The 103,576-nt window shown below is 35.9% G+C and overlaps 7 protein-coding genes and 2 pseudogenes across 24 annotated transcripts; 5 read left to right on the forward strand and 4 right to left on the reverse strand.

The window, feature by feature from the left end:
* The first annotated feature begins 6,193 nt into the window (after positions 1-6,193).
* Positions 6,194-8,127, forward strand: LOC106798859 (alternative oxidase 3, mitochondrial-like; annotated as a pseudogene).
* A 3,611-nt stretch (positions 8,128-11,738) lies between these two features.
* Positions 11,739-12,989, forward strand: LOC102668151 (uncharacterized). The gene is made up of 2 exons (XM_014775613.2): positions 11,739-12,140; positions 12,222-12,989. Exons 1-2 carry the CDS (start codon positions 11,988-11,990, stop codon positions 12,552-12,554), a joined length of 486 nt encoding a protein of 161 aa, XP_014631099.1. The 5' UTR covers positions 11,739-11,987; the 3' UTR covers positions 12,555-12,989.
* Positions 12,990-15,585: 2,596 nt separating this feature from the next.
* Positions 15,586-18,749, forward strand: LOC100802786 (ubiquinol oxidase 2, mitochondrial-like; annotated as a pseudogene).
* A 1,124-nt stretch (positions 18,750-19,873) lies between these two features.
* Positions 19,874-58,129, forward strand: LOC100796210 (copper-transporting ATPase PAA1, chloroplastic). Its single transcript, XM_006579924.4, has 17 exons — positions 19,874-20,384; positions 20,472-20,525; positions 21,156-21,309; positions 43,262-43,336; positions 43,480-43,757; positions 44,126-44,359; positions 44,754-44,852; positions 45,142-45,291; positions 46,816-46,962; positions 49,545-49,595; positions 49,684-49,856; positions 50,581-50,713; positions 51,061-51,158; positions 51,422-51,662; positions 52,266-52,469; positions 55,387-55,467; positions 57,473-58,129. Exons 1-17 carry the CDS (start codon positions 19,971-19,973, stop codon positions 57,707-57,709), a joined length of 2,823 nt encoding a protein of 940 aa, XP_006579987.1. The 5' UTR covers positions 19,874-19,970; the 3' UTR covers positions 57,710-58,129.
* Positions 58,130-58,476: 347 nt separating this feature from the next.
* On the reverse strand, positions 58,477-64,551 carry LOC100803841 (potassium transporter 7). 2 transcript variants are annotated; one of them, XM_003524688.5, is made up of 10 exons: positions 64,002-64,551; positions 63,483-63,711; positions 63,152-63,400; positions 62,943-62,993; positions 62,282-62,542; positions 61,693-61,745; positions 61,473-61,587; positions 61,113-61,367; positions 59,813-60,335; positions 58,477-59,385 (listed from the first exon to the last, which is right to left on the reverse strand). In XM_003524688.5, exons 1-10 carry the CDS (start codon positions 64,263-64,265, stop codon positions 58,845-58,847), a joined length of 2,541 nt encoding a protein of 846 aa, XP_003524736.1. In that variant the 5' UTR covers positions 64,266-64,551; the 3' UTR covers positions 58,477-58,844. The 2 variants fall into 2 exon arrangements, with proteins under 2 accessions (XP_003524736.1, XP_040871359.1); XM_041015425.1 differs by having other exon boundaries at positions 61,113-61,295; positions 61,500-61,587; positions 64,002-64,528.
* A 2,780-nt stretch (positions 64,552-67,331) lies between these two features.
* Positions 67,332-71,250, forward strand: LOC100804370 (serine/arginine-rich splicing factor SC35-like protein). Of its 10 annotated transcripts, none has more exons than XM_041015224.1 (11): positions 67,332-67,529; positions 67,618-67,696; positions 67,774-67,853; positions 67,942-68,008; positions 68,608-68,691; positions 69,333-69,542; positions 69,631-69,847; positions 69,954-70,095; positions 70,360-70,563; positions 70,668-70,857; positions 70,954-71,250. In XM_041015224.1, the coding sequence occupies exons 1-8, from the start codon at positions 67,454-67,456 to the stop codon at positions 69,957-69,959; spliced, it is 819 nt and encodes a 272-aa protein (XP_040871158.1). In that variant the 5' UTR covers positions 67,332-67,453; the 3' UTR covers positions 69,960-70,095; positions 70,360-70,563; positions 70,668-70,857; positions 70,954-71,250. The 10 variants fall into 10 exon arrangements, with proteins under 10 accessions (XP_040871158.1, XP_014631100.1, XP_040871161.1 ...); XM_014775614.3 differs by having other exon boundaries at positions 70,668-70,792; XM_041015227.1 differs by having other exon boundaries at positions 68,623-68,691; positions 70,668-70,792.
* Positions 71,251-89,865: 18,615 nt separating this feature from the next.
* On the reverse strand, positions 89,866-93,768 carry LOC100804902 (uncharacterized). Of its 5 annotated transcripts, none has more exons than XM_041015427.1 (3): positions 93,361-93,768; positions 93,068-93,224; positions 89,866-89,934 (listed from the first exon to the last, which is right to left on the reverse strand). In XM_041015427.1, exons 1-2 carry the CDS (start codon positions 93,725-93,727, stop codon positions 93,091-93,093), a joined length of 501 nt encoding a protein of 166 aa, XP_040871361.1. In that variant the 5' UTR covers positions 93,728-93,768; the 3' UTR covers positions 89,866-89,934; positions 93,068-93,090. The 5 variants fall into 5 exon arrangements, with proteins under 5 accessions (XP_040871361.1, XP_040871362.1, XP_040871360.1 ...); XM_041015428.1 differs by lacking the exon at positions 89,866-89,934 and adding an exon at positions 91,662-91,994 and having other exon boundaries at positions 93,073-93,224; XM_041015426.1 differs by lacking the exon at positions 89,866-89,934 and adding an exon at positions 91,662-91,994.
* A 975-nt stretch (positions 93,769-94,743) lies between these two features.
* LOC100797263 (pentatricopeptide repeat-containing protein At5g18390, mitochondrial) lies at positions 94,744-98,404 on the reverse strand. 4 transcript variants are annotated; one of them, XM_041015429.1, is made up of 5 exons: positions 97,132-98,404; positions 96,127-97,018; positions 95,390-95,511; positions 94,985-95,143; positions 94,744-94,873 (listed from the first exon to the last, which is right to left on the reverse strand). In XM_041015429.1, exons 1-2 carry the CDS (start codon positions 97,674-97,676, stop codon positions 96,211-96,213), a joined length of 1,353 nt encoding a protein of 450 aa, XP_040871363.1. In that variant the 5' UTR covers positions 97,677-98,404; the 3' UTR covers positions 94,744-94,873; positions 94,985-95,143; positions 95,390-95,511; positions 96,127-96,210. The 4 variants fall into 4 exon arrangements, with proteins under 4 accessions (XP_040871363.1, XP_006579993.1, XP_006579994.1 ...); XM_006579930.4 differs by having other exon boundaries at positions 94,744-95,143; XM_006579931.4 differs by having other exon boundaries at positions 94,744-95,143; positions 95,384-95,511.
* A 1,438-nt stretch (positions 98,405-99,842) lies between these two features.
* On the reverse strand, positions 99,843-102,100 carry LOC100806318 (uncharacterized). Its single transcript, XM_003524693.5, has 4 exons — positions 101,787-102,100; positions 101,425-101,642; positions 101,173-101,246; positions 99,843-100,176 (listed from the first exon to the last, which is right to left on the reverse strand). Exons 2-4 carry the CDS (start codon positions 101,638-101,640, stop codon positions 100,083-100,085), a joined length of 384 nt encoding a protein of 127 aa, XP_003524741.1. The 5' UTR covers positions 101,641-101,642; positions 101,787-102,100; the 3' UTR covers positions 99,843-100,082.
* Between the last annotated feature and the right edge of the window lie 1,476 nt (positions 102,101-103,576).

Genomic DNA, 103,576 nt, shown 5'->3' on the forward strand with positions numbered 1-103,576 from the left:
TTTCATTCTATTTTTTTGCGATTTTGATTACGGTTATTTTACTTTTTTTGGTCTACTTTTTTGTGGTTTGATTTTTGGGACAACCTGCCGTAACAACGACCGTGCTTTGCCCATGTAAGGGTTACAACAATAGGATTAATAATAATAATAATAATATATGAATGTTAGTCTTTTTGTTTTTTTTACCGTACCTTTTCCTTTTTAATTCTTTAATCAAAAATCATTTAGCGAAATGATCCGTGCGTATACACGGGTTACCGACTAGTAATGTATAAAACAGTCCTGAAATAATTTTATCTTGATCTTCATTTGACACACAATATTAACAAGATTATTTGTATTCTCATCCAATAAAAAATATTGTAAGTTGTAATATAATATATAATATAATAATATAAAATAAGTTACAACAAATTTATCTTTAACTTAATTTGACATGCAATGTTGATAAGGCTATTTGTATTCTCATCTGATACGAAATCTTGAAATATACTATATATAACATAACAAATTTATCTTTTTCTCTTGCATGTAATATAATAATAAGATTATTTGTGTTCTTATTTGACACAAAATCCTCACGAGGTTATTTATAACTATTGACTATGTTTAAATTATAAGATTAAGTATATAATTAAATATATTTTATGATACATACTTCAAGATAAATAATATTAATTTAAATATAAAATGTAATTTATTAATTTAAAATTATTTTATTTGTATATAATTATTTAAAATATTTTTTTGAATATGAAATATTAGACCAAATTAAAACTAGTGAAAGTAAATGATATATAAAATTCACTTGATAATTAAAAAGAGAAAGAAAGAGAGAGATTATAAGTTTAAATTCCTTCTAACAACAAAAACATATAATTAACTATTAATATTAAAATATATAAATATTTATTAATACTTTGAACATAGTATTGGTGCAGAATAATGATACAACACTATTCATCAATACTTGAAATAATATTTTAACATGTGTATTATACGAAATTAAAATTTCTAATAATTAAATATATCAAAATATTTAAATTATATTTTGAATTCGTTATAAATAGTTTAAATTGAGGTAAGACTACTTTTAATAATTAATAATTTTTTACAGAAAACTATTAAAACTTAATTTGAAATAAAAATAAAAGTGAGTACATTAAAATAAATATATAATTAAAAATTAATTATATAGATAAAGATAAAATCAGGTTTTTATGAGTAAAATCATGTTTTATTTAAAATGGTTAAGAAAAATTTTCTTAATTAATTGTAAGAGTAATGTATAAAATGTATCTTGAAAAGAAATGAAAAGGAACAATGCTGAAATAAGAGTATATAATTGGAAAAGTGAAAGAATGAAAAAATCATTTTCTAAATTGAGAATTTGAATTTATACTCCACCGTAATAAAAGTAAATATAAGTAGTGTGTAACAAAATTGAATTATTGTTATCCCCAAAATGCTTTTGAAGTCCGTCACACTTGGACGCGTGGCGAGCGGGTAGGTGGACACCCGGATCCGTCCGTTTTCAACTTTCAAAGAATGCACTTTTTATTCAAAAAAGTAAAAATAATTAAAAGGTGCCCGATTTATGCCGACACATACCGCACTGAATCCGCAGTCTGCACAGTTTTTCAGTTTGTTTTTCTTATTTTTATTTTACTGTCTCATATTGCTTTTTTTATTTTATTTTTGGTATCAAAAGTTAATCTTGATAGACATCATAATAAAAATTGAACCCCTAAGGGAAAATCTGCTTTGATAAGGGTTGAGGTTATTTAGAGAAGCCAGCATGGATATGTTCCTCCTCATCTCACTCTCGTATTCCCATAATGTATATTTTTATAATTTTTAATATATAGTTATATATTTATATAATTACATTATTATATATTATGTGTAGTTATTAATTATATAATTATGTAATCGTTTTATATTTTATAATTATTAAAAATATAGAATAATTATTTTAACAGTCAAATAAATATTATTATAACTATACTAATTATAAAAAAATTAAAAATTATATATTTAACTAAAATATATAATTTAATTATTAAATATGTTTACCTTATTTATTCTTTATATATATATATATATATATATATTGATTGTATTAACATGTAATTAATAACTCAATCTATTGTTTATTTAAAGTATATGAATAAATAATTTTGAAAAAAAATGTGAGATGGGTTGGATTTCATTTTTCTCAAATACATTATTTTTAATTGGTTAAAATTTATTAAAAATTATAAAATGAGGAAAGTCAATCATTAAATATGGGTGTTTGTGGATCGGTTTGGATCAGTTTTGACTATATTCAAGACCCAATTCAATCAAAATTAATCGGTTCGATTTTCACAAATATTATTTTAAAATCCAACCCAACCCATTCATGAGCAATTTAATTCAGTTTGAGCTAATAGATTATCTATTTAAATTTGATTTTTTTTTTCTTTTTATAACTATTATTTTATATCATGATTCATTCAAATATCAAATACAATTAATGCAATATTATCAAATGTGTGAAAGTAGTATAATTGATTCATTCAGTACCGTCATCATAATATTCTAAAATACACTAATACAAATTAAAATAAAATATTCTTCAATGAGATTTACTATAGTAGTTTTAATTACAACTATTTTCTATAAACTAATTTCTTTGCAATAAACTTTGCTACAACCAGATTTATTGTAACAAGATTTACTGAAACAAATTAACAAAATATGATCGATTAATATTATAAATATGACAGAAAAAACAACTCTAAAAATTTTGATCAATTCGATTCAATTTTGATTGAATTTATAAATCTAAACCCATGATCCAACCGTACATGAATGATTTTAATTGATTCGATTTGATTTTAATCCAAATACATGAATGAGTCAACCCAAACTATTCGGATAGGGTTGAATCAATTCGGCTTGACGGGTGACCGTATCATAAACACTTTTGTCATTAAATATAATATGAGACCCATTAAATTTTATTATTTTCAACAAATTTCAACCAATAAAAAGATGTGTTATTTGACCTTTCTCTACCATTTACTCTCTACTGTTTGTTTTAACTTTTCAAAATAACTAAAATTTGAAAAAATCTAAAATCTTATTAAAATTAAATATTGTTTTAAACAACTTCTCATAAAATTAGTTTTCTTATGATTGTAAATAAATATCAATTATCGGAATATAATAATCACATGTTTGTTACAATCTTTAAAAAATAATTTGGATAAATTCAACATTTTTTCCTTAAAGTTTCAAACTATGAAAATTTAGTTTCTTCTGAACAAAAAAATTGATTTAGTGACTAAGTGTGTAAAAGTGTGACATGTTAAGATGTCAACACATGTCCCACGTCTTTATGTTTTGAAGCAATTTCACTCAACTGTCCTGATAACTGCTTCAATTTCTCAATTCCCCAATAATTATAATTTCGGGAAAAACTTGATACTTGAGTTGTAGTTACTTTGTCCGTTGCAGTGACATCTAAAGTTTAACACAGATATTAAGAAATCTATTTAATTTATTGAATTAAAAAACTAAAAAAATGAATAAAAATACATCTTATTAATATTAGGAAAAATTTTGAAAAAATAATAATTTAATACTACTCACTTTCTTGATGTGAATTAATTAATTAATCATGTCTTGTAAAAATTATAAGAAAAAATATTTTATTTTTAATTTGTTTTAATCACTTTATTTTCTTGCATCATGTATTAATATAATGTGATAATGAAACATTACTTTTATGTTTTGTTTGGATAGAAAGAGACGAACTAATAATAAAAGTAGAGTAGAAAGAAGTAAAAACACAGAGATAATTAGAAGAAAATAAGTAGATATGAAAGAAATGGAAGAGAAAGTGATTTTTTTTCTTCACTCATTTCATTGTATGAAAATAGAGAGAAAGAAAATATTTTTTTTCTTGAAAATACACATTTATCCTTAATATATAAATTTTGTGTGGCTGAGAAAAAAATAGAAGGTTAGAAATGTAATTTTAAATAAAATTCACTATTTTGATTGTCTCCTTTATGTCTTTCAATTTATGAAAGATATTTTTTAAAGATAGACTGATATTTGATGTGCTTTCTTTTCTATTTTTCTTAACCAAACATCATAAAACTATTTTTTCTTTCTTATTTTTTTTCTTCTCAATTTCTCTCTTGAAACAAATGGTTAATCAAATACAACACATTATTATTGGTTTCTTTAAATATTTTCAAAATACAAGAGATGGTTATCCCTCCTTTTCACGGGAAGCTTCCACTATCCCACATTTTTTTTTCTTCCTTTCTCTTTTCTTGATAAATGAAAGTAATGTATAAAATATTACAAGAGATGAAAAAAATGATTTAAGAAAGGTTCATTTGGAATGATTGTGAGTGTTTTTTTTCCTTTCAAATGCAATTTTTAAAATAAAATATGTTTGATAAAAATAAAGCTGAAATAATTTATAACTTTATTTCAAAACACTCTCTCATTTATTTTCAAAACTTAAATTTTTTTTGTAAATTTAATTGTTTGTTTTAAAAAAATACTCTCTCCTTAAATTTAACAATAACCTTCTCCTATCACCACTATCGTCATTATAATTATTACCTTTAACATGACTACCATTATTATTGCCATGCCACCATAGCGGTCATCACCACCACTATTAATGTCAACTGCTACTATTGACACCACCACTTAGAATTCCCACAAAATCTTAAAAAAGTTTAAAAGTGCTTTGGATAAAAAATTTTAATTGAGGAAAGTAATTTATCAGAGAATTTGAATTTCTATAATTTAGAATTCATTGTTTGGATGCTTTTTATGAAGAATTTAAAATTTTGAAATTTTAAAACAAAATTTTAAACAACTAAAAATCTGAAATTTTAATTTCCTTCTAAAAGGTGAGAAATTGAATTTCTCTTCGTACAATCTTCTTCAAGAAACACCACCGTTTGAACTCTTAAAATATTGATCGGGTGTAAGCATTCAGAAACATGTATCATTAGCACACCAACCATATTTTCTCTTTTTTTTTTCATTCATTTTTTTCATCCTCATAATTTTAATTTTTTTTATTCAAACATAAAATTTTAAAAATAAAAGAATTTCAATTGAAGTATTTAAAATTCTTAGAATTTAAAATTTCTCAAAATTTTAAATTTCTCCCTCGAAACACACTCTAAGTGTAATTACATGTAAAATAATAATTTGTCCCACAAATTTATTTACATGAATATTACTTCTACAACATAAAAAAATTGGATCCATCACAATCACTATCACTTTCATCAACATTATTGTCACCAACATACAAACATATTCTTAAACTAATTTTAATAGGATAAAAACTTTTAAAATAAGTTTATTTTGAAACTAAAACCAAATTTTAAAAACTAAAAATTGGTTGTTGTTAAATTTTTTGAATCTTAAACTAAAAATACCCAAGGGAGGCCTAGAAAAAAAGAGATGAAAAATGATTAATTCACATAATAAGTTTAAATTAAAAAGGATGAAAAAATAATACTTCCTCCATCCCAGAATAAGTGTCACATTTTAAAAGAAAAAATTATTTCAAAGTAAATATGCATTTAATTTTTCTATATAACATTAGCTAGTGTTTTCTATAAATATTCCTAATAAATGCTACGTTTTTGAATCTAATATTATTACTACTCTTTCATCTATTTTTTTTTTATATTGAAAAGGGCCAAAAGAAACTAGAAAGCAATTACACACGGGGCTAAAATCCCAACAGCATCACAAAAATTCAACTGCTGCAACATAGTTGGTTGTCGCTAAAAAAACAGTGATTAATCTTCCTCCACTCCCTAACTTGTTGTCTTTTATAAATATTTAAATTTTTAATGTAACATTAATATTAGTCTTATTTATTTATTTAATAAGATTAATTTTTAAAGTTATTATTCTATTTCATTTATTTATTATTTTTTTTGTTCTGCCTAAAATAATTTAAGATTACACTTATTTTAAAAGAAAAAAATATTGAATGTTAAATTAATAAATCTAAAGATAAGAATATGTTTATCCACCATAAATCATATGATACATTGGTTCATTAGCCGCCGTCATAAATTAATCTGGTATGTAAAGAATATTATCAATCCGTAAAATATTTATGAATTTTTGGAAGTTGGGAAGGTAATTGGTAATGTCCGATTTGGCTTCTTCTTACCTTGACTTCTCTCTTCCCTCACCAGAAGACGTTGTTTATTGGGACAGGTTTAATTGGTCCAGAAAATCAAGTCACCATTGAACAAAATAATAGTCAACTTGGGAAAAAAGAAAAGTCCACCGTGCTTGAAAGACTGACACGTCACCCACAGTAGCAGTTAATGCGCACGATTAAAGAAGGCGTCAAAGTTAATCAATCCACCTTTCCAGCATCATGGCAAGTAACTAATGATTGGTGTCCAAGTTGATTATTAATCATACGGCTCATAAGCATGTATGAGAATTTTTATAATATCTAACAAAAAATTTAGACTAATAAATAGAATTTCTGACATGATAAATTAAAATATGTAATCTCTAATATAAGAAATAAATATTTATCAGCGTTCAGATTAAAAAATATCAAAACTCCAAAAACATGGGCATGTGGTTGTGACTTGTCTCCTTCCCCGACCCTTCTCGTTCTTTTCCCAGTCCGTCATCAGCCGGCGAACTCAAAATTGAACACCAAAATAAAATATTTAATATATAAACCTTAAATTCTCAACCACTTAGATCAAGGTACATATAAAATATTATTCAGAGTACACATAATTCTCCAATTCTTGATCAATTAACCACTTAATTTGTTCACCTAGCTACTGGGGGATCACAAGGCCCAAGGTTCGTAGGGAGTACGGGACAGAGTGGCCGTGGAACAGCTTCATGTAAGAATGTGATAAGTGTGAGGGAATTTGAGGAGAATAAACATCGGATAGATTTAACTTGACACTACACTTTAATTCAAAACGTTAAAGGTTATGTTTATGAGTCTTTTCTTATTTATATGATACTCAATTTTTGATAATTCCAATTAATCCTTGCATGACACGTATTAATTACTTGAAAAAATGACGGAGATTATAGTAATTTCTTGTGACGAGCATGTATTTATGTATTTCGATGATGTCTGAAGTATGAACATTGTTTATATGATGTTGCTCGCAGCCGTGGGACTCTTACCACTCAGATGTGTCAATAGACGTGACCAAGCATCACACGCCTAAGTCGTTAACGGACAAGGTTGCTTTCCGGGCTGTCAAGTTTCTAAGGGTTCTCTCTGATATGTACTTCAAGGTATGTGCTACTGCCATGTATAATAAGGATTCTTTCTTCGGTTTGAAATTAGTAATAAATATATACAATGTGTTTGTACTTGATTAAGCTAAGTTTGATACTGAATATGTTAAGACCAAATTTAGATACAACTCTTTAAGTGTTTTTAATTTGGTATGATTTTCTATTCAAAATTAGAGTTTTACTCCAGAAATTCAAGGTTTACATTAAAATTAGTACAAGTTAACGAAGAGAAACTCTAATTTAGAGTAGAAAATAAAGACACAAAATATTTAAGGATTTCTTCCTTTAGATTATTGTTGGATTGTAATTTGTAAACCAATTTGACTTAAAAAAGAATCGTAAACATTAAAAACAATCTGATTTATTTTTGCTAGACATATGATTGTAAAGAGTATTCAGTTATTCATTTATCAACACCAATCAACTTGGGGGAATTAAATGTAGCTGAGTTGCCTCAAAGTATAGAAAAACTTTGATTGATGATTTGATTTGAATTATTATATATTTTCAGGAACGGTATGGGTGCCATGCTATGATGCTGGAAACAATTGCAGCAGTTCTTGGAATGGTGGGAGGGATGCTGCTGCACCTGAAGTCTCTGAGGAAGTTCCAGCACAGTGGTGGATGGATCAAGACACTTCTCGAAGAAGCGGAGAGCGAGAGGATGCACCTGATGACCATGGTGGAGCTTGTGAAGCCCAGCTGGCACGAGAGGTTGCTGATTTTCACCGCGCAGGTGTCTTTTTTAAATTTTGAAATAATTAATTTAAAATAATATTTACGATTATTACTATCTTTTTAAAGTACATTCAATCATCTACTTCCTGAACTTCATCTTCTGTCAATTCTATACTACCATAGCATAAAAAATGCAAATAAACAAATTAGATCCGCAATATCCATCCACCAAATAACATCATCGCGTCACCTCATAGTCATACCATAATCTCGCACCAACATAGATAAAAAATATTAGATCCGAAGGTGATGAAAAGCTTCAAATCTAATATCGTGGTGATGATTTTAGATTTTGTTTTAATTTTTAACTATATTATTTTAAAATTAACAACACTAATATTTGCTAACGAAAATAAAAAAGACTAAAACAAATTTTTTTAAAAACATAAAAGATTAAAATAAAATTTTTAAAAACATTAAAGACTAAAATAAAATTTTTAAAATTTAATGCATTAAAATAAACATTTTAAAAATATAAAAGAACAAAATAAAACTTTTAAAATTTAATATAACAAAATAAAAAAATACTAACTTAATGAATTAAAAATAACATAAAAAAAAACTGAACGTGAGACGGCAAAAATCCTCAACTGATGCCCTTTTACAAACTAATTTCCCAAATGGGGTTCTTCTAAAAGTTTTTCTTGGCAGGTGCTGTTTTTGTAAGTGAACGCCATGCATGGTGTCACCACCACTGGCGCTTTCGCGTAGGAGCTGCCACGTGGAGAGGGACGCGCAAGTAGCAACAGCAGCTTGGCCTTCTGCTTACGTGGAGAGGGACGCGCAAGGTGCACTGGCACATTGTGCATGAGAGACTTAAGACGCCAGTCAAACTAGCGTTTTAGCTTTGTAGAAGGTGACAGGGTGCACAGTGCTGCAGCAGACTGCTGCAACTGTAGGAAGCAGGAAGGAAACGCCATTGGAGCCTGTGGGTTGCGTTTGCAGGTGCAACGCGCCATCACGAGGAGCGCTTTGCTCCTTTTATATGTAGTTCTCGTGCTGCATTGTGCTACCCGTTGTGCTCAGCCTTCTTCAAGCTTGCTTCCTTGCTTCCTTTGGTTGGTTCCTTGCTTCCTTTGCATCTTTGGTTTATGCTGCTTGTAACTTCTTGGTAAGTTTATTTTAATTGATAATAAATTTGATGCATGTTTAGGTTATAAATTTTAAGTGTTATGTGTTAAATATGTTTAGGTTAAGTTTGTTTTATATGTTAATGTTATGTATGTTTAGGTGGTATTTATAAATTTTAAGTTGTAATTTGAAATATTAATATTATTTATATTATATGTATATGTTATAATTTTAGTTAGTATGTTCGTATTTGTATTATAGGATACATTAGAGTTAGTTTATTTGTTAATATTATTAGTTTGAGTTTTGTATTTTATATAGTAGATTAGATTTAGTTAAAATTTTTTATATGGTAGATTAAGAATAGTTTTAGGTAATCTAAGTTATTAATTTTATATGATAAATTAGGAATAGTTTAAATTTTTATATGGTACATTAGGTTTAGTTAAAATTGTTTATATAGTAGATTAAGAATAGTTTGAGGTTTTGAAAAATATAATTTTAGATTAGGTTTAGTTTAAATTTTTTGTATGGTACATTATATTTACTTTAAATTTTTGGTATGGTACATTACATTTAGTTTAAATATTTAATATGATAAATTAGAAATAGTTTAAATTTTTATATGATAGATTAGGTTTAATTAAAAAAATTTATATAGTAGATTAAAAATAATTTTAGGTTCCGTAATTTATTAATTTTAGATTAGGTATAGTTTAAATTTTGTATATGGTACATTACATTTAGTTTAAATATTTGATATGATAAATTAGAAATAGTTTAAATTTTTATATGGTAAATTAGGTTTAGTTAAAATCTTTTATATAGTAAATTAAAAATATTTATAGGTTCCGTAACTTATAAATTTTAGATTAGGTTTAGTTAAAAAAATTTATATGGTACATTACATCTAGTTTAAATATTTGATATGATAAATTAGAAATAGTTTAAATTTTTATATGGTAGATTAGGTTTAGTTAAAATCTTTTATATAGTAAATTAAAAATATTTATAGGTTCCATAACTTATTAATTTTAGATTAGGTTTAGTTTAAATTTTTTATATGGTACATTACATTTAGTTCAAATATTTGATATGATAAATTAGAAATAATTTAAATTTTTATATGGTAGATTAGGTTTAGTTAAAATAGTTTATATAATAAATTAAAAATATTTATAGGTTCTGTAACTTATTAATTTTAGATTAGGTTTAGTTTAAATTTTTTATATGGTACATTACATCTAGTTTAAATATTTGATGCTAAATTATTTGACTCGTAAGTATTTTAAGTTATTAATTTTGTATATATATATATATATATATTGTTTTAATTTATTTGTAAAATATATTTAAATTTTATTGATTGTGTAATATATTTTGTTATTGAAATATTTGGAATTAGAAAAATATAATTTGTTATTTATTTGAAATTTGGAGAGTATGTATAATTTTTATCGTCAATTAATTGTATTTTATTTTATTTTGTAGGATCAATGTCATCTTCGTCGTCATGCCATTCAAGTATACAAACTAGGTCTGGTCCAGTTGATGGTCACGTGTTGTGGATGCAACCCAAGCATGTTTGAGAACATGTTTGGAATGGGGAACCAGACAGGAAACTACACATCAGACGAACAGTCCCGACGTATCAAGGTGAAGAAAAAATCCCAAAGAAAATTGTTCCTTTGCTTCGGCAATGTGAGTTTTATTGGATCATGAAGATGGGATACCTAAAGATAAATGCGGCCTTAATTACTGCGTTCATTGAAAGATGAAGGCCCGAAATCCACACGTTTCACCTGAGATGCGGAGAGGCTACCATTACTCTTCAAGATGTGTCAGTTTTGTTAGGTCTGTGTACTGACGGGCACCATTAATTGGTTCAACAAATCTTGTTTGGGACGATTTGTGTGAAGAATTATTAGGAGTCAGACCACAGGAAGGCGAAATTGAAGGCCGTGTCGTCAAATTAAGTTGGTTGGCTCACCATTTTTCTCACATAAATATTGATGAGGGTAACGTTGAGCAATTACAAAGGTTTACCCGTGCGTGGATCCTTCGATTCATAGGAGGTATCCTCTTTGTTAACAAAACCAGTAGCAGAGTTTCCTTAAAGTACCTACAATTTTTACGTGACTTTGAACAGTGCAGCACGTATACATGGGGACCTTCCGTGCTTGCGTATTTATATAGAAAGATGTGCAGTGCCATCGATTACAAAGTTAAATCAATCGGAGGTATGTGCATCTTAATCCAAATGTGGGCATGTGAACGATGCATGACTTTGGCTCCAAAGAGGACGCCTCCCGTCATAGAAAATAAACCACTGGGACACAGGTTTGTTGTTTAAAAAATTAGATTTGAATTGAAAATATTTAATGATGGAACGTGTTGACAATGATGATTTACTTTTTATTGTAGGTGGCTGCGACGTGGAAATCAGCATATTGACAATGATGATCTTAGACTTTTCCGTCGCAAATTGGATCTGATGAAACGACATGAGGTAAAAACATCGTAATGTATTGGTTAAATGAAATGTTAATATGCTATGTTTGATTGAAAATTGACAAGTGTGTTGTTGTATTCAGTTTGTCTGGGAGCCATACACACCAACTGTGATGCAGCGTTGCCTCCAATTTGTGTGGTTGGAAGTGTAGCCTGGTTCGCGGTGGTGCCACTGATTTGTTTCCATGTTGTTGAGTGACACCAACCCGATAGAGTTTTAAGACAATTTGGATTGCAACAACCTATTCCCGGGTGTCCTTCGCAACCGCAGAATCCATGGCATAACGCTCAAAGGCAAACAAGATGAGAATTGGTTCCACCTGTTGGCCCCAATGATTAGTCAGTGGAACAATCGAGCAGAGTTTAGGGTCGACGTTTATCCTCGACAGGAGGGCCTACTGGGTTATAACTCAGACTACATGGTGTGGTATAGGCGTAAAACAAAGATGTTTGTCGACCCAAACAATGCAAACACAGCTGCATTGGTATTTATTTATTTTTCAATTTTTAACTTCTAATTATTTTCTTAAGCATGAGCATTAATTTGTTGACGCTAATAATTGCAGGGTGACGTTGTGGAGACTCTACAGTATATGGTGTCACCACAAGGGAGGAACACATGGACAGTTGATGATCTCGTGCCTTATCTGGATAAGTTAGCGATTATATCAGAAGAGCAAGAGAGAATCACTGAGCCAGTGTCACATGGTCCAGCATCAGAGCGTGAATTTCCAGCACAAGAGTTTCACATTCTTCAGTCAAGTGTTGAGACTCGGGGCATAGGCAGACGAAGGGAGCTTGTTGAAGCGGAACAATATTCCCAACAAATGATGGAGCGTGGTCATGGAATGTATTACACGCCAACGACATTTTCCGAATATCCTTCACAGATGTATTAGTATCCTTTTGAAGGTCATCACACTGATACTTCTGCAAGCGAACATTCGTTCGATGGTGTTGCGGAAACACAGCCTCATTTTTCATGGCCCACTATGACTCATTCACAGCAGCACGATGCCCCCATGGCAACACCTAACGCCCTATTTGCTCCGCAATGGAATGTACCCGGAGCAATACCTGATATGGGCGACTTATTAGGTGTTGATTTGCGTCAGGAGTTTTCTGCTGAGGCTGAGCAAGCAGAAGCGGGGAGACAACGTGGCAGAAGAAATCCTGATCGTCAAGCGCGAAGATAGGATCGACCATGTGACACATCCTCACGACATCACGGACACCATAATGACTGATTTTGATGTCTCTGTGTAAATTTGTTGTTGTTTGTAAGACATTTGATTTTGACAGTTAATGTATCGCATCTCATTTATCTTGGCTTACTAATGTATAGAGTTTATGTGGCGCATGAAACTATAATAATAAACAAAGTTTAAAAATAAAACTAAAGTTGACAAACGAAAAATAAGTAGTTTTAGTAACTAAATCCAAACAAAACTACACCATAGTTCATCATTGTAGATATTTGTCCTTTAGTATCATTTTGAATACCCTTAATTACAGCATTGGACGTCCCCCTTTAGGGTTTATGGATTTGGCTTAGGGTTAGGGTTATGGGTTAGGGTTTTAGGGTTAGGGGTAAATATGTTGCCGGTTGTGTCTCATCATTAGATAAATAATTTCCACATGATATAAGCGAATTTGCAGAATGAAACATTGAACCACCAGCCACATCCTTTTCTATGTACAATTCCAGAACTGACATTTGGTCTTGTTGTTTAAAACTTTCCAGCATCGTTTCAACGTCTTCGTCATCACAAATTTGCAAGGCAATATATTTTCCTGACACTAAAAATCTACAGCTGATAGCAGAAATAATTTCATTATTTTGTAACTTTACCTTATCTCTAATTTTTTTCTTCAAAGCATTGAAACTAATTCCACGTTTAATCTGAATCGTTTTTTTTACTGCCTTCAAATATTACACCATCATTATCTTCATATACCCTTCCATTGAAATACAATACTGTTATAACCGAATTCATCGTGTACTTACAAAAAAAAAATTTTAACACGTCAAATAGATTATCAAATGGGTATCACAAAAAGTCATTACTAGAACTTCAAAATAAAACTTTATTTTAAATAAAAATTTAACTTCAATCAATTTCACATTAAGACACTTTAAAAACATTAACGATTTCAATGTAGTAATTTTAAACTAATCAAGATGTAATCAAAATTATTAATTTTAAATAAATTTCACATCAACACACTTAAATAACACAAACAATTTTATAAAAATTTAAAACCAAACTAATAAAATGTGATCACAAAAAGTCCCTTTATTGGAACTTCACATTCAATTTTTCTTTTAAAAAAAATTAATTGACTTCAAATTAATTTCATGGGACACACTTAAAAAAATGAACAAATTCAAGATACTAATTTTTACCACAAAATAAAATAATTCATGAACGAAGTTAGTAGTAAAAATAATTAATCTTAACAATAATAACTTCAAAATGAAAATAGGTAATTACAAAATTACTACAAATATATTAAATTAAATATGATACAAGAAACAACAAAACATCATCAATTAACACTTTCAACTTGAACGCTTATCAATTTTTAACACACAAAAAAATGAACCTATTCTGATTAAAAAAATACTACAACTTCATATTAAAATAAATTTCGTACTCAAAATACTTTCTTCAAATAAATATGATCTACAAATTTTTTTAAATGAAAGTTGAAACATTCATCAATTATTAACACACTAATAAATCATTAACACCAACCTAATCTAATTAAAAAAATACTATAAAATTCATATTCAAAATATTTTATTTTCACTGATAAAATTTTCTTCAAATAAACATTATTACATAATTTTTCTTTTATTTTAGACATTTAAACACACACTAACAAGCTTATTAAATATAACAAACTAATTTAATTTTTATAAAAAATACTTCAAGATAAATCTTTATTCCAACCTAACAAAATAACTTACAAAAAATGTGTGATACTACAGAAATTTCGAAAACCACCTAACAAAATAACTTACAAAAAATATGTGATCTTCCAAAACCACCTAACAAAATAACTTACAAAAAAAATTGATATCCCAGAAATTATCAAACCCACGAAAGCAAAAACGAAAGCAACTACAACAGCCAAAACAGCTAAAAAAAATGGTGAAGGAGACAACTGTATTTAAACACCCTAAAATGCCAACCCCATTTGCGCCATATTCTACCCTAAAATGCCAACATCATTTGCGCTTCCAGACCCCTAAAACGCCAACACCATTTGCGCTTCCAGACCCTCCCTGCTCCTGTTGCAAAAGCTGCTCCTGGTCTGCCAAAGCTGTTGTCCTTGCTGCAAACCTAAAATGCCATTTTGATTGGCGCCTCTGGTCTCCATGCACAACGCGCCAGTGCACCTTGCGCGTCCCTCTCCACGTAAGCAGAAGGCCAAGCCGCTGCTGCTACTTGCGCGTCCCTCTTCACGTGGCAGCTCCTACGCGGAAGCGCCAGTGGTGATGGCACCATGCATGACGTTCACGTACAAAAATAGCACATACCAAGAAAAACTTGCAGAAAAATCCCATTTAGAGAATTAGTTTGTAGAAGGACACCATTTGAGGATTTTTGCCACGTGAGACATCACACTAGCTGATATGGTCGAGACCGAGCAAAGGCGAGCATCACGATATTCACTCGGTCACTTCAACGAGATGCTCATTTCAATGACTTTGTTTTCACTATTATATTCCAAAAATCTGGGCGCGTTAAATGCGCATCAAACAATCTCCACTCGTTTCCATCATCATCACAGCCGTTGAATACACCACATGCACTTAATCAACGGTCAAGATCGTTTCAAGCACGCCCTCACGAGACACGCATGTGACCGCAACTAACTTCCCTTATCGATTTTCCCTCCATGTGCGAGCGCTACGTTTCTTTCTCCAGTAACCGCAATTACACAGTTCGATGAAAAGTAGGTGATAAGCAAACAAAGTCTCTGGAAAACGCGATTCTTCTTCTGTTGAGAGATGAAGCTCATTGCACTGAGTTCTACGGTTCGGCGCGCTCTGCTCAATGGTCGGAACCAAAACTGTAACCGCCTAGGTTCGGCGGCGGAGACGAGGCTACTCTGCGCTGGCGGCGCGAATGGAGGGTTCTTCTACTGGAAGAGGACGATGGCTTCGCCGGCGGAAGCGAAGTTTCCGGAGAAGGAGAAGGCCGAGGCTGAGAAGAGCGTGGTGGAGTCCAGTTATTGGGGGATTTCGAGGCCGAAGGTTTCGAGAGAGGACGGGACGGAGTGGCCTTGGAACTGCTTCATGGTGAGGATTCTGTTTCTGATTAGGAATCAAGGTTTAACTCAATTTCTTAGCGTCGTTGATTAGTTTATCAAAAAAGCATTATCATCAAGAAATTTCGTCGGCGGATTTTGTTGTTGTTTATGAGAATAGATTTGTTGTGTTATGCATTTATGCTTATGATGCTTGGAATATTTTATTTTATTTTTTGAAAAATCTAATGAACAAGCTTCTAAAAGAGTTTGACTGCAACTTCGACTACAACATTGAGGTTTTTGGAGTGTTTGCAATTGCATAATTGCAATTGCGGTCGCATCGGTCGAATTTGACAGCAAAGAACATGAAATGGAGACCGGAGTTTAGAACCTTGCTAACTGGTTATTGAAGATTTGGCTTGGTTTTCTTTGAATGCTTATGAGATTGATTTATTTTGTCTGTGCAGCCTTGGGAGACTTATCGTCAAACGTGTCCATAGATCTTACTAAGCATCACGTGCCAAAGAATTTTCTGGATAAAGTTGCTTACAGGACGGTGAAGCTCCTCAGAATTCCAACAGATTTATTTTTTAAGGTGCGTAAATTGCAATATCTCGCTCAATTTTGAAATCTCCTATAGCTTGCTCCAAAACAAAAGGAAAAGAAGGAAATATTTCAGGGTTACTAAAATTATATGTTCTTAAGTCATGTCGATCTGTTTAGTTCAATTAGAACTGCTCAACTCACACTTGATTTGATAATAAAATCTGTGTTGTTTGTATCTTTTTTTAATCAACAAATATTACTTGTTAATTGTTAGTTTTTACCTGAGTAAGGTGTTTAGCGTTTACTAGTATACTTTTATTTTGGCTATTAGTAATATGTTTATTGATACCGTCGTTTTCTGCTCTTATATTATTTTATAGATTTTAGCTTCTTCTCCAAAAGCTGATTTCAACTATAGCATAAGTTAACTTAAGCTTATGAACAACACATTTTTCATTTTTTTTTAATTTCTTTCTCTTGTAAGTTCTTTTTGGAGAAATTCATCCAACCAGAGTACAGCTGTAGCTTCATTAGAAAATTTTGTCAAGATATTCATATTCTTCATGGTGATGGTGTCTATTGTCAATTTGCCGTTCATCATTTTCCATACATGTTTTCAGAGACGTTATGGTTGCCGTGCAATGATGCTGGAAACCGTTGCAGCTGTCCCTGGCATGGTAGGAGGGATGTTGTTGCACCTGAGGTCACTCCGTAAGTTTCAGCCAAGTGGTGGTTGGATAAAAGCATTGTTGGAGGAAGCAGAGAATGAGAGAATGCACCTAATGACTATGGTGGAACTTGTGAAGCCTAAATGGTACGAAAGACTGCTGGTTCTTGCTGTACAAGGAGTTTTCTTCAATGCGTTTTTCGTGCTTTACATTCTCTCCCCGAAGGTGGCTCATAGAATAGTTGGGTATCTTGAGGAGGAGGCTATACATTCTTACACCGAGTACTTGAAGGATCTTGAAAGTGGTGCAATTGAAAATGTTCCTGCTCCTGCCATTGCCATAGACTATTGGAGGCTTCCCAAGGATGCCAAATTGAAAGATGTTGTAACAGTCATTCGTGCTGATGAGGCTCACCATCGAGATGTGAACCACTTTGCTTCTGTGAGTATTCTTTATCACTTGTGTAATCATCTTTTTGCTTGTTTTAAAACTACGAGGCTTCTTCAGCTCCACCAACTAATCCACTAAAATTCTTATTATCATATATTTGTTTTATAAAATTATAGGTAATTTATTTCCATATTCTCTCTGACTTATACTGAATTTTTTTTCTTCGAACTTAAATCATGAAAATTGCACATTATATAAGGTAAAGTTCACAAAGAATAATAATCAGGCTGACCGCTAAAAGGTAATTCTTCCCACAATTTTCTAATTGGCCCTGCCTATAATTTCAATATGAGGGCTATGCAGCCGACGAGTGTCCAGGCAGCTTTGGCTGCAGAAATTTATTACTGCCAGAGAACATACATTTGTCGTCATACTTAGTTGAATAGAGACAAAAAGTATACATTTCATTTTTTCACTTCATCTACATAATAAAGATTCTTTTCGGTGGGACCTGCAGAATGAAGATTCACTTCTATTCTACTGAGTTGTTCTTTATTTTACAAATTATAACCACCTAGGTAGACAACATATTATATGTAAGATGTGCTTTGTAGTTCTGATGTGTTCTTTTGGCCACTCTAATACTGCTATGTTTGTGTTCATCAGAACTTAGGAGAAAGAGAGCTGGTACATAGTTTGTTTTAAAACAAAGGTTAATTAATTTACTCTATTTATCATATCAAATGTGTCTCCGCGTGGACAGTGCTTTTACATAAGTGTTCCTTTTTTTTTTATAAAAAAAAAACAATTATGTTTTTCATGCAGGATATCCACTTTCAAGGTAAAGAACTGCGGGATGCACCAGCTCCTGTTGGTTATCATTAGTCTTTACTACCACGAATATGAAATTACTCCTTTGGTGTACAATAAGAAACCTAGAAGTACGATTGTATGCTTAGTACGGAATTCCTTTTTTTTTTTTTTTTAATACAACCTCATTTGAGAATCATGTTTAATATGATACAATAACAATTTAGTTAAGTACTTTTTCCGCAGCTGGAAAGTTAGAGGACAATGACACAGGATGATGAATTTCTGTTCATTGTTATATTTGATGAACTGCCAAGTATGGAATGGAAACAGTGATGTAGGGAACTGAATGATTGAAAGGTGTGATTCGAAGTTCTGAAATAAAATTCTGAAGCTGGCATTAATTTGACATTTGAAGACTCATTTCATTGTTACTTCCTTTTTGTGTGTAGACTTTCTTTTTTATGCACCTGTTTGTAGACTTATCTCATAATCTTTACATGTGCTTTATCTATTAGAAAGCAGGATTTACATGCTTTTAATATTGGATTTAGGTCGATCTTCAAAGAGGTAACGAGACGAGTATACTTAGGGTGCTGAAAAGGAATGGTATGATTGTGTCTGAGTTATGATGTGTGTATGGATATTACTCTCTATTGGAGGACAGAGGACCTCCTGAGAATGTAATTAAGAGAAGGGAATGTGGGCTAAATTCTTGTTTCCAATCATATTGATACATGTATATATTCATAATTTCCTATTTGTAAATTATTTAATTAGTAAAAACATGATAATCTTGTTTTCCTATAAATAAAAGATATTTAAAAATATTTTTTAACATGTATTCTAACTGAGAAATGATTAGAACACATTTTTTATTACATTTATTTAAACACATACTTTTTTATTGATTAAAATTTGATGAATTTTACATCATATTAAATGACTTTTTCTCTGTTTTCAATAAATTTTAATCAATTAGAGAGTATTTTAAAGGAGTGCAATAAAGAATGTGTTTCTAAAACTTTTTATCCTCATTTTTACATTTTGAGAAATTTTAGAAACACACCTCTTATTTGTTAAAATTTATTAAAAATGACAAGAATTATTAGATTTCATATCATATATATTGATTCTCTTTTCAAATTTTATAATTTTAAATAAATTAGTGTATATTTGAATGAATATATTAAAAATTATATTTCTAACCTTCATGATATCAAAAAAAATTTCAACTTTTGTTGAAAAAAATCTAATAACATTTGGTGATATAAATGACATGATAATACACATGTTTATATCAATGATAATTTTTTTTAACATCAATGATAATTAATAGTAATAGTATTAATAAATGTTAAGAAATTAAAAAAGAATATTTATTATGTAAAGAACAAGTAAAACAGATTATTAGCATTTGCCATCAATCAAATAAATAATCAATAATATTTTTTTTTTAAAAAAAGAAAAGCCCCGCTGGTGCCCAGTGTGAAGAAATACGTTTCTCACAAAAGTAAAAGTATCTACCGAACAACATATTGTAGACGACTTATTATATAGGATAGGCAACTAGCAAGTAAAAGGCATGGGAAGCGTGAGGAGTCCTCTTCTCTGTTCTCTCAATTCCTTCCCAATCCAATGGATTCTGCGTTCTCCATCACCACCAAGGCGCACGTGGCGCTTTTCAGAGTGCTCCACCGTCATTTCCACGGAGCTCCTAAACGCGTCTTGCTTCGCTGCAACCTCAAACGCCTTATTGCTTCCTACAGTAGCAGCAACTGCTGCCGCATTCCGTGTTCTTTCGCCTCCGCACCGTCGCCTTCCTCGCTCGGATCCTTCCGCGGACTACTCCCGCGAACGCCGCCGTGCAGTCCGCGCTGCATTTCCTTTGCTTCTCCTGCCGGCGGTGGAAATGGCGGCGCTGGAACCGGAGACGGTGGTGGAGGTGGCGGTTCTGGCGGGGAGTCCGGAGATGTTAATCTCAAACTGGTTGGAGACGCGTCTCAGGAGCTTTCGGCACTTTCACCCGATGTTATCATTCTCGATGTTTCGGTGTGAACTCTTCACTGAGTAGATTTTTTTTTTTGTGTTATTATTTTTAGTAAAATAATAATTCAGTTTTGTGTATGTGTGTGATAGGGAATGGTATGCGGGGGATGTGCGGCTACTGTGAAAAGGATACTGGAAAGTCAAGTAAGTTACTGAAGTTTGGATTTGACTTGGCTTACAATCTAAACTTTATAGATGGTTCCATTATTTTATGAGTTTAATGGTTTTCATGCACTAACCGTGTAAAACTTTCATTCAATTACAAATCATTCTTTATATGACTTTTAAGATAATTATTATGATGGTTTATGATTAGATGTCAGTGTAAAACTATTTGACAGTTGACACTGTTAGCGCATAGTCTTTTTTCTCTTATTTGATTTGTATGATTATTGGTGTAAAGTGGACACTCATGAGCATTTTATGTCATAAGTCTGTGTATGTTGTTGGAGACGATTAACATCAAGGTGGAAGAATCATGCTTAGGTTTCAAAGCAATGGTAGTTTGGTGTCTGATAATTCTAAATTTGAACTTGCTTTTTATTACACTTGTTTATAAGAAAAAAAGTCTGGTAGTTAGTTTGTATGAAAGAATAAAACTGGCATTCTACTTGGTTGTTGGCTGCATAAAAAAATATAAACAAAGAAAAACATTAAGGTGCATAACAACTGTGTTGAATTCTTCAAAGGGAAGAGCCTATATATATAATATTTTTCTTTTTCTGTAATCTAAATCATGATTCTTTACTTTTTATGCAAATGGTCGTTGGACAGCCTCAAGTGTCATCTGCTAGTGTAAATTTAACAACAGAGACAGCAATAGTCTGGCCTGTATCTGAAGCAAAAAATGCACCAAATTGGCAAAAGCAATTAGGGGAGGCACTTGCAGAGCATTTAACTAGTTGTGGCTATAATTCTAGCCTTCGAGGTATATTTTCAAGATCACAAGTTTATGATTATATACACATCATTATTGTCCATTTCTGTATTTCCAAATTCTCATCATCTCTAAAGATTATTATTAGCTGTTATTATTCCTAGTTCTTGTTAATATTGGTATTTAGTGTTAATTTGTAAAGGTTTAAGTGTACTCTATGGACTGAAGTTGAAGCTAGGATTTTGGTTTGAAATTCTTAAATATGTGTGAATATAAATGACCAGCAACTGATCGTCCTACATAACTTCAATTTAGGAACAATATGTGCTAAGCTCTTTCTGGAGTAAGAACAAGATTTATAAGCATGGGATACCTTTGAATTGTTTAATAGACATAACATGCAACATTGGACACATTACTCCTTTGGCTGTCCACTTAGCAGTCATTACTTCAAATGAGATTAGATATTACCACATGTTGTAGAGTTTCATTTGATTTACATGAAGTTGGCGGGTTAAGTGACAGGTGAAGAAGCTAGCTACTGAAGGAGTTATTTCACCATATAAATGCAAAAAGTGGTTTGTCTGGAGTCCCTCAATTCATGAGGTTCTAAGTTTTGACACATTACCTTTTGTATGAGTAAACTGTTTTCAAATCCTATACCCACCCTAATTAGATGTATAGGATAATTTAAAAACCATTATTCATGTTATAATTTCTCCCTTCAATAGGTGAATCTCCGTGGCTTCTAGTGATGGGTATTGGAGATACATTTCTGTGTTTAGGCGCCCCTGCATGGTGAAGAATTTGCTGATGTTGAATCTGATACTTGCAATCCTCTAGTTATCTTGAATTTTAAGGGCTCCTATTTTTGTTTTGCTTCTATGATAGTTGGAATTTATAGTTTTGTTTTGTACCAAATTAATGTTTCCAGCTAAGGTTATCAAACTCGAGAGTTTGTATAAATTCGTGAGAGTTCCATAGATTCAACTCGTAGACTCGTAAGAGTCCATTTCATATAAAAATAATAACAAAATATTTATAAATAACATAACAGTTAAACATTTTAACAATATAATAAAGTAAAATAGTAAATCATAAATTTCACAATATTTAAATAACCAAGTCTAGTAATGCATCACTATTAGATAATAATTTGCAGATGTTATAATAGTAGTAGATCATTCCTATCAAGGGTTTGATGTTATTAGAGAACAATGGTTTGATGTTATTAAAGGTGAGAATTTTTTTATTTGGGAACAACACACTAAATGAAGGTATGTTGAACACTAAACAGACAGAAAACAACCCAAAATGACTTACATTTTGGTCTATTTTTTTAACTTGCTGACTCGTTGACTCGGTGGTAAACTCGAGAGTCTACCGAGTTTACTTAGAGTTTATAAACTTTACCGAGAGTCTACTAAAAAGAGAGTTTACATATGTGTCAACTTATAGAGGGTAAGTGGACTCATAAGAGTTAGCGAGTTAATTCGAGAGTTTGATAGCCAAACTTTCGGCTGACGTATTTTATTTTTACCTGCTGTAGTATGATAAACACGTAACCCTTTATGTGGGAATGCTCAAGAGGAGGTGGATCACTTGTTCTTCAATTGTAAAATGACCACATGGCTTTGGTGGGAATCCATGAGATGGAACCAGATGGTTGGCCCCATTACACCTTCACCAGCATCTCATTTTGCTCAATTTTGTGAGGGCTTCTTTGCAGGGCAAAACCAATCTCATCGATATGGATGGTGGGTAGCATTGACTAGCTCTATATGGCAGCATAGGAACCAATTGGTCTTCGAGGACAATCACTTTCAACCTTCTAAAGTGATGGATGATGCCTTATTCCTCATATGGTCTTGGTTACAGACCAGAGAGAAAAACTTTAGTATTTCTTTCAATCAATGGTCTTCTAACCTAGTGGAATATTTTAGTTAATATGGGCTGTGTATATTTATCCTATGTAGTGGGCTGGATATATTTATCCTATGGAGTGGGATTACTGTTGGGTAGTTATTCATGTTGGAAGGCGACACTCTAAGTGTCTTGTATCCTTGTATACTTCAATAGTACCACTGGTACTGTTATGATTCATATCAATAATATATATTTTTGCCTTCCAAAAATACTGAATTACAGAAGGGAGGTAACCATGGTAATGGTTCCATAATCAGACAAAATAGTCTGAGAAGGAACCACTCTATGGAAAACCAAAGAAAAACAAAACTAGTAGCTAATATTGAGACCTCTACTGGTACAGAAAAGCTTGTCTAATACTATTGGACCATTGATTAAAATGTTCTTTGAAGCCTTTCTCATAATTCCTAAGCCAGGTCCAAAGAATGAAAACTGCATCTTCAAACAGTTTGTTTGCATTGAAAGACCCATTAGAGAACACTATGCTGTTTCTAGTCTTCCAAATGGACCAGGTTAGGGCCATCCACCAGCACTGCCACCTATTGCTCCTAACACCATCAGCTTGAAGTCCCATATGATGATTGAAATTCATTTTTGGGGTGAGGGGAGCAGCTCCTTTTAGATTTATCCATGACATAGCTTCCCACCATATAGGCTGAATTTTTCTACATTGGAAGAATAGATGTCCTGCGTTCTCCTCACCGTCTCTGCAGAATGGGCATGATGTATCAACAACCTGCACTTGCCTCCGCTGCAAATTTTGTCTTGTCGGAAGTCTATCTCTAATAAGTCTCCAAACAAAAATTGCTATTTTGCTTGGAACCTTTATGCTCCATAATTTGACAAAACAATCCTCCTGAGTTACTGCTACTGCTCCTTCCATTAGTACCTTGTAGGCACTGTTTGCCGTATACTGACCTGTAGGGTCAGCAGTCCATTCCCACACATCAGGTCCATGATATTGAATGGCCATATCCTGAATCTCATTGAGGAAGACACCTGTCGAATCAATTTCATTATCAAAACATGGCCTTCTCCAGATAAAGTTCCACTCCCACCCATTGTCTTTGTGACTTTCCATCTGTTGGATGAACTTCTGCTGCTGTAATGATATTGAATACAGCCTAGGGAATTTTTCTGCCAGAGACATCTCCCCACATACCCACTTATCCTCCCAAAATTTAGTTTGATCCCCACAGCCAACCTTCCACCTCATATCACTATTAATAATCTGACCCTGTGGGGAATGAATGAGGGCCTTTTTCAAGTCTCTCCACCAAACTGATTCCAACCCTGGTCTATCTGCTGCCAACATACCCTGTCAGCCTCCATACTTGGATTGCACTACTCTAGCCCAAAGTTCTCCTTTGTTTTGCATCAGACCCCACCTCCATTTACCAAGCAATGCTACATTGAAATTGGTGATATCCTTGATGTCCAATCCCCCATTTTCTTTAGATGAAGTCACTGTTTCCCACCTAATCCATGCAATCTTATTTTGGTCAAGCCTTCCTCCCCATAGAAACCTTCGCTGCAATCTCACCAATTTATCCACCACTAGTTTAGGTGCCCTGAAAAAAGAAAAGAAGTATAGAGGAATCGATGTTAGCACAAATTTGATTAATGTCACTCCCCCCCCCCATGGAAATGTGTTTCTGTTGCCACTTTGCCAGCTTTCTCTCACACTTGTGGATAATGGGATCCCACATCCGACCTCTCCTTGGATTTGCCCCTAATGGTATACCCAGGTAAACTAATGGGAGCGTCAGCAATCCGCAATGCAAAAAGGTGGCTGCCTGTTGCTTCCATTGCTGTGATTGACCAAAAGCGCCAAAGCTACTCTTTGCAAAATTTATTTTTAATCCTGAGGCAAGTTCAAACGATCTGAGGATAGTTTTAATTGCCATTAGATTCTCCGTAACTACCTCCCCAAAAAAGATTGTATCATCAGCATACTGTAGGATGCTAATATTCACATTATTTGTACCAACTTGGAAACCCTTGTAAAGATTTTCTTCCTCAGCCCTTCTGATCAATCCATTGAGGCCTTCAGCCACGACATTGAACAAGAAAGGTGCCAATGGATCACCTTGTCTAAGACCCCTTTTGGGGAGAAATTCCTCCGTAGGGCTTCCGTTCACCAAAACTGAGATAGACGCTGACTTCAAACAGCCCTCAATCCATTTAACCCACTTAGAACAAAAACCTGTTTTTTCCAGCATATATAATACAAAATCCCAAGAGATCGAGTCATATGCCTTCTCGAAATCTACTTTGAATATGAGGCATGACTTGTTGTTTCTTTTTGCATCTTCAATCACCTCATTTGCAATAAGAACACTATGGAGTAGGTGCCTTCCTTCAATGAAGGCAGATTGAGTCTCATGTATGATAGCATGCATCACCCTCTTCATTCTGTTGGCCAACACTTTTGATACTATCTTGTATATACATCCTATTAAGGATATTGGCTTGTAGTCGTTCAAAAACTGTGGATCTGCCACCTTGGGAATCAAAGTTATAAAAGACGCGTTACACCCCTTGGGAAAAACACCGTTAACATAGAATTCATCAAGAAAGCGAAGGACTTCAGGCTTCAAAAGCTGCCAAAATTGTTTTATAAACTTGAAGTTCAGACCATCCGGGCCTGGACATTTGTCACTCCCACATTCCCAAACAGCTTTTTTTACTTCTTCCTCTTGAAAGCGGGCCATCAAATGTCATTATGGTGCTGCCTGATTGACTGAAAACAGACCCCATCCAACCTAATACTGTGGTTACTTGATTCTTGAAATTTCTGTGAGAAAAAAGATCTAATTTCCTCCTTCACCATAACTGGGTCAGCAACCCAAGAATCACCTATCATAACTCCGTTTAGAGAGTTGTTTCTTCTGTTTGCATTTAACATCAAGTGGAAATACCGGGAGTTACAATCTCCTAGCTTGATCCACCTTAAACGCGCCTTTTGCCTCAATAGCGATTCATGGGCATGAGCTGCTACCCATAGAGCTTCCTGCAATTGTTTCCGTTTCGACTCTTCTTCTGCTGATAGCTGTCTATGTATGGTCTCCTCCTCCAATTTGTTTAACTCTTCTTCAATCTTGATGACCTTTTTCAAAGTGTCTCCATAGCTTTCCTTATTCCAGATTTTCAACTTCTGCTTAAGTATCTTTATCTTTTCTTTGAGTACAAAGCCACCCCAACCTGGCAGCCGACTAGATAACCAGCAATTCTTCACTGTTTCTTTGAAAGAAGAGTCTGATAGCCAGCAGTCTAGGACCCTAAATGGTTTAGGGCCCCAATCAATAACTGTAGACCTGAGGATGATAGGGCAGTGGTCTGAAAAATTTCTTGAAAGAGTTGATTGAATACTTGCAGGCCATCTATCTAACCATTCTGGAGACAGCAGAAATCTATCAAGCTTGCTCCTTGATGACCCATTTGGTCTAAACCAGGTAAATTTTCTGTCCGTCCATGGTGCCTCAACAACCTCCAAGTCGTCTATCCAGTCATTGAACTCTTGGATACTATTAATTCCTGATTCCCTTTGAGAGATTCCAAATCTTTCTGATGTATCCTTGATGTTGTTAAAATCACCCACAGAACACCATAAATCCCCTGATTGAGTGTTTTTCAGCTGCTTGACCTGGTCCCACAATACCCTTTTATTTTGAATATCACAAGGGGAGTATATAGCAACTATATTTACTGACTGTGCTTCCTTGAGATACTCCCCTGTTAGAAGAATATAACCGTTACCAACAACTCTCGAGTGAAGCTTAAAGGTCTTTTCGCTCCACAGACATAAAATGCCTCCTGCAGTATGGATAGCAGGTTGCATTTCCCAGCATACCTCAGCCTCTCCCCACATGGATTGACACATGGCTTTGTCAATTACCTCCTTCTTTGTTTCCTGCAAACATATCATGTCAGCATTTTGCCTACTGATTAGTCTTCTAATGGCTGCCCATTTAACCCCCCTCCCCAAACCCCTTATGTTGTATGAGATGATATTCATGGACACCTGCCACTGATTCCCAACCTCTCTGCTTCTTTCAAATCTCGATCTTCCATTTCCTTTATTTTGTCAATAGCTAAGTGATGATCATCCCCTCCTGTGACCCCTATGTGTTTAGCAAGATTCCAGATGTTGGTTGCCTGTTGTAGATGCTGTGACTCCATACTTCCTTCAGGGTCATCATCTTGTTTTTTTTTTTTTTATTAGCAAAACTAAATATATTATATATATATAAATGATCAAAAGTACCAGAGGTACTAGTACATAGGGATATACATCCTGATATCTAGACACCGAAACTAAGGTATTCTAGATATTAGGAGAACATGTCTTTTGTTCTAATTGTAACACCCATTACATGAGAAAACCTTGACTAATATTGCTTGCCCATTGGTTTAGATGAGTTGAGAAATTTTTCTCAAAATGTCTAAGCCAAGTCCAAGTCCAGAAAACAGCTTCATCAAACAGTCTGTTAGCATCAAATTCTGCATTTGAAAACAGAACTCTATTTCTGATTTTCCAAATAGCCCAAGTTACCGCCATCCACCAGTATCTCCATCTCTTAATCCTTAAACCTTCTACCTGGATGAAGATATGCTGTAGAAAATTTTGTTTAGGCCCAAGAGGAAAGGCAGTTTGTAAATTCAACCAAGACATTGATTCCCACCAGATTGGTTGGATGAAGACGCAGTGGAAGAACAAATGAGATGCCTCCTCTACAACTTCTTTGCAGAAAGGACATCGCAGATCCTGCAGTTGCACATGTCTCCTATGCAGATTCATCCTTGTTGGTAGACATGGCAATGGGGCGGGTCGGGTACGGGTATTGTTTCTCCAATCCCTTACCCGACTCCTCAACATATCCCCATACCCGTACCCGATACCCGACGGGTTTGAGTTTATTGTCCCATCCCCGTACCCGTCGGGTATCGGGTATCCCCAACCCCGTTCCACACACCATTTAGAATTTTTTTTTTTGTAAAAAAATATTAAAAATTTGATTTTAGAAAAAAAAATAAATTGATTGTTAAACATTTATTTTTAACTACTTATATATCAATAAATTTATTATAACGCGTGTGTCTACATAAATAGTTAAGAAAATAATATTAAATTATGTAAAAATTTTAAAATAAAATTAACTAGTAATAAAAATTATATGCCTTTTGATTAAATTATGTAAAAATTCTAAAGATTTTAAGTGGCGGGGCGGGTTCGGGTTCGGGGTCGGGACGGGTCTAGTAATCCCATACCCGTACCTGTACCCGTACCCGACTTTTGGTTATCGGGAAAAACCCGAACCCGTACCCATACCCGATCAACTCGGGTATTACCCGTCAAAGTCGGGACGGATTCGGGCGGGTACCCACGGGTACGGGTTTTCTTGCCATGTCTACTTGTTGGTAGTCTGTCTTCTATTAGCCTCCAAGCAAAAACTGCTATTTTGCTAGGAATTTTAATCTTCCATAATTCCTTACACCAATCCTGTTGCTGACCTCCTTTAGAAGCTTCCAAAACCAGATTGCAGGCGCTGCGGGTAGAATAAATCCTTGTTTGATCACCTAACCATTCCCATTCATCTGGTCCTTGCTGCTGAATGTGTATACCTTCGATATCCTTTAAGAAGTTGACTGCTGACTCAATTTCATTTTCGAACAGCGATCTTCTCCACAGAAACTGCCACTCCCAACCTGACTGCATGTGTTGTCCCATCTGTCTCATGGTTTGGTTTTGCTGTGTAGATATTTGGTACAGTCTAGGATACCTCTCAGCTAGAGGTTGCTGCTGCTGATTCCATTTATCTTCCCAAAGCCTGACCTTATCTCCTCTTACAATTTTCCACCTCATTTTGCTGTGAACTATGTGTCCATGCTGTGCTGAATTAACAGTTTGTTTTAAATCTTTCCACCATAAAGATTGATGTCCTACCCTTCCTTCTTCATATAAGCTCCTCCATCCCCCATATTTGGACTCCAACACTCTGGACCTGATTTCTCCCTTCTCTTGCATATAATTCCACTTCCATTTACCTAGTAAGACAAGATTAAAGGTATCAATATCTTTAATCCCCAACCCACCTTTTTCCTTTGGCATACAAACTTGGTCCCATTTAATCCATGCAATTCTTTTTTGCTCTAGTCCTCCACCCCACAAGAATCTACGTTGTATCCTTTTGAGCCTTTCCACCACTGTTTTTGGAATCCTGAAAAAAGACAAGAAATAGATTGGAATTGATGTTAGTGCAGCCTTAATTAATGTCACTCTCCCTCCCCATGAGATGTATCTTTGTTTCCATTTTGCCAATTTCCTCTCATATTTGTGGATAATGTTGTTCCACATTTGTGTTCGCCTCGGATTAGCCCCTATAGGTATGCCAAGATAAGTAAAAGGAATAGATAACAGGGTGCAGTTTAAGTAATTAGCAACATCACTCCTCCACTGATCTGAAACCCCGAAAGCTCCAAAGCAATTCTTAGCATAATTAATCTTTAGGCCCGAGATTAACTCAAAAGCCCTCAAAGTAGCCTTTAATGCTTTCACATTTTCCATAGTTGCTTCTCCAAAAAAAATAGTGTCATCCGCGTATTGTAAAATACTTATGTCAACCTTTTTTGATCCCACTGGGTAGCCTTTGTACATGTTTTCAGCTATTGCCTTTCTCAGCAATCCAGATAAAGCTTCCATCACCAAATTAAATAGGAAGGGTGCTAACGGATCCCCCTTTCTAATTCCTTTTTGAGGTATGAACTCATTTGTGGGACTTCCATTCACCAAAACTAACATTGACATAGACTTGAGGCTTCCTTCAATCCATTTGATCCACCGGGAGTTGAATCCAAACCTTCTCAACATATACAACAAGAATTCCCAAGATACCGAATCATAAGCCTTCTCAAAATCGATTTTGAAGATAAGACAAGGCTTGTGGTTCTTTCTTGCTTCATCTATTATCTCATTAGTGATTAACACACTTTGCAGCAAATGTCTACCTTCAATAAAAGCAAATTGAGTTTCCTCAATTATTGCTGGCATCACTCTTCTAATTCTGTTTGCAAGCAACTTCGCCACTATCTTGTACATGCACCCAATTAAGGAGATGGGTCTATATTCTCTCAAATGTTGTGGGTTTGGAATCTTGGGAATAAGAGCTATAAAAGAAGCATTACAGCCTCGGGGGATAGCACCATTAACATGGAATTCATGAATATATCGAAATATATCATGCTTTAGAGTATCCTAGAACTGTTTTATGAATTTGAAATTAATACCATCAGGACCTTGGCTCTTGTCATTGCCACATTCCTAGATAGCATTCTGAATTTCAGTTTCCTGAAATGGGGCCACAAGCATGGAGTTCTGCTGTTGGTCTAAGGATTTGAAAATGATGCCATCAATTTTAGGTCTCTGGAAATCTGCTTCTTGAAATCTGTTGGAGAAGAAGGTTCTGATTTCTTCCTTCACCTTATTAGGTTCATCTGTCCATACACCTTCAATGAGAAGTCCTTTGATGCTATTTCTATTTCTGTTTGCATTCACCCTGATATGGAAAAATCTAGTGTTGCAGTCTCCTTCCTTTAGCCATCTTGATCTAGATTTCTGCCTTAGCAATGCTTCATGGGCCTGGGCAGCCACCCACAAATCTTCTTGCAGCTTCTTTCTTCTTGAAATTTCCAAGTCAGTCATCTGTCTATGTAATGTGTCCTCTTCTAATTTATTAAGCTCCACTTCCAGTTGCTGAACTTTTTTAAAACTATCCCCATATTCTTCCTTGTTCCATATCTTTAATCTGCACTTCAGCCTTTTGATTTTTTCCTTTAATACATAAGCTCCCCATCCTGCAACTTGGACAGAATTCCAGCAATGATTGACTACATCTCTGAAAGACTTATCTGTTAGCCAGCAATTTAATATCCTAAAAGGTTTAGGACCCCAGTCCACATTGTTAGCTTTAATTAGAATAGGACAATGATCTGAAAAATTTCTTGATAAAGTGAACTGCACACTTTCTGGCCAAGTGTCCCTCCATTCAGGGGATATTAATGCCCTGTCTAATCTGCTTTTAGATTCACCATTTGGCCTAAACCAAGTGTATTGTCTGCCCACATTAGGAACCTCCAATAACTCCATATCTTCAATCCATTCATTAAATTCTTGCATACTATTGTCACCCACTAACCTGTCTGTTCTTCCAATTCTTTCATTTGGGTTCCTTATGCAATTAAAATCCCCAAGCACACACCATAATCTTACTTGAGATGCTTGTTTCAGCTGTCTCACAGAATCCCACAATATTCTCTTGTTATGTATATCACAAGGAGAATACACTGTCACAATGCATATTTTCAGGGCCTCTCTATTGCAAACTCCTTCCAAGAGAATGAATCCATTTCCAATGACCTTCTTTTGTAGCTTGAAAACTGATTCAGTCCACATGCATAAAATGCCACCAGCTGAATTGATTGCAAGTTGCATCTCCCACATAACTTCATCACTACCCCATATAGCCTGATATAATGTCTTATCAATGCTGTCTTTCTTAGTCTCCTGCAGACATATCATTTGAATATTTTCTTTGTTGATTAATCTCCTTATGGCAGCCCATTTTACTCCCTTCCCCAGACCTCTAACATTATAAGAGACTATATTCATGGATCCCTAACATTAGCTCCCAACCTCTCAGCTTCCAATCTGTCCCTGGTTTCCATACTGCTTAATTTTTGTAAAATTTCCCTGTGTTGGACATCTTGATTGTTTCCAGTGGTCACCCCCAATTGCTGGATCATTTTCCACATTTTAAAAGCTTCCTGGGTCTGAGTAGAATCTCCACTTGCCTCCTGTTCTAGATCTGTAATGATATCTCCTGTTTCACTTCTGGAAATATTTCTGCTACTGCTCTGCTGTATGTTATTTGGTGGCATATGGCTTCCTTCCAAGCTTCCACGCCTTTGATGTCTCCTATGGGACCAGCTTCCACGGGAATATACCTGCCAACTACCTCCCATTGCTTTTTTATGATTAGAGGGGGTAAGGCCCAAGTAAGTTTGAGGTTCATTAAGTAATTCTGTTGGCTGGCCCAATTGAGGCCCACATTGTAAGGACATATTCTGATATTCAAATCTGTCTTCTTTGTCATACATTCCTTTATTTACCACCTCCGTAATCTGCTTACCCTTTGTTGGGCTACCTTCAGCTACAAAGTCACGTGAAGAGAGCTGGCACTTCTCACCACTGGTCTCCCCCTTCTCTCTCTGCCTACTTTCGTGAATAGCACTGGCACCACTGCTCTCCCCCTTCTCTCTCTGCCTACTTTCGAGAATAGCTCTGGGCTGCAGCTGTTGACCGTTGAGGTAGCTTTCCAAACATGGAAGTTTTGCTGCATGCACCTCGAGAGTTGCGTCGAACGTTGGCTCGTTGTTCAGAGCGGTCATTATCCGCGAGACGTCGTCATTATCCATGGGTCTTCAACCTGCTTCCATCCCCTGGACAAACCAAATATTGTGGTGTCTCCAGCGCTGACGATGCTCTGTGGAGTGTTAGGGCGATGATTCGATGGCGAGGCTCGCGCAATCTCGCGGTTGGTACCCTCCAAACAAGTGTCTTCTACGAATTCATCTCCGGTGAAGCTACCATCAAATTCCTGTTCGTCCGACGTATCACCGTAATAGCTTCGTTTGCTGTGATGTTCGCATGTCGTTGACCCGCATTCCTCAGCAACGTAGACCTTGAAGGTGTCGCCGTCGACGTGAACATCGATGACGTGCGTGATCGTTGGCGGCCATGGGGTCCTTATAAGGACTCGTGCCCTATCCACTCGTCTTTTAGTCTCAACATCATCATCTACATCCACCATGTCTCCCATGGTTCCCACGATCTGCCTGATATGATTCTTATCCCAGACTTGCAATGGAATACCCCAACAGTGGATCCACACCATCCTGTTTCCGATGTAGAGGTTTGGCTTCCATTTCTCCAGTGAGTAGAAAGGAGAACCATGCATTCCCCCGTTCATGATTCGTTCAGCCACAGCTTCATTCATTCCAGTTAACAGGACTTGATCATCCCCCAAGTATCGCGGAGTTAAATCCAGTCCTAGCTCCCATCTCAGCTCCTCTTCCAACACTTCGAACCTGGCAGGGTTAGATAATCGTCCAACCCATGCGTCTTCTAACCACTGAGTTTCTTCTTTCTTCACACGTAAATGTACAGAGGAGGTGCTAGTATTGTGTCGTGAAGAAGGTTGCTTTTGTTCATGTTTTCGTGGCTGCTTGTCATTTTTCTCCCTCACCACATCCGCGTACGAGAGTGCTGGTCTCTGGGGTTGCTGCATGTTTCGTTGAACACGTATGGTCATGTCTCCTCTGTCGGTCTTTATCTGTCTACCTCTGTTCTCATATGTTCGTCTCGCTCGATTATACTTAGGAACGTTGACGAAGAGCTTCAATCCTCCAATGACACTATTATCTAGCTTCCTTGCCATTTGTTGAACATCACTGACCCCCTTAAATCGAACAAAACCATATCTTCTTCCATTGTAGTTCCTTCGATTGGGTATGAAGACTTCTCTTACATCTCCTCATCGTTTGAAATGCTGCCAAAGATCCTTCTCTGTGATTTTTTTTTTTGATCAGCAAAAATATTAATATATTGATAGAAGTACCAGAGGTACTAAAAATACAAAAAGTTAGGTCCATACTCATGGTTCCAAAATAAAACTAATTTAGTTTGAAAAGGAACCATAGTATGGCTACAAATAAGGTAACTAATATCTGCTACAGCTCCTACTGTGAGCTATTGAATCTAATACATAAATCCCTCTCTGATGTGAGTTGACCATTGGTTAAAGTGAAGTTTGAAATCTTTGTCCAAATTAGTGAGCCATGTCCAAGCTAAAAATACTGCATCGTCAACAAGCCTGCTACCATTAAACGAATCGTTGGAGAAAATAATTTTGTTCCTCATCTTCCATATAGACCAAACAACAGCCATCCACCAACTTTGCCACCGGCCTCTTCTTATACCTTCCACTTGCACAAAAGAATGTTGCAGAAAATGCTGTACTGGATTGGAAGGGAACACACAGCTGATATTCAACCAAGATAGTCTCCCACCAAATAGGCCGAATCTTTGTGCAGTGGAAAAATAGGTGGGAAACTTCCTCATCCATTCCTCCACAGAAAGGGCATGATGCATCCATGATTTGCACTTGCCTTCTTTGCAGATTACTTTTTGTTGGCAATCTGTCTTGAAATAGTCTCCATGCGAATATAGCTATTTTACTGGGAATCTTCAGTTTCCATAATTCCACAAAGACTTGGTCCTTACTTGCAATTGATCCTCCTTCCCTTAACATGTGATATGCAAAATGAGATGAGTAGATACCTGAAGGGTGTCTAGTCCAAACCCAACCATCTTCACCTTGATGCTGGATGATCTTTCCTTCTACCTCTCCAAGGAAGTTGACAGCCAACTCTACTTCACTGTCAAACAGATTTCTCCTCCAAGTAAAATGCCACTCCCACCCATTATCTTTGTGTTGACCCATCTGACTTATAGTGTGATGTTGCTGCAGTGAAATGAGGTAAAGCCTAGAATACTTTTCTGCTAGTGATGCATCCTGGCTTATCTATCTATCCTCCCAAAAATTAATTTTATGACTAGCACCAACCTTCCATCTAAAACCTTCTTGAATGGTCCTTCCTTGGTATGATTGACAGATGACCCTTTTTAAGTCCCTCCACCATAATGACTGGCTGGCAGCCCTATCCCCTTCCTCCAATCCCCTCCACCCTCTATATTTAGACTCCACTACTTTAATCCAAAGCTCCTGATGATGGTTTAAGAGATGCCACTTCCATTTGCCTAACAAGGCAATATTAAAAGCTTTGACATCCTTAATACCAAGCCCTCCTCTTTCTTTTGGTAAGCAAACTTTCTCCCAGCTTATCCAAGCAATCTTCTTTTGATCATGCCCGCCTCCCCAAAGGAATCTACGCTGGATCTTAACTAATTTGGCAACCACTGATTGAGGTATCCTGAAAAAAGAAAAAAAAATAGATAGGAATGGATGTTAGTACGGATTGAATCAGTGTCACTCTCCCCCCGAATGAGATATGCCTTTGTTTCCATTTTGAGAGTTTTCTCTCGCATTTGTGAATAATAGAATCCCACATCCTACCCCGCCTCGGATTGGCCCCGATGGGAATACCCAGATAAACAAAAGGAAAAGCCATCAGGCTACAGTTCAAATGTTTGGCCGCAAGTTGCTTCCATTGAGCTGATACTCCAAAAGCACCAAAAGAGCTCTTAGCAAAATTAATCTTCAATCCTGATACCAACTCAAAAGACCTTAGCATAACCTTTATTGCTTCGACATTCTCCATACAAGCTTCACCGAAAAAGATGGTGTCATCCGCATACTGCAAGATGCTGATAGGCACATTGTTAGCACCAACCAAATAGCCTTTGTACAGGTTTTCCTCCAAAGCCATCCTCATCAACCCATTCAAACCTTTTGTGACAATATTAAAAAGAAAGGGTGCTAATGGATCCCCTTGCCGTAGGCTCCTTTGAGGTAAAAATTTTGAAGTCGGACTTTCATTCACCAAAACAGAAATAGAGGCGGATTTAACACATCCTTCAATCCACTTGACCCATTGCGGACTAAAACCTGTTCTCTTCAACATATAGAACAAAAAGCTCCAAGATACCGAATCATATGCCTTTTCAAAATCGACTTTGAACACAAGGCATGATCGATTGCTCCTCTTAGCTTCATCAATTACCTCGTTTGCTATGATTACACTATGAAGAAGCTGTCTCCCTTCAATGAAGGCAGATTGGGACTCATTAATGATAGAAGACATCACCTTCTTCAATCTCTTAGCCAACAATTTAGCAACTATCTTATACATGCACCCAATAAGAGATATGGGTCTGTAATCGTTTAGAATTTGGGGGTCAGGCACCTTTGGGATTAACGCTAGGAAAGACGCGTTACAACCCCTAGGGAACACTCCATTTGCATGAAACTCATCCAAAAAGCGAAGCACATCAGGCTTAAGTAGCTCCCAGAATTGCTTTATAAATTTGAAATTGAAGCCATCCGGCCCTGGGCTTCTTTGACTCCCGCAGTCCCAAATAGCTTCCTTAATTTCCTCCTCCTGAAAAGGGGCCACCAGAATATTGTTTTGATGCTGACTAATAGTCTGAAAAGAGATACCATCCAATGTAGGTCTGCTGAATACCGGTTCTTGAAATCTTTGAGAGAAAAAATTCCTGACTTCCTCCTTCACCTTCTGCGGCTCATCATACCAAGCCCCATCAATTCTGACCCCTTTAATATAATTATTTCTGCGGTGAGCATTCATCAAGAGGTGAAAGTAACGTGAATTACAATCGCCCTCCTTAATCCACCTAGCCCTTGCTTTCTGTCTCAGCAACGATTCATGAGCATTTGCTGCTGCCCATAGAGCTTCTTGTAAGTTCTTTCTCTTAATATCCTCTTGGAAAGATAGCTGCCTCTGACTTGAATTTTTCTCCAGCTTATTTAATTCAGACTCGATCATTTTAATTTTTTTGAAGGTGTCACCATACTCTTCCTTGTTCCAAGTCTTCACCCTCAGTTTTAATTTCTTAAATTTTTCCTTGAGCACAAAACCTCCCCAGCCTGGTTGCAATTGAGAATTCCAGCATTGGTGAACTATTTTCTTAAAGGAGTTATCCGAGAGCCAACAATCCAAGACCTTAAATGGTTGAGGGCCCCAATCAACTGCCTTTGATCGAAGAAGAATTGGGCAATGATTTGAAAAGTTCTTAGCAAGCGTAATTTGGACACTTGCAGGCCATCTATTCAGCCATTCCGGGGAAACCAAACACCTGTCCAGCCTACTCCTAGAGGCACCATTTGGCCTGATCCAGGTAAACTTCCTGCCCAGCCAAGGAACCTCGAGCATCTCCAATTCGTGAATCCAATCATTGAATTCATACTGCTGTCAATGAAAGTCCTTTGGCTGCTACCAAATCTTTCTTCAGGGTCTCTAATTGAGTTAAAGTCACCCAATATACACCATAACCCCCCTGCTGCTGCTTCTTTTAGATGTTTGACTGCCTCCCATAACGATCTCTTACCATGAATGTCACATGGTGAGTAAATCGTACTTATGTTGATCTGTTGAGCCTCTCTAATCAATTCCCCTTCCAAAAAAATGAATCCATTACCAATAACTTTCCTCTGAAGTCTGAATGATTTTTCACACCACATACACAAAATACCCCCTGCTGAATTAATAGCAGGCTGCATCTCCCATGACACCTCTGCATCCCCCCAAATCGCCTGACACATGGCTTTGTCTATGAATTCTTTCTTCGTTTCTTGAAGACAGATCATATCTGGTCCCTCCAATTTTCTGAACCTTCTTATTGCTGCCCACTTTATGCCCCTCCCCAGTCCCCTTACATTATATGAGAGAATATTCATTAAAACCTTGTGCTGACACCCCTCTTCTCTGCCTCTAGTCTATCTCTTTCTTCCATCTTCATGAGTTGATCAATGATTACTTGCTGCTCCTCCACTCCTGAGACTCCCAGTTGCTTTGCCTTGCTCCATATGTTCAGTGCCTCTTGATGTTGCTGATTATGGGGCTCTGGATTGGCACCTCCCTCTCCATTATTTTGAATTACATCATTTGCATGGGTTAACTCCACGAAATCTAATTCCTTCTGCTGAATCCCTTCTTGTGTGCATTGTAATTCCCTCTGCTGAACCCCTTCTTGTGTGCATTGTGTCATTAGGTTAGGTCCAATGATTTCAGTCATAGGTATTGGAGCATGATGACCCACAAGGAATTTCTTTTGACCCCTCCTTTTTCTAGAATACACCAGCCAGCCACTTTCTGTTAGAGCTTTATTATTTTGTGAATTGAGGCTCGTATTACCAGCAGTCTCATAGGGGGTGTACTGTGTAAATTGCTTGTTTGCTAAGCTGAGGCCCATTCCTTTATTTGGGCCTTTATTTACCCCACTATTCAGCCCCGAATGTGACCCACCCACCATAATATCTGCAGTTTGAAATATTGTGGGGTTACCGCCACGTGGTGACCAAGTGTCACCAATTCGTGGCTCAGTGAACCCTTCCCCATGGCTACTTACTCCTCTTCCCTCCCCCCTGTCCCCATTACCATTTTCGTGAAAAGTTTGAGGCTCTGTCCCTTTGTTAGGAGAACCTATGCCCTGATGGCGCCTGCTGTCGTCTACCCCATGGCAGTTGTCGGTGACCGTTGGGGCCTTCTTTGGGATATCCAGCATTCTGCCATCAATCTGATGGTCTAAAGCGCTGAGAATGGACCGGTCCTCTTCATTACCCAGTGGGTCTTAGTAATTATTGTGACCGCTGGGTAATGCGTTTGTCCGGTGGTCGTCAAGTGGCAAGTTCTCCGGCAGCTTCTCCGACTGATACGGCATGACTTCGAGGTTGTTCGTCCTAGCGGAAACTGGAGTGGCGCAGTCGAGATGGGTATCGTCGGAGTCAATTTCCTCCGACGATCCCCCCACGCTTCTATTCGGGCCATATCGGCTACAACAACCACCCCCACACTCCTCTGCTACATGCACCTTAAAGGTTTCTTCATCAATGACGACGTCAATGGTATGTTGTATATTCGGCGCCCACAAAGTCTTAATAAGCACCCTAGCTCGGTCTAGCTGCCGTTTGTCCTCCGCCTCATCATCCATGTCAACGAAGTCCCCCACAGTCGCCGTGATCTGTCGAAAGTGTTTCGAGCTCCACGCTTGGAGTGGTAATCCCCAAACGTACACCCAGGTGAGTCTACATCCCACTCACACTTTCGGATTCCATTTTTCCAATGAGTGGAAAAATGGTGAACCTCCATCTGAATCTGCATTCGTCACTTGTTCTGCAACGTCGTCTGTAATCCCATGAAGGAGAACCATGTCGTCTCCTATGTATCTGGGCTGTAAATCCAACCCCGTCAGCCACCATAACTTGTCCTCTACTCTCTCAAATAGGGCCGGATTTTGTAATCTCCCTACCCATGCATCCTTTAACCATTTAGTGTCATCCTTTCCGAGCTCTATGTGGACCAACGAGGAAGAAGATCCACGACTGTGACCATGGGTGTTGATAACCATTTGACTTTTCGGGACCCAGTTAGTTTGTGTCAGCGCTTCCAAGTAAGATGTTGGTGTTGGCTGTTGAGCGTATCTAGCGCGGTCATCCACTATATTGATCTTCTCGTGATGGCTCTGCTGCTTTCCGCCATTTTCCTTCCTCCTTAGCTGCTCCCGTTCATACTTGGGGATGTTGACAAATAACTTCAACCCGCCAATAACAACCTTATCCAACTGCCTCGCGGTGTATTATGCATCTCGTATCCCCTTAAACCTAACAAATCCGTACCTCATGCCCGTATTGTTCCTGCGTTTTGCTATGAACACTTCTCTAACATCCCCCCATTTCTTAAAATGATACCATAGCTCCCTTTCTGTTATGTCATCTCCAAATCGGGTGAAGTAGAAGGACGTAATTTCCTGGTTGTCTCTCCAGTTTGACGCGGCGTTGTGTTGCGAGGCTTTTCCGGTGTTTCCTGTGTATTCCCTTCGGGTTGCATCCCTATGGCGGTCTCTATCACTCTGATATTCCTTGCCTCTAAACCTATCTCTCCCCTCCCCAGTGTTTCTCTCTCTATTGCATGCTTTTATTTTCCTTCTCTGTGATATCATCCGTGAATCTCGTGAAGTAAAATGAAGAGATATCTGGGTGATCTCTCCAATTTACAGCAACTACACTCTGTCGTACTGTTCCTCTTGTCTCAGCATACCTCACATGGGGTTTGTTTCTGAGGCTCACACGATTTCTCACACCTCTCTTGGCTCTACTCGTCACTCGTACCCACCTTGTGTCTCTCTCGAGACATTCCTCTCGTTCTTCTCTCTCTCCTCTCTCTCTCCCATCTCTCATGTAGTTAGCATATTCAGTCTCTAGCATAGGGTCATCATCTTGTGGTGTTGGCCTTGTCTGAGATTTGCGATTAATATTGGATGCAATCCCCTTCTGAGAAGTGCCCTGCATATGATGACTTTGCATGCTGCTCATTTCTTTTTCCAGCAGAACTTCAGTAGGATTCTGGCCCGTGTGTTTTTTCTTTTTGAACCACCTCTGCCTTAAGTACACCTTACATGTGCTTTGCAAACCTCCCTTGCTACTTTTTGGAGAGAAGCCTAACTGTTGAATGGGCTGAGTGGGGGTACAAATAGTTGGCCCTATCTCTTGATGAGGCCCAAACCTGTTTTCAGTATTCATTTGTGGTTCCTCACACGTTGCTATTTCAAGTGGGGTCACATGAGGTCTGTTTTGAATTGAAAGGCTATCTCCTTGCCTGTCACGTGGATTAAATGGGATGTGGTTTACTGCCACGTCATCCCTTGCTTCCCCCTCACGTGGCTCGTTATCTGCTACCCTATGAGTCTTTACCTCGGCGCAGCACCCTTCCTTTCCACTTTTTCCGTTTTCATGTTTAATCTTCGACTTTTTCGCAGGGGTAGCATTCCCGATAGTCTGCTTCACTCCTTGTTTGGTTAGCAAGACGCAATGGCAGGTTTCCGTTGGCTGTGAAGCTGCAGATGTCGTCTGACCACGTGATGCATCCGAGGACCGCGAGGTACTCCTTTTACCTGGTGTGGAAAGATGATCGCGTTGACTGTCGGATAATAGATAAGTCTGTGGGTTGTCGTCGTCGACAATGGATGATGTCGCCACCAATTGTGGTCCTGTGATCGTCGGCACCGTCGCAAGACAACCTTCCTCCTCCAAGCTAGGACCGTTCGCCGACCTCGGGGTAGAGCTCCCGAAGTAACTTTCGTCGGAGCTAATCTCCTCCGACGACCTGTCAAGGCTACGTCGACTACCGCGGTAACCATGGCTGCCGCCACCGCACTCCTCCACTACAAACACGTTAAACTGTTCATCTCCTATATGAACCTTGACAGTGTGTTTGATTGGCGGATTCCATGGGGTCTTTACGAGCACCCTGGCCCTATCCAACCTACGCTTCTCTTCAGCGTCATCGTCCATATCCACCATATCCCCCGTGGCTGCTACTATCTGTTGAATGTGTTTCACAGCCCAGGCCTGGAGCGGGATACCCCAGACTTAGACCCATGTTAATCTGAGACCAGAGCGTATGTTTGGATTCCATTTCTCCAAAGAATTGAACAGCGTTGCACCTCCTTGTTTTCCGCCATTAATGAGTTGCTCTGCTCCAACGTCCGTGAGTCCCAGTAGCAGGACTAGGTCATCCCCTATATACTTGGGTGATATATCCATGCCTGTCTCCCATAGGAGTTCCTCCTCCAATCTGTCAAACATGGCAGGGTTTTTTAACCTCCCTACCCAGGCGTCCTTCACCCACTCGTGATCTTCGGGTCTAACGTCGAGAACAATAGAGGACTTGGATAACTCTTGTCGTTGGTTATGGTTGGTGAAGAGCATCTTTTGTCCCTGAGTTCTGATTTTCCTTTTCAAAGCTGCAGCGTATGAACCCGGTTTTATGTGGGATTGTTGTGGAACTTGATCAACTTCGCTTTGGTTCTTGGCAGCATGAAACCGTGCTTGGTTTTCTGGATCCCCACTTCTCGTCTTCTCCCTACCATACTTTGGAATATTGACATGGAGTTTCAAGCCTCCAATGACAATTCTGTCTAGCTGTTTTGCCAGCAAATGGGTATCGTTAACCCCTTTGAACCTAACAAAACCATACCGCCTTCCGTTATAGTTCCTCCTTTTGGGAATGAAAATTTCCCTCACATCCCCCCACTTCTTGAAGTAATGCCATAGCTCCTTCTCCGAGATGTCATTTGAGAAACGAGTGAAATAAAAGGATGAAATATCCCGGTGGTCCCTCCAGTTTGAAATGGCGAGTTTCTGATTTCCATCTTTGTTCCTTGGGTAAACCCGTCGGGGTTCCTCCCTGAAGGTCACTCTTTGTCTCTCTATCGCTGGATAACTAAGCCTAGCCCTGTCTCTCTCCCACCCCGTGTTTCTCTCTCTCGCTGTCTCTCTCTCTCTCTTTCTCTTTCTCTCTCATCGCATTCTAGCCTTAAAGCTAAATGAGAGCACCAGAAAATACACCTTTATTATTGTTATAACTTATAACTATATTGTTATCCTTTCATAATGTGTTTTTCCTCCCCATCATTGAGTTCTTTTTATATCATGTATGAAGATAATGACGATTCAAGCTTTTCTGCTATTTGTTTTGTAGTGTTGAGAATTTTTATTTATAGGCCATATTCCCTTGTGGATATTAGTCTATTCTTACTAGTGAGCAAATGATTGGGAATATAGAATATATCGCAAGTGTCTGTGATGAGAATCCGATGTAAATCCTTTTCTATTGCTATGTATTACTTTTGAATTGCTTCTATTTTGCTTTTGTTTTTGGCTCCTTACTCCTTAAGAGGCTACATAACTATGGGCGAGGGGGACCCTTGAGGGTAGGGTGGGTATTGTGAACAGTTACTTGCACCTTAGATGGCATGAATCACTGCCACCTTATTCTTGTTTACCTGGTAGCACATCTTTCCTAGTAGTCAATATATTCTTGGATATTAAAATTTTCTGTTGAAATTGTGGGAATTTATATATAAAGGGGGGAAAAAGAAGAGGATAAAGACTAAATATTTTGAGATTATGATATTCATCAAACCTTGAGTACTAACAATTATTTATACTAATCATTATCCTAATGAGGTCAGTAGGTAGTTGTTTATTAACCACTAACCAGATAAGTGGTTAATGTTCCTAAATTTGAAATATTTTTACCAATAATTATTTGATGGTAATTTTCCTAATATTTTTTGGAGAATAGTTGTAGCAATCGGATGCTAGTCATTTATAAATTTTATCTTGTTTCAAATTATAATTTTAAGAGTGACTAAATTCTTCTGCTAAGTTGAAGCTTAAAGCTTGTATGTAGTTTAAATTACACCAGCTTTCTCCTTTGGTGTGTTTGATTGCTGACCATTCTGCTCCTGAAAGTGCAGACTCAACAAGAGACAACTTCCTCCAAATTTTTGAAAGGAAGATGGAGGAAAGACATAGACAATTAAGAGAAAGTGGTAAGCATCTAATTAAATCTTTCTACATTAATGTTGCCACAAGAGTACTTACGATATTTCTGAGTGGTTCTTTGTTGATTCATCTGCTGTGACTTTTGAGGCTAATTGATGTGCTTCATTTCTATTTGATATGCTGTTTGAAGGTCGTGAGCTAGCTGTTTCTTGGGCTCTATGTGCTGTCTGTCTTGTTGGCCATTTCTCTCATTTCTTTGCAGCAAAGGCACCATGGATCCATGTATTTCATTCCATTGGGTTTCATCTTTCCTTGTCTTTGTTTACGTTGCTTGGTCCTGGCCGCCAACTTATCCTTGATGGCTTAAAAAGCCTTCTTAAAAGGACGCCAAATATGAACACCTTAGTTGGTCTCGGGGCTTTATCATCATTTACAGTCAGTTCATTTGCTGCCTTGCTGCCAAGATTGGTAAAATGCCTTTTTGGAGTTTGTTATCTCCAACCTGTAATTTTGGATTCAATTAGTTGCTGGCTACACTTAGTTACACATTTATCTACTTTGGTTGAATATTGTTCTATACTTCTATTCATCTTATTCTCATATAAGAAAAAGAATAACATTTATATTACATGGAGTGGTTGGAGTCCCTCTCATTTGACAGTCATAAGTGGAAACCAACTGTTGGTTAGCGTAGATGAACAGCATGTGCTTGCTTGTACATATTAACTAGAAGCTAGAAAGTATATTTGTTTTGTGAAATTATGCAATTGGATTGTGATAATGTATGTAAATATAAATTTAATTGTGTTAAATGATCTTTTTTAATGTTTTTGCAGGGTTGGAAGGCCTTCTTCGAGGAACCAATTATGCTAATTGCATTTGTTTTGTTAGGAAGGAATCTTGAACAGAGAGCTAAGATTAAAGCAACCAGTGATATGACAGGACTTCTTAGTTTATTACCACCAAAAGCTCGCCTTCTTTTGAACAATAGGGAAACAGAGGTTGGCTCGGTTGTTGAAGTTCCTTCTGACAGTCTTTCTGTTGGAGACCAAATTATTGTATTACCTGGAGTAAGTAATATGAGAATCTACATATTATCGGATACAACCCCCTAGCTCTTTCACCCTTTTCTAGTTTCAGAAGAAGCTTTAGTTGTGTATTCTTTCCAAATGGATGTTTTTAATAGTGTAATTTTGGATGATAAAAGTATCAAGTGAACTATTGAAAAGAAATACCGTAATAATGATACACATTTTGTCCACTATTGGGGAAAGGTGGAAAGAGGCATTGCCCATATTTTATTTTCAAATTTGCAAACTATGATGATGTTTGTGCTGCAAAACCATTGCTGACAGCATTTTAAAGTTTGAACCCACTCTTCTTAGATTTTGATGAGTAATATGCATAAAATACTTGTCACAGCTATGTAGCTATTCCTTTTAACCCATATATCCTTTTCCCTAGGATCGTATTCCAGCTGATGGAATTGTGAGATCTGGTAGAAGCACTGTAGACGAATCAAGTTTTACTGGTGAACCACTGCCTGTAACAAAAGTAGCCGGGGTACTTTCTATCTCAACATATTCTCTTACAATTTGAGATTTATTTGACACAGCTTGTATCTTTTATTGGTTCCTCTGAGCACTTGCGGATGCTGTGATCTATGATTCTAAGTTCATCAGTGCATTGTGTGCAGTTTATCAATCAAACAGGAAAACCATTTTACTTCTTAATTCATGTTGGGCAGACTTCATTTTATGTAGATATATGATTGACCCCTTCACGTTTCTGTACCCATGACAGTACGGGACAGTTGATTTTAGTGACTGATTGATGGTCTTTATTTCTGCAGAGTGAGGTAGCAGCTGGGAGTATAAATCTTAATGGAACTCTTACAATGGAAGTGCAGAGACCAGGTGGTGAGACTGCTATGGCAAACATTGTTCGTCTAGTTGAAGAGGCACAAAGTAGGGAAGCTCCTGTACAGCGGTTGGCTGACAAGGTTCTCCTACTGAATCTTTTATTAATTTATAGCTAGTTTTGTTTTGTTTCTACATCAAGTGGTTTAGCTAGTTGCTAAAGTTAGTTTCTGCAAATAGTGATGCAGATATACAGAATTAGCATTGTAATTGATGCTCTCTTCTGGATTGGAAGAATATCCAGTCTTGATAAATAAGATGTAAAGCTTGAAGTCTGTGCGGGATTTGTTCTGTTTTTTGGGGGGATGGAGTTGTTCTAGGTGACCTTTCTAGGGGGGTCAAAGCATCCTATTCCTCCTGTTAAGGAGTGAGAGAAGCATAGCTATTTTGAATATGCCTTTCTGGGTTAATCTTCCACCGAGCAGATCGATTTATTTATAATCAGAATGATTACATGATAATAAATAACTAATTCTGTTTTCAAGAGAACAACTAAAATATCATAACTTCTTAAGATACATTGAACCCAGCTAACTATTAACTAAGCTACTTGGAAAGGAAATTATCATTAAATGCTCCTCTTTCCAACACCTCCCTTGAGGGGAAAGAAAATGTTTATGTTCTATGCCTCCAAACAATGTTTTTAAAATTGGACCGGTGAAGACATTGATTTATAGTTCATGGTTAAACTGTCATTGAAACAGTAATAATTAAATATATATATATATATATATTTAATTATTACTATATATATATAATATCAAGTAACAACCTAATATAAAATTATAAGAATGCAAAATTTTAAATCAACATAAAAAAGAATCACATTACATGTTTTACAAGATAAAAAATATCATAATAAATAGCTATATTAGCAATCCATGTGTACATTTCATATATAAGCCTTGATTTATTTTTATAAAAGTAAAAATATTTTAGAATTAACACACTCTATGTGGGATATCTTAACACATACACCCATGCCATGAATTGGACACCTTGAACGTGAAGTTTGTAGAATTAGACATCTGTTGGTTGTGCAACATCAAAGACTGGATAGGCTTTGATTTCAAATCCATTAGGTGAAGATACATGGATGGTTTTTATATTACATCTCTATCACACCGCCTCACATGGTAGCGTTCCAGACTCCATGTGAATAATGCATAGGTGACAGGCACAACAACATTGTCCTGATAGTCAACTTTTTATTAGAAATACGGGGACAGCAAGGATTTAACTCTAGTAATAGAGACTCTACTACCATATTAGAAATGGACTTATTAGGCGTACTTTGGTTGTATTCCTAGCAGACATGGAACATTTGAACATTATTCATGGATATCTTTATATTTGCAACCACATTATTTGTGGGATTGTTTCATGTGATTTCCCTTTTTTTGTTGAAGCATGTGTTTCCCTGGGTGCTGAAAAACCACGTGCCTTCCATTAGAGCCATGACAAGCATTGTCATACTAATATCCCTCATTGTGGTTGAAATCTTTTTATTCCTTTGTTTTCCTTTGTTCTACTGCTTTACTAAACTGAGTATTACTCTTACATATATCTTTCACTAAATTGAATAACATCATTTTGTGTATATCCAGGTGGCTGGACACTTCACTTATGGAGTGATGGCAGCCTCTGCTGCCACATTCACATTCTGGAGTCTTTATGGCACACACATTTTACCTCCTGCTTTATATCAAGGAAGTGCAGTTTCACTGGCTTTGCAGCTTGCTTGCAGTGTTCTGGTATGTTTTCAAATGCTTTCCATGGGCCATATATATCACAACGTGTATGTTGACTGTTGAGGCACTAGGCATCTTGAGAATATTTTTCCTTCATCTTTATAATGTTAGAAAATCAGAAATATGTTGCTCTCACGTGATGGATTGGCCATTTAGACTAAATATTTTTTGCCACAGTATAAGAGTTCCTGGCAATGAGTGGTTTAAAATTTAATGGACATACATGGTTAAGAATTGAACATTTTTGCCCAAAGTAGCAGTAGGATCTGGTTTTTTAGGCCATACTTCAGAGTGTCGCACGATTTCACATAAGAGAGCTAGTAGTGTGTTAGAAACAATAGGATCCATTGTCATTTTCAAATAATTCAGTATCAGTTTTATTTTATTCTCTCTGTATCTGTGTTTCATTGTATTCTTTAGCTTCATACCTCCTGATTCATGCTTCCATTTTGGCTATACACATACTATTTCATATTTTGTTTTTTGAATGCAGCATGCCAGTTTTGTTTGGGAACATTTAAAGAAAAAGAATTGAAATTACAATAGCTTAAGAAGTAAATATTGGAGTTGAAGAGTTTTCCTTTCGTTCATGCAGGAACTTTCTTCTGCTTGAGAAACACTGTTGAAAATGTGTTTAACACGTCTGACATGTTTACCTTCATCAAGTTATAAATATCAAGATTGAAACGTAATATGCTAATTCAGTATAGCAATGTTGGATTATGATAAAAAATTAGTAATTTTATGTGGGATCTTATGTACATGTTAATTATTATATTATTGATGTGGTTATGAAGTTATTTTTTTTTACAAAAAAGAGTTGGCCAGTGCGGGCTGTAGCCCACTTGGATGCTGCTCACAAAGTCTAGGCTGGGCTAGCGAATTGTTAGCCTGCAACATAATTGGCCCAGCCCAGCCCCACCTGAAAATGTATTTTCCTGCAGCAATCCTACCCGATGGACCCAGCCTAAATATGAAGTACCAATCTAAAGATTATTCTTGCTACTAGATGGTGAAATTGGTTTTGGATGGGCTGTCCCTACCATGGGTGCTAGTGGAATTGATGACTCATCCTCTACTCACAAGTCACAATGGAGAAGCAAAATCCATTAGTTTTCTTTTATTTAGGAATTTTTGGGCAGCATTGTTTGTTATGTTTTTTTTTCCTTTTTTTTCCCTCTACTGTATTTTAAATAGGAAACAAAAGCTTGCACAGAATAACATACAAGAAATACAGATTTCATTCGGATATCACTTGATCACTGTTTTGTTAATATAGGCTCAAAAGTAGTTCTTAGATAGCATTTGCCCCTACTTTTTTGGGCTTTTCTTCTCCTTATAAGAGAGTATACATAACTTGCAGTGTTTCTTGTTGTTTCTCAGTTAACTGATATTTTAACTACTGTAGTTAGTAGTTAGTCTGTTATCAGTTGATAGTTTAGTCAGTTAGTGCCTAACAGCTTTGTAACAGCTGTCAACTAACTTAGGTTAGCTGGCAGTTATCCAACTATATATTCATCTTTGTAATCAGTTACAGTTGGGTTGAATAATATTGGTTTTCTCAATCTCAATCTCAATCTCCTCTTCTCCCTGAAATTCTCTCAACTCTTTTACTCCTTGAAAAGAGCAGCAAGTCAAACACAATTTTGAAGAAGCTCTAAAAAAATAAAAGGAGCTTCCACAAAAGCTGATTCGAGTGGTTTCTGTTCCTCTGTTCCGAAAACTTCTACTCCCTCAAGGACATGCATGCCTCACTAGTGTCTCTCTCACTTGCCAATAACCTTTATGTTCTTCAACAGTGCAAAATGTTTACCATAATCACAATGTTTTTGGTACTGCCAATTTTAGCAAAATGTTTTAGGTATCTTGTATTCTGTGTTGTTTGCTTTCTCTTGATAATGAAAGAGGGGAGGGGATAAAGAAACAATTGTGTGTGGTTTAGTGGATCAACCATTTTTGGTACCAGTTACCAAATAGGGATGTCAGAGATTTAGGTAGAGAGCAAATTAGTTCAGAGTGCATGGGATGTTGAACTTTTGGGTTGATCTTCATTTGTGGATGAATTCGGAGTGCTTGGCAAGTGTTTTTGGTATTGAAGTTTGAGTTAAGCTAAAAAAATATAAAATTACTGTTGAAAATCATAATATAATCTTCTGATTCTATTATTAATAGCGGTCTATAGGAACATAATCTTTGATTTAGGGGAAACAAAATATCTTCTATTTATGTCTAATTAACGTAATTAACCTATGTAAGCATGCATCCGTTGTGCACTGATACACGGTTTTTACTCAATTATCCCTCTTTTTTTCCTCTTTTAACAATTACCAAACAGTTTTAGCTTTATTTTTGAAAGTATTATTTTAAATTTAAACTTTAAAGTAACTTTTAAAATGAAAAAGGAAAAGAAAAAGCACGGCCAAGCACTATCTTTGTCCAAGTAATTGATTCCTTTTATTTAGGGAATTGGAAGGCAAAATTAATTTTGATACACTGCCCTGCTGCTCTTTCTCTTTCTTATTTTCCCTAATTGAAAAGAGAAAATGAGCCTATTTTGAGCCTTCAATACTTGTTTATTGATGCAGGTTGTTGCTTGTCCATGTGCACTTGGGTTAGCCACACCTACTGCAGTGCTGGTAACATTTTCATGGAGACCACATTTATTATCTCTTAGTTATCATTATGTTTGAACTAATCCATATTGTACACTTTTGTGTTTAAAAGGTTGGAACATCTTTGGGAGCTAAGAGAGGATTACTTCTGCGTGGTGGAAACATTCTAGAGAAGTTTGCCATGGTAAACACCATTGTGTTTGACAAAACAGGGACCCTCACGGTTGGTAGACCTGTTGTGACAAACATTGTCATTCCTACTTGCATAAAAAATGCAATTTCAAGGTAGTGTAGGGCAAGAAATATTTGTTCATTTATCATAATCACTTCATTTGGAAAGATTCTTTTCTAAATATGAACTTTGTCTAGCTTTCATCTACATTCTACACAAGATATCCATTCTGCTCTGGATAACTAAATGGATTAGAGAAAAAACTGTCTAGTTTTTCAGTATAGAATCAGTTCTAGGTTCTGGATTGGAGGAACTAAATTGGTTACAGGAAAAAGGCTAGTTAGACATAACAATAAGTGGGGGCATTATTTTTTTTTCTAAAATACTTTAAGAAGAATGTTAGAATGTGGGTTTGGGCCTAATTTAACAGTACAAAATCGCCTTGTAAGATGTAGATTGTTCCCCACTTATATACTCTATCTCGGCACTATCTTTAGCCGATGTGAGACTTTAACACACCTCCTTTTGCCTGTTGCTACCTGTCACAATGTGGAACTTCAACACACCCCTCTTTCCCCACGGCTACCCGCCACAATTAAGGTGGGCTAGGGGTGACCACGATTAAGGTGGTTTTCCAACACTCCCCCTCACGATCAAGGCTACTCGCCTAGAGCGTGATAAACACAAAGACAAAGAAATGTGGAGGTGTTTTGTGGAACACGAATATAGTGAGAAATCATATCAGGTTAAGTAGTGTTTGTACTCTTAATTCATATGATTTCTTTTGCTGCAGACTTGCAGTTAAAAGGTGATATTAACCTTGCCTTTTTAATGCAGCCAAACTGAAGAAAATGCTTTGTCTGATGTTGAAGTTCTAAGGTTAGCAGCTGCAGTGGAATCAAATTCAGTACATCCAGTTGGTCAAGCGATTGTCAATGCTGCTCAGGCTGCTAATTGTCATGATGCTAAGGTATTCATTTTATTTCTTGTTTATGTTTCAAATATGTTCTCTGCATTTGGGGTTTTCTTATTGCCTTATTCAAGCATTTGTCCTTTTCCTGTTGACATGAACATTATATGATCCGTTTTGCAATTGAACTGCTTTCCTTTTCTAGAAGACTTGTCAATGGGTACTACACTTTGTTTTACTACCATTTTAAAGACAGCATTTTGGTAGTCTGACTAACAGGCATTGTAGAATAGAAACCATGGAGTTCTAATGAATGTATGTATTTTATATTTCAAGTGCATTAGCTTCTTGTCCTGAAATTTGAGAAGATAAAACTGCTATCTTATGCCTCACGGCATAATTTACAGGTAAAAGATGGAACATTCCTGGAAGAACCTGGATCTGGTGCTGTGGCAACAATTGATAACAAAAAGGTTTCTGTTGGGACGTTGGAATGGATTACCAGGTACTTGGTTATTTGCCCAAGGATACACAATATAGTATGTTCCTCAAAAATTTTAAATATTTCTTATTAATTTATTATAAACAGGATATTTCCTTCAAACAATTGCAGCATACCAGTGTTTGCTTGCTTAAGACCTAGTCCACTTCACTAAGAGATTGGCAGCTTCCATTGTATTCTAACAAATATGTTTATTATATTTGTGAAGATTTTTTTTTTTTTGTTTATAAATTTCAAAACTTCAGCAGGTGATTCACTTTGTGCAGGCATGGAGTTATTAACAGTATACATCAAGAAGTGGAGAAGAGTAATAACCAATCCTTTGTCTATGTTGGAGTTGATGATACTTTAGCTGGCCTAATTTATTTTGAAGATGAGATAAGGGAAGATGCAAGAGACGTTGTTGACAGATTGTCAAAGCAAAATATAGGTGTATACATGCTATCAGGAGACAAGAGGAATGCTGCTGAGCATGTTGCTTCCCTTGTTGGAATTCCCAAAGAGAAGGTAAAATGTTTTCAACATATTATATAATCTTTCTATATTAAGGTCACCTGTATGGCTGAGATTTTGGTGCAATATTCAAAATGTTTAGAGGCGACTGTTAGAAACAACAGTCTACATATGCTCATTGTTGCATTGAAGATGTTACTCCATGGAAGGGAGGCTGAACTGATGGTTGCTTGTTCTATATAGTCAAATCTCCCTGCTGTAAATGATCTTCTTCAGCAGCTTTGAATCATCAATTGCTTGATTAGTGGAAATTTTCACTTGTTCACTTTTGAATTTTGATAAGATACAAGAGTGGAGCTACAAACTCTATCTTGTGCATAACCCTCCCATGCTTAAACACATGAAGTTTTATATTCCATTCATCATAAGCTTGCAAATATTAAAAGTAGCAGCCATTTGAGTTAAAGTTACCATACGAAAGCTCATGAGTTAAATTTGCTGGCTATTTGGGTTTTAGCTTAGATGTTTAGATAGATGTCTTGGGTCTGAATCCTGGGGTACCCAAAAAAAAATATTATGCTTGTTAATAAGTTTTAATTTTTAATACATGGAAAGAAAATTGTTTATTCAATGGCTTAGATATGTTACCATTTGCAGGTGCTATCTCAAGTAAAACCAGATGAGAAAAAGAAGTTCATAAATGAACTACAGAAAGATAAGAACATTGTAGCAATGGTTGGTGATGGAATTAACGATGCAGCTGCCCTGGCTTCTTCACATGTTGGTATTGCATTAGGTGGAGGTGTTGGGGCTGCTAGTGAGGTGTCTTCTATTGTATTAATGCGCAATCAGCTCTCACAGGTCATTATTATTTACCTTAATTTTTTCCTTCCAATTTACTTAAATATATTTCTAAAAAACTGTCTTGCTTCTATTGTATTCAATTTATTGTTGCAGTATTCATCTGTCAACCATAAAATTTATGGTTAAAAGAAATCTACTATGTGTGAAAATGGCACGTGAAATATCCTTTCCTCAACACAGAAAGGTTGAGCTTTTATCATGATACTTTTGCATCTGGATGCCTTTTGCTTATACATGAGCTGAGCTTCATGAATCATGATGATAGGAGGGTGTCGTGACCCTACCCAAAATTTTGGAAATATACATAAGAAAAAAAATTGGACCCAAATATGTAAAATTTTGTCGGGTCCATTTCTTTTAATCTCCCTTTATATTTTTTGGGTGTTGATATCATATCTCAATTCTCATAGACAAGTCAGTCAGAACCTCAATTTATGTGCAGTCTATTTACTTTCATTAAGCCCACCTTTTCTTCTTATTTGAAAAAAAGAATTGTAAATTCTAATAACTTTCAAATTATAAATAAATGATGTGATCCTTTATTCAAACATGAATTTTCTGTGAAGTATGTGCTGTTGTATTTGGGGTAGTTGGTTGGGTGGAACTTTCATATTTTTAAGGAGGTTTCTTTAGCACATCATTTTATTTGGACATAGTTGAGTGTTTGGCATCTATTTGGTGCAAACCACATGACCTTATTGATTGGGTTTCGATGATAAACATGTCAAGGGATTTGGAAGTTTGCTTCATCCATGTCAACCAACCAATTTATGACACCATTTGTGCTGCCACCGCTCTGGCCACCTTTCATTGTTTCCGGCAGATCTCTCTCTTCAATGCACATGTGTTGTCACCTTTTCCACCATTGAGTTTGTCTCACTCCAGTGAGTTTGACCCAGTAGTCAGCCACCTTCACTATCAACAGAGGTGCCACCGTTTGACCTGTTTATACCTATTTTTGTTTGAGGATTTTATTTTTGTAATTGTTCTCTTCTAATTCCATCTTGGATATCAATTTTTGGGGTATTTCTGCCCTTCATTATTTTAAACATGACTAGTTCATCCTCTTCCAAGTTAGGGCCTTTTTCTGGCTTCACCTCTACTCCAACCATTGCAACAAAGAAATTATTGACTCCCCTTAATTACGTTTCATGGCTGTTGAGAAGTGGTGTATTGTACAAGGGTTGAAGAATCACCTCTACACTAAGCTTGAAGACGTGAAAGAGGATAGGGAAAATTGGGAAAAGAATGATGTTTTGTTGTGTACTCTGTTATGGCCATCTATTGATCCCTCCCTTCACAACATCTACACCAACTTTGACACTTGCTATCAGTTGTGGACTCAAGCCAAATCTTTTTACATCAACAACATTCAGTGCTTATATTTTATTGTTGGCAAGTTAATCAACCTTAGTCAATAGGGCATGGCTATTCCTGAATTTGTTGGTCAAATGTAATCCATCAAGACCAAGTTTAATGCTCTCCCACCAGTTGGAAAAATCGCTACTGAAGATCTTGCCCAAAGAGATAAGTTCTTTATGGTGTGTACTTTGGATGCTCTGAGTCCTAATCATGCATTTGTGAGGGAGCAAAGCCTTGCCAGTCTGAGTATCCCTACCTTGGACTTGGATGAGGTTTTCTCCCGACTTCTTCGTGTAACCTCTATCCTTCATTCTAGTCTTCTTGTTAAACCGAATAGTTCAACTTTAGTCTCGACAATGCTCAACATGGCCGTAGGGAGGAACAAGGTGGTGATCATTGTCAAAGCAATAAATCATCTTGTCCTAAATGCACTTATTGTCATAGATGGGGGCACACTAAGAAGTTCCATTGCATTTGTTGCTCATTCCAGTAATTCCTTTGTCTTTGTGTTCCAGGCTTCTCTAAGAGTTTTGGTCCTTGATTTTGGTGCCTTTGATCACATTTTCAGTAATTCTCTTACTTTCTCACATTACTTATTCCAACACTCTATCATCTATCACTTCAGCTAATGATTCTAAGCAGGTTTACTGCTGCAGTTGGTAATCGAAAGCCATTTTTGTGGGATTGAGTTAGCACCGAACCCCAAATTCTAAGAATTTCATAGTTGATGTCCTATAGAAGTCTTTTTATTTTCCCAATCGCTGGTATCGTTAGGACTATGAGGAAGGGGGAGTTAGTTACTACAGTTAGGATATTGATTAGTTAGTTAAGGGGTTAGGATAGGAGAGAGGGGTATCTTGAGCATTACCTCTTTGTGAAAGGAGAAATCCTTTGTGAAAGGAAAATCCTTGGAGGAGAATTTTCTCTCCTATTTTCTATTTTTTTCTTACTAGTCAATAAAATCCTTTCTCTTCTGGACAATTGAAATGAGAAAGAAAAGAAAGGATTTTATATACTAATTGTAGTAACTAACTAATGATAAGATCCCCTTCTCTCCTATCCTTCTTCCCCGATTTTATATCTAATAAACCCCTCTAGCTAACTAACTAATCAATATCCTAACTGTAGTAACTAACCCCCCCTTCCTCATAGTCCTAACAGGTATACTAACTAGTAACCAATCTCTTTTTGGACTTGAAAGCAGCCCATCCGATGGTTGTGTTGTTAACCTTGTCAAAGAATCCCTTTAGCTTATAATCACTTTTGACTGTTTAGATGACAAATTCCTCAGAACCTTGCTTTAATATAATATATAGGATTGGAAGCCAGTTTTTGCCAGTACATTTAATATCCTTCGAGACATCTGAGAATGGATTTACTTGAAATATGTAGGATATGTTTACTTCAATAACAAATGATTGTTTTGGTACTTTTCTCAATGCCTTTACTTTTATTAGGACACTGTATGTGCAACCACAATACTTTTTGGATGTTGATTTAGATAATGGAATGTATATGTTATTAGATAATTAATCTGTTTATTTAATTGCAGCTAGTTGATGCCTTGGAGCTTAGCAGGCTGACCATGAATACTATAAAACAAAATCTTTGGTGGGCTTTCATATACAACATTGTAAGTTCTTCTGCTGTCCAAGTATATAAATTGATCAGCATGTTTGTGGGGGTTTGTGTGGGCTAACAATTTTCCCTCGCTTAATTCATTGCCATGCTTTTCAGCCTACATTTTTATAAAATTTGATTTCTGTTTCTCAGAAAAGTTGGCTTGTTGAAACGCGGAAAATGTTCTTATCATTTTCTATTACCATGATCAGCAAAAGAACCTTCCAGATGAAGGAATATAACTAAAGGGTGTAAACTTGCTCAATCAATCTCATTTGTTTTAATAAACAAACAAGGTCAAACTTTACTTTAGGCTCAATTATACATAAGGCCAAACTTGTGAGTAGTTCGTTTGTGCATATATAATGAATAAATATGTTGATTTTATATATAAGATAAGAAATACACAGTAAATTTCAATTCTTCCTTGAAAATTTCTCATTACATCATTTTTATGTTTAAATATTTTTTTATTCTCTTTCTCTTCTTACTTTTGTCATCTTAACATTTAAACTGTATTAAAATACTTGATTAATAAACTTAAACACTTCATGAATAATTTTGATAAATAAAAAAATATTCAAGTTATAAATGAGCTAAATTTTGTAAAAGGTTGCATGCCACAGGTTTTTAAGTATTTAGGATAATATTACAAAATGATTGGAGGATTAATGTCACACAAGATCAGGACATATTGGAAAAAATGATAGAAAATCTATTAGAGTGCGTTTGGATAGAGAATTTTAACTGAGGAAAGTAATTTATCAGAGAATTTGAATTTCTGTAATTTAGAATTCATTGTTTGGATATTTTTTATGAAGAATTTAAAATTTTGGAATTTTAAAACAGAATTTTAAATAACTAAAAATCTGGAATTTCAATTTTCTTCTAAAAAGTGAGAAATTGAAATTCTCTTCTTACATTATTCTTCAAGAAACACCGTCCGAGCTCCTAGAATATCGATCGAGTGTGAGCATAGAGGAACACGTATAACTAGCACACCAACCATATCTTCTCCTTTTTTATTCATTTTTTTTCATCCTCATAATTTTAATTTTTTTATCCAAACACAAAATTTTGAAAATAAAAGAATTTCAATTGAAGTATTTGAAATTCTTAGAATTTAAAATTTCTCAGAATTTTAAATTTTTTCATCCAAACACACTCTTAAGGTGATTTGAACATGTGCAAAGATGGCAATTGAAGGCACTAGTGAAGAGAATATATTGCAGTGTTTTTAGCCTTGCCAAAAGGGATAGCAAGAGACAATAAGTTTTTTTTTAGCATTGCATACTTAGCAACTAACATCCAATATCACCATAGTACTTCTAACAAAAATGTTATGCAACTTGCACTACTGGTCTCCGTCAGTCATTTCCGCCTGTTTCATACTGTCCATTGCACATTTTCTTGTGTGCATGCACCTAAATAACTGTATAAATGTGTCATTTTTCAAGTTGACATTTCAGGTAGAGTATATCATATTCTTTTATTTTTCTAATCTGCTGAATAGCGAGGTTTTGGTAAACGGGAGAGGGAGAAAAAAAAACTCCAAGGTATAAAAACTTGCTACATGGGGAATGCAGATTCAGCTTCATTATTTTATGCATGTATGCTGATATTGGACTTTAATGTTATTTCTTTTGTCAAACCTATGAACATTTTTCTTCTGTTTTATGGATTGCGAACCTTCTTTTACATCAGATACTAGAAGTCAACATTACCAAAACATATCCAACAGCAGTTAGGCACAACTTATCAACTAATCCATACATGATTTCCCCTTGTTTACTTCTGATGGCTTTTCCTTACAAATATTGTGCTGATTTTGGAGGAACTTGAGTTACTACTTGTGCGATTGTTCATTTCTCTCACCAAATTCAACTGTATTTAGTACTGATACTTTTTCTTTTGCTTCAATGTTTCTGTTCTTATTTGTGATTTTGGAGCATTTAAAATACTTTATTATTTTTGTTATTCAACTGTCATGGTGTAATTATACCTCTATCTTTATACAGGTAGGAATTCCAATTGCAGCTGGAGTGTTATTTCCCATAAATGGGACTGTGCTGACTCCATCAATTGCAGGGGCTCTCATGGGGCTGAGTTCCATTGGCGTAATGACTAACTCATTGCTTTTGAGATTCAAATTTTCCTCAAAGCAGAAACAAATACATGGCACATCACCAAAGACCAAAATCCATGTGGATTCTGATCTGGCACAACAAAACCAGAAAACAAACCACCCTTATTAGATGTTGGATGCAAGCACACAGTAACACAACAGAAAGGAGGTTCACCTCCTGATCTCAGGTCAGGTAGGGCATGACAGAAGTATACACTTCTAGGCTTTGATTTGTGGTGATCGATCACCCAAGGATGAAAAGAGATCGATACAGATGAGAATATGGATGTATATAAGTAAAAGAATCACACCACAAATGAAACGGGAGACAATAATCATGAAAGAATAAATTAGATAAATCATGTTGCTGGGGGATACTTGTATTTGATTATCAAAGGTCTCTCTTTAGGAGCTCTCTAGCTGTCTTCTTTAATCATAAGCTTTTCTGTCAGCTTCTTGCTTATGACAGGTCCATTTTTCCGTTGGTCTTTTATGGTTTATAAAGATCTTGATTCATGTCGTTCTAGTCCATGAATCTTTAACCTGTTTATATTTCTGTATTTAAAATACCCCCGGGTCTAGTAAAAATGCTTCTAGAAGGCACCTATAATAATTCAAATAAAACTGAAATGTGTGTAGATTGGGGCGAGCCTTGGAAGGAGCCAGTGTAAAAATTTACCTTGTCAACTAATTATCATTAATGAGTTTTAAAATAATTATTTTAAAGGTCAACAACAACATCATATATGGTATATTATGATTAATAATATTGTAAAATTGCATTACAATGTCAATGGATAGGTTATTCTCTCATATACAATCTTCAAAGAGGAAGTGTAATCTCTATTAAGGTTAAGTCACTAAAATGCCTCGTAAAAGATGAGATTAGGCAAATAGTTAACGAAAACTAAGGATAGTTGGATTACACAACTCGGTGTTCATCATGTTTAAGTGGAATTTGACACATACACAATGTGTACATAACAATCTACAGTTTCTTTTTTTAATGACAATTCTGCATATATCAGTTTCTTTTTTGCTCAAAGCTATGCCAATTCCTTATATCTACAGTGCAAGCTCACAACCATGAACCTTGAAACAATTTCCACATTATGAGCTGGAAAGATATTCAGCAATTTGAGGAGCCAAAAAACTGACGATCAAGCAAAGAGCACTTCAAAATGAGACCGTTCCGAGACCAACTCACTTCTACCAAACTATAATTCCATATTACCTGTCAATTGTTTGGGTTGGAAAATTCATGGTCAAACCATGTAGGTCATGCCAACCTGCATCATATGTGAATGGGGTACACTTAAATTTGTGATCCCACTTCGGCAGTTCTTTCTCAGAAAGGCATAAAAATAGTTTATAATTAGCTTCTTGATAAACCATGAGTCTTTTCTTGCTCTTATATCCCCGTGACCAAGAAGATAAACAACTCCAGATTCTTTAGCCTTGCGTATAAAAGATAGCTCTCTTTCGAGACTCTGCTCAGCATCAAGCACTGGGGGCTTAGGAGATTCAGGGTTTGCTTCCTCAGATGTGCTTGCTTCAAAATTGGGTATGGGTATGGTTGTATCATTAAAATCAGCCAGAAGAGGAACACCAAGTGAATAAACACTCCCATTGGGAGCTATGAGAACCCTAGAACCAGAGTACTCATCCTCAGAATCAGTATCATCATCCCCTTCACTCTCGAGCGACCTTTCCTGAGCCTCACGACGTATAAACTTCTCTAAGCTCTCCATCAGCAGTTGCTCAAAAGTTTGGTGATTTTCTTTGCGAACATCTTTGTAACCATACCTGTTGAAGATATAAAATTTCTAATCAGGGTTATAGGATTGACAAAAAAAAAAAACACTTTAATTACAGGGACAGCATATACTATTGAGAAAATTACAAAAAAGATATCTTAGTAAAAAGTATTCCAGTTTATGACTCGAAAGAGTGGCTGAGGAGCAACCATTTATTAACTCAGTTAACCACTTACTAGTCGTTCCTGAACCAAGTACTTTTACCAACAATCACATATTTGTGACTTTTACTTGTATTATTTGACGAACTTATTCCCTTGAGAAATGTCCATGTCAAACTAATAGCACATTTCCAAAAGTAATATGTAGGCCTTTTTTCAAAATCCATTCAGCTTTTCAAAAGTTCACACCTCAACAGAACTAACAAAGGTACACAATACACAATATCCCAAAATGTAAAATATTTAGCTTGTTACCTGGCAATACAGCGAAATATATGATAGCTTCTCTGGCAAACTCGCCTAAAAAGGAACCTTTCACTTTGAGGCACCATAGGGACTGGAACATACTTAATACTCACAAATATGATCATAGAGTGTACTGCTGGAAGTGTGGTTAGAAAATGCCCAAAAATGCCTGGAATTCCTTTGACCAACTCATTATAGAGCAAACCAATCCCAGGAGCTCGTATTGTCCCAAGATTGCAGCCTAATTCTCGCATCAAATCCATTGACAGCTTTTGCTTTACTTCAGTTTCATACTTGAGCTTGCTCCCATAATTCCATACAAACATTATAAAAAACATTATTACAGCAAAGACCAATATAATCCAACTTCCATCCGTTACACTCCACAGAACTGATGAAAAGAAAGTCAACTCCAATCCCAGGAAGACTACAGCAAAACTCAGCACTACAATGATGTGTATCTGCCATATAAGAAGCATAACAAGAGTTACTAAAATAGTGGTCATCATCATCACCCCCAGCTCAGCAATGCCTGAAAGACGACAAAGGAACAAGCTGAAAACAAATGCATATTTTGTATAATGTAGTAAAATTATAATAAAGGTAAATTCAGTGCATAACAACCAAAGAAAGATTAACTCCCTCCTCCTGTCTAAGCTGGAAGAATCAAATTATTATTGATGTATTCATTTTACAAATTTAAACTTAAAGGTGAAAGCATTTCCTGAAGTAGACTCCATGTTTCCAATGAGTTCTTGGGTTTTGATTCTTATCAGTGGGTAAGCCCTTGTTGAAGCTTGTGATGTGTTCTAACCTTGAAATAGGGTAACCTGCCTGCACCCAACTATTAAATACCAAAAAAATGGAGCAATGTTTGATCACATCCATTAGGAATAAAATGATAGCTGCCACCTCTTAAAAGTGTTGTGAATGCAAGCAAAAGTATCTTTATTGTTAAGAATGTCATTTTTCTGAAAATAAAGTCTGTTTGAAAAACACCACAATGATGGTTTTTATACGCATTCAAGGTTTTTTAAAAGCAAACTGGTTCCTCTTAAACAAGGCTCCACCTTCACTATTACTATTCTTCAACTATAGTTGAGGATATCCAAGTGAAATCATAAGAGAGGCTCAATGTCTTACCAAGTAATTGCAGTATCTATAAGCTTCTTAAGCAACTATATACAGTTGATCCCATTGAAAAGGTGACATTATTTACAATTTGATATGCAATATGTGTATATGGCTGATAACTTTAACAAAATTATCTATGGAGATAAAAATAAAGAAATTGAAACAAAATCATTACCATATGCATTTCCAATCTCATCAATGCTGGATATAGAACAGACAAGCACCAAAGAAACAGCCAAGAGAAACCAGTTTATGACAGGGATATAGATCTGGCCCATGAATTTCCGAGAGGTATGAATTATTTTAAGACGAGGGAAACAACCAAGAGCAGCTGACTGTTTTATACAAGAAAATGTGGCTGTTGTCATAGCCCGACTTGCAATTAATGCAGCAATGTTAGCAATGAGGAAAGTTGGCCAGAATGCACCACCTGAAGACACAAAATAGTATCACATGAAGATTCTGTAAAGGGCAAAGACATATCGCTGAAAACATTATAAACACTAGTGCAGAAACTAAATAAACTATCACTTACTTGGAACAGAAGAATAAAAGGCATTACCAGCATCAGCATGGTTTTCCATAAGGTATGCAGCTTGACCCAAATAACCCAACAGTAGGCATGGTAAAACAAGAAATACAAATGTAAGCTACAAACAAACCACCATCAGTTTCATCAAAATATTAGTTGATAACATACAGAAAGTAAAACGGAAACAGAAGTTGTCAATTATAACATAGACATCATTCATTACCTGAACTGATTGTACAGAGAAATAGCAAAGATCTGCAAACATAGCCTCAGAGCCTGTAACATGGCCCAGTAACAATGTTAATCAGCAGTTCAAAAAAATTTATAACTGCTAGCAATACCTAAATGCAAATTGCATATTCACCACATTACAATATCAAGAGATTTTGGTTTGGGGAGCGGAGGATACTGTGATAGAGCAATGAACCCTCAAATTCTGATAAAAGTCATTAGGCATGTTATTCCACCTCAGATAAATAGTGAACAGAAACTTAAGGCCTATTTGTTTTACAATCAAGAATCAATTTTCCCACACCGTGTACATGTTCCGATGTTAAATTTGTGGTTGTGATCAATATTGACACACATCCCAATTTCATTCGACAGTTCAAAATCATTCCTATCAAAATCAATTCTACTCAACTACAAAACAATGGGTACTTAGACATTGGCCATTGCAACTGCTAGCAAAGAATTTGGTTTATAAATACAGAACAGACCCACCAACTGAATCAAATCCACAAATATACATGACAAGCAGAATATGCATTACTGAAATCAACATATCCATGATCCTGCATTTATGGGCTTACCAGTTGCACAAAGAAGACAGCCCCCAAGAGAATACCATGCTTTAGTTGAATTCCTTGCAAAGAAATAATATATATGAATAGGATTAAATGCCCTCAAAACACTGCTGTCATATTTGACAAGGTTGAATATACCAATGCCCGCAAGAGAACAAAACCATATAAACAAAGCAGGTCCTACAGCAAGCCCCACTTTACTTGTTCCATACTTCTGTACACTAAACAAAATGACAAGGCAGGCAACAGAAATCATCACCACTTCATCTGCATAATAAAGGAAAAAGAAGAAAAGATTAATCCAACTACAAAAGTGATACTAAAATTACAATATTTAGCCAATTTCTGCTACAGTCTCCATCAGGATTAACTAAACTATAGGAAACACATCCCATATTATTACACTTTGGTCGGATTGACATACACAGCATAAGCATTCTACAAACACATGACTGAATTTGGTCAATGTTAGGACCAAACAACTAAGACAACATTAAATACAAAAAGGCAGCCTAAAAGCTATTTTATAGGAAAAAGAGATAAAAAATATTCCAAAGAGGAAAGACAGAAGTCTAAGTTCTCTGGATGATATGCCAATAACAACATCAATTGCAGGTATTAATTAATAACTATTAAAGATACATTTGTTAAGAAATTAGCACAATACCTTGCTTAATTGCATCTACCCCAACTTTCAAACCATTAAGAGATGATAGTACTGCAGAATAAAAAAGATATAAAGTAAGAATTAATATGAAGAAATAGAGAAAAGTAGTGGTTATTGAAAGGCAACAGTGGCCCGGTACACAAGCAACAAGATGACAATACAAGTATGACATTAGTAATTAGAATACATGCACAACAGCAAAAAGCAACCTGACATTGCTGGTGTAACAACCCCGTTAGCCATCACCATGGAAATACCAGCAAGAACAAATAATAGTAGAATCTTCTTCAGAGTCACTGAAGTCTCTAGCCTCTCCTTGATTTTTAAAGACCTTTCAAGCTCAGGAGACGGCACCTTTAGCCTAAAGCTTGATATTCGGGCATCCGATCGCAACTGATTGGGAAGAAGACTCACCTTAGCATTTCGACAAATCAACGAGTACAACGCAAAAGTACCACCTGTGCAGCAGTTTTAAAACAACCATAAACTCAAGTGCAGAACAGAAAAAGAATTATTTTTAAAATGCTCAATTTAGCATACCTTCCCCATCGTCGTTGGCCCACAGAACAACAAGGACGTACTTCACTAACGGAATCAAGATTAAAGTGTACAAAACAAGCGACAAGGCTCCAAGAATATCTTCATTTCCCTTAATAGGAGCCTTCCTAAACATAACACTGAAGGTATACAAAGGACTCGTTCCAACATCGCCAAAGACAACACCGAGAGTTTGAAAAGCCAACAAAATTCCTTTTCCCACACTAACATCCTGCAACAGGACACGAGCAATAAGAGAGTGAAAACAACACAAACCAGCCACAACAGCACATCACTAACACGTGACTAATCCAATCCAATGCTTCCAATGAGGAAATCAAGCTTGGGAATCAAGTCTTTTTTTTTTTTTGTGGACATCAACTAATCAAGTTTGAAAAGCAAACACAGTTCCCTTCCCCACACTAACATCCTGCAATAAGAGAATGCAAACAACACAAGATAATGCACAACAGTGACATCCCTAATCCAATCCAATGCCTCAATTTAAAGTTTGGGAATGACCTCGTAGTCGTTTCTGTGAGCGCCGGGAACCTCAAGGGCTTCGACGTCGAAGGAATCGATTCGGGGACCGGTGCGAACGAGTCTCTGCTCGGCATTGTCCTCGTCGTCAGAATCGAACATGGACTGGTGGCGCAAATCTGCGGCATCGAAGTCCTCGATCTCGGAGGGATCCTCGTCCTCCTGGAAGACCCACCGCGATTCGGTCGAGTCGGGATCGTCCTCGCCGCCCAGGGAATGGTGACTTTTGGTTTTAGGGTTTGCCATGGAAAATGGGAATGGTGCCGATGATGATTATTATTTGGTATTGGAATTGGAATGAATTGCAGTGGCGTAACTGCAGAAGAAGAAGAAGAAGAAGAAGGTGTTTAGCCGTAACTGAAATTCAACAACTGCAACATGCGCTGTGTGGTGTAATTGCAATGGAGTAATTGACTCTGAATCTTTTTGAAATAAAAATAATAATTGGATAAAGGAACCATTGTTTGCCTTTTTGTGAATACGAGAGGGGAAAGGAAACACCCTTTTCACACTCAATCAATCCATATTAACACAACCATCTAAACCAAATTCATTAATCCTCATGAATATGCATCAATTGCCGTAAAATTATTTTTATTTAATTACTGATTTGAACTTAAATTTTAGATATACAGTTTAATTAAAAACTTAAAAAAATAATTTTATTATAATCTTATCCCACTCAAATAATATTACATTCAATATACAATATTTACGGTCTAAAAAATAAATTAATTAACTAATCAAATTAAATTTTATTAGTGTGAACTTGTTATTGAACTTGAAACAATTATAATTAGTTCAGTTTTTACTTAATTTGATAGCTTGATTAATTATTTCTTAACTTTTAAATTAATGTATTTTAGATTTTAAACTTAAATTTATGTTTTAGTTTTGTTTTTTCTTTCTCTCCATCAATTTGGATTTTATTAAAATCTTACTTAGGAGTGTCAAGTGTTTTAATTTGGTCATATTTATTTTAACAACTTATAAAGTTGATAAGGAACATAATTATTATTATATCTGTAAAAATAAAATAAGAAATTTTTTATTGGTAATCAAAACTTATCTTTGTGAGGTGAATATGGTAATTATAATTAATCATTTAAGTAATAAAATTAAAATTGATTCTCGAGCAAAACTTGATTCATTTTTCATATGTTTTATCGAGACCGCACATAAGTCATCATAATCATTAATAGGGTTGAAAATAAGTCTAAATTGAGTTGAACTTGGTTTAGTTCAACTCAAGTTTGACATGAACTTATTTTTTTTAATTTGAATTCAATTCGATTCAAACTCACAAATAGTTGAATTCAATTCCTTAACTCGAATCACAAGTTGAATTATATGCAATTCAAGTTCAGCTCAAGTTTAACAAGCTCAAATTTTAATTCAAGTTCAACTCATTAGCGAGCTAATCATTAAATCAAATTTTAAATTATTTTTGAAGTGGTTTGATTCATTGTCACTCTTAAGTCATCATCATATTAAGTGTCTATAGTTAGCAACGCACATAAAAAAAAAGGATAAGATTCACAAATAACATTAAATGAAAATAGAATAACCTATAATAAAAAAATGTACATGTACATAATACATATTATTATTATAGAAATAGTGCACGTTTTATTTACAAAACAACCAACAAATTTATAAATAATTAATCATAATAATTTACAAGATTCCCTTGTTGATGTTTTCTCTGCCTTAAAAATATTTACATGATTCCCTTCCAGTTTTAGAAGTTAAGGAATTATCCAAAAATTATTTAATTGGAGTAATGATTTTTAATGTCTAGTTTAAGTTTAATAGAGCAAGCAAATAGATTTTTTTTTTTATTTTTATCATTCACAAATTATTTTTTTGAAGTAATTATTTTTTTTGTTAGAATAAAATTTTAAGCTGAAGTTGGTGTATTAATTTTTGTAATTAGAATTTTTATTTTGAAGTTATTTTTATTACAATTAATTATTTATAAGCTTTTGTTGATGTTTTTTCTATCTTAAAAATATTTACGTGATAATATTTTCATATTAACTAACCTAACCTTAGAATACTTATTAACACAAATAATTTTTTTATAATATTAATAACAAAATACATAAAAACTATTTATGCTCAGAAAAAAACTATATAAAAACTGCTCATAAAAACTATATATCGCAGGTACCAGAAGCGAAACACGATAAGCTATTCTCGCAATTAGTAATAGCGATATATGTTGGCCTCCTGCAACCTGCTGCTGCCTCTGCAAGCTGCTCTCCACATCACAGATTCGCCAATGAGAATGGCGGCATGCAGAAAAAGCCTATATCGCAAGTAGCTCCTGCGGCTTCCTTGTAAAAACGAACCCCTTTTGTAAATAGTTTAAAAAGAGTCCCTGTTTAATAAATACTTTCTAAATGGAACCCTCTGAGGTAAATTTGTCCCTAAAGCACATATCACATGTTATCAATTCTTTCTCATTTACACATATCATGTGATTACAGTTTATGGCTCACTCTAACGAAAATATTGCTACCAATTTTGATGGTGGCAAATGCGAGTGCGAATAACATAGATGCTACTTGTTTGTGATACACTCTAACTAGTCCTTAGTTCTTGCACTATTATGAAAATTGGACTACACCCCCTAAGTTAATATAGTGATTGTGCATTGTCTCATCTCGGGTCTATACTTGACATAACTTTATCTATATCAAATTTCTCCCTCAATGCATATGATTGTTGATTCAACTAGGGAGGGGTGTAGGCAAGTATAAGGTTGCCTTGCAAACTCGGTTAATCCAACCCAAGTTGATTTTCGTGTTTGGTTCGAACAATTGATCTAGTTTGATTTGTTTCAATATTCATGTTTGTTCAACCCAACACTAATTGGTTTTGAATTCCTTGTCATAAGCTTACAACCCTGATAAATCAATAGAAGAAAAAAATATATATTTTAACTTTTAATGTTACTATTCCGGTCTTAATAAAATTTTAAGAGATTCAATTTAGGGTTTTTTATGTTAGAAGTTTCCCATTTTGCTTTCTCTTGTATTAGTATATTTTTATTTTGTTAAACATCATACTAGTATCAATTTCTAATATTTAGTAATTATTACATCATTTTTTAATATATTAAAATAGAAAATGTTCTTTTTTTTTTGTAAATTTGGAAATGTCTATTGTAGTTTATAAATTTTTTGATTTTCATCTTCTTGCAAGACGGATAAAAAAAATCTTTGACATTAAAGACAAAAAAATTAATACAAAAAATCTTGAAACTATTTTTAAATTAAAAGATGAAACAAAAAAGAGTTCCAAGTGAAGATAAATAAAGGCAGAGGCATTACGAGTATTCAAGAAGATTCTGCGGCCAAACCCTAGCTACCTCTTCCTTAATCCCTAATCTCTATTTCTCTCTCTCTCTTTTTCTCTGCAAAACAAAAATGTCTCACTTCGGACGTTCGGGTCCCCCAGACATTTCCGACACTTACTCTCTTCTCGTTCTGAACATCACCTTCCGTAAGCTCTCTCACTCTTTCTCTGTTTTTTCTTCAATTCAATTTTTCTGCTAAACCATTAATCTAACGTTCGATCTCGTTTCGTTCAGGTACCACCGCCGACGACCTATTCCCTCTCTTCGACAAGTATGGGAAGGTCGTCGACATCTTCATCCCCAAGGATCGAAGGTACTTTCGATTTCAATTTGTTTCGCTCCATTTATTTATTTATCTGAAGATTATGCACTTTTATTCTTCTTGTGAAGGACTGGTGAATCGAGGGGTTTTGCGTTCGTGCGTTACAAGTATGCTGATGAGGCTCAGAAGGCCGTTGAGAGGCTCGACGGTATGTGCGCTTTATGGTTTTTACGAACGAATGGTTTCGTTTGATTGAATGGTTTCGTCATTTGAACGAACGAATTTTAACTCTTCAGGGAGAATGGTTGATGGTCGCGAAATAACGGTCCAGTTTGCGAAATATGGGCCTAATGCTGAAAGGATGTAAGTGCCTCACTTGTATTTTGGATTATTTATTTGTTCATTTGTAGTTGTTATCCTGCTGTCGATTCTTGACCATTATGTTGTTTACTCTATTGAACTACTATTTGTTGGATGGATTTCGCTTTGTTGTTTCTGAAAAATGAAAATTATTTTATGGAATTGTTTTGCAAAACATTTTTCTCTTTGGAAGTTTTTGCCATTTTCTGCTATTCAGACCATCACCACGGTGATACCTTAATTTACAAATCTATTTTAGTGCCGGTATGTTTGGGATTTGCACTTCCCAGTAGTAGTGTTGTTGTTTGGGGTGAGAATGGAATGCCTGGAGAAGGAAGATATTACTATATGCTGGGTTTGAGATGAGAGCTGCAATGATTTGAAGAAAACGAAATAATCTGAAGTGTTTTAGTAAACTAGTTTTCAAAACAATCTGTTTAAGAAAAGCACCCAAAACAGAATTTTTTATAACAACCAAAAAAAAGTTTGAAGAACAATAATCAGGCTGGCCTTTTGCTTCAATATGGTGACTTTCTTCATTTAATGCATGATGACATATGTTTGTCTTGGATTCTTATGCCTTTATCCGTTACTTGGTTAAGTTTTTCAAATTGCAGTCACAAAGGAAGGATTATTGAAACATCCCCAAGATCAAGGCGATCAAGGAGCCGTAGCCCAAGGAAAAGGTAGTTTTTAAATTTTCTTGCTGCTTCTAAAGTGTTGTGATTTTAGTGTCTTGAGAACTGTCAAACTACCATTGTGTTGTTGATACAACAAGTTGGACAAACATGTTTGATTGTGTGTAATGAGTTGAGTGTGATGTTTCAATTACATGTGTTTTCTTAGCTGTTTTTTTATGTTGTGATGGATGTCCATCGTAAAGCTAAAATAAACTATGTTGGCTGCAGTGTTGAACCATGCTTATAGTATATTTCACTCAATTCTATGATATTTTTTTTAAAAGTTAACAGATAGTTTTTTGCTGATTAGCCATTGTGAATGCCTGAATAATTTTCTGCCATCAACTATCATTTATGCCATTATAAAGACTGTAGTTAGCATAAAATTATGTTTGGGAGATTTTTTTCAACAGAATTTTCTGTGTTTGGATTATCATATTCTGTGAAATAATTTTTTATTATTTTTTTAGGAAAAAAACTATTATTCCCCAAAACAATATCAAACATGTCAAATGCCATTTATCTGATCACTTTGAAAATTGATTTTGGTAATTAAAATGGATATTTGATAGACAATGTGGTTTGGTCATTCATTTTTCAATTTGACATGGCTGGAGTAATGTATTGATTGATGTCTTTATTTGCAGGCATCGTGATGATTACAGAGACAGAGATTATAGGAGAAGAAGTCGCAGCAGAAGTTATGATAGGTATGAACGTGACAGGCATCGTGGGAGAGACAAAGATTATCGTCGCAGAAGTAGGAGCCGTAGTGCCAGTCTTGATTACAAGGGTCGTGGTAGAGGACGCTATGATGATGAGCGTAATAGTAGAAGCCGGAGCAGATCAGTTGATAGGTATTCATTCATTGTTAGCTAGCTCTTTCAACTGTGTTTTTTCCCAATTATTGTTATTATTTGACTCCTACATTGTTATTCTCTGTAGCCGCTCCCCTGCACGACGCAGTCCTAGTCCTCGAAGGAGTCCCTCCCCTCAGAGGAGCACTTCCCCTCAAAGGAGTACTTCCCCTAGGAAGAGTCCACGGGGTGAAAGTCCTGCAAATCGTAGCCGTGAGGAACGTTCCCCTACCCCTCGCAGTGTCTCACCACGCGGTCGCCCTGATGCTTCACGAAGTCCTTCCCCTCGAAATTCAAACGGGGATGTAAGTAATGTTTGTCTTCAACAATGTAGTGATAAAATTACCAACTTTGTAGTCAATGTGGTATTTCTTCTACATGTGGTGACTTTTTAATTTTGCTCTCTTGCAGGAATAAGCTATGTTTTTCATGAAAAATTCTGGAGACGTCGGACTATTGCACCTGTAGCTGTTTTGCCATTGTTGGATCTTTTAGTCTATGTGAATGGTCTTATCAGAGTCATTGAAGAATTTTATGATCTAAGTGCTATTTGGTAGGGTCAGACTTCCTGATGTTTGAATGGTTTTTATATTTGGACTTGCTATGTTGTCTATTTCAGTGTTTGGTAACTATTAGACCTTGCAGTTGATAGGTTATTATCTCAGTTTGAGGGATTTTGCCATTTTATTTTCATTATACTGTTTGCATTTTTCTCTCTCCATACCTCCGTTTTCATTTCCTAATTTATAGGAAGGAATGGCTGTGATCTAGTTAAAGCTCAGTTAATTTATGTTGAACAACTTATTGGGTTTTATAGTTATGATCGGGAAAAGTGATGAGGGCATGATAGCCGCATGTTGACTTTGTTGCTGTTGATGCTGTTTCTATTCATTGATGATTGGTCGTGAATTTGATGCTGGTTGCAAGAGTACGCTGGTTTTAGAACTGATTGTTTTACCAGTGTGCTGATTAGACAGACAATTAGTTGAGTTGGTTTTTTTCCTGAATGATCTGATCATTGGTAAGCTCTTTTGGTTTACATTCTTGTTTCTTCTGAGATCCCTCATAACCATTGAGATTTCTGATCTTTGATCTCATATCCGTGTTTGGTTTTCATCGGAAAAGTGTTCTGAAAAGGATTCTTGATGCTGTGATGAACACGAGTGACCATATTTTGTCATGTAGCTGATGCCTCCTAGGAGTTGGACCTGTCATTTGTTGATTCAGATGCAGATACTAAACATAAAACTGTGGGTATTAAATATGAACTTTAATGTGCTGGTGTTTATTTCGAATCACAGTGAAGGGGACAATGGTAACACCATGGTTTATTTTTTAGGGTATTTTAATCAATATTTTATTCAAGATTATAACATCTGCTACTTAACGTAGTGAGATATGTTTGTTGTAGCACACTGCTCCATGACACTGTAGCTGTGAGGTGGTAGCTGATGCATCTTTAATATGAAATGCATGTGTTCGTGAATAATTTGAAGCACTAACCAATTACTGTAGCTGACTGTTGCTGCCCTTTATGCTGGAATCGGGTTGGCAATGGTATCAGCGGTTGATACTGATGATGGCTGTCTAGCTGTGCTGCTGGTTTCTGTTGATTCCAAAGCCACTTGACAATTGTTTTTTCATTATTTGACTGGTGATTTGTTTTTGTAGTCTCAATTTCAGTTATTCATTCATTCTTATGGCAAAACGATATATAACTAGTGGCAATCTTTTGTTGCTTTGATATTTGTGATAACTATTGCAGCATTGTGTTGTGTTTACTGTTTTGCTACTGAAATAACCAATGTGTTTTAGAGACGGGTTCCTTTTAAAGTTACAAGTTTTCTTGGGTTGTTGGTGAACATTTCAAACTTTTACACCTGTTGGCCATTTCTTCCGAGTATTGAAGAGGTGCTTGCTGCTAAAGCTTGCATACTAATCAGCATATTAATGTCTCATTAAGCTAATTCTATACATTTTTTAGGGTTTGCCTTATGGTAATCAGGATAAAGGATTAGTCTTGATATTGAAATCTCGTTTAGCTAATTTTTCCGCCAGAGTATTGTGTTCTTGGTACGAGTCAAGTGAGTGTATTGATTATTTTGTTGATATGGCTATCAACAATTAATTGCTTAAAATTTAAGCAGTATGAAATTGTAGTGGGGTGAAAATATCCATTATCAATTGGTTTAATGCTGTAGTATTGAATCTTTGCGTATGTTTTGCTTTCTAGATTTGAGAGAATGGTGATCCAGGAATGGTTAATTTAGATGTATTGAATATTGATCGATTTATTGGGAAAATTTACTGTCTACGTATTAAAAGGCTCACAACATTTGGTCAATCTAAGTGAGTATCACTTGTAACTAGACTATTATTTTGCTTGTAGGGATGTGAGAATGTAGTTTTGAGTGATGTTATAATTTCACCCTCATGGTAGGGGTTAAGGTGTGATGACTGTGCATGATACAATGCGTGACCAAATGGGGCCTACAAATAAACCCCATTTTTCTAGACTTTGTAGTTTATTCATTAACCAGATGGTCAAGTAAGTAAATGCATCTATCCAATAAAAATAAATATTGATCATCGAAATCTGCTTAAACAATATCCCAATCAATTGCTGACTGGTTAGCACGAAAGAAATATGCACGAATGAACAGTTTTTTTTAAAACAAATATAAAATAGGATTTTTCGGAAATCACAAGATTTGTGCGTTTTATACCAAAAGTGGTTGGTAGAAAATAACATTTCCCTCTATCAATAATTTTTTTCGCTTTTAAACATAGTATTGATATCTAGCCAAATCAGGACCGACAAACCCATGCAAATGTATCACTATAAACAGTCATCCTTGAAGTTGGCACCACTGCCTCTAATCATCACTTGCAGCACACCCTTCAAATCTTACATTATAAACAGTAGACATTATTATTTGATTGAGTAGTGATCGATTCATCTAACCATAACAGGAGTAATCTCCAAAAACGTACCACAAATCACTTAGCAGTTACCTCATCTAGTGGGGGTTTTGATATTTATATTATAGGGTATAAAAAATGTTGACTAATCTATTGATGATTAATACTAACAAGTTGGTTCGAATCAGACTTAATTCAATCTTCTTAAGATAGATTTAAGATAAAGTCTTCTAAATGAAAAAAGAATACTTAAAAAGAAAAAAATTCATTAAAAATAATGAGTCAGATTTTTTAATAAAAATTAGTTGATAAAATCAATAAATACTTCACACTAATAACATAGTCGAAACAAAAAATCTATTGACAATAGAACATAAAAAAGGTAGTATGAATTCATTAATATCATGCTCTTTCTCAACTTGATGAGTTTTTTATGAGGTAAAAAGGCACTAATTATTAAAATGGAATTAAGGCTGAGTTTTGGGAGTTGCTACGTGCACCCAGCATTATTGCTGGGGCACCCAGCAAACAGTGAAGTGACGAAATTGCCCTTCAAAAATTCTTCTTCTGGAAGAAGTTTTTCCGGAAAATTTTCGGAAAAAGGTTTTCCGGAAAGTTTCCGGAAAAAAACTTCTTCCGGAAGTACCAGAAAGTACTTCCGGAAGAACGTCATCCGGAAGCTTCCGGAAGAACCTTCTTCCGGAAGTTACCTTTTTTTAAAAAAAATTTATTTTGTAATAATTTAATTTTAATGGATAAACTAAATTATAAAATAATTAATATTATTATACATAAATAATTAAATAATTAGTGAACGTATGTAATGACGAAATGAAGAAAAAAGAAATTTCATTTTATAATAATAAGTAAAAATAAAATAATATTTAATGCGTATGTAATGACGATTTTGCCCTTGTGTAATTTTCTTTAAATTAACGAGTACACGCTTCTTTTTACTGCGCTTTCTTCTCTGCTTGTTTCTTCTCTGCTTTGTTTCTTCCGTTTTGGTTGCTTGTTGTTGTTTCGGTGGTCCCTTTTGCAGTTTCCATTGGTGGTCCCGTGAAGTATTTGGAGATTCGGTGGTCCCGTGTTCCGTATTTGAAGTTTTGTTAGTGGCTGTTCTTCCTATTTCGTCGGAGGTACGCTTTTATGGGTATTTTTTTTCTTTTCCGGCTAGTATTTAGAGAAGAAAAACAGTAAAAAAAAGTGTATGCGGAAGAAATTTTAGGCACAACTGAGGCGCATTCCGGAAGAAGTGTTATTTGAAAACACTTCCGGAAGACCCTATTCCGGAATGGGTATGAGCAACTTCCGGAAGACCTTCTTCCGGAAGTTACTGAGGCCCATTCCGGAAGCACTTCTTTCGGAATGGGCCTCAGTAACTTCCGGAAGAAGGTCTTCCGGAATGTTTTATAATTTATATATATATATATATATATATATATATATATATATATATATATATATATATATATATTTCTGTTTTATAATTTTTTTATTTCTGTTTTATATATGTTGTGGATTATTGATTTAATTAGGTATAATGGTATAATATTAAATGATTTAGGTAACTTAAATGTATAATGGTACAAAAATGTTTTATTAGTTGTTTATTATAGTGATAAGTTTAGTTTAAGTAAATAATGTAGTTATAAATTTAGAATATATTTGTATTAGTTGTTAGTTAATAAGTAGTCAATTTATCGATGTGGTTATATGATAATTTTAATATAGTCGTGTGTGATGCATATGTGCTATTAATATGTTTGTTATTTAAGGTGTAGTAAATTTTTGGATGTGGTTATATGATAATTTGAATGTACTTGTGTATGATGCATATGTCCTTAAGATGGACGAAGATCAATGGAGGTATGACTTTGCGATGTCACAAGAAGTTCATATGGATTATGATTATGATAATCAAGAAGAAAGTGGAGTGAATGAACCACATGTCGATTGTTCAAATGCTTTTAATACATCTCAGGTAATCATAGATAATTTGAGTCATTGGTTGAATTGATGGTTTGTATGAAAATTAATATGTTAGGGTTGCGTTGTAGGTATTCGCTACTCGAGATGATGTTTTGCAATGGGCTCGAACAGTTGCCCATGAAAATGGATTTGTTGCAGTGATTATGAGATCTGACACAAAGACCGGTAGCAGAGGAAGAAGTTCATTTGTGTTAATTGGGTGTGAAAGGAGTGGTACGTACAAGTGTAGAAATAAAGAATTCGTTAGAAAAGACACCGGGAGTAGGAAATGTGGTTGTCCCTTCAGGCTTCGTGGGAAACCAGTGCATGGAGGGGAAGGTTGGATGGTGAAGTTGATATGTGGGATTCATAATCATGAATTGGCGAAGTCCTTAGTTGGACATCCATACGCCGGGCGATTGACTAAGGAAGAAAAGAAAATTATTGCTGATATGACAAAGTCGATGGTGAAACCGAAAAACATCTTGCTAGCGTTGAAGGAACACAATGCCGGCAGTTACACCACGATAAAGCAAATTTACAATGCAAGAAGTGCATATCGTTCTTCAATAAGAGGAGCTGATACCGAAATGCAGCATCTGATGAAGCTTTTCGAACGTGATCAATACATTCATTGGCATAGATTGAAGGATGAAGTTGTGGTGCGTGATCTGTTTTGGTGTCACCCAGATGCAGTAAAGTTATGCAATGCATGTCATCTGGTGTTTTTTATAGACAATACCTACAAAACAAACAGGTACAGACTCCCACTACTTGACTTTGTTGGAGTGACACCAACGGCGATGACATTCTCTGCTGGGTTTGCATATCTGGAGGCTGAGCGTGTTAATAATATTGTATGGGCTTTGGAACGATTTCGAGGCCTATTTTTAAGACACGATCGCCTCCCTCTTGTTATTGTCACTGACAGAGACCTAGCACTGATGAATGCAGTGAAAACTGTGTTTCCCGAGTCTACTAATTTGTTGTGCAGGTTTCATATCGATAAGAATGTGAAGGCGAAGTGCAAATCTTTAATCGGAGAAAAAAATGCGTGGGACTATGTAATGGATAGCTGGGGTACTTTGGTTGATTGTCCGTCCGAATACGAGTTCCATGAGTCACATCAAAAGTTTCAAGTTGCTTGTTCGCCTTGGCCGATGTTCGTTGACTATGTTAACGACACATGGATTATCCCCCACAAGGAAAAATTTATTACAGCATGGACGAATAAGGTCATGCACCTAGGCAACACAACAACAAACAGGTATTAAGAACTGATTTTATTTGTTAGTAACGATTAGTATTTAATTGTTGTATATTTTCATGTTTGTTGTGTATTTTAAATGTAGGGTTGAATCAGCTCATTGGGATCTCAAAAGAGTACTACAAAATAGCGTTGGAGACCTATGTAGTGTTTGGGATGCCATGAACAACATGATCACGCTGCAACACGTCGAAATTAAAGCATCCTTTGAAACCAGTACGCATGTGGTTGGCCATGTATATAAAAAAACCTTATACAAGAGGCTTCTTGGGATGGTTTCGAGGGATGCTTTAAATCAGATTGCTTTTGAGATTGACCGTCTACGTTATCTCGGCAACAATCTCTCTTCTTGTGGTTGTGTGATGAGAAGCACGCACGGGCTTCCTTGTGCATGTGAGCTTTCTAGGTATACTGCTGGCAGCATCCCATTGGAGTCAGTCCATCTTTTTTGGAGGAGACTTTGCTTTTAAGACCAAGGGTTATGTGAGACGGAAGTCACCATCAAGGAAGAAATAGAGGTCATATCTAAAAGGTTTGGGGAACTTGATGTGGCTGGCAAAGTAACTCTGAAGAGTAAACTTCGAGAAATTGCATACCCTGATCATAACTCTATGTGCCCTCCTCCGTCAAAGGTGAACACTAAAGGTGCACCGAAGAAACCGATGAAAAGAAGTCAAACATCCACAAAGCGTGATCCGTCTTACTGGGAATATGTTGATGCTTTTCATTCTGTTCAAAGCAGCAACTCTCCAGTGAAACGAAGTGCATCATGTTCTCAACCGCGTCAGCCAACAAGGATCATCCCGATGTTGGATCAATTTGCGTCATTCTTTCAAGGTTTCATTTGTGACGTTGTGGATGTGAAAGCGGACGGTAACTGTGGATATCAGTCCATTGCCGCTTTATTGGGTATGGGGGAAGATTCGTGGTCGTTAGTGCGTAATGAATTGCTTAAAGAACTTGGCAGGTGGTCGCATGAGTACATGAACCTCTTCGGTGGCACAGAGAGATTTGAACAATTAAAGTTGTCCCTACTTGTTGATGGCTTTTCAAAGGTATGTTTTTAGGTTCATTTTTTTTAATAACAATGTTTAAATTACTTACATGTGTATGTTTGGTTCATTCAGGTTAGTGTGGACAAGTGGATGGATATAACAGACATGGGATATGTGATTGCTTCACGGTATAACGTAATCCTTGTATCGTTGTCCCAACAACAAAGTATGACATTTTTCCCTCTTAGAAGTCAACCATCACCTGACTCTTCTGGCCACCGCATCATATGTGTCGATCACGTGTTTGGAAATCATTTTGTTCAGGTACATTGAATATAGTTAGTGTAACAATTATGCAATGACTTCGCTGGTTCGTTTGGCACGGTCAGCGCATGATATAATGTTTGTTCATGTACAACAAGTTTATTTGAAAGACCATTGTCCGTTGCCGCCTCCAGCGCTGTTGTGGTCAAGCAATTGTTATTCTCAGGCAAAGCAGTGGGCAATTCCATATATTAGTAGAATGCAGCAATACACAAGCTTGATGTCATTCAAAACACACTATGTAGACCTAAATGAAGACTAAACATGCATTGTTTATGTAATTGTATTCATTATGCGATATAATTTGTTGTTACCCGTTACTAACCAATTAATATTATCAAGTACTCGTTTGGTTAAGTAAGGAAATTGTTGGTCCAATAAAAATCATTTACGCGTGCAGCATACATCATTGTCATAATTGACAACACATAATGACATGCATGCGTATTACAGTTTGAGCGCGACAACACATTGGCTGACTTCAGTACACATTCTGAAACTAGCAGTCGCTCGACAACACATTGGCTGACTTGACTACACATTAGCGATAACACATTGGCTGACTTGACTACACATTTACGCGTGTCTATTTTTTTGTAAACAAAGTTAAACAAAGGCTCGGTCACAACCATCTATATATATGGCAGACTAGGCTACTAAATCACACATTATCTTGCTTTCAAATAATCTCTCAACTGATACACAAACTATGGCATTTCTAGGAGAAACTAGCAGTCAGACGATTGTCAACTCAAGGTTGGCTTTCATTTATCCAAATGGATCGATTATTCACAATGATACTGGGGTTTACTTCCAAACTTCAACTCCGGTGCCCATTCGAGTACCAAATTGGTGTGATTTTGCAAGCCTAAAAACCAGAATACACAATACCCTTCAGCTATCCGACAAACAATTTTTGGATGAAATTCACTACCGGAAGCCATTCACCGATACAGGTAACCAAATTCGCTTTGAGTGTATCAAATTGATAAATGATGACGATGTCAACACAATGTTAATGTGTAATGATCAATTTTCTTGTGTTGGTCCGATTGAGTTATTATGCACCGTTGGAAGAACACCAGATGAAATAATAAACTTACTTGAACGCACTATGCCTCGTATTCATGACGCGATCCTGTATTACAACAAAAAATGGAACATGCCACCGCAGAACAAATTTGATAGATGCGCGTTCACAGGAAAAAATCCTAAGAAATTTCAAATTCCTTCAACATGTACCATCGATGAACTGAAGAATTTAATCAAGCAAGTTGCACCTAAAGGGATTCCCCCTCTTGGAATTCACGAATCACAAACGGTAAGACGATTGTTTTTCCGCCAACCAGCTCGGTTTGAGTATTCAGATACGGTTATAAAATATGAAATAAATGAGCTGATCACCAACGAAGAACTGCTGAAGGTGTTAGTACAATCTAACTACTGGAAAAAATATGGACCAATAGAAATTTTAGTTGTCTTTACTAAATATGTTGAAGACGAGGTCAGTGGGACGTCGCTAAACAACTGAATGTGATGTTTAATTTTTTGTTTTTTCGTTGATGTAACCTTTATCTGTTTACGGCGTGTTTAATTCCCATAATAAAGTTGAATGTGTTGTTTCAGTGGTCCAAAAAATTACTTGTTAAAAAGGTTCATTTCCTATTTTTTTGGATTTTGAGGCTTTGTTTTGACGTGTTAGTTGACGAAACCGGGGAACAGGACTATTTTTTTTGGGTTCTTTGACGTCCAAACATGAGAAATGGCCGCCCTCCATTGTCTCAGGGCACTGGCACACCCACGCAAAAAAATCCCAAACATGGGTACTTGAACATGGAAAAAGGGTTCATTTCCTTTTTTTTTTTGGATTTTGAGGCTTTGTTTTGACGTGTTAGTTGACGGAACCGGGGAACGGGACTATTTGTTTTGGGTTCTTTGATGTCCAAACATGAGAAATGGACGCCCTCCATTGTCTCAGGGCACTGGCACACCCACGCAAAAAAATCCCAAACATGGGTACTTGAACATGGAAAAAGGGTTCATTTCCTATTTTTTTGGATTTTGAGGCTTTGTTTTGACGTGTTAGTTGACGGAACCGGGGAACGGGACTATTTTTTTTTTGCTCTTTGACGTCCAAACATGAGAAATGGCCGCCTTCCATTGTCTCAGGGCACTGGCACACCCACGCAAAAAAATCCCAAACATGGGTACTTGAACATGGAAAAAGGGTTCATTTCCTATTTTTTTGGATTTTGAGGCTTTGTTTTGACATGTTAGTTGACGGAACCGGGGAACGGGACTATTGTTTTTGGGTTCTTTGACGTCCAAACATGAGAAATGGCCGCCCTCCATTGTCTCAGGGCACTGGCACACCCACGCAAAAAAATCCCAAACATGGGTACTTGAACATGGAAAAAGGGTTCATTTCCTATTTTTTTGGATTTTGAGGCTTTGTTTTGACGTGTTAGTTGACGGAACCGGGGAACGGGACTATTTTTTTTGGGTTCTTTGACGTCCAAACATGAGAAATGGCCGCCCTCCATTGTCTCAGGGCACTGGCACACCCATGCAAAAAAATCCCAAACATGGGTACTTGAACATGGAAAAAGGGTTCATTTCCTATTTTTTTGGATTTTGAGGCTTTGTTTTGACGTGTTAGTTGACGGAACCGGGGAACGGGACTATTTTTTTGGGTTCTTTGACGTCCAAACATGAGAAATGGCCGCCCTCCATTGTCTCAGGGCACTGGCACACCCACGCAAAAAAATCCCAAACAGGGGTACTTGAACATGGAAAAAGGGTTCATTTATTTAATTCTTACAAACAAAACTCATGATTCTAAAAACTTATGTTTTTTATGTAATTCTTACAAACATGGAAAAAGGGTTCATTTATGTAATTTTTACAAACATGGGTACTTGAACATGGAAAAAGGGTTCACTTATGAATTATTAATCATTTTAAAAACTTTTATTTTTTATGTAATTCTTACAAACAAAACTCATGATTCTAGGTTCCCTTTTTTTAAAAATAAATTTAAAACAACCGTAAACTTCGCTTAAGGACCACAAACAATCGGAATAACAAACTATATTATAAAATAATAAACTGTGCAAAACACGTCAACTATATTAAACAAAAACTGTAATAATTACAAATATTCATGTCAACTACAACACAACAAAATAAATACAATGATCAATGGTCCGTGCGGCGTCTCTGACGAGCCCTGACCGTCCCATCAGCACTGGGTCCCCCTCTCGCGATCGTCAAACAGTCCTGCATAATGTCATATAACTCTGTGCCTGCAGTGACTATCCTAAGGTTGAGCACACGCTCCAACCTCTGTGCAATCGCCTCATATCCCTCGTAATCATCCTGTCAAAGTCATTAAAAACATTTATTATGAAATTCAAAATAAACAACAACTCATAAAACATTAAACGCGCAAATAATCTTACCACATGTGGAGGGGGGTCAAATGCCACTGGAACCTGGGGGCTGGGCGGCTGTATGTAGTCCTCAGGGTCTGCAGCTGGTGCATCCCTCTGCTGGTCAGCTGCCTGGGTCGGTTTCATGAAAGGGTGAGATATGCGGAAAAACCACTCAATGTAATCCGCAGATACCTGCCCAGGCACTAGACAAAGCTGACCCGCAGGTAGTAAGTGATCCGCAAACTCCATCCACCTGTCATCTATCTGATCGTGTGACAATCGTGCACTAACAGGCGGCGGAGGGATGCTTTGGATGTAACCGAACTGGCGTACCACCCTCTTCGGTCGAACTGTGACGATCATAGGACCCCATCTGAGCTGACCCTGGAACGATGAAATCTCCTGAAATGCCCTAACACCCCGATGCTCCGTGTACGGCAACCAGGACACATTTGTGACGGTCAAACCATCACAACGTGCCCTGTAGGGTGCTCCTGTGATGCCCTTCATGTGTGCCTTCGACGTCAACCACCGGGAAGCACGTGGGGACGTCTCCTGGTATGTATCGTCAGTCACGCACTGGTGCACACTAGGGAAGTGCTCATAGATCCAGCACTACACAATAATTGAGGTTAACATAACATAAAAACATGTTTAAATCATAATCGAACCTAACATATTAATAAACACAAAATTTACCTGAAGTAGCGTCAAGTACCCCGCAAGCTGTCGGGTGGTGGTCCTACAAGCCTCATCTAACTGGTCATACATATGAACCAGCGCCGCAACCCCCCAAGCGTAACCACCACTATGAGCGAGGTCCTGGAAAGCGTCAAGGTGGACCACATGCACGTATGTTGCACTCTTATTAGCAAAAAGAGTGCAACCGACAAGGTGCAGTAGATAAGCGCGAGCAGCGACAATCCACCACCAGGCCTTACATCTGGTCTCATATATGTCTCGAACCCATCCTAATCGTACAAATGCTCCACGTGTGAGTGTTGTCTCCGCTCTGGCCTCCTCCACAGACACTTCCAGCAACTCCGTAAGTAAGAATCTGGCCTCCTCCGTAGAAAGGGCGTGGAAACTGTGCAAGGCACCAGTGATGGGCAAATGTAGGATTGACGACACATCATCCAATGTGATCGTCAGCTCTCCTACAGGAAGGTGGAAGGTGCTAGTCTCACTGTGCCACCTCTCCACAAATGCGGATATAAGTCCAGGATCGCCAGTAATAACTGAACAATCTATCAGTGGACTTAATCCTGTGGCAGCCACCAGGCCTTCAATCTTAGGCACTGGCCTCCCAATCAGTGTCACCTTCCTCCCATATGACACTAACTTCAAATCAGGACGTTCCTGATTTGAAGTACAAATTATACAATTATTAAAAAAATTAATCATAAACAAATAAATAAACAATGACAAATAATTAACAAATTAAAATACCTGTCCACTCCACACGGCATGCAACATGCTCGGCAAATGATGTGAGCACTGACGGGTCTCGTGGACCACCAGGGAATCCCTCTGCAGCATCATCACCATCTGACCCCTCACCACTATTTTTTTTAAAAAAATTAAACAACTTCATTTATAAAAAAAAAAACACAACTAATGTAAAAAAAATTAATTAGTAAACATCCAACTCTTAATTTAAAAAAAAATAAGAAACTTCATTTCTAAAAAAAACACAACTAAATTACTTAGTAAACATCCACAAGTTAATTTTTTTAAAAAAAAAATAAACAACTTCATATATAAAAAAAAAACACAACTAATATAAAAATAATTCATTACTAAACATCCACAACTTAATTTTTTTAAAAAAATTAAACAACTTCATTTATAAAAAAAACACAACTAATGTAAAAAAAATTAATTAGTAAACATCCAACTCTTAATTTTAAAAAAAAATAAGAAACTTCATTTCTAAAAAAAACACAACTAAATTACTTAGTAAACATCCACAAGTTAATTTTTTTTAAAAAAAAATAAACAACTTCATTTATAAAAAAAACACAACTAATACAAAAATAATTCATTACTAAACATCCACAACTTAATTTTTTTAAAAAAATTAAACAACTTCATTTATAAAAAAAAATACAACTAATGTAAAAAAAACTAATTAGTAAACATCCACTTCTTTATTTAAAAAAAAAATAAGAAACTTCACTTCTAAAAAAACACAACTAAATTACTTAGTAAACATCCACAAGTTAATTTTTTTTAAAAAAAAATAAACAACTTCATTTATAAAAAAAAAAAAACACAACTAATATAAAAATAATTCATTACTAAACATCCACAACTTAATTTTTTTAAAAAAATTAAACAACTTCATTTATAAAAAAAACACAACTAATGTAAAAAAAATTAATTAGTAAACATCCAACTCTTAATTTAAAAAAAAAATAAGAAACTTCATTTCTAAAAAAAACACAACTAAATTACTTAGTAAACATCCACAAGTTAATTTTTTTAAAAAAAAATAAACAACTTCATTTATAAAAAAAACACAACTAATATAAAAATAATTCATTACTAAACATCCACAACTTAATTTTAAAAAAAATTAAACAACTAATGTAAAAAAAATTATTTAGTAAACATCCACAATTTTTTTAGAAAAATTATTTACTAAACATCCACAACTTAATATTTAGTAAAAATACACAATTTAAATTATAAAAAAAACATCACATCAAAAACCCAAACCTCATTTTTCATAAAATCTAAAAAACAAAATAACCAAAATAAATACAATAATTCATTTTAAAAAAAAACAAAACAATTTCTATTTAAAAAAATTAAAAAAAGAATAAAAAGCAAAAAAAAAAAAAAAAACAAAAAAACCACTTCCGGAAATTTGAAAGTTCTTCCGGAAGAGGGCGTCTTCCGGAATTCTTCCGGATAAACCACTTCTTCCGGAAAGTTCCCGGAAGAACCTTTTCCGAGAGTCTTCCGGAAGAAGTGTTCTTCCGGAAGACGTTTGGTTACTTCCGGAAGAACACTTCTTCCGGAAACTTTCCAGAAAAGGTTATTCCGGAACTTCCGGAAGAACTCCTAATGGGTCTTCCGGAAGACTCCGCCGTCAGCCATTTCCCCATTTTTTCCGGCGTCTCCTGCTCTCGTCTTCTACCCTAAGGTTCCCCTAACCTAAGGTTCTTCTAACCTACCCTAAATGCTACAACTACAGTGCATAATAAAAGCAAAGGGAAGATTAGGGACACCTACCTCGAACGGAAATGGCGTCCAACCGAAAAAGCAGCAGCTGGGCTCGCGGTGGAGGAGAAGGCTCGCGGAAGAGGTAAGCAAAGGAAGAAAAGCAGAAGAAAGAAGAAGTGGCTGAGTGATTCCGAGAGAGGAGAAGAAAACTATTTAAATATTTTAAACTTTTTTAATGAAGGGTAAAATGGTAGTTTCAATAAATTGCTGGGTGCACCTAGCAACTCCCCTGAGTTTTTGAGGAGTATCTATCTTACTGCTCTAAATATGTACTAAGTGAAGAGTTGGTGTACTTTTTTTAATTTTTTTTTATGAACTGTACCCGTTATTTTAGGTTCTTAGAAGAAACTTTGATTTTCATAGTTATTTTAGAATTTTGTGAACAGATCCTTAGATCAACTTATTTGTATTAAGTTTACCCTCAAGAAAAGAGAGAACATAACACCTGTAGATAGAGGGGAGGGATATATGACTAGTTGGAACTAGAAACTATTTATGTTAAAATGAGGTTGAAAGTGCGCATAATTTTTTAATTCAATTTATCCTTCCAAGGCATGACATCATTGAGGAGTTATTTGCAGTTGCACGTAGATCGGAGTTTCAAATTTGTAGCAAGACTAGAGGACTCAAAATATAGTTGGATGTCTCTGTTACACTCTAAAATATCTTCAATGAACGTTGTGATTGGTCATGATTTCTATGGAAATGAGAAGCAAAATGAATACTAACTAGTGTATAAATTTAGAGTGTTGCTAGGTGCACCCAGCATTTTTGCTGGTGCACCCAGCAAAGTTTTTAAATGGCAAAAATGTCCCTAGCTTCTTTCTTCCTTAAAAATGAATTTTTTTTTAAGAAAGGCGCAGAACCTCCATTTTTGTTCGCTGTGCTTTCTCTCGTTTTCTCTTTTTCGTGCGGCATTGCGTCTTGTTCGTGAGGGAAGCAACGTTGAGGGCAGCGGTGAAGGTGAAGGTACCGGCGTCGAGCGTTGCGATGGTCGGTGGCGGCAAACGAGGTACGTAGATGGTAGTATATGTTGCAGACGTATGGACATACTTCCGGATCAAGTTGATCCCTAAGTGTTTTACGGATCAACTTGATCCGGAAGCGGCTTGATCCGGATCAACTTGATCCAGAAGATACGGATCAACTTGATCCGTAAGTGTATTTTTTTGTATTTGCTGTTTTTGCATTTATTTTCCTTTTTTCTTTTAAATTACTAATTTTTTTGTATGGTCATTTTTTGTTTGATTTGGTTAGATGGACGAAGATGAGTGGATGTATGAAATAATGTCTGAACGAGCGAATATGGATTATGAAAATGCAGAATCATGTGGTGCGAATGAACCACATGTTGATTGTTCGGATGCGTTCAAGACTTCTCAGGTTATAATGTTAATGTTTGTCACATATTTAATAAAATGAATACTGGTAGAAAACTTAAATCATGTGGATTTTGTAGGTGTTTGAGTGCCTAGAGGATGTTTTGCGGTGGGCTCGATCCGTGACTCATGAAAACGGATTTGTGACAGTGATTTTAAGGTCAGACACAAACACAGGTAGTAAAGGAAAGAGTACATTTGTGTTAATTGGCTGTGAAAGGAGTGGCGAGTATAAGTGTAGGAAAAAAGAATTTATCAGAAGAGACACTGGGACTAGGAAATGTGGGTGTCCCTTCAAGCTTTGTTGCAAGCCAGTGGCTGGATGGTGAAGTTGATTTGTGGAGTGCATAATCATGAATTGGCCAAGTCATTAGTTGGACATCCATATGCGGGGAGATTGACTAAAGCTGAAAAAACACTTATTGCTGATATGACGAAGTCCATGGTGAAGCCAAGAAACATTCTGCTAATTCTAAAGGAACACAATTCCAATAGTTGTATGACTATTAAACAGATATACAATGCAAGAAGTGCATTCCGTTCTTCCATAAGAGGAAGCGATCTTGAAATGCAACATCTGATGAAGCTTCTTGAACGTGATCAATATATTTATTGGCACAGAATAAAGGATGAAGACGTGGTTCGAGATATCTTTTGGTGCCACCCTGATTCAGTGAAGTTAGTCAACGCATGCAATTTGGTGTTTTTGATAGACAACACCTACAAAACAAATCGGTATAGACTCCCATTGCTCGATTTTGTTGGGGTGACACCAACTGGGATGACATTCTCTGCCGGTTTTGCATATGTGGAGGGTGAACGCGTTAATAATTTGGCATGGGCTTTACAACGCTTCCGAGGCCTTTTTTTAAAGCGTGATGCCCTCCCTGGAGTTATTGTCACTGACAAAGACCAAGCATTGATGAATGCAGTGAAAGATGTATTCCCTGAATGCACAAATTTGTTGTGCATCTTTCACATAAACAAGAATGTGAAGGCTAAATGTAAATCACTAATTGCGCAAAAAAATGCTTGGGATTATGTTATGGATTGCTGGGGATCTCTGACTGATTGTCCTTCAGAACAACAGTTTGATGAATGCCTGAAGAAGTTCGAAGTAGCTTGCGCACCTTGGCCAATATTTGTTGACTATGTCAAGGAAACATGGATAATACCACACAAGGAAAAATTTGTTTTCACCTGGACTAATAAGGTGATGCACTTAGGAAACACAACAACAAGCAGGTATGAAACTGTTCAACTATTTCTATTAACGTTGAAAAATTTATGGAATTGTATTATTGTATATGTTTATTTTTATTTGTGTATTTGAAATGTAGGGTTGAATCTGCTCACTCGTCTTTAAAAAGACTGTTACAAAATAGCATTGGAGACTTATGCAGTGTGTGGGATACCGTGAACAACATGATTACGTTGCAACACACACAGATTAAAGCATCATTTGAAACAAGTACACATGTCGTAGGACATGTGTTCCAAAAAACCTTATACAGGAGGCTGCTTGGAATGGTTTCAAGGTATGCTTTAAATCAGATTGTTGCTGAATTAGAGCGTGTTCACTATGCTGGCAAGAATCCCTCAAGTTGTGGTTGCGTGGTGAGAACCACGCTTGGTCTTCCTTGTGCTTGTGAGCTATCCAAATATGTTAGTGGTTGCATCCCACTTGATTCAATTCATATGTTCTAGAGGAGACTCAGTTTTTCAGACCAAGGGTTATCTGAGCCCGAGGTGGGCATCAAGGACGTAATGAAAACGATATACCAAAAATTCGAAGAACTTGATGTTTGTGGCAAGTTTACTCTAAGAAGTAAACTTTGGGAAATTGCACACCCTGGTCAGAATTCGATGTGTCCTCCTCCAACAAAGGTAACACAAAGGGGGCACCGAAGAAAACTACGAGTAGGAACCTAAGGTCAACAAAGCGCGATCCATCTTACTTGGAGTATGTAGATGCCTTTGAATCAAAACAAAATAACAATTCGTCGGTGAGACGTACTGCATCATCCTCTGAGCAACCGAATCAAAGAACGATGATGCCCATGTTGGATCAGTTTCAGCCATTTATGCACGACTTCATTGATAAGATTGTTGATCTCAAAGGTGATGGTAACTGTGGATATCGGTCGGTTTCCAGTTTATTAGGTATGGGTCAAGACTCTTGGTCGGTGGTCCGCAACCATCTGCTTAAAGAACTTGTCAATTTCTCATAATACTATATCAAGCTCTTTGGTGGCACGGAGAGATTTGAGGAATTAAGGATGTCACTACTTGTTGATGGGTTAACTAAGGTATGTAATTTATGAATTTGATTTTTAAGACTTTAGTTTGAAATTAAGTTTGACATGTATATTTGTTTTATTCAGGTGACAACGGATAAATGGATGGATATAACAGACATGGGACATGTCATTGCATCAAGGTATAACGTAATCGTTGTATCCTTGTCTAAACAACAAAGCATGACATTCTTTCCCCTTAGAAGTCAACCGCTGACAAATTCTTCATTGCATCGTATAATTTGTATCGGTCATGTGTATGACAATCATTTTATTGAGGTACATTGTAGATATGAAGTGTTTTTTTTTATGATTATGCAATGAGTTTTGTAGGATTGAGTTAACAATTTTTTCGCATACACAACAGGTTTATTTAAAAGAACCTTGTCCCTTACCGCCTGTATCATTGTTATGGTCTAGCAATTGTCATCCGCAGGCGAAGTCATGACCAAATCCATATATTAGCAGAATGCAGCATTACAAGAACTTCGTGATGTTCAAGAGAGACTATGTTGACATAAATGATGATTGAACATGTAATTTATAAATGCCTGATCGTTTTGAACATATAATTTATTTGTTACGTCCACAACAAAATTATTACTTAATTCTAAAAAAACATGTATGATATATCGTTGTCTGACTTGACTACACATTGTTGAAAACCGTGTATGATAAATTATTGTCTGCATTAACATAAAGCGCGTGAAAGGACCCTGCACAGCATGACTACACATGCAGATCTGATGCAAGCTAAAGCATGTCATGTCATTCGTGTAGTTGACAACACATACAGAAAGCATGTGCATGCGTATTTTCAATCTTTAAAAAATGCAGCACTAATATTAAAACTCTTCTATATATATGGCACACCCTAACCTTGTAAGAAAGCACAAGTTTCAGTATCAACCCAAGTCTTACAAAAAACTATGGCATTCTTGGGAGAGACAAGCAGTCAGACAGTTGTGAACTCCACATTAGGTTTTATTTTTCCAAATGGATCCATTGTTCACAACGACAGTGGTGTTTCCTTCCAAGCTTCCACTCCAGTTCCCATTCGAGTACCTAACGGGTGTGATTTTCAAACGTTAAAAACCAGAATACACAATACCCTTAAGCTAACCGACAAGCAATTTTTGGATGAAATTTACTACCGGCAGCCTTTCACGTATGCAGGTAATCAATTTCGGTTTCAATGTATGCAACTGAAAGATGATGCTGATGTTAACACAATGTTAATGTGTAATCATGAATTTTCGTTTGTTGGTCTGATTGAGTTATTATGTAGCATTGCTAGAACCCCAGATGGTATTTTAAACTTACTTGCAACTACTATGACCCCTACTCATGATGCCCTGCTATATTACAATGGGAGGTGGAACATGTCACGCCAAAATGAGTTTGTTGGTTACTCGTTCACAGGAAAAAATCCCAAAAACTTTGACATTCCCACCGGATGTACCATGGATGAACTGAAGGATTTGATCAAACAAGTTGCACCTCGTGGGATTCCCCTTTATGGTGTTGATGAAACACAAATGGTAATGCGATTGTTTTTTCGGAAACCAAGTCACCATGAGTATTCAAAAAAAGTTATAAAATTTGAAATAATTGAACTCAAAACCAACGAGGACGTGATGAAGGTGTTCATTGAGTCTAACTACTGGAAAAAGATTGGGCCAATAAAAATTTTAGTTGTTTTCAGTAAACCTTTACCGCAAATGGAAAACGAGTTGTCCTTGTCGCAAAATTAGCATGAGTTAGTTAGATGTAGTATTTGATGAAAATTTAATTTCGTTCGACTATGTTAAAGTTAATGTACTGTTTGAATTCATGTATTGCATAATCGTTTTCAATTACAAGAAACTCAACTAAAAAAATAGATTTCTATATATAACAAACTAATTAATAAATTGTTTTTCTTCTTACGGATCAAGGTGATCCATACGTTGATCCGTAAGACACTTACGGATCAACTTGATCCGTAAGTGTTTTACGGATCAACGTACGGATCACCTTGATCCGTAAGAAGAAAAACAAGCAGGGGCAATTTTGGCATTTAATAGCTTTGCTGGGTGCACCAGCAATAATGCTGGGTGCACCTAGCAACACTCATAAATTTATCATCCCACACTGGACAGGAGATGTAAAAGCCCAAAGAAAAAGCGCCACCCCCCTCCCCCCCCCAAAAAAAAAGAAAAGAATGTCTCATATTTAGAAGAAGTTGAAGGGGTTGAATCTAAAGTTGGCATAATTGGAACTGACATAAGCATTAAGGAACTCATTCTGAGCAGACCAGAAGTCAGCTTTGAGACCCCCTCTCCTAACTGCTTTTAGGATTTTGTTCTTGTGTGTGTATCCAGTCACTACTACTTTCTGGCAGTTAGTATCCACTTCCACTTTTTCTATCCCTGCATAAACAGTACCACACATTAATACAACCACCAAGTCAGAATTATTGTAACACTGATTAGCAAAACCTGTTTCAATTAAACCAACCTTTTAATTTTGAGAGGCATTTCCTTAGTCTTTTCTCATGTATACAAACCATCTCCACTTTTAACTCAACAACCTGCAAAGCAAAAACAGTGATTGAATATTATTGAAAAGAATTGGCTGCAAATTTGAGAAAGATTTAGCCCAAGTTAGACTAGCTTTCGTTAGCTAATTGCACACATGAGACTAATATTATTTCCCAATTAATCAGGCTATGGTAATACTCTTTTAGTTCATTTGGCAATCATTTTGTTGATAGAGTGTGCATGATTTCATCTACTTATTAGAAAATAGAACATCTATCAAGATTTTAAATCACGATCATGATTTCATTCCATTCTTTGATATTGTGGAAAATATTGGACAAATTTGGACCATGTGACCACAATTGTAGTCGCGTTGCTATCTCAGACACTCCAAAAACCTTAGTATTTCAGCTAAAATCATGGTTGTGGACTATTTTCTAAAACCTTGTCATCTATAACTATTTTTTAAAACCTTGTAATCTATAATGCTTATATGAAACTTAAAACACCCAATCTTGTATATTTTTCAGCATAATTGTTAAAGGCCAAATATCCAAAATGAGAGATTATATCTTTTTTTCAAAAAGGCACGGAAAAATTTATTAAATAAAGAGCATAGGTTTGAGATCAAGATGTGCCAAAACCATGCAAGAATGAGGGATAAACAAACCGTGTAACAGTAATGAGATTAAAAGTTACAAAAATAATACCTCCATGGAAACTGCTGAGAAGAAATAATGCTACAGAATGATGATTTGGAGAGGGAAGACAGAGCAGGAGTGAAGGATAAAGTGAGACAGAATGATTTGAAAACAATTGAAATGAGAGTTAATCAATGAGACAGAGACATACACACATGGATATTTATATGTTAAACCACAGACAAGATCAACTGAAGTTAGAAGAAACATTAAGTGGGGGAATGTCTGGGGTTTTGAGTCTGCTGGTTGCTTAAACTAGTAATATAAGGCTAAACCATAAGCTTTTTCAGGACAGAAGCACATTAAGCTTTAGAATATGCGACACAAGCCTCGAGGTTTTGGATCCACGCAAAGCAATGAGTGTATGAGAATTTGAAATGATTGGCTTTGACAGGTCCAACATGGCTTTTTTTCCCTTTTGACCGAAGTTTTTTACTAAGATAGAGAGAGGAAACCAAAAAGAAAGAGATCAGACAAAAGAACTCTTGGATTTGATGACAAGAGCATTCAGCATGTTGAACATCTGGCACATTAAACATACCTTATATATCGAATCTGTCCATAACCATATTAAATTGTTCATATTGAATACTTACACAATTGCTTATATAATAAGAAAACTTGAATAAATTGTAAATAGGTTCTTTAAACAAAATCTATTTATCTATGCGGCTTAGATTTGGTGTTAATGTCATTGTATTAATGTTAATTGTTAATTTTGTTAGTGGAGGATTTGAACCTACAATAACTTTCCTCTTTCCTTCTCCCATTTCCACCAAGCTAACATTATATCTTCAATTTGGTGTTAATGTTGTTTCAATGTCTTTTTTATTTTTCCTTAATGATATTTAACTATTTTCTATGATTAGTAATGTAAGGAGAGAGGATTTGCCAAATAGGGAGAAACAAAAAAGTGGACAATAAAATGCTTAGTCTGCAATATGTGCAGGCATGGTATATGAATAAAGTGGATCAATTCTTTTCTTGCTATCTGACATATAGTATTTCATTTGCTTCAATGTGGAGCACATTTAGCAAGGAAAAAGAAGTACATATCAGAAAAGAAAAAGGGAATAGAAACGTCTATTATGTAGACAATGAGAAAGACAATATAAACAGACCAAGCAGCAAGTTTGGCATAATTTAGTTTGGTGTTGATGCTCGGTATACGAGGTTTCTCTCACGTAACTTTTCATTGAGGGCCTATCTCACCCGTTACAAGAGAAAATTTTATGTAACAATAAAATTTTAACACAATTAAATAAATACAAGTTAAAAACCGTTCGATGATAACTTTCATGCAATTAATTTCCAACTCTAAAGGATCCTGGCCCAACTGCTTCATTGTAATGCTTCCAATGTCTATCATAAGATTCTCTTCTGCTCAATACTTTGGTTACCTGCTAGTACTAGTCAAGGAAGCTCGTTTAGCAAAGTTCCAAGAGTCAAGCACTAAGTTAAAATTAGTTTCAGTTAACTGGCTTTACTTTTCTTTTTGGATTTCAATGACTTAATACAAAGAAATATTAACAATATTAGCTATATATATATATATATATATATATATATATATATATATATATATATATATATATATACGTTCTTTGTTGTTAACTAAAAGGAGGAACAGAGGAACTTAACGCACACAATAGCTAGAGTTTCTGAGAATGAGAGCCCAGAGAAACTGAGTTTCTGGAAATTAATGTATAGTCTATTTCTACTTTCCTGTATAACCAGTTAAATCCCTATAGGCGACAAATTTTTTCTTTGAATATTTAACACAACTTCATACTCAAAACTCAAAACTCAAAACCTCAAATTAAGCATGAACAATCCTTCTTTCTTGCGTCAATTAATCTACATGTTTTCCAAGTAGAGTTTAAAGAAGAACATGGAGAAGACTGTAGGGAGTGTTTTTACAAATGTTTGAAAACACTCGTAAAAACAGCTTATGATATGTCAATAACCTGTTTGCAGCTTATTTCCAAGAACTTAGATAACTGATAGAGACAACCTACAATTTAAATCTAAACGGTAGATTTCTTCTTTGATTACATAAACAACTTATATGCCATAATTCTTTTCCCGATACACTAATTCCACAAGAACTTAAATTATTTACTCAAACACAAACTCCAATTGTGAGGAAACTATACATCTTGATGTTCTGAAATTTGAAGCATTATGATCGATCATAACGTAATGGTTGTATTCGTCAAAGGAAATGCGTTTCATGTCATAACAAACAATTCAACACCCGCAAAATTGCAATCTACCTCGCACTTCCCACAATATCTTTGATTTGGCGCCAGTGAATCACCAGAGAAATTAATCATGTAAAAAGAATTACTCCAATTAATATTCATATAGAAAAACAACAGCATTTACTACAGTCTTAAGATATGAATCTTTCACGCACTAGTGTATAATTCAATTTACAAAGTAACAAAAGAGGGCAATGGTTAGGGTTTTGAGTATTAACCACACTTTAAACAAAGATTTCTTCTACTGAGACGAAGAGAGTGATTCCTTTCCTCCAAGCGTTCGAATTATAGCTTCCAGAAGTTTGATGTCCTCGTCGCGCTTCTCGATCTCTTCTTGTTTCGCTCGCAGCTCTTCCATGTGCAGCTCAAACACCTCTGTAAAAAACAAAAATCAGAAATGATTAGTGCTTTCGATTGCAGATCAGAACTATTACAAACCTCAATTGCAGCAACGAGAACTGAAATCGGAAGTGAAATGATCGTAAAGAGGAAAAGGAGAGGATGATGATACTTGTGGTGTTTTCGAGTTCGGCGGTGAGCTGATGAGCGCGCGATTCGGCGGATTTCTGAGCAGCCTCGGCCTGGCGCTTCTCGGAGCGAGCGCGGGCGGCGGTGGTGATGGCGGCGTCGACCTCTCTCTCCAAGGTCTGGACTCGTTGCTGGAGGAGCTTGATGGTGCGGGCCTGGTCGGCGGCGAGGGAGGCTTTGGAGAAGGTGTCGTCGTCGACGAAGACGGCTTTGGTGAGGAGAAGCTTCTGGAGAGAGTCGAGATTGGAGGCCATCTCCGTCAGATTTGTCATCGCTCCGCTCCATCGCTCTCCTTTCTCGTTCTCCCCCATCGTCTCACCGCTCAACACCAACCCTGCATTCGCACTCATTATTAATTAACTTCTTGCTACAACTTTAAGGGTAAATTGCTAAATTCAATCTCCAAAGTCTGAATTACTAACAAATTAATCCCTTCAAAAATATAAAATATAAATTTAATCTTCGAATGTAAAAGTCAAATAAAAACTACATTGTTTAATCATACTTTCTAAGTCTGCTGGATTTTATTGGAAAAAAAATACATTTTTTTGGAATTTACTTCTTATTCTCGTTTAATGTGTATAGATTTAATAATTTTTAGTCAAATAAAAAATATGACTAAAATTAAGTATGCACATGATTTAGGCTTGGATAATTTATCACAAAAGTTATTGTAACAAAATAAATGTTATTTGTATGATATTAATCAAAATCGTCAGCAATAAAAAAAATCAAAATCGTCTTAGGATTTATAATTACTGAAAAGGTCATGATGACTTTTATAATGTAATTTCAATATTTCCCTTTTGTTTTTTAAATTTTTTTTAATCATATTAAAGTAATACCATAAACGTTATATTTTTTTAAGTAAAAACTTTTGGTGATAGCAGGTTTAATTAAGTTTTATAGTTCCTAAATCTAAAATTTTCCACATATAATCACCATAAACAATTTACTTCCTAAACCTAAAATTTTGATCTCTAGTTTTCCTTTTTTATCTTTCACACAGTGGGCTGAGTTAAATTAATCATTAATACAGCATTTGAAAATGAGGATTAGTTGACAAGTTTTGAAGTTGAGGTGCAGTCTTAGTTTCTTACAACAGTACAAAGATAAACTATCATGTTGGAGCCGACATAGGGTGTGAGTTTGAAGTCTTGGAAAGGGAAATTTCCACTCTCCAATGCAGAAGGAAACGTATAAGTAATGGGGCTAATGAATTGGCATTCGGTTGAACTCAACTGAGTTCCAAACACACTAACAGAGGAAAATCTGAAGCAATTTCAAAATTACTGATCTCAATCACCATACAAGAATAATATGAGAAGTAGAATTTGTGGATATGCATGCTTAATTGCGTGTAAAATACGAACAAAATTTTCCTTTCATTTACAAATACTCAAAAGAGAAACAAAGCAAGAATTAACATTGGAGTTGCTGCTTCAGAACCAACATGCGATCTTTTCTTACTCTACAACATGAACCTGTTGAGATTTCTGAAGAGTTGACCAAAAATAAAAAGCAGATGGGACAATTCAATCTGCAATTCTGTATAATAAAGACGTGTGAAACAAAAACACATTTTCAATTGACAGGCATAAGGATACCTTCCACATGCTGTGGATTTCCGAAGATAATATATATACAAAAGCTGCCAATCCATACAAGCTTTTCCATCAGAGTACTCCCAGGATAAAACACTCACGTCTGAGTATGAACATTGAAATATAGGGTCTTCATCTGCAATTCAGGCTCCTTCCAGGCATCTGTGGATTGGATTTATGAGAAAACATTAGTAAGGAGTAAAATGGAGATATGCTGAAGAAATTTGAGATTTTAAAAAATATATATACATGAAAATTTGAAAATTGATGAATTCTTTTATCTGTAACAGAAACGTTATTTTGTTGGTTGGGATGGGGGTGGGGGTGGAGGTGGAGGGGTTGGTACTCATCTCTCTACTGAACTTAACTATCTTTACTTAAATTCCACACCCATAACATAACTGTTACCATCATTCAGTGAAAAACTGCGGCGGCCAAGCAGGTTCAAACCCAGAAGTGCAGAAAAGTTCATCATCCTTATGTGAGACTGAACATATAAATGAGTTTCCATAGGAAAAAGCTTTCTTCCCCTGATTAAATACATCATGTAAGTGAACAGCAGTTCAACAATATTCCATTTCTTATGGTTTTAATTTCTATTCTACAGAATAAAGATGCTAGTAAAAACCAATTCAATGCACAGGGTAATGTTCTTAAAAACACGAGTTTCACTGGATGGCATCAGAAGCTGAGAAAAAAATGGTTATGCATTGGAGAGAAAGAATGGCTTCCTTTATTCATACATATGTATATATTTCAAATTCTACATGCTGAGATTTTCCAAGGATATTCATGTGCTAAATGCTAAGCAAAATATGTAGTTAGTCTGCTTAACAATGTAGGCGCTCTCTTTGCTCTCTCTCACACACAGATGTTTCAAATGTTACTTGCTCAGGTTTCCCCAGGACATTCATTTACTATGTGCTATGTATGTTACTTTGCTAAACAGTGAAGGCTTCCAGAAAGATACAAGAGCAAGTGCAACCAACAAGTTTGTTAAATGTATGAACCTAATCTATGATAGGAAACTCATCAAATCTAGGAGCACAATTGATAATTGGATTCAGATATAACTAATTAAGAACTGCAGTCCCAGACAGATAGAATAAATAAAGGAAGAGAGACTAAAAACATGGATTTAGGACCTATATTCAATTTCTGTAGAGGAATTTTTGAGCTTGTAACTGGCTTTGTATGGGCAATAATGACAGCAGCACAGACATCGGGCATCAAACACCGCGGATAGAAACTTCCAATTCCTGCACTCTCCTAGCCAAATCATGCTTGCCACAGTTCTTCAATCCATCAGTAACCATGTCAAAACATCGCGAAATGGGGACCAACCCCATCTCTGTCATTTCAAAGATATAATTCGCGGCCTCAACAAACTTGCCAGCGCGACCACACATGGTAATCAGCATAGTATAAAGAGGCCGATTAGGAGGATGGGCCTTGGCCTTCATATCCCCAAAGAAGCAAAAAGCATCATCAAACTGGCCCCTCCTACACAAAGCCTTAATAACGGGCGCATACAAGCTCGGAAAGGGCTTGTGGCCATCCTCAATGAAATTATTCAACAACCTAAATGCCTCATCAACCATCCCACTCTTTGAAACCGCGGGAACAAGAATCTTATAAGTGTTAACATCAGGAGCCATCCCCAAAGCACACACTTCATGATAAAGACCAACACAGAACTGAACGTCCTCTTTAGAAACTGTCTCCACCACAGCATTGAAGGTTCCAACATCAGGAACACTCCCTTGCTTGATCATGTTCCTCACCATTCCCTTGGCGGATTCCACGTAGCCGGCATTGAGCAGGCCTTCGACTAGAAGGTCGCGGCCGCGGACGGGAGGGTTGAAGCCTTTCTCGCTCATTTCCTCAAGGAAGAGCTTGGCCTCGCGGAGTTTCCCGTTGGAGCACCAGGCGTTGACGAGGACCGCGTAGGTGGTTTTGTCCGGACGGAGGCCCTTGCGGAGCATGCGGCGGACGAGGGCGTAGGCGCCGTGGAAGAGTTTGTTGTGGCAGAGAGACCTGAGGAGGAGGGAGTTAAAAGGTTAGTTCAGCGGCAAAGAAAACTCGTGGCTTCCATTGATAAAAAATCTAACAATTAACAACTAAATAATATTTGCCGATAAAAAAAAAACCTGAGGAGGGCGTTGTAGAGAGGGAGGGTCTGAGGGCAGTTGAGGAGGAGGGGGGATTTGTTGAAGACCTGGACGGATTGGTCGACGTGGCGGTTGTCGCCGTAGGCCTCGATGACGGAGGCGACGGCGGAGGGGGAGAGGGAGAGACGGTGGTGGAGGGTGACTTGGCGGATGAGGGCCCACATGGACTGGTAGGTGTTGGCGCGGGCGAGGGTGGTGACGATTTGTTCGAATTCGAGGGAGGTTGGAGAGTAGGAGGGGTGGGTTCGTGCCCAGTTGAAGAAGCGGAGAGACTCAGTGGGATTGTTGGAACACGCGCGAAGGACACGGAAGACGAGCTCGGGGGTTACGGTGATGCGGAGCTTGTTGAGGGTGCGTTCCAGGTAGAAGTCGCGCCGCACGATGTTCGACACGTGGTGGATTACTGCGAAGTACTCGTCGCGGGAGGAAGACGCGGTGGTTAGGGTTTTCGTGATTGAATGGAGATTGAGGAGGAGACGCGGTTTTGAGTGTCTAAGGATCAGTTTTGAGCAAGTCTGCAGCATTGCGATTGAGTGTCTTTGTTCTTCGGCTACTCCTTTCTGATTAAATGGAATCAAATTAGGAATCAGAAGCTACTGTTAGGGCAATGGAGTTGATTATGAATGGTAAATATATAGTTCTTTTCTTCCGTGTGACTTGATTGTTCCGTTGTTCTTCCAGTTTCATTACAGTGGTTGTGTAGGGTGTTTGATAGAAAAATACAGCAACTCTTCTTTCCTTGTATGTGGAGCTCTCAAGGAGTTTTAGTTGCCCTTTCATAACGGGCCAAGATGTTTTTCTAATCAGCGAATGAATTTTTGTTTCTTTTTTTTTCCCACTTTTTGAGCTCATTGGGACACGAAGCAGCAGCGGGGATGGGAGGTGGAATTTTTGGGTAAACAAGTTTGAGCCTGGGATCGATTTGCTATAGAAACAGACTCATTCACTCAAGTGTTTTATGCCACAACAGGCTCAACACTTGAAATGTTCTAGCTAACTTCCTTAAAGAGGTTAACTCTTATCAACTTGTACATAAACTGTAGTTATAAGTTCAAAACCACAAATAATTAGAGGAGGAAACATGATCTAGAACACTCTACCATTGGCCCACTCAAGATTATCCTATTTCTTGTCATATCAAGGATCACTTTATTTCTAACCGATTTAAGTATCCTTATAAATTAACCTTGTGTGAATGTTTATGGAGCTAATATCATTGAGACGTAACGACACAATCAGAAAGACACCACGTCCTAACATGTCAGACACACTCAACAATCAACAATATATCTTGTATCATGTACGGAGGGGACAAGACTATACTCACATAATAGCATGATGTTAATAAAATTAGGATATATGAATAGAATTATCAGAAAACATCATGTATAAATAAAGGCAAGTTGCATAACTCACCTCAAGTTCAAGGTAGGCAAAGTTAGGGAAGAGATGCTGGTGGAGACTTGCATATTTTTGTTCTCTCTAGTGTTCTCTAACATGAACAAATCCTTTTTTTATGAGACTATAAATAATAAAATAAGCATATTTCATAGAAGAAATTTTTATTTGAGTCGTGTGATGTGAAACTGTTATGAAATCTCCCAATTTAACCAAGTTACATATCTAGAGACCGAATTCAAAATCTCTTTTTTAATCTGAAAAATCTAATTTTTTGTTTATTTTCACATTCGATAGTAATTAAAGAAACGGTTTGTGAAACGGTGAGATAAGGACAACACTGAACCAATAAATAGCTGTTACTCAAAAAGTGATTCATACCATGACAGAATGAAAGGGAAAAATAGCTTGATGTCAAAGATGATACATGGTAGATGTATATGATAAGACTTATTGTGAATTTCCCCATGATACTTTGAGAGAGACGCCACTTCATGAAAGTGTTTCTTTAATTAAAATTTTCCACTTTTATCCAGGGTCATTCGATAATGATATGCCTCTTCTCCAAATCCTTTTTTCGTATTCCAGTGGAAAGATTGGTCCATGCATTTATGTAGTTGCCCATAAACCGTGGAAGTCGAATTCGCTAAGGATGGCCATCGTAATAGTATATCTCATTTTATTTTTTACCAACAATTTTGTTTTCCAGGTTGAAGTTCTGACTAGGCAAATGAATGAAATATAGATCATTTTGGAGCTGTTTTGTGATTCTTCGGGGAAATGGGTTAATTAGAAAAGAAAATCGCTTTCTGTAAAAAAAAAACGTTGAATTTTGCAAATGATTCATGGATGAAGAAAAAATAAAATGAACTTTCTAAATTGTCAGTTGCCAATTATTTTTTAAAGCTTGAATACCAAATAAAATTAGTGATAAGAATAAGACAAGGCTTTTAGTATCCAAGAAAGTGAATCACGATTGAACTTGGTTCAAATTCGTGTATTTCCCTAATTAGCAGATTTTGACAAGTATTTTTTTGTTCTATTGATGTATAAAAGGGCGAATAAGGACACTTCACATTGCTTAGTGGAGTGGATTCAGTACACATAACACAGGCCCTTGGGCCTAAAATTTGTAAGCTCCCACACTGGTCTAGTGAATTCAGATTCGTGCGCTTATATCATTTATCCTTTAATTTAAAATGATAGTATAAATCTGAATGATTAATGTTTATTTAGCTTCAAAGGAACAGTATTTTTATAGGTGAAAAATAAATAGGCCATGAGATCAATTGTAAAGCACCAAAGCCGCTATTCTTCAATGGAAATAAAATACAGTATCATTTCCAAAATTCATAAATTTTAGTATTTTCCCCACCAACTACTCCATTTATCTTCCAAAACAAAAAACCTCGGATCTAATGATGGCATTGCTTAAGAAATAAGGAAATAAAGCATTACTACCAAATGGACCTACTTACGGGTGGCCCTGCACACGAACCAACATCTGCTGCTTCACAAACAACTTGATTAGCTTAGCTTGTACTACCTTTATGTTCACCAGTATTACCCTGATTTGGTTTCCCACCACAACAAAAGAAGTGTGGAAGCCTAGCACGACCACAACTCCTGCAGAAAAAATGTGAGGTTAATTACTCACGTCTGAACTGGAAAAAATAAGTTTAATATCTTAATGTTTTGGCAACAGTATAAGATTGGCATACAGTTAGTAAACCCACCTATGCATGTCATAAATACTTCAAAGGCAGTAAATGATGGAATCCCATATAGCAGATATATGGGAAATTCATTTTAAAATTTACCCTCCCCTCCATCTGGTTCAGAGAAATACTAAGTGAGCTTCTTTGATAATGATGAGTCAGCTAATAGGAAGGCCTAAGAAATCATGGACCAGGCTATCCATGAGCCAGGTTGAAAGCTATGTCCAAACTCTATTTTCTAATGTTTAGAATTTTTTTTGGAAACTCCCACATAGATATTTAAAGATCTTTTTACAGTGGAATCCATTGTCCTCCTACAGGGCTACAACACATGGTGAAAAAGAAAAACCAAGTGTGCTTAAATATTTTACATATAGGTAATCTAGTTTTAAGTGCTACCAATTCTTTGATCTGATGATTCTCAACTACTATTCAGAGTTGTCCTTCAACCTATGTGTCAAGAAAAATTTGGAACGAAATGATATTGTCTGCAACTTTCTAACTTCAGTGAACAGTTTGAGTAGCGTTTGAGTAGCAGTAGAAACAAAAACAATTTTAGTTATTTGGTAGCTTCATACAGTTTTTAAACAAAACTAGAGCATGTTAGTGACTTTATACACTAATTCCTTTTGAAGTGGTAGCACATTGCAAGATAGATCCCAGTTAATGGGATTTGAGGGTAAGAGTGCGACTAAGCAAGCAAAAAACCAAGCATAATAGTTTAGGGGAGTGCAGTGTAGGAACTCATTCAGGCTTCTTTCTGGATGTTACCATAATTTTTCTCTTTTCTAGACTATTTATTTGCAGGTTTGACTTTGTTCATAGAAGACTAAACAGTTTCATTGCACTCCAAACTTTGGGTAGTTTAGTACAAGCATGAAGCATCAAGGATAAAGTGTCTTACTTGCATAGGACAATCACAGGAATAGGTTTCAGAGCTTTTGGTCCATTCCTTATTCCTCTTTTATGGGGAGAAACCTGCAAGCCAAACAAAATTTTAAAAACACGTAAAAACACAAAATCGAAACAATGGCACAGTGCACAAATCATTATACTCACACCAATCCTGCTTAAAACACTACATCACATCACTACACTCTATCTATTGATATTCCCAACAGTAAAATTCAAAATGACAGAGAAGTGAACTGGGTACCTTGCGTTTTGGGACAGCCATGAGCTCCATGGAGCCCCCATAAGAGAAACTTGGGGAACAAAACTCGGGCAAAACGGATTGCGGCGACCGAACCCCAAGATCAATGCTTCCAGCTAAAGGAGGAGATTGGGGCACCGAATGAATAAACCTATTGAACCCTAAAACGCTGCTCAATCTCCATCTGGTGCTCCTCACAATTGCGAGCCTCGCTGCCATAGCTGTGGTTAAACAACAACAACAACATCATGTAGCCGTTGAAGATAGCCATGAATTGGTGGAGATTTTCAGAGGAAGTGAAGCGAACGCGAAATTTGAATTAAAAAAATTGTTGACAAATCGACCAAAAAAAGAGAGTGAGTTACCAGATTAAAACTGTGGAGGAACTTCGATGCTCGTAATTGCTGATTGGATTAACAGAAGTTAATTAGTGCTTGGAAGAATGGAGTGAGTATCGAGAACGTGCATTAGTTTGAGGTGGTGTTCATGATTGCTGCAAATTAAGTGCCACTCTCCAAACCCTAAACTTCAGTGGAGGATTTTTTTTTTGGGGTAATTTTTGTTCGAATTTATCAGCCAGGTAGTTTTTATATTAATTCTAGGTTAGGAATAAATAGTAAAAATATCTAGGACTTCATACTTAGAAGTTTGTAAATATTTATTTGACTTCTGGTTTTTTATTTTATGTTCTTATTATTGTTGTGAATTTTGGTTGAAGTCCGAACATTGGTTTCATTTGTTATAAATTTCTCAGAAGTCTTAGATTGTTTGATGACTATATTGAGTTTTATATATTTTTTATTATTCTAACATATAGAACTTGTAAAGTTATTTTGTTAGGGGAGACATGAAATTATAATTATATTTTATTTAATAAGATATTTTAATTCATTTTTAATTATTACACACATTCTATTATATGTGATTTGAACATGGTAATATCTTTATAAATATCCATCACCTTTGCCTTTGGCACATGGTAAATAACGGTTGAAGGCAACGAAGAAGGAAGGACAAATAATAGAAAAATTACTACCATACTCTCTAGGTACAATTTTCGTTTAGCTTATTCTAATTGATTTTGATTTAAGAAAAAAAGTGTATTATGTGGGCAAATATATTCAAACATAAAAGAGATTAGCACAGTTCCTAAAATTAGTGCAATTTCAACAAAGTCCAAACGATAATAAAATTCCATTTCAACATTCTCTATTTAAGTCTTGATATAATATAATTTTAAAAAATAAAAAACACTAGCGTCAATTAAAAAACATTATTGACTTTTTTTTCATAAAAATTTGCACCACCAGAAAGACATTAATTATATCCTCACGTTGATAATATCTAGCAACAAGAATTCGGTCCAATTTTCTTTCTCTCTCTTTAAACACACACAGTTTCTCTCTCTTTGTGTGTGGGTTTAAATATATTATAATTTTCATAAATGACTTAATTTATATTTAATCTTTTAAAAAAATTATAGTGATTTTAGTTTTTACAAATTTAAATTACTTTTTTAAGCTGTATCAATAACGTATCATATACTAAGTTGTATTACATCAGCGACTATTTTAAAATACTAACATTTAACAAGACATGGTTAATAATAATAGTTATATGTTACATCATTGTTAAGTATGTGTGTGATTTTACTGACAAATATTTTAAGCCAGTTAATATTTTCAACACACACATATGTCATGCTAACAAGTATTCTATAGGTAACTAATTAAAATTCTCTCTCTTCCTCACCTCCTCACTCGCTCTCTATACAACAAATAACAAATTATACTCTGTATATAAAAAGAAATAATAACAATATATTTTTCAATATTTATTAAAAAAAAATTAAAAATGTGAATTTAACTTTGTAGCTATTTAATAAATACTACCTCCAATTTTATTTATAAGAAATAAAATATAATGTATTTTATATTATAACTTATTTCTTATAAATAGGACTAGAGGTAATATTATTTATAATTTTATGATTTTTAATAAATAATTGAGAGTATATTGCTAAAAACTTCAAGTTGATTATAAAAAAATAACTCATATATTAATTTATTTTTTAATTTAAAAAATATTTATCCAGTCTCTTGATATATATATATATATATATATATATGATTGTTAATATTTATTTTAATTGGTG

Source organism: Glycine max, chromosome 5 (genome assembly GCF_000004515.6).
Source record: "Glycine max cultivar Williams 82 chromosome 5, Glycine_max_v4.0, whole genome shotgun sequence".
NCBI lineage: Eukaryota > Viridiplantae > Streptophyta > Magnoliopsida > Fabales > Fabaceae > Glycine > Glycine max.

Coding starts and splice junctions, on each gene's coding strand:
- LOC102668151 (XM_014775613.2), top strand. CDS start 11,988: ATGATTAGTCAGTGGAACAATCGAGCAGAGTTTAGGGTCGACGTTTAT. Junction 12,141..12,221: donor ATGCAAACACAGCTGCATTG/GTATTTATTTAT, acceptor TAATAATTGCAG/GGTGACGTTGTGGAGACTCT.
- LOC100796210 (XM_006579924.4), top strand. CDS start 19,971: ATGGATTCTGCGTTCTCCATCACCACCAAGGCGCACGTGGCGCTTTTC. Junction 45,292..46,815: donor TACAGCGGTTGGCTGACAAG/GTTCTCCTACTG, acceptor GTGTATATCCAG/GTGGCTGGACACTTCACTTA. Junction 51,159..51,421: donor ACGTTGGAATGGATTACCAG/GTACTTGGTTAT, acceptor CACTTTGTGCAG/GCATGGAGTTATTAACAGTA.
- LOC100803841 (XM_003524688.5), bottom strand. CDS start 64,265: ATGGCAAACCCTAAAACCAAAAGTCACCATTCCCTGGGCGGCGAGGAC. Junction 62,994..63,151: donor TGTTACACCAGCAATGTCAG/GTTGCTTTTTGC, acceptor TTTATTCTGCAG/TACTATCATCTCTTAATGGT. Junction 61,588..61,692: donor TCTCTGTACAATCAGTTCAG/GTAATGAATGAT, acceptor GTTTGTTTGTAG/CTTACATTTGTATTTCTTGT.
- LOC100804370 (XM_041015223.1), top strand. CDS start 67,454: ATGTCTCACTTCGGACGTTCGGGTCCCCCAGACATTTCCGACACTTAC. Junction 68,692..69,332: donor AGCCGTAGCCCAAGGAAAAG/GTAGTTTTTAAA, acceptor CTTTATTTGCAG/GCATCGTGATGATTACAGAG. Junction 69,543..69,630: donor CGGAGCAGATCAGTTGATAG/GTATTCATTCAT, acceptor TATTCTCTGTAG/CCGCTCCCCTGCACGACGCA.
- LOC100804902 (XM_041015427.1), bottom strand. CDS start 93,727: ATGAGTGCGAATGCAGGGTTGGTGTTGAGCGGTGAGACGATGGGGGAG. Junction 93,225..93,360: donor CGAACTCGAAAACACCACAA/GTATCATCATCC, acceptor TGTTTTTTACAG/AGGTGTTTGAGCTGCACATG.
- LOC100797263 (XM_003524016.5), bottom strand. CDS start 97,676: ATGCTGCAGACTTGCTCAAAACTGATCCTTAGACACTCAAAACCGCGT. Junction 97,019..97,131: donor CTCTACAACGCCCTCCTCAG/GTTTTTTTTTTA, acceptor CCTCCTCCTCAG/GTCTCTCTGCCACAACAAAC.
- LOC100806318 (XM_003524693.5), bottom strand. CDS start 101,640: ATGGCAGCGAGGCTCGCAATTGTGAGGAGCACCAGATGGAGATTGAGC. Junction 101,247..101,424: donor TGGCTGTCCCAAAACGCAAG/GTACCCAGTTCA, acceptor TTTGGCTTGCAG/GTTTCTCCCCATAAAAGAGG. Junction 100,177..101,172: donor CCTGTGATTGTCCTATGCAA/GTAAGACACTTT, acceptor TTTTTTCTGCAG/GAGTTGTGGTCGTGCTAGGC.